This window comes from Pithys albifrons, chromosome 19 (genome assembly GCF_047495875.1).
Source record: "Pithys albifrons albifrons isolate INPA30051 chromosome 19, PitAlb_v1, whole genome shotgun sequence".
NCBI lineage: Eukaryota > Metazoa > Chordata > Aves > Passeriformes > Thamnophilidae > Pithys > Pithys albifrons.
This window is the reverse complement of record NC_092476.1, coordinates 4,846,031-4,990,209: the sequence shown is the minus strand read 5'-3', so window position 1 is coordinate 4,990,209 and position 144,179 is coordinate 4,846,031. Positions and strand designations below refer to the sequence as shown.

At 40.6% G+C, this 144,179-nt stretch overlaps 3 protein-coding genes across 8 annotated transcripts; 2 read left to right on the top strand and 1 right to left on the bottom strand.

Annotated features, from left to right (window-relative positions):
* The first annotated feature begins 37,041 nt into the window (after nt 1-37,041).
* Nucleotides 37,042-60,944, top strand: TOM1L1 (target of myb1 like 1 membrane trafficking protein). Of its 2 annotated transcripts, XM_071573654.1 has the most exons (15): nt 37,044-37,226; nt 37,323-37,407; nt 39,548-39,626; nt 45,517-45,666; nt 46,063-46,182; nt 47,698-47,805; nt 48,394-48,510; nt 51,416-51,549; nt 54,271-54,331; nt 55,788-55,905; nt 56,189-56,285; nt 56,733-56,793; nt 57,603-57,690; nt 57,936-58,008; nt 58,942-60,941. In XM_071573654.1, exons 1-15 carry the CDS (start codon nt 37,169-37,171, stop codon nt 59,003-59,005), a joined length of 1,413 nt encoding a protein of 470 aa, XP_071429755.1. In that variant the 5' UTR covers nt 37,044-37,168; the 3' UTR covers nt 59,006-60,941. The 2 variants fall into 2 exon arrangements, with proteins under 2 accessions (XP_071429756.1, XP_071429755.1); XM_071573655.1 differs by lacking the exon at nt 47,698-47,805 and having other exon boundaries at nt 37,042-37,226; nt 58,942-60,944.
* On the bottom strand, nt 60,862-64,745 carry COX11 (cytochrome c oxidase copper chaperone COX11). The gene is made up of 4 exons (XM_071573656.1): nt 64,488-64,745; nt 64,147-64,302; nt 62,808-62,933; nt 60,862-62,452 (listed from the first exon to the last, which is right to left on the bottom strand). The coding sequence occupies exons 1-4, from the start codon at nt 64,704-64,706 to the stop codon at nt 62,270-62,272; spliced, it is 684 nt and encodes a 227-aa protein (XP_071429757.1). The 5' UTR covers nt 64,707-64,745; the 3' UTR covers nt 60,862-62,269.
* Nucleotides 64,746-64,828: 83 nt separating this feature from the next.
* On the top strand, nt 64,829-130,968 carry STXBP4 (syntaxin binding protein 4). 5 transcript variants are annotated; one of them, XM_071573403.1, is made up of 23 exons: nt 64,829-64,938; nt 66,890-67,006; nt 73,536-73,609; nt 73,792-73,887; nt 74,267-74,336; nt 75,147-75,221; nt 77,438-77,523; nt 78,194-78,320; nt 78,885-79,017; nt 81,005-81,111; nt 81,502-81,670; nt 82,682-82,760; nt 85,441-85,523; nt 86,012-86,108; nt 86,761-86,873; nt 87,541-87,627; nt 88,810-88,875; nt 94,510-94,686; nt 96,215-96,331; nt 96,831-96,880; nt 97,816-97,949; nt 115,397-115,454; nt 128,100-130,968. In XM_071573403.1, exons 2-23 carry the CDS (start codon nt 66,969-66,971, stop codon nt 128,209-128,211), a joined length of 2,148 nt encoding a protein of 715 aa, XP_071429504.1. In that variant the 5' UTR covers nt 64,829-64,938; nt 66,890-66,968; the 3' UTR covers nt 128,212-130,968. The 5 variants fall into 5 exon arrangements, with proteins under 5 accessions (XP_071429504.1, XP_071429505.1, XP_071429508.1 ...); XM_071573404.1 differs by having other exon boundaries at nt 66,887-67,006; XM_071573407.1 differs by having other exon boundaries at nt 97,816-97,953; nt 128,100-128,190.
* Nucleotides 130,969-144,179: the final 13,211 nt, after the last annotated feature.

The following is a 144,179-nucleotide window of genomic DNA, read 5'->3' as shown; positions in this document are numbered from 1 at the left end:
CACTGAACATTCTGTATTCTTCTTCTTCCACTAATTTAAGTAGAAGAGGGTTTTAACAGCATAGAGTACTGCCACTTTTATGACCCTGAAGTGAGTAAAGGTCCTCAAAGAATCCTCAAAATGCCATCCTTTCTGCAGAGGAAACACAGAGCTCCCATTCCTCATGATGCTTTTTTCAAGGGTATTTCCTCGCTGATGCTACAGCAGAACTAGACAAGTACCTGGTTCTTTCTGTGCTAGTGCAGAGATCAGGTCATAGGAAGGGGCTGAACTCCCCAACTCTGTGACTGCAGAGGGCTGGGCTGTGTCTCTTGGCTCATCCCTCACATGCCATATTCAGTGTGAAAACCAACCCCATTTCTTTGGTACATCATACATCTGGCAGGTACTTTTGTTGCGAGGTCGTGACTCTGTCCTTCTGCTCTGTAAGCAATTTTTTTTTCAAAGAAACTCCCTCCATTTACCCTCCAGTTTTCACTTTGGTTTACTTTATTTTCCTTCATTTATTCCTGTCTTCACCACTAATGAAACTGAGAGCTGCAGGATGTGAATTTTGATAGAGTTCATGTTTTAAACTGGAGCCATCAAGAAGGGCTGTATTTCTCTGGCCATCCTTTAGTGCTTCAGCTCCACACAGAGTGGAGCCCTTCACCAGGCCCAGGCTCTCCCCAGCTCCCCATGGGCATTAACTCATTGACAGCAGCACTGTAATTAGAGAATGCTGAAAATCATACCCCTGGGCTGCCAACGTGCCAGGAAACATCCAGCTGCTCTGTGCCTAAATGCCAATAGTGAGCTGCTCAGCCAAAACCACAGGAACTGGCGTGGTGTTCTGGCACTTGGCATCTTTGCTATGATCCCTCATGATGCTGAACAAGGTTGGGAGTCACTGTAACAAGCAGCCAACTTCTTTCCACACCTCCTAAGGCAAAACTGCATTGCCAGACTCAGGACTGGCCCCTGTCCCCAGCAGGGTATGGTGCAGAGCAGGCACTGTGCTCTTCACAGCAGCAAACTGGGCTCTGCTCTGCTCTGTTCAGAAGGGTCTGTGCCAGCACATCCCAGTCTAGCCCCTGGGAATCTGGTCCACTGTACTTAATTGAAATGCAAAATTACATGATAGGTTGTTTATTTTTTAGTTTTGTTTCATATCTGAAAACAGTAGCAGGAGAGCAGGGAGGATGGTGCATAAATTGCCAGTAAAAAGGCAGGACTCTCTGGTCCCTCTCCTGCCACTGACCCCTTACAGAGCCACGGGCTACTCACACAATGATTCTGGGCTATAAAGATCATTCCCCCCCTGGATGGCAGGTGACTAAAGCTGTAAATCTAAATGCAGCCATTTCATAGTGATGCTGGGACTCTTCCCATGGTTGCAAAGTGATCCAGGACACTTAGATGTGAAAGGTGCTCTGGCAGCTCTGATATATTTTTTTACATATTTTGCCTTGCAAGCAGTAAGCTACTCCTAAATAAATGGGAGAAACATGAGCAGAATTAAAAATTACCATAGAGGTGGCACAAAATTTGGGCTAAAAGCATGAGATGTCTCAAGCTGGAATTACTCTGAAGGGGAAGGGATATGTCATACTGCCATTCAAGGAATGTCACTTAAAGATGAAAATACGATGAACTGAGGGATAACCACACTGGTAGGCTGGCTAGTTAAATATCTGAAGTGTTTTACAGTTAAGTACTTTCTTCAGTATGGCAGTTAGTGGACGTGCCTGTCTTTAGATCTTCTACATCTTCTAAAGTTCCTTTTGAATGCTGTGAATCCACTGTAGAGCCTTTGCAAGGTTTAGTGCAAACACATATGGCCAGTGTGAGTTTCTTCAGTATGTTCTGCAATCCAGAACAAAGATTTTCTATTTTCCTTTTATTTTCTTTTTTACCCTCCATCTGTATCCCTGCTGTTTAGCAAGAAACAGTAGAGTTAGTCACATAAAATTAAACCCACTTTTACTTACCGGTCACTGAAATGCAAGGGTACTCTTAGCTGTGTTTGGAAACACACCTAAGTTATTAGGTAAACACTACAAATTAGATGTAAATGGAATCAGAGAAACAGCTGTCACCTCTTTTGCTAGTTGATTAATTTTTTTCTGAGTCATAACAACTACATTACGGCACAGTCCGCCCATCAGACTCAGCACTGGCTGCAGTGGCCCCACTGCTGTCGGCTGGTGGGCTGGGGGCAGTTCCTGGGCAGGGAATCGCGATCCATCCCAGCCCGTTTGGCATCCTCTCACCTGGGCAGCACAGCGCAGTGAATCCTCTCCGCCTGCGCTCCCCCTGCTGCACACGCGAGTCACGGGCTTTGAAACACGCGTGGGCAGTTATTTACCGACTGAATTCCCCGGAGCAAATCTCGCCAGATCTCCTGCCCGTTTCCAAGCACCGTGGGATGTGCCACGCATTTTTGAGCTTCCACTGTCCTCTAGCGGTACTTGGTTTCTAAAGTGAAGGTGTTCAGAGGAATGAATGGAGCTCCTCTGCACTGGAGACAGGTGGAGAGCTGGGGTGGGTGTGTGTGTATGTGTGTGTGGGTGTGTGTGTGTGGGTGTGTGTGTGTGGGTGTGTGTGTGTGGGTGTGTGTGTGGGTGTGTGTTTTACCTGGAGAAGAGAAGGCTCCGGAGAGACCTTATAGCCTCTGCCAGTGCTTAAAGGGGCTCCGAGAGAGCTGGAGGGGGACCTTGGACAAGGGATGGAGGGACAGGACAAGGGCAAATGGGTTTAAACTGGCAGAGGGCAGGGATAGATGGGATATTGAGAGGAAATCATTCTTTGTGAGGGTGGTGAAGCCCTGGCACAGGTTGCCCAGAGAAGTTGTGGCTGCCCCATCCCTAGAAGTGTTCAAGGCCAGGTTGGATGGGACTCTGAGCAACCTGGGCTAGTGGAAGATGCCCCAGTCCAGCCAATGGAAATGCTGAGTGCATGTCTCTGCCTCCTCTCCACACCTTCTGCCATGCAGTGGTGCCCAAGCCACCCCTTTGAATGTGTCCCCCAGCAGAGATGCCAGCACATTCACTCCTGGTTTGTTGTCATTTCACTGGGAACTGTTGTTTGCTTTTTGACCAGGCTATAATTTTTGAATCAGCACGGAGGTCAGCAGGGGTATTTAGCTGCAACGTCCTGGGTTTATTTTTGCCTCACAAAGGAGCTGTTGATGTGTGGGAGGACAGCTGGGTACTGAGAGCTTTGCAACTGGGGGCACAGGAGGAGCGACTGCACTTAAGATGTTGTCTGCATGTAGCCTGCAAAATGCTTTAGGGCATTAGTGGGAAAAGATGTTTGCAAATATAAAATATTAACCAGGCTTTGTGTTTAATAAACTTGATTACTCTAAGGCAATGAATTATGTTTGTTACAATGTGACTAAATTTGCCGTATTTCCTGAGTTCATTTTATGAGAATCTGTCTTATCCTTCACCTGCATTAGGGGACCAGCTGAATATTTTATAAAATGAGCATTTCAGTAATATTCAAACTACTGTATCAGTATTCCCACAGATGGTGCAATATATAACAAAATTAATAATTCTCAGAAAGCTATTTGTTCAACAAACCTAAGCCCAAATTGCACAGAGACTTAGGTGTACACTTAACATTTCTCAGGGGAGTAATCCTATTGGATTCCATGTCAATATTTGCATGAGTGAATGTTAACACGTTTAAGGCTTTGTTCTTTTCTGAAATCTATTTACATAATATAGCAACCCTGAATTAATGAGATGACTGATTCTTTGAAAATTTTCTTTATTTCCTGCTTTGAGCTGTCTGTGAGTAGCTGAGCTCTGATTTGGGTTGGTTGGCTGTGATAGCTTAGCTGTGATCTTGCTGATTTGTAGTGGGATAAACATACAAACACTTCTAACAAAAAATTCTGGCACAAGAGGCGCTTTTTGTACGGTTTTGGTTGGTTGGGTTTTTTTGTGAAAGCTGACATGGAGAGGAAGCTAAGCCATTAATTTGCTTTTTGTTGAACAAAGGATAAGGTGTTCTTCTCCCATCCTTTATCTGGCTTCCCTAGTGCACAGGCTCTGAAGTGGAGACATTCTCTCCCCATGTAGGTTTTGTATCCTACCCTAAGCCTTTATTATAGAATTTTTCCTCTAGCAATAATGAAATTTTGATATTGGTTTTCTTTCCCTGAAATTCCTTTCCTTGAGTACTGGCAAGAAGTGAGATACAACAGGGTGACTGGTGGGGGCTGGTTTAAGGATTCAGTGATCAAAATGATGATAGCAGTAAAAAAAGCAAGAGGATATTGATATCATCTGACTTGCAGTACCTGAGGCTGCAGTTTTGTAACTGCTTGAGGAAGCTCTAAACACAAGCTGCTACAGATCCATCACCTGCCCTGTTCCAGTGCTGGTGCTTGTGTGGGCAATTTAGTCCAGCACTCCTCCCAGAGGAAAAACGATTAAAAATTAAAAGTAAAATAATTTTTTTTTAAAAATAGAAACATTAGGCTTGATTTTCAATGGGTATGAAAATACACCCAACTCAGGTGTCCTAAATCACTATCAGAAATGACCTGAAAGCCACAGTCGGTGTAGGACCTGGACTTCCAACTTTACATACTCTGAATTGTATCCGGGTCTGAACTTGGAGAAGGAACTGAGCAAACTGAAAGGTTGAGGTCCCCATTCACTGCAGTTAATGCATCTGGGCCCTATTGCAGTTAATGATCAAGATCTTGCCCCTCAGAGCAAGAACTTAATTTAGCTGCTCAGACTTGTCATCTGGGAGGGCCTATCCCTCTTCATTAACTGTGAAGAGGAGCCTGGAGAGTTTAACCTCACCAGGCTGGCAGCAGTCCTTACGAATCCCCACTATCTCTGCATTGCCTCAGCTGATGATTATTTTACATGTTTCAGGGTCTTGCTACAGTGCACTCACTATTTGTAATGGAAATAAAGCCCTTGGGAACTGCAGCAAGTTCTTACAAGACTTATTGCCAGGAATGTAATGGAGAAACACACCAGAGCACATCAACAGATACCAGAAAGGAAGAAATCCAGCCATGCTACTCTGACCATGCTATTTACTCTGCTGCACTGCTGTTTGCATGTGAATATGAAAGGTATTTGCTATGCTCTCCAGCAAATATTGTTCTCGTCAATATTGATGCTCTATCGGCTGTGGATTAGCAGTACTCATTCTCTCTGGAATAATGGCTTTGATTCTCAGTGGAGAGCCTTCAAAAGGAAGATCTTTAACCTTTGCAAGCAGCTTCTTCTACCTTTTTTCTTCCCATGAGAGAAAAAGAGCTCCTGAGTTTTGATTAAATCTGTATGTGGAGAACCTGGGGCCAGCCAAATACCGTGTGGCTGCTCAAACAAATTAATCTTTGGTGTAAATCCACATTGCTGGAAAAGATCTTGTTGTGGAAGTCTTTAACTATCCTACAGGAGCTGTGTGTCCTCTATGAAAGTATGGGTCTTTAAGATGTGCAGTGGAATCTGACCCACCCCACGAGAGGATGGTCCTCAGTGCACTCAGGAATGGTGTCTGTCTGAAGTGTCTGTGATGTTCTTACCCTCAGCCTCCAAAATTGTCTTGAACATGAGCAGAAGAAAACCCAGCAGCTCCAGTGTTAAATACAGACCAGTGTCTTCAGTTTTCTTTCTTACTTGCACTTCCCATGCCACATTTCAAGGGGAATTAAATATGAAATATATCTTGTTATTTAGACAACACTCTAAGCAGCAAAATACTGCTCAGGAGAGTGCTCACCTGGATGTGTGTGTGAACTTTTGTCCAACCTGTATAGATGCTGAGGTAGTTTAGGAGAAATAACAGTAACTTCCTCACAGTTTCATTCCAGTGGTTTATTTCTCCAAGTTATTCCATAAGCTTCTTCAGGGGAATCTGAAGAGCCAGATTTATAAAGAGAATGGATAATTTCATTGCAAAAAGACAAAACTAGCATTATGCATGTTAAGTTAAGGGTAAACAAATCTCATGCTTCAGGGCACAAAATGATTTCCTATTGGGCTCAGGAAAGATGTTTTTCTTCATGTAAAGCATTGTATGGTTGGGTAGACATATTGCTAAGGGGTTTATTTATTCTGCTGCCCTCTGAAGCATCAGTTTAGGAAGCTTCATTTTAGGTTGTGCTCGAGGCAGAATGCCAGATGCTATAATTTTACTTAGCATGGAGAGCCTGCACTATAAACTTCCTGCTCCAGCAGACCTGTGATGCCTGCAGATGGATAGTGGAGCCCCTCAAAAGCAGCCCAGAATCTCCAACCATGTAACCCATTATCAGTGGGTCTGTAGGAGCCTAAGACCTATGACTAGACAGTAAATCCTACGAGAGTTGTTTAGCCTGGAATAAAGAGAGTCCAGAATGACCTTCTCACATTCTGCAACTTCTTGAAAGGACAAGAGGAAAGGGCTTCAAACTGTGCCAGGGGAGGTTTAGGCTGGAGATCAGAAGGAATTTCTTCATGAAGAGGGTTGTTAAGGATTAGCACAGGCTGCCCAGGGATGTAGTGGAGTTTCCCATCCCAGGAAGTGTCCAAGAAATGGTGGACATGGCACTCAGTGCTCTGGTCTAGTTGACAAGGTGGTGATTGGTCAGAGGTTGGACTCAATGATTTCAGAGGCCTTTTCCAACCTAAATGATTTTATGATTCTGTGGGGTTTCTACTTCCTTTTACTCAGAAAGAAAAAGATGTAAGATTCATGTAACCCATTTCCATACTCTGTTGTAGTACTCCCCTTACCTCTTGCTCCTGTGGTGCAGTCACTGCAGAGCCAAGATTCCCAAGATGTGCTGCCAGGGCAGTGGAAGTCATGCCAGGCAGACCCAAATCCTCACAAACCCACAGCCCGAGAGAGAGAGCAAGCAGGGTTTGAAGACAGCCTTTCAGCTGAGGGCAAGGAGCCTCCTGCCTGCACCCTGGCCTGCTGTGAGCATGGGAAGTGCCTGTAGCTGCTACCCAAGAACACCTCCACACTGCCTGGATTCATCCTCTGCCCATCCTCCTGTGCCAGCAGTCATTCAGCCTGTGACTTTAGCACAAAGATGATCAGACATAAAAGCAACTTTGAAAGTTCCCACAAGAACTGCCTCTGTATTTGATGCCTGGAGTCAGGTTCCTTTAAGGAAACAGTAAGAGAGAGAAATAACTCTAACAGCCTTGGTAGTTTTTCTTAAAAATGGGAAACTTATGTCATTTGGTACAAACAGAAGGAATCTGAGTCTGTGAATGCAGTGAAAGCCACAGGAATTTAAATGTGTGCATTTGGGAAATTCACTGACAGGCAAAGGGAAGGCTTTCAGTTAAAGCATTCCCATATACCATCAGAGTTCAAACTCAGTTCATGTGTTTGTCATGCTTGTTTTGTACAAGTCACCTCTTCTCTCTGCGACTGTGCTTTGCATGGATAAAATGAGAATGATATCATCACCTTTGCCTAATTTAGGATTCAAGCTGCTGTGGCCTGGAGCAGGTGCTTTATACAGAGCTAAACACAATATTTTGTGTAAATAACCACAGCACTTTCCAGACAGAAATGATTTTGCTATGAAAAAAGCTGAAACATATTTTTTTCCCCATTTGAAATGTCTGGGCTCTTGTTGTTGTCTGTCATTTCCTCTTCTCTCTGGCCTGACTTATGCTTTTGAAACCTCTGACAGTTCCATGAGTTAATTGCAACCATCAGACTGGGTAAAGCTATTTTAAAATGAATTAAACTGCTAGGTGAGGAGAGGTTTGCCTGTAGGTCACTGGTGTCTTCTTTGGGTGATGGATGAAGAGTCCCACATGTTCTTGTAGGAACTGGGGTGGTGATTGGACATCATCTCTTACAGTTTCATGTAAATTTTTGGTTCTCCACATCTTCACTACCCCTACAAGAGTTCTTTCCTAGGGCCATGTAGACATACTTGGTTTATGCAGGGATCAGGGAAAGAATCTGTTTGTTCTGGACACTGGCAGAGGAGGAGAGGTCTTTTGGCAGGAGGATATTGCAGGATAATAAGAAGATGTTTCCTTATGCAGAGGGTGTCTGGGTGATTCAAGACTGTCCATTCCCAAATGATTGCCTCATAATTATCCCCACATTCCATTTGCTGCACAGCAGAACTGGGATGAGCTGAAACTGGAAAGGATTTGGCTTGAGAATAGGGAATAGAACTGCATGTAACAGGATTTACATGCTGTGAGGGGAGGTGGCCATGAATTAAGATCAACAGCTGCTTTACTGGGAGGCTGCTGGTGACTGGAAGAGATGCCTTATTTGAAGGTTAAATGGGTTACCTTTTTTATTTGAAATACATGTATATTCTGTTTGAGGAACTTTTTCTATCATAAAACTACTTATATTTTTTGTAGACTAGGTAGAAACCTATAATTTCCTGAAATTTAAAACTTCTGAAGAGCAGCAGATTGCAATTTCAGGGGCACCTTGTCCTTAATAGATACAAATGTTGTGTCTCCACTGAGAATTGCTCTTCAAATTAGAAATTCAACCCTTAATCTCTCAATCAAACAGCACTAAATAAAAACAGCATTTAACTTTTGCTGTCACTCTTCCTTGAAATAGAAGATGAAAAGGAGAAACTGCGTGGTTGGAGCCCACTCCAGAAACTTCACATTACTTTGTCAAAGCCTTTTAATGTTGTAACACAAGTTTTTGAATGGCAAATAACTGGGCTTATAAGTAATTAAAGCATTCCTGCAACACTTCAACCAAGTGCACAAATGTTACTTTTAAACATGCTGCTAAGTGGGAAATTGGGAATAGGAGACAAAGTCAGCCTTGGAGGAGCTGTATTATCCCTGGCAGTGCAGCTAAGGCCACAGACCCCACCCAGACTGGAACGTCCTTGAGAACAACGTGCACCACTGAAACACAGTTCCTGCAGTGTGGATCTTACAGTCCTCCCTGGCACAGGGATATTCCAGTTGCCAGTTTGTAGGTGGGAAAGTGAGGCACGTGGCAAACCTCTTGTCAGGAGTCTGTAGCAAGAATTGTGCTTTCCTCATGGAATTACTGGCATGTTTATCACAAGGTCTTGTTTGTTCCTTCTTGCTTGTGGTACAACTCTTCTGTATGAAAACAGGGAACTTGTAGCCTCAGAAAATCCAGTAGAAACCTGTGGGATTAAAGGTATCCATCAGGAGATGCCTATGTGTAACTGAGCTGTCCAGGGAAACTTTGTAATCAGTTGTGGGAATTGGGGACTCGTAAATTTATCTCACTCTGCTCCTAGCCTGGACTCCACAGCACAACCTTCCAATCAAAATTCCCTTCCCAGCTGCTGGAAGCTGACTGTGAGGTCAGGTTTTCCAAGAGCTGTCCCTTCCTGAGCAGGCCCTTCTCATTTTGAGGCCACAGATTTTGGTGTTAACAGTGAGAGCTCAGTAATTCCTGCTCAGGAACACACAGTAATGTCTTCTCCACGGTGGTAGAATGAGGTTGTAAATGCAGCAGATGTGCCCATCAGGAAACAACTTCAGTGCATGGAAATACCAGAAATATAGAGTGGCTCTGGTTGGAGCTCTGCAGCTGCTGTGATAGTTCCTGCAGTTTTGCCACAACAGAGTAAGTTAAATCAGCTCTGACTTGGAGCTTCTTTCTGCCATAAATCAGGGAGACACTTGGAGAGGTGCAGAGGGAAGAGTCGCTGTAAACCTGTCTGCCCTCAGCAGAGCTTGGATAGAGAGGAAAACTGACATTTTATCCTTTATCATGCAACGCTGTGCTGGATTTTTTTGCATGGAGTTAGTTGAGTATGCAAGAAAAATCAGCTCTGGGATGCAAATGTCTCCCAGCGTAAGAATTTACCTGAAGAGGGAGGGAAACCTTTAGGTCAGAAGCAAGCCCTGTCTTTTTCTTCTGCCAAATTTTGACGATAAAGGTTTCTTGCAGGAGATGTCAAACCAATTTGACTTCATTTTGCAAACATACGGTGACTGCTCGGTGTGTGATAGGAGTTGTCTGGAAAATGCTATTCCAGGAGGATTAGGAAGCAATGAGCAGTCGTGCCAGGTGGCACATCCAGAGGACATTTGCTGCCTGCTAATGTGGATGGCTTGAGGAGGCTGTCCCAGGCAGGCAGATGTTTGCAGATCAGCGCTGGGCTCTGTGACAGTGTGGAAAGTCTGGTTTCTTCTGGGTTGTGGTTTTTTTTTTCATGTTTCCACCCGGTTAAAATAACAATGAGCAAAGCAAGTGGGTTTTAAATACTTCTCATGGGATCAGCACTGTAAGGATCAGTACTGGCAGCTTTTTAGTAATAAAGGAAAGTGATAATGAAGGAGAGGCTGTTGCACATTGTGTGGCTGATGGTGGCTAAAGATCCACTCTCCAGATTTCCAGTCAAGAACAGTGCAAGTTCCCCAAACCCATATGTCCTGTCACAGGGGGAAGCATTCAAATTTTATTTATTTTTTTTAAGATGACTGCCCAAGAGAAGTCAAAGCTCACTGCACTCCTGCAGTCTGAGTCCCAAGGCCTCACCTTGGGCCCATCTTTAAATTCCCTGGGGCAGAACTGGCCTCAACAGGGCCATAACTTCTGATTTCGTCCTTCAACAAGTGTATTATTGATTTTGTCTTTTCCTTAATGTATTTGAAAATGTTAAGACCCTTCAGGGAAGCAGCTGTTCAATTCTTCTCACTGAAGGAACCCTTTCTTCTCCTTTGTAACTGCCCACAGTAACAGCTGTTCTTTGTAAACACAGAGAGCTTAAATTAGTGTGGTCTGAATCCTTCTGGGGCTTGCACATCATCAAAAGCATTTCTTCTGTGCTTCAATTCTTCCTTTTTCTGTACCAGCACCCAGAAGAGATGGCATAACTGTGGGCCATGTCATGGGCTCTGTGAGCAGACACAGAGCATCTTTTGTTTTGTTACTGGCAAGGAGAATCAAGCAGAGATTTGATTTCTGAAATGGGCAAGTTGATGGCTTGTCTGAAGATTTATGAACAAAATACCCCAAAGAAAAACTAGATGGCTCCTTGGTTGTTTCTTCCTGACTTCTCATCCAGTTCATTCTTGCTGTGGGAATCTCCCTTGGAAGTACTCTGTTATCTTCACCAGTGTCTTCAGAAAGCATTGGTGCTGCTCCCGAGAGCCCAGCACAGTTTGGTGGGGATGGGATAGTTCTCCTTCCTTACCCCTGTGCCAGCAGCTGCCAGTCAAACTTCCCACAAAGACCTTTTACAAAATCAGGAGGAATTCATTGTCAGTGGTGGTGAAGTGAAGAAAAACAACCACAAAAAGAGCCTTTTATCAGAACTCCCTCTTCCTCTGCTGGGTTGGGGCAGAGAAAGCAGAGCTCGGATGTTCTGTCTAGAGGCATGGAAATTTATTACATCTGCCATGTACTGTGAGTGCAATTTTCTGGGAGTCTGCTGTGTGCTGCAAACAGCTCCATCTTGGTTTTGCTCCAAATATATTGAGAGAAACCTACTGTGCTTTGTCATTGTATTTACTTCTGCATCTCACCATCTAAAGATAATTTAAGCTGAAAGGATATGAATTTTGTTTGTGCATGGTAAAAAAAACCATAATGGTTTCAACTACTGTGATTTCAGGGAAACAAAGATGACAATAACTTAGAAAGTCAGTCTGCCTGTGTTATCTATGGATTCAAGAAATGTTTAAAGCAGTGAAATTTAGAGCCATTTTTCCCATCACTTACACCTTAACAAGTGAAGTCAAAAGCAAGTATAAATCAGTGCAGAATTGTACCAAAGCAAGTAGTTTGAGACAACAGAAGAAACTGGCAATTATCCCAAAGAGTAAATGGATTTAGATTTAAATTCAGTGACAAAAGTTGGTGGGAGTCATGGTGGAAAACCCGTAGTTTTGTTTTAAGCCTCTGTTCTATTTCTCTCTCTTCACCACTGTAGCTACTCTTTAGGAAGCAATATATACTGTGGATGAAGCTTGCTGAACTGGAGAATGGAGTATTTCCCTGGTGTCTCTGAAAGACTGTGGAACAAATTGGACTGGGTATGACAAGCTGCCCAGTGTTATTTCAGTTGCTGCAGATAACTGAATTTCTCCTTCTAGGCATTAAGTGTCACTAGTTCATGTATTAAGAATCAGATCCTGCTCCTGGCCACAGAAGTGGGAGTGTGAAGGATCTCCAGTGGAGACTCAGGGGTGACTGGAGAAACTTGGAATTTATTGCTGTGCCATCCCGAGCAGGGGCTGCCTCCCAGAGCTCTGACACGAGCAGACAGAGCTGCTGCAGCCCAATAAACCCCCCATTTGTTAAACAGGGCTAATTCTCCACTGTTTCATACAGATGTGATTGGTTTGTACAGGTCCATCACAGTGACAGAGGCAAAAGCCACATTTTCCATGGTCCTAGACCAGGGCAGTTTTTAGGTGGAGGGCTAATCTGATTTAGTTTTGCATGTGCTGCTTTTTCTCTGCCTGTGTTAGCAAGTTGTGCAGCTCCTCCAACACTTGTCTGAGTACTAGAAAAAGAGGGTGATTGTGCTTGGGAGGGGCAGTGCCAAGTGAATTTGAGTTGGGCTGATTTAAATACATCTGGGCTCTTTTCCTGCTGCTGCCATTGATTTTTGGTGTGACCTTGAGCCAGAAGTAATTCTGTACATTGGTCTGAGCAAACCTCTGGGGATGCTGCAAGTCAGCTCCAAACCCAGGAGCAAAATAGCTGTGCCAGGGTAATTACCCCTAATTACCCCTGGTTATTTGGTGCCTTGACACAGTGCCATGTGTTGGGCAAAACTGCTTGTGGCAGTTATTAGGCACAGGCACAGACTGCCTAAAGCTGTTTCTACCATGCTCCATTGCACAGTGCAGACATGCCCTTAATCTCTGCATAGCTCAATCCCAGGTTATTCTGCTCCTCTTTGTTATGAGGGAGAAGTGGAAGGGGAGTGAAGTGTCTCACATCCAAGGCTGAGGGGGAGTTGGCAGAGATACACAGCAAGATGGACCAGAGAACAACTCCCAGCCCCACTCTTTAAACTGGGCTATATATCCATGCCAAGGGACCACAGAGGAAGAAACACAGGACATAATGAGCAACACTTTGAAAATGAATCAAATAATTCACAGAAAGCCCCTTGGCCATATTTATAATCATGGCATTGGTCTGTTATAGCAGTGGCAGAGCTTAAAAGGCAACACATGTTTACTTGTGCTTAATAGTTGCCTCCAGCAATTTACATCTGTTAAGGCAAAAATGGATCAACTTGCCTCACAAAAGCTGGTGACAAAACCCAGCACCAACTTCTTCTTTAGTACCTAAACACATGCAAGACTTTATGAATCGAGAACAGTGTTCATTTCCAAACACAGACTGCAGGAAGAGTGGAGCCAAATTTTTTCTTTATTGCACCTTGAAGTACTATTTCATTAGTGGAGGAAAGAACAAATTTGCTTTTTATCTCTTCCTTTACATTGAATTAAATCAGGTACTTTTAAATTATGGACCTGAAATTACCAACACTTTGGACTTGTGCAGTTTCCCATTAAATGTGCTAATACTGAATTATGTAAGGTGTATTATTTCAGGTGGATTAATACATCAAATCTGTCTGCACCCATTTAGTATTTCCTTAACAGTGCAAATGTGTTTGATCTGGGAGAAGATTTATATATTTTATATGTAATGGTGAGACGGCAAAATTTCTCAGAACTTTCACATATATTTGTATCTCTCAGAATGACTAAGGTCAAATAGAAGTTACTAGCACATCTCTCACCAAATAATAATTGAGTGTAAAATTAAATATTTGCTGCCAGAACCTACCACAAAAGCTGGCTCAGTGGGCAGTGCTCAGACAGGACTGTTTGCTCTGCTCCTGAATTTGTTTGGAAGGTGGACTGATGTTTGAATTTTTTTTTAGTGAGTTCATAGTTAATAGTACTTGTTCTCTAATTACCTGTGATTTTTGAGATCATATGTATCAGGAAAAAAATAGCTTCTAATTTAAAATTCAAAGAGGCCTTAATAAGATATGAAGTGCAGTCCTGACTAACTTCATCTGTAACACAGAGAGCTCATCTCCTGGGTGTGCATTAACTCAAACACAAATGTAGGGGCTTGTGAGCCCATTCCCTTCTGAGTGATCATCTGATTTTCCTTAACTCCCTCCAAATCTGAGTGTCAGTTTGGTATGATACAGCCAAGATGTGGCCCAGAGCTGGGACAGCCCATCCCAGAGCTGGGACAGCCCTGGGACCTGTGCCTTGCGCCCTGTGGATAAATGGAGAGGAAAGTGGAATGCTGATGCCAACCATCAGGGGAGCAGCAAAACAGGAATGAGTTCTGCAAAGGTTTATACTTTGCTTGTCTTTGTTAACTGCTGCTGTAAAAACTTTTAACAGTTGCTCTGGAAATTGGAGGGACGACAGGGAAAAGTGGTGAGGATCATAATCTTCTGAAGGACGCCATAAAGATGAAACTCAGCCTCCCACTGAATTACCTTTCTCATACACATTATAATAGAATTAGTAATTCTCCTGATTCACTGAAATGACAGTTTCTTGCCCAGCATGATTTAATGGGGTGGTTGTTCTGTCCCAAAGGCTGCCACCTAAAATGCTGAATTTACAAGCTGCCTCACAAGCTGACACTCTGTAAGGCCCCATTTTTTAAAAACAGATCCTTGAATAATCTAGGCTGGTCCTCTCACATTTTGGAGGAGTGGTGGAGAGGTAAATGGAGTTGCATAGAGCAGACCTGCAGAAAAGTTCCTGATATGAATATCCTTCCAGTAACCACTACAGCCACCACTGATATCAAGGTATCAGGGAACTGTATTATTTTTCATTTCTGTCCATAAGAATTTAATCAAAAAGCCACTGGAACTTATTTCTTTCCTCCGAAGGACTTCCACCAGGTGCTGTTAGTCCAGCTCTGCCTCCTGAAGGTCTGTTACAGTGTTATAAAAGACTGATGAGAAGAGGGAATTCTCCTACTGAAATGAGAATAAATCCTCATTTTTCACTCCATAAGACCTGCTCATACAAATTGGATACTGCTACAATACAAAGACAAATTGCTTCATGTTACTGCTTTAGTCACTGAGTCCAAATTACCTCTGGAAGTGCAGGTTGAGTCCCATACTCCAGGTCCTTCCTGGGCTGAGCTCAGCGTGCCAGATGGAGAACAAAATCATTTCCTCTCTGCTGTTGCAGTGTTCTAATGGCTGCTCATGGAATAAGCAGCAGGTTCTCTTTTGCTTGGCTTGGTTGGAATGAATGAGTCTGAGAAAGAGCAGCCTGGGCTGAAGAGCAGACCAATCCCAGGTGACAGGAGGGTTCCCACTTTCCTTGGGAATGATGGAGAAACCTGGAAGGAGCACACTGCTGTGCCTTGCAGTGTAACCCTGCACACCCACTGCCCTCTGGCTTCATCCTTCCTCCCTGCCATGTGCAGCCTTCTTCCCTACCATTAGGTGTTGCAAATTCCCTATCAATATTTATAAACTGCTTTGCTGTTTTCCTGACAGAGAGACCAAATTCCAGAGCAGCAGCCACCCGTGCCTGCCTGCTGGTTGTGCCATCCATAATTAGTGTGCCCGTGCTATTCCCTGCCCCTCCTGGTGCCATGGCAACGTTATTTAATTGCAGAGCCAACTGGCCCCTCTGCCAGAGAACTGCTGTGCAGGGTAGGACTGCCTGGCTCCTCTGGGGCTTCTGCTCTCACTGCTCTCCGGAGTAATTTCATGTTTTACTTGAAATCAGTAATAATTATAATTTCAAATGACAAAGCAAAAAGCAAAGGAGAAAGGAAAATAGGAATAATTAACTTCTCGTCAACATCAGGAATAAAAACTGGGCTTTCAAACAGTAAACAGCATTAAGTGGGCTGTAATTTGTGGTGTCTTAAGAGATGCCACAGGAGGATGCGATTCTGCAGAAATACAAACAAGAAGCTTTGAAGCTTTTGAGGAAAGTCTCAATAGTTTCAGCAGGAGAAAGAAAATGATTGTGTGTGTCAGAATATTACCAAATTGAAATTAAGTGAGATAAGAACATTGCCTGTGTTTGTTGCTGACACTGGCTGGGGGGAAGCACTTTTGCATTAGCACCAGGTAATTTTTTCAGCAGCATCCACCTTGCACAGAGCGAGTTTTCCTATTCTTCTGGCATGAAAAATGTGACAAGGATTATTTAATGTTATTTTTCCTTTCTGAGGATATGAAGTAGTTGGAGCAAATATTTATAGGTTGCTTTTTCTGACTTCAGATCAGAATCAGCCATCCCAATTAGGTATAAATGTGTGTACAGGGAAGCTCAGCCTGAGACAGAGTCAGCAAGAGAATTTCAGCCCAAATGGTTTAAATCTGGCAAAGTGAGTAACAACAGAAAATGGCCTTGTAATGGAAAATGTCAGGCATCCATACTCATAGATATCACTACCTGGCCTGCCTAAGGTGGATGTTTTATGTAACCAAATAAAAAAACCAGGCATTATTTTTCTTTTCACTCCTATTAGTTGCCACCTTGTTGCAGGACTTGTAATGTGGGTTGACAGAAGGGTTTTTTCCCCACTCTGTTCTAAATCTTCTGAAATGTCATTGATTCAGTGAAGGAGGGGAAAAAGAGAAAACTCTTCCCCCCACTATTTGCAGTATATTTAAAGGGTTATTTTCCTTTCTTGATGCCTGTCTCGGGGCTGTCTTGTGTTCAGACAATGCCAACTCTTCTGCCTCTCCTGATCCTCTGCCCAGAACATGGTGTGATTTCAGGCAGACTGGGAGTTCTCCTAATTAAAGTAGCTGTGTTATTGGAACTCACAGCCAGTTGAATCCTGGATAATCTGGCCAGAGAAATTAGAATTGCAAGAAAACAGAGTTTGTCCCTACTCTTAATTTTTGATTTTCCCTCCCCTTCCTTTCTATAATATTTCAATCTGACCCCAATTTGACCCAGCCTCATTCAGCAGGAACACATGCAGCACCTTGTTCTGCAGCTCCCCATATGGCAGAGAGGGAAGCAAAGCTGGTGCCAACTGCAGATACAATTATAGCCAAGCAAGGTTGCTCCATTATTGCATTGGAAGCCATAATTAAATTTGCTAACAGTGCAGAGGTGCCAAACCTGCCATTTCTTTGGAATATGGAACATCTGCTTAGTGCTAATGCTAACATGGGATCTGGGAGGAAACATCTAAACTTCCACCAGTTTCTGCTGTTTCATGTCTTCATTAAAAAATATTATAGTTCATAACTTCTTGGTTTCATTTCTTGAGGCATTTCTAGTGCAGGCACACACTCCACCACTTGCTGTCCAAAAGGAGAAGCATTGGGTTTTTTTTGCATCTGGCAGCACTGAAAAATCATGTACTTTAAAGTCCCTGAAGTGATGATTTCTCTGCCATGGGATCCACTGATTTCAGGGCTATGTGAGGCAAGTTTTGTGCCCACTGGCCCTTCAGAGCCCCAAGCCTGTGGTGACCAGGTGGATGTAGGGCTGAGAACCTCTGTGGAGCTGGAAACAAGAGCATAGTAGGGTTGCCATGTCCCTAGTTCCTCTGAGGGGGTAAGAAAGAGGATGAACAGCACACATAGAGTAATGCCAACATTGTGAAGGCTTTCTGAGTATTTTAGGAACAGAAAAACCTGAACAGCAGTTCCTGGTGCCACCAGCCTGGCCCAGCCATGAGTTGCCCCTTAGCATTTCAGCACCCAGGTCTTTTTTGTGAGAGACAAAGCTCTGTGCTTTGACTCTCAGCTCTGACATCCTTTAAGACAGACTTTATACGTATATCTGTCTTTACATTTCCTTCCTCACATGCCTTCTACTTCCCTTGCAGTGCTTTCAGAGCTGGGATGACTCACTCTTAAAATGATAACACAATCTGCTAAATGGAATGTCAAAATACATGATGAGTTGAATGCCTTCTCATAGTATAATTTTCCCCCAATGAGTTAATGTTTTTATGAGTTAATGTTCTTATTGTTCATATACAGCCTGGTTATAAAAAATGAAAATATAGCAAGTCTGTGTAGGAGGGAGAAAAAAGCAGCAAGGTTCAGGTAAAATGCCCTGGAGATTCAATTGGAGACAGGTTGATGGATTCAGCTGTTCATTCCCAAAATATATAATGGCTGTAAGAACAGGCATTGAAAATATTAAAAATTAAAACATGGATTTCCTTTATTGGCTTCAAATGGCAGTTGAGAAATCTGTGAGGTTTAGGCTTGTGAGTACACGTTATGCCATGGCCTGTTTGAACACCATTTGCTGCTGACAGGTATCAAAAGGGATGTAATTACACTTCTAATCAGACATGCACGTCCCATAATCTTACAACACTTCCAAATGCATTTGTCCTTTGAGAGTTTTAGAGAGAGAAAGAGAGAGAGACAACCCAAGAGACTGCAACACAGATGTGTTTATAACTACTGTGTATGCTTTGGGTTGGCAGCCTGAGGAGTGAAAAAACAATTTCTGGTGGTTTGGAGCACCTGCCTGGAAAGCAAGATTTCATGGTTCTTTTCTCACCTGTCCCTCAGTGAGTGAGTCCACAGACAAACCAGGTAACACCTTGGATCTTTTTACCAGCCAGCCAGAAATTCTAGTTACACACCAGAGTCTGAGTAGTTAAACAGCATTGTCTAAAACCACAGCATACACTTCACAATGCTTTAGTGTTACAAAATATTTAAAGACTACAATGAACAAGCACATGGCACGACACGGCAAGTTACAGAATGCTCTTCTGAATGAAGTGTGGGCACAGGTACATTGAGTTATAGTGGGTCTTTTGCCCTGTCCTGTTTCAAAGGGCAGCCTTATACTCACTCACCTCCATTAACTGCTGCTCATCCTAATCAAAGGTTTGCTCTTTGCCTCTGCAAAAAGCTGTGCAAATCTTCAGAGCACTCTAAATAGTTCAAATGAATAATAATTTATTTTAATTGCATTAGCCCTTACATGGATTGCTCTGAAAGCTGGCAATATGATATAATTCTCTTTGCATTTAGATACCTGGGTAGAAAGAGTCTTTGGAGCTGGATACGTAATTCAGTTAAATTGCTGGTGGGACAGTAGATCTGGGTCAGCACTTCCCTCTGTTCATTTCACAGATTCTGTTGGGTTTTTTTCACTTGACAAAGCATTAGAACACAACTAAGGAAAGAGACTTTTTTTAATAGAGTTGCATAGGAGTTTTGTACCTGGACATCTTCTGGACTGGCGAAGTGCGGATGCTCTGAGAGCCTGGGAGGCACTTCCAGGTAAGCAGTGTATCCCTGCCAGGCCATCTGCTCTTACTTGAAGGACTCTAACGCCTCCTCACCACCATCTCCAAATCAATCATTTAGCTTAATTCTGGACCCCTGAAAGGTGTGTGTTTACTTTCACTGGAGATTGCATGGACATGACAAGGTGTCACTTGTGGAGACAGGAGCAACATTATCAAGTTTATGGTGTGTTACACAACAGGGAGGGCACTGGAGCTTGGATGAAAAAGGCTGTGAGGCATTTTCATTTTTTAAATGACCCTGCAGAGAAGACAACACGTATGGACATGAATGTCTTGTCCTTAAGTTCAGGGGTTTCTGCTCACCTGACATTTTCTGATTTGAATATTTGCTTTATGGGACATCACAAAGTCTGTGTTAGTGCCAGGACCTAATGCAATGTCAGTGATTCTGGGCTCTGTTTTATAGCATAGATCTACAGCATAGATTAGCTTTTGAGGTTTTTCTTTACCTCTGACAGCTTCCATTTTATTGTGGGGTAGTCAAGGGTTTATAAATCTAGGGGTACAGAGCTGAATGGAGTGAAGCTTCTGGGGACATTTGTAGCTTATGTGTCTTTTATGCAGTTTCCTTTAGTTGCAGAGAAGTGGCTCAGTGACCTAAAGGATCCTTCCCTGTCAGCAAGACAAATGTTTCTGGATTGAATCTGTAATGTTCCAATTTCATATAATGAATCATTGCTACCAGCTTGGCATAAAGCAATATAAAATATGCAAGAGAACAAAAGTATTAAATGATATACAAAACACCAAGTTTTCCATACCCAGTCTCTTTTATTTCCAGAACATTTGGGTGCATTGCTGGTGTGTTTGTTTCAACATAGATTAATAGGTGTTTAGAAATATTTTGCAACACAGAAATTCTAGGATTTGGTGTACTTTGGAAGTGAATAAAGGAGGGTAGAAAATGCCGAGCTTTGAATGGTGAGACACAACCCAGTGTAGAATTGGTGGGTGGCTCCAGCTAGAGAGATATTTTATTCCTTAGATCATTCATTCTTGTGTATCCATTGCTCTGGTGTTGATGAAGCAAAAGCAGCAAAGGATTATGTATCCTCTTAGTTACCTCAGTTTTAATTTATGAAAGGGGTTTGGGGAATAGGTTGTCCTTGGGTGACATTTGGCAGTACCCAGATCAGCCCTCGTGTCTCTGTTGTTGTTCAGCTTCAGTTCAGGCAGTGAAATGTCTCGTTGCAGGGGATTTAGTATGTGGAAAGAACTGTTGCAAATATGCCTGTTTCTTACTGGACCTTCTTCTCATGGCATTAGTTTTAGCAAACATTCCTAGTGGATCCTCAGGGGTACTAAAGCATTAAAGAGAGGAGAAGTTTTCATGATCTTATCTTTTCTGGACTCTGGTAGGTATTGGATGATATTATTGTTTCATCTATGAAGCTTTGCAAAATGGATTATCCAAGCTTTTGTTCAATTGCCTGACCAAGGAAAAAAAAGAAAAAAGAAAGTCCTGAGAGCAAATAATATCTCATTATACCAATACAGATAACATTAGAATAAAATTGATGTGATGAAGAATAGCAAGAATCAATTTTTATGCTTGGAATTAATTTTCTGAATAGGGAACCACTGAATATTGCCATAATTAGTGCATTCCTAATAATCCTATTAGCACATTGTTTTCAGGGCTGAACATACCACAGACTTTCAGCTCCACTTTTAAATGCTCACCACCATAAGCTGCAGCCAGAATGCCCAGACCACAATTTGAATGTTGGCAGCTAGAGTGTGGCCAGTGAACTTTTATATTTAAGAAGCTTGCTGTATTTTTGTTTAATTTCAACTGATCCTCGCTTCATTAAATAAAATATGAAGTGATTTGGTTGGGGTTTTTTTCTGGGCTTACAGATATTCCCAGGACTTTAAGGTAAGGCCTGAGGCTCCCATGCTCAGTCCTGACTGTTGAAATAGGAAGACAGCACAGGTTTTCTCATACAGGTTTTCAGCAAGTTCCTGAAGCTGGAGCATTGATTGAATATTCTGCCCCCATGCCATCGTTGTCTACAGGAGCGTTAGCATTCATGGTGTCACTCAAAGTGAACTTTTACTGCCCACAACAACCTATTTCAGTAGCAAAGGTCAGATTTGTTATCTATCAGGATGTAGCAGCACAGTGGAATAATGAGTTGCCACGATGAACTGGCCTTTTTACCTTCTGAATGGGCTTTTAAATCAAACAGGGGGAGCACTGACTGAAAATCATTGGGTCTGTCTGCTTGAAAGGTCATAGTCTGAAATACTGCAAGATCATTTCACCCTAGTTTATGTAGCAAAGCAGTGCCTGGTACAGAACCCACCACCTTGCAGTTGTTCAGGTGTCTGGCCTTCTTGGGGTTGGAGATGGTAATGGGGAAAAAAAAGGAAGGCTATTTGGATCTGTCACAGACCTAAATTAGTTAAGGAAAGATAGCAATCAATAATGGTTTGAAGATTTCTATGTATATATATGTGTGTATGCACGTATAGACAGGTATGTATATATGTGACTTCCCTTAGAGAAAGCCCACAACTCCTTGAAGTCCAAGCAGAGCTGCCTTCCTCAGCCAGCAGTGTTGCTCACCACAGCCATGTGTGGGCAGCACATCCTTCCTTATTCTATCCTGCTCAGTACTCAATTCATTGTACTCATTTCTGTCACTCCTCAGTCCAGACAGGGTGTTCTCTAAGCACAGGGCTGCCACTTCCAGTGTAGCCAAAGGAAGGACATTCACCTCTTCTCCTGGCCTGTGACAGCAATCTCAGGTGTTCAGTTCATTTATTGGTTTTGTAAAATGCAGATGCTCTGTAAAAGCAGTACTCACCACTATACAAGTTAAAAATAAGCATCAGTAACCAGCAAATTAAGCTCCTAGTAAATATGACTGGTTTGGAACAGTGTTTAGTCCTTGGCATATGAATGAGCAGCCAGTGTTAGGCAAAAATGTCTCTAACTATCTTTCCTCAAACTCCCCTTCCTTTTACAGATGATCCAAAGTTCACTGTCAGTAGCATTTGAAAGAAACAAAATGCTGCAGTTAAGTGAAGAATGTCAGTGTAGACAGGCTCCAGTTCTCTGCCTGGAATTGGCTTTGCACTGCTGTGCTATTTACCTTTATGATGTCACGTCAATATTCCCAGCTTTTTCCAGGAGCCACAAAAATAATGAGTTTTACTGCTGCGAGACATTGCTATGACTTGCAAAATATCCTGAGCCCCTGGGCCTGGGGATTTCACCTGAGTGAATTTGTCCTCCTGCCACAAACCCTTCTCTGATGCAAGGCAATGTCACCTCTTTGGGGCAAGTGGCAGAGGCTTTTTGGCTCCTGGTCTGTGGCTGCAGAGCAATGCACTGAGTAAATGATTCACACACACCTCTCCATCTTCCCTATCAAAACCCACCAGGCATCTCTGAATTACTCTTTCCCTCACTGAATACAGAGCAGTGGATAAAAGCCCCAAAGCCTCGTGCACCCCATGGAAATAAAGCAGAGCACTCCATGTCTCACACGGTGCTCTCCAGAGGCAGGATGAAAGAAAAAGGAATAAACCATGTCTGACAAATGTTAATGAAACACAGAGACTCATTTTAAGGAAGCACTGGAGAGTGACCTGTCTATTGTAGCTGGGACATTATAAGCCTTATAGAGAAAGGAAAAGACACTGAGAATTCCATCTCTTTTCTCAAAAGTGTCCTTCTTTAAGGATGTTTGGGAAGGTTTTGTATGGCTTTCACAGGGAATCTTCATGGATAAATAAGGAGAACCCTCACCTGCCAAGAGGGTGAGGTGATGCTCTGCTGTCAGGACAGTGCTTGGACACCAGCACAGTTCCATCCTGATCTTGTTAAATCCTCCTGCAGCTACTTGGGAAACAGTTTCAAAAGGTCAGTAAGCACCACAAATTCCAAATGACAGTTCTGGAATGCAGTTCCCAATGAAGTGGCTGGATTTGTCTTTGTTCTCCCACTGTAAGTGCTACTCAAGCAGTTTAGAGTGTTGCTGCAGAGCAACTCTTGCCAGAGATACCCAAAAAACCTCCCTCAGCAAAGTATGAGCTGGTGACAGGGGCTGCTGCTGCTTCCAGCGATATGAGGCTGTGCCTGAATGCTTTGAACTAAATTTTGTTTTGTACACAGCCCACTTCTCTTTTATCTGCCATCACCCAGGGAGATTTGAGATATTTAAATGTATTACATTTGAAACAGTATTAGGACGAGTAAAATATTAAGCTAAATGTAATAAAGAGGTAAAATGCTAACTTTAAATACTTAAAAAAAAATTAACAACAAAGCAAATGAGTTGAGGGAACTTGTGCACCAGCAGTCTTAGAATGTATTCCATATTATTAAATTAACTCCTGGATTTAAATTTGGGTTTTGTTCCAAGCAGACTCCATAAGGAGTTGTGGCTAATTTTCCACATATTTAAGAGTGTACACTGAGCCCTCCCAAAAGAGTAATTTTATTAATTGCTTGGTACTGCTGCTGCTTGGCCTCATAATCCTTTTTTTAAGTTACAAAGAGTATTCAAGCCATGACATCTTCCTTACATGCAGCACCATAAAAGATTCCCCTCTGTGATGCTGCCATGGCTGTTGACACAGTGATCCTCTGCAAATTTCAGGATATTTCTGGATTGGGATATGTTTATAATAGTATTCATGTGCACATGATCCCTACAAACCTTCGCTTTAATCTTGGTTAAATAGCCAAGTATTTAAATAGTAATTCCTGGTGCTGGAAAAAACATCATCCTCCCATGAGACAAAACAGGAGCAGGGAATGTTTACAGCACAGGCATTTTAAAGCTAATTTAAGGAGGATTTATCACAATTAGGTAAAGAGTTAATGAGGAATATATGCAATTGCCTGGCTAATAGTTGTTCACATTCTCTCTCCATCATCAAGCCAAAGCAGAGGTGAGAAGGGCCCACTCTGCCTGTCTGCAAACACTGATGTGGCTGCTGCAGCACAAGCTGAGCATCTCCACCAGCACTTCCCAAAGAACCAGCGTGAGAGCAGCTGGAAGTGCTACTTAATAGCCCAGGACAACTGAGATGTTATTGAAAAGAGAAATTCTGTAGCTTAAGGCAATATAATTAACCTGGCTTCCACTCTGGTTTATCTATAGAAATACCTTGGACAAATGTTATCAACTGTGCTGCTGATGTCTGCAAAGAAAGGTTTGTAAAATGGTGATTGCTGTCTTGATCCTGCAGACTTCAGTAAAGTGCATCTCACAGACACTGTGCAGCTCCTGCTGCAGCTGAGCAGATCACAGTGCAGGTACCCAGTTCAGCATCATTAAAACCCCACAGGCTCCAAGTCCAGCCCTGCCTTCTAAAACCTCTGGTTCCTAGTCCTGTTTAGTGATTATTTAGGCATTATCCCTGCCCCTGCTGAGACTGGGCTTTCCCTAGAAAGCCAAGTGTAGGCATGGGGATAGATACATGGAAGGAAGAAAGTGAAGCAAGCAGGGGGGACACAGGGCAGAGAGCAGGGTTTGAGCTCCCTCCAGAAGTGGCATTACCATGATGTGAGAATGGCAGCTGTGCTTGGCAAGAGCTGAGCTGAAATCCGGATCAATGGCAGGAAAAAAAGAAAACTGGGCCACAGCAAGCAAGCCATCTGAGGGATGTGAGAGAGGGGGATATTGGAGAAGGTTAATCCTAATAGAGAAGGCAACAAAACATATGAAAGGAGCCTTATGTGTGCCAGTTTGCAGGGGGAAAGCATTTTTAACAGCCATTCTGCTACAGTGGCAAGCCCTAAAGGATGTGTGTACAGTGACAAAGATTTGGCTGACTAAATCTTCCCTCAGCAACAGGAAACACACTGCTTATAGAAACTAGTGAAACAATCTGATGTTCCAAACTGTTTTTACTTTTGCCTGGTTCTAGTTGAAACCTTGCTGAAGACCTCTTCAGGGTCTGGGGATCCCTGTGAAATGGGTTTAAGGTCTAATGAAACCCCGGGTAAATTACCTAAATATACATTCCAAAAAATCAGTCATTTTGGTGTCAGAATCAGCAGGGGATTTTTTTCAGTGTTACATTTTGAAGTGTGTTTTTCTTGGGATCATGGAGAGCATATACCAGGATCTTTAAAATACATTAGCCCAAATTTGGAACTCTTCCTTTATCCATTGCTTCCATGTGGCAAATTAAATTTCAGGGCAATCTGAATTGGATTTTGGAGCAAGTAAAAGGGTCAGCCTGAGGGTCTGCAGCCCCATCAATAATGGAGCCTGTGTTCTAATATGAAATTAATTCAGCACATCCTGGTTTATGTGGATAATTTAACACAGCAGCTTTCCACTTTTCTGAGACTGAAGGCTAAACTCTCACTAAGTCATGTCAAACATTTTCAAGAAATTGAGATGTAGTAATTTTTCAGCTTACCTGACTCTCAACTACGTTTTGTGCCAAACCCTTGGGATAGAATCACTTCGCTCTTTGTTAAGCCCTGCACTATTTAAAGCCTGTACTAGTTTAATTTTTTTTTTAAAGTGCAGCTATAAATTGTTGGCTGTGACTGATAAGCAGGGCAGTAGGAAACACACTGTGTCTTTGTAGCTTCCAAGTGTGCTTACAACTATAAAAACCAGCTTGGTGCAGACTGTTAGCAGGAGAGCCCTCAGAGAAAGGGATGTGCACAGAAGAAAAGCAGAGTTGCTTGAAACAGGGAGGTCTGAAATTAAAAGCAATGTTTCTAGTCTTTGTCTCTAAACCAGGAGATGTGTCTGACCTTATTCTTCTCCCACTGGCCAGCTGCTTGGATATATATTTTTTTCTGTGCAATCATCTTGAAATTTTTTCAGGAAAGTTTTGCTTGTGTTTGTGGGATATTGGAGGTTAGATAAAAATTCTATCTGTGTTTTGAGTATGCTTCAAATTAATTTAAAATTTAAAACATTTAAAACCGTTCCAAGAGGGACAGAGGGGACAAAGAAGATAAAGAAGGAGATGGAGGTGTGGTCTTTTTAGGACCACTGACTCAAATTCAGGAGGCATGTCTGGAGTGTGGCAAGGACAGTGCTGTGGGAGGGATGGTTTTGGAAGAGATAATGCCTAAATACTGTAATTAGAAACTCAATATTGTAATTAGGTGGTAGTAGAGAGTAAAAGCCTATGCAATTGGGGTGTGCAATGTATTTTTGTGCATCATCAGTGCCACACTGGAGAAGTGCTTTTTGCCTCCAGTACTCAAAAATAGTCCAGGAATTTATTTCTGTGATTTTAGGCAATAAACTCAAAGCACAGGCATAATATTAAACTTCTGGGATTAATATAATTAGTTGTCTTACAGACTGTAGGAAGAGAACAAGAGCCAGTCATGGTTGTCCCTGTTTTTATATTTTATAGGAGTTGTGGTCCTTCAGTGTGTTGTCCTCACTCCTGTCTGACCCACCAGTGGACCTGGGTGATGTGTCTGGATAACCACAACTCTTCCAGTTCCACACAGAGCTGCTCCAAAAGGTGATTGTTTTCCTCAGTGTATCGTATCATAATTATTTGGGTACTTGAATTCCATGGCCAGGGGTCACCTTCATGAACAAAATTCCCTGCCAGTGGCCAAGCCCCAGGTGCTGCCAGCCTGGGTGCCCTCTCCAGCTGGACCAGGGGCAGAGCAGCAGGTTAATGATGGCGTGAGTGAAGCTGTTGGTACCTCCCAGCTGAGGATTATCAACTCTGACAGCGTTTGCTGATGGCCAGTGAACCAGAAGCCATATTCTAAAAGTACTTACCACTCCACTCTCCCACTGCCAAAGCAATTCGTGAGCAGTTTGTGAGGAAAAAAAATGTGAGCAGGGCAAAGGAGGACACGGGAAATTTTGGAGGGGAAAAAACCAGTATAAAGCAATGCTAACTCATCAAAATAGGCCATGAAATAGGCCATAAAGGAGATGAAACAGTAAGAGAGGCATCATAGTGGAAATAACTACAACACCATCCACGTCAGTCTGGTACATACTTTGTGCTTGCTCTCTGATTTGAAAGCAATTTTTGACATTTGGGCTCCATTAGAACACTCTTGCCAAGAGATCAGTGTATAGTTTCACAAGTATTATTGAAGACACACACAGTGCCTGTGAGGTAGATCAGTGAAGTTATCTCATTTTTTCAGATGAGTAAATTGCATCATAGAGAAGTGAGGGATTTTTTTTCTTTTTTCCCTGAGACCACAGAAAGCAGCTTTCAAGCCAGAAGGGAGATCCCAAGAGTCCTGGCTCCTTTATCCTGGTTTTATAACCTGCACTATCTCTGATTTAACAAAGTCCTGGTAAGTAATTTTGGGGCATTAAATATCATTTCTGATTGTAAGTTAGATGTGTCTATAGCTGGAGGTATTCCCTGTGCCTTAAAAGAGAAGGAGGAAGTGCTGCACAATTTGTTAATGTTTTGCCAATCAGCCTAAAATACTCTTTAATAGTCAGTGACTGTTCTTACCTTGATGTCCGGAATGTAGAGAAGTATTTGGAAAATCACTGGTAATGCTGAAAGTTTGAAGAGTTTTCCATATTACCAAGCTCATGGATATCCCATGATTTCATGTGATGCCTGATCCTGAGGGAAAGCTGTGACCTTTCAGGATAATCCAAAAACCCTGCAATCCTCAGAGCATTTGAGCACCTGAACTGTAACTCCTATGAAGTGCAGCAAGTGCTTCCCACAGAAATATATATTGACTAGAGATAATACATTTTAAACTAAATAAAACACACATTTATTTGGGAATATAGAGAGAGTAATGAATGACTGTTTATTTATAGAAGTTTGTTGGAAAATATGGTCGTAATAAAAATGAAATCCCTAATAAGTTTCTTTTTAAAAAGAAAAGGGCTAAGCACTAAGATTTTCTGGCTAAAAATATAAAATAAGACATTCTGTGGAATGTGTATTTATAATCAGTCATTAGAAATATAGAAAGAACTGGAAAAAAAAATAGGGGAATAAAGACTGATTCAACTGATTGCTAAACATTAACTGTGTTCATGAGAAGGAGAGAAATTACAAAGGACTTGGCAAACTGAGTTATCCAAAGTGACTGACTGAATCAAGAAGTTAAACATCCCTGGGCAAAGCAAACTATGTACCAGCAAAGGTCATTCCTGTTTCTCATGGGGTTTAGCTCTTTCACTTTGCAATTGAGCTGGGCTTTTCAACATAGTTCTAGCATGCAGATGTAAAGGTTTGGTCCCTGTTAAACAGAGAGACTTTGAAACCTATTCCCTCTAACAGGTGTTAACGAGTACAAGAGGGTTATCAGGACGTTATTGTAGCTGCTTCACTGTGTGATGTTGTGTGTGAAGCCTACACCAGCCACCCAGTGGCAAAAGATCAGAGGTTTAATTACCTGTATTTACTGGGCTTGCCTTTAGGCCTCAGAATAAAAGGACTAAAAGAAGAGCAATGGAAAGATTCCTTTTCTTTGTCTTCCATGGAGCAGTCTCAGGAGTGCAGCCTGCCAGAGAGCTGTGAGCTGCATCTATGCCATTGCACCTCTTACTGTTGCATTGCTGTTTCAGGCTGTGGCACTAGAATTAATTTCCTTTATTATATCTGTATTCCACTGGCACAGGCTTTACTAAAAACTAGAACTGATGTGAAACACTGTGAAGTTAGCAATCACCTCACTGGTGTGTAGGTAAACACACCTAAATTCAAAAGCCTGATGAGATGAGAATATTGTACAATATTGTATATTTTCTGCAATTGATTTCAGCAAGGGGAACAATAAGAGTCTAACTGCAGCTCAAATGCCCTGCTCACAAGATGATGGTGCATTATTAACTGAATCAAAGCTAAAACTAAGCAGTACTTGAAGCTTTTTACCATTCAAGGAAGACCAGTTAAAAGCAGCACCAGTTCTGAGCTGGTGACCTTGAGCTGTGGGTGTTGCATTATCAGGTGCAGCTGAACACGGGTTTGGCTCAGATGAGGGGAAAGATGAACTCACAGTAAAGAAATTATAAGTAACAAGGCACTGCATGGGGAACTCTGCCTTGCTCTCAGCGTCTGTTCCCCACAAAGTCAGAAAATTGATGGTAAATGCACATCTTATCGTCTATGGGTAGTTAGAGAATTTCAAATTGAAAGGGACTGAGGTTATTCTTGCCTAGCAGACTCAAAGCTAACTATATTCCAGTCCATTTGTGTATAGCAATGGAAAACATAGTTTGTCTGGGATGTCAGGAGCAGCATTGCCTTTCATTAGCCTTAAATAATGTTATGAGGCTTTGCTCTACTACTAGGTAGGTTTATGCGCTATCAATTTTTGTGCATATATAGAGATGCAGAATTAAGATGATAGAAATTCCTCAAACCTTGCTAGGAGAAACCTTTTAAGAGCTTATAGCAGGTATTTATTTTATGTTTTAAAAATTCAGTATCCTCCAGTTAATCTGCCCTCTGGTAATCCACAGAATAGTGAGTGAGCCAGTCACTTAGCTGGTGTTATGCAGTGAAGTTCTGAAAGCAGCAGTGAGGCTGCTACTCTGTGATATAAGAGGCTTAGGCTCAATTCCCTAACTTAGCACAGATCTCTTGTGTAACCTTGGCCAAATTCCTTATATCTAGATAAAAATAAGGGTTTACAGTCATTGGACAATGCTCAGACTTCCTATGTGATGGGCACATACTGAGCAAGGCTCAATAAATGGACTGCACAATTAAAATCACAGTGGCCATGTACTAGGGAAGCATCCTCAGCATAGTCACATAGAATTTCTGTGTGCTTTAGGAACACAGTTCAATGATAGAAGGCATAATCCCACATATTTCCAGTGAGAATCCTCTGGTGCTGCTGACATCAACAGCAGAACACCCAGTTTCTTGCTGCTCCCAAAGGCAGGTGTGAATTAGAGGCCAAGATACTCAGTTCAGTCAGGACAAAAAACTTTGTGGGCAGGCATGGAAGCAAAATTTTCCAGTCTCTGGTCAAGCCACAGCTGAGAAGGTGTTTCAAACATCAGATCTCAGGAACTAGGCATGAAACAAGGGACTTTGGAGGAATTAGAGACTTTAGCATTTCATTTTTCTATAGTTGCTTCAGAACCTCAACATGGAATTGGAAGGTAAATGGATTAAGGAATATAAAGCATTCAGTTACTGTAGCAATGGGGAAGATATAAGCAGCTAAAACTGATAGATGCTGTCATTTATACTTGCTGAGGGTTTGAACACCAGAGTGCATTACAAGTGGGTATGGTGGGAAGGTTTGGGCTCTTCAGAGTAATAGTCTGATCTGTGATCCATACAGGTAGAGCTGTCTGGGGGGCCATTGTGTGCAATGTGCCAGACTGTAAAGGTCTGCCCTGCAGACAAGACTGCAGAATAGGCACTTGCCCAGCAGTGATGCAAATACTGGATGTAGATGCTCTGCAAGCAAATGGTCAAGTGAGCAGTGATATGTCAGAGCCTTTTGTGTAGCTTTGTGTTTCAATTCATGATGGAGAAAATTGTTATTGTGGGCATAGTTCCAGGAGTAGGTGGATGGAAAACATTTTAGGAAACAATTCTGTCATACCAATGATTTTAGAAGCCAAAAGGAAAAGACAAACAAGTAGAGAAAATATTAAATCAAATAACAAATGTATGGTGGGCTGTGAAATTTGAGAAATCTTTTGGTGCAAATTCGGCATAAATAGCATAGGACAAGTATCTAAGAAAGGTGAGCATGTGATGTGCTTGAAACAGGAAAAGTTTCATGCTTCCCTTCTGCTTTGTCACATGACATCTCGCCATAAGCTGAAAAGTGTCTTGCTTTCTGTTACACTTGATAGCATTTTCTTCATCCTTGTGTTCTCCTCATCTCCCATTTGACCAAGGACAGGTATTAATATCCACTTTGACTATTCAGGAACATTTTCTGACATGAAGTCTCACTTCAAGAGAAGTGTGGCAATTTATAGTTGAATAACTTATGGCTGGATCTCAAAAACTTCTTGAAGTAGGGCTGCCAAAAGACACTGATTTGTCAAGTGTATCAGTGGGAGCCCACTGTTGTCCTTAGTGATGAGAACAACCTGCACCAAACCATCAGTAGCTCCTGGTTTGCATAGAACCAAATATGCAGGGAGAGCTTCATCTGTCCATCACTGGTCCTTCTTCACCAGACCAACAAAAAAAAGCAGAAACAGTTACTGGTTTTCAGCTGCCATCTTTTCCTTATTCACTCTGTGTGTAAATCCCTACCAAAATCCAGCAATGCTGTTCAGAAAGCACCAGAGCAAAGCCATGGATCGTGACTCCCCTAAGGTGAGAGGCCAAAGGTACAGCTCAGCTCTGCATTTCATGTGTCTTTGAGCAGAGCCAGGTGTACAATGTAGGGGTCTTTCTGCTCCCAAGGTCAGAAGTAGGGAGTGCACATAAATGTCATTGGAAGCAAAAAAAATACGTGTCTTGAATTAGTAAAAAATCTGGAAGAGCTCTTGCTTGTTTTCAGAACCAGCCACATTAGGAAACAGCAACAGACTTGGTGTAATGATCTACTACGGGAAGACCTCTGACATATTGATCACGGTGGAAAAAGCAATTCTAGGAGGCTCTTCCTCACAGCTGTCTCAACAAACAGATCAAATAATTTTGAAACTCTTCTGCATTAAATATTTCAGTAAAAAATCTCTGCATTGCTGACATTGGTGCATCATTGCCCAGTGATAGTTGTGGTGAAAACTCAAGTACGGACAAGCAAGAATTTCCAGTTTGCTGACAGGGCTTGTGCTGCCTGTGCATCCAAAACTGTTCTCTGCTTTTGGAAACACCAGAGGAATTCCTGCAGTGTGTGAACTGTACCTTTTAGGCATAATGGTAATTGTTTCACACAACATTAAATTACTTGTAGCTGCATGGTCTTGTGAATGCCAGAGCTCCAGCTCCCTGGGTGAACTGCACTGCACAGCAAAGCTTGCCAAGAGCATCAGTGTGGAGATGCAGCCAAAGCAGTGAGTGGGGTTTGGAAGTTTACAGCTGTTCTGAACAAAGATTCAGAGATTTGGACCTTAAGTTTCAGAGGAGCAACCAGCAATAATTTCACCCTTCTTCATGCTGATACAGGGATGTACCTTCTGCAATTTCTGTCCTTACTGAACTGAATTTAATTGAGCTCAGGCTCCATGACAGGGCCCTGCACAACTTCTTCAGTTTATATCCATCCTGCAAAAACCAGTGATCTGCAAGGCAAAGTTAAGAGTCTGAACTCTGTGAGAAATGTGTGTGTTCCCCTACTCCACATACTGGAGGCCCAGGATGTCACAGAAGTGACAGGGCCATAAATGTCCAGTTAGGCCACATGTATTAATCTGTGAGCACCAGCTGGAGGTCCCACAGGTCAGAGCCACGTGCTCTGACAGCTCTCACTGACCATGAACAAATGTGGTGAAAGAAATCTGAATATTTTCTTCTTAGGAAAAGGCTCAGTCCAAGCAAAAGCAGACTTTGTTTCTGTGTCCAGATGAAAAAAATGGATGAATGTTTGTGCCCTTCAGAAACAGGGAAAGTGCTTCTTTCTTTTTTAAGGAAAAGGGGGTAAAATGACCCCAGCAAAACTAGAAACAAAACATATATTTAAAAGCTTCCTTAAAAACCAGACAGAGCAAAATCTGTTGCTATTGTTATTTTTCTGCTGAGAAGTCACCCTGCACTATGGGGTAGAGTAACTGGTACCATGTACCCTGCTCACTGTAAAACAGCTAAAGCTCCACAACTCATTTGTTTAATAATTTCTGAGTTTTTCTGCCAAGCATCTGCCTTTTAATTTGCTACAACCAACCTGAAACATCTGTCAATTTTTTCCCTATGAATTAATAATGCTGTAATTAAAATCCAGCAGAGAGCTCAGCTGAGACTCCTGTTAATTAGGACAGGAGACAGCCATGTGAGCAGCAAGGCACTACATGGCTTGGAGAAGGCTTGGATTTGAACCAGGGCTCTGTGGGTGACAAGTTCCTACCAGTCCATGAAGCTTTGGGATATTTGTTGCAGTAGCCAGTATGTCTATTTGTGGGCAAAAAAATACTGCTGAAATTATTTGATTAGGATGCAGTACCTGAAAATTGTGTTCTTTAACCGTGTGTTTTTAAAGGATCTGGTTTTGGTTATTGCTATTCTTGCTGAACTCAGCTCTTGCTGAGAGCTGCTTTGGCAGTGGGAGTGCCACAAGGAGAAAAATTACCTCTTGGGAAAGGCCATACCTGCTGTTAATGTGCAAAGATTGAGGATTTTAGTTCCTTTCAGGATTGATTTCTACACTGATAATTGCAGTGGTGTCCAGCTAATCAAGATTGTTCCTGGTACTGAAAATATCAGCTTGATTAAGGTTTGATGCAGGTTGATTCCTGTAGCTTATGTTCTTATACCACCTACTTGACACATAAGGATTCGGAGATTGGTTTATTGGTTTTATTTTAAACAGCAGGCAAAAATATTTGTATTTATATGCATTTCAGCTCACCTATAGATGAAAACATTCTGTCTGAAGATCTCATCACTCATAAAGTATTTTTTTCTTTTTAAAAGTGCACCAATTAATATCACAGATTTTTTCATACTTATTGATTGAAGGCAAAGAAATTTATATTGCAGCTCAGAATGAGATATGAGAGATTTTTATCCTGAACTTCAATAACATGAAAACAAAATTACAATAAACTTGTACCACATAGAAATGTGTACCATGTGTAATCTGAATGTCCTGCTGTGTTGTGTAACTCAGAAGACATTCCTGATTTAATTGAAGTGTGTTTTACAACAGTCCAAATTCACAAAGGATCTGCTACAAAATAAACTTCTCTAGGTAGTCTCTGATGTATAGAGATGTTTGCCCAATTCATGTGGTCTTTATTGTTAGCTTAAATTAGAACCAATTATTTGCCATTTTCCTTTGATGATAGAAAAGTTTCCAACTTCCTATATGTTACTTTGCCTTTTCCTAAACCGTCCTTCACTTCCAGTAGCTGTTGCATGAAAAATGAGATTCCTTGACCAAGCTTGCCCTCTGCAGGTCTCCACCACCTCCCTCTGGCACTGCCAGATTTGTACCCTTTTCTACACAGGCAAATTAACAGCACTGCTCATGTAAAAGAGTTTGGATTATTTTATTTTTTTTGTAAAATAGTAATTATTTAAATATATATTGGGGGACAGCTCTGTATTCTTAGCAAGACTGAGTCCCAAACATTAATTTAATATGCCCAAATTGCCCCTGATTAGATTTGCTGTTATCTGGAGGCAATGAGCTAATGGAGCTGGTGCAGAACAGATTTGATTGAGGCCCTGAGCTGTTTGTTCAAGTTGAGCTGCCAGGAGAGACCATGACTACCATCTGGTCTAATGAGGTACAGTGAGAATCCCCCTGATTGTGTCTCTGCTGTGCTGGATAACGAGGAAGAATCACACTAAAACAGACTTTTGGAGGTGGTTGTAAGGGTAAATTCCACCCTTGGGAGGAGAAGGAAGGAATACTTTGGAACTCCTCACCTAATTTCTGATTAATAATGATCTTTTAGGAATCTCAGTTTTAAACTAAACCAAAAATCATCACCATGGTTTATAATTTTCATGTAACAAACAAAAGCAGATACAGGTCAATAATGTAAATCAATTTATGAATATGACAGTTGCTTAAGTATTTCACACAGTGTGCTCTGTGTGTATGTAATTCTTTGAAAATAGAACTGAGAACTAAATAAGGCATGATGTTTTAAAAACTAGATCAATGATATACAACTCTGAACTTTAAACCAAGCAAAACTAGATTTGAAAAAACGTCTGCATAGCTGTAGCAATTAGGGAGTTGATTTCATACTTGTACTTGACATAGCAACATCATCAAAATCTCTGGTTCAAATGAAATTACATTGACAAGCCTGCTTGTGTTGGGATAATACACATTAGCTGAGCCAAGGCAGACATCACCTATGCCACTCAACAGTTTTGTTTCAAAACATTTTGCAAAGAGAAATTTAGCCTCTTCTTTCTCCTACTCTATGTGCTTGCAAAAGACAGAAAATGTCCCTTAACAGTAACAATTAAGTATAATATTATATCTGTAGTAATAGTAAAATTTCAAGGAGTGCAGTAGGACTCTCCTGGGACCCTTTGGCCACCAGCTCCTGAATACGAAGGACTCCAGCCTGGAGAATGCTGAAGTTTCAAGAACCTGAAGCTCATTTGGAGTTCATAGACCTAGACCAATAGCTGGTTTCAATGAGTAACTTTAATCAGTACATTCCAAAGAAAAAAAGGCTTCATCAGAAATTTTCCCCCAGAGTAGCTCAATGAAATATGCTCTTTGAAACAAGATCTGACTCACATCGCAGGTTTAACAAGGGCTAATTTAAACAGGCCCTTATTTCAATTTTTTCAGTGTTTAAGAGCAAATGGAATTAACACCTAAGTTGAGAGGATGTCATCCAAAATTCTGTGAACAAAAATAAATAAACAAACTCCTGTTCTGACAGATGATGTCTGGCTTATAGCCAAATGACAAGACTAACAGAAGGAAAACTGAGATGTGTTCATTAGAACAGTCTTAAAAGGAGCCTCATGGAGCTGTGGATTAAATTCCACTCATTTATTACAGCAGTAAGAAAAAGACTCGACTCCTACATTCATGCACATGATCGATTTGCCAAACAATTCTTGTGATAACTTGTTTTTCCTAGAGATACTTGCAGGTACACAAAAAAATAGGCGTTTCTCCAGCCGTTCTGTTAAAGCCATCCAGCAGGTGGGGCCACGGAGTTGTACAAAACTCAAAATCAGTTCATCCCAGGAAAAGCTCTCACACTCAGTGCAAATAGAGCTTGTTCATTCATTAAATTCTAATGTCAGACAAATAGTTTATTTGCTTATATCATGTCCTGGCTGTATGACTGATTGAGCTGTACTCAAATGCTAGTTATGATTCCGTGTGTGTTTGATACTGAAATAATTACAACTCTCAGTCAATAAAAATTACAACTGAGGTTTTAATCTTCATTCATGTTATGTTCGTTCCCAACTATTGTACGGGGCTGATACACAGTCAGGCTTGTGATTAAGTGACACAATGGAAGTTGTAGATAGTAATTGTAGCAAGAAAGTCCCGCGTGTGGCATCGTGCAGGTGGCGAGAGGAACGTGTCGGTGGTTCCTGCGTAAAGAAAGGATAACTATGAATGCAACTTGTATGCCCTGTCGGGGGTTTTCTCCCTGTTTCTTTGAGATCTGTGCGTCTGGCCCTGTTAAGTCTGTGAATCGGAAAAGGACACGGGGGTGAGTTTGAGAGAACCTGTTTGCAGGAGCAGGGCAGGTGGTTCCGTAGCGGTGGATGCTGAAGTTTGAGCCGTGTCTGCACACGCGGTGCGGTGTCGTGCAGCACAAGGGGCTGTGAGGGTGTTTCTGAGCTTTGTCCCACGAAATGCCAAGTGGATTCAGCCATAAAGTCCCACTTGGGAGCCGGCCGAGGGACCGCTGCCTTTGAGCAGGAGGGCTCACACGTTCGGTCCTGGGCACGGGGCAGCACAGGGCTGTGTGACCCGGGCAGGTCAGCGGCTGCTTTGGGGCCGGGCCGGGGCTGCGGGGCTGCCGCGTTGGTGCGGCTCAGCCGTGCGGGACCGGAATGCTGGAGCCCCCGGGTGGGGAGCCCGGTGGGAGCCCTGTCCCAGGTGGGAGCCCTTTCCCGGGTGGGGATGCTTTCATCGGGGACTGAGCCCTGACCCAGGGGAGAGAGCCCAACCCCGGCGGGTGTCCGCGGTGGGTCCTGCCCCGCGGGGCGGTGCGTCCCGTCCCATCTCGGCTCGCACCGCCCGCGATCAGGGACGAGGGGCCGCGGCGGCACCTGGAGGCGGCCCCGCCCCAGTGCCAGGAAGGGAGAGACCGGCGGGGCGGGCGGGGAGGAAGCGGCCGGATCCGGCGGAGGGGACGGGGCTGCTGCCCCGCAGAGCCCCGGGACGCTGCCGGCAGCCGCCATGGCTTTCGGGAAGGCTCCGAAGGACCCGTTCGGCACCGCCGTGGGCAGCCTGGTCGGTGAGTACCGAGGGGAACCGAGGCGAGCCCTGCCCTGGCGGGACGGGCCGTCCCCTCTCCCCGCCCGGCTGAACGGTGGCTCCCTTGGCCTTTCAGAGCGGGCGACCCTCGGATCGCTGCAGACGGAGGAGTGGGGGCAGTTCATGCACATCTGCGACATGATCAACGCCACGGAGGAGGGGTGAGCGGGGTCGGGCACCGACGGCGCGGACAGGGGCGGGTGTGCAGCTCAGGGGTGGCACCGGCGCTGCTCGAGGGCAAAGGCAATGGAGGTGTTGGACGCTTCCATGAAGTGACCCAAAACGAAATAGCAGCAGGGAGCGGGTACCTCTGGTTCGCAGGGCAGAGCTTTGCCTGCCTCCGAGTCATCGGGACTTGTAGGGGTTGGACTCGTGGGCTCTTCCCTGTGGATACACACCTAGAGGAAAGGTGGTAACAAATGTTTCCCACCTGAGTCTGATGTTTTTTGTACAGCACGTAGGGCTTGTCAGGCTAAACTGGTACCCTTGCCCTCTGCAAAACCCGCCTATAAAAAGACTTTGACCACTTGTGTGCCCATTGCACTGTTTAAAACTTTGGGCTTTTAACTTCGAGTTCCGCACTGTGGAGTTGCTCAGCTGTGTCAGGGCAGGGCTGGGCCCCTGTTTGGTGGGATCCATCCCATCGAGCCCTCCCAGGGCTGAGGTGGTCTCTTGCTGCCACTTGCTGCTTTGAGCTTCCTTGTTCTCACCTGTAAAAGGGGAAGAAGGAAATTTGTTCTCCTGTTAGATCTGGTTCAGCATTGCATTGCAAGACCTCACTGCTAGCAGTGGCACATTGTAGAGTTCCCCCAAGAGAGTGAGCTGTGGTTTAGTTTCTGCCCAAGTATCTTTTTATGGATCAACTTTTCCTTCCTTCTCAATTTTTTGGATCCCACACCCTCACCTGTGGTTCTTAGCTAATGTCAGTAATATCTCCCTTCTGGTTATTGCCATAAGCACCAGCACACTTTGACCCTCAGTATTAGTTTTTATGTGCAGTTTCCATGCAACAGAGCTTTTTTTAATAAACTTATTTCCTCTTGTGCACAGCTTATGTTTACAAAGGGACTCCTTGTGACTTCCTCCTAGGCAGCCACTACTAGTCACAGTCTGTAACAGGATACTAGGGAACAGCAGAACTGCTGTATCTAATTAGGTAAATGGTTATTTTAATGCAATATCCAGCTCCTGACCAGAGCATTTCCAGATGCTTCAGTAGGAGAAAGAAGAAGCAGGAGTGGAATCACAGTAGTCCAGTTTTCTGCAAGGGAAAGTTTTCTTCTCCACACTCATGCTCCCATCCATGCCATGATACTCTCCTGGTACGACTGGGTATGACACAGGATTAAGAAAAATGAGAAATATCTTCTCTTTTTTTCTCATGAAGTATAACATTTCAAACTGAGAAATGCAGTGATGGTAAATACCCACTTAATTTTATTGACTTTGAAATATTTTCACCAAAGATTTCTTTTTTTTCTAGTTGAAACTTCGTATTTGTGCCTATTGCTCCACCTTAGATTCTAGAGAGATCCTAAAGAGACATTAGGACATCTTGTTTATGTTGATCATGAGTGTTGGGCTGGCCCTAATAATTGTACACTATAGATAGTCCATATTAATCAGGCAAAACTGCTTCCCACATGTGATAATCTCAATACCATCTTCCACCCTTTTCCTCCTACATAGATAGCTAAAAGATATGAGGTGTATATATAGAAATCAAAATGGCAGGGCTCGAAATGCCCCTATCTCTGGGCTGGAATGGGTTGTCCATCCATACATGGTAATTACTTAGATGAGTTAAATGCATCCTGCAATTACAAGATGGGAAGTTATCCGTGACACCCCTACTCCCGACAGCACTCCCAACAGAATACTTTTTAATTGCATCATACATGAAAAGTAGGTACCAGCCAGCTCTTGACACAGCTGGCAATTGATATTTGCTTTCTTAGCAATAAAAGCTAGATAAGTAATTCTGTTGTACAGTAGTGGATAAATATAATTTTGGAACAGACTTTACAGAGGAGAATAACTTTGTTTCTCTGCACAGGTCTCTGGAGTAATGCCCAGTCTGCAGTAGCAAACCTGATTCACTGCTTTCCTGCTCTAGCTCAGTGCTGAAGTGATTTTGCTGAAATCAGTGGGGCAATTGCTCTTGTTTTATGTGGGTGTAAATACAGGGATGAATTTGGTCCCATATCTCAGGCTGGTATTTTTGGTTCTTGGATAAAGTTATGAACTAGAAAAACAGTCCAACTTCACTGGTAACTTTTTCTCCTTAATGTCTTGTCACAGGCCTAAAGATGCAGTTAAAGCACTAAAGAAAAAGCTTTCAAAAAACTGTAACCATAAGGAGATCAGGCTCACCCTGTCTGTAAGTACAGCTGTGTTTATATTAATTAGACACTAAGAAGGCCAACATTCTAAACGATAAGGTGGCATGCAAATTATCCCTGACACAACTCTCGGGGATGTTTTCAGTCTTTGTTGTTTGTGTGTGCAGCACTGCCACAGTGCAGATCAGATAGTCTGCCAGCATTCCATGGAGTCCTGGATGATGCAAATTCTGACATTTATTGTTGTGGGTTTGTTGTTTTGTTTGGTTTTTTAAAATTTGTATTATGTGAAAGTAGCATAGCTCATATTTACTCTGGTGCCTGTCCCTCTGTGTGTGCCTCACATGTTTGTGAAAGACATGGGGGTTGGGATATTACATAAAAGCTACATTTGACCATTCTATTACTCACCTTGTGGTACTGATCTTAGTTAAACTAAGCACGGTGTGCAGCCTGGTGGAATGTGTGGTATCTTCTTTGTAAAGGTAAGTGTTATCACATATGAATGAGAAGCTTGAATGGAAAGGCAGCAGTGGTGAGTTAAGGAAGGGAACAAGAGGCAGGGTAAGCCATATGAAATCCAGGTGTTAGGGCTAAAGGTTGTTGTGACTGGGAATATCCTCTCTTGACATAACCTGGCCTCCAGAATCTGATAGTGTTTCTGAACTGTGTCAGAGTTTGGGGTGGTGTTGTGCTTTCAGTCAATTTAAGATTTGCTGGAGCATGTTAATGCTATTTGTTTTCCACTACACTGATAATGTAGGTAGCAGTTAGGAAGTTCCTAATACTGTCATAAGTCCTGAGTTTCTTACTTTAGTTACTCTTGATTAACAGTGCAACTGTAAGAAGAATGTACCATTTGTGTTTTAAGTTGATGAGAGCTTTTGTCTTTCATTAGTTGTCTAAAAGTATTTTCTTCACCATTTCCTTTTTTGAGGTTATAGAGGCCTGTCTGCATCCACTGACTACTATTACTCATGGGTTTGGTATTTGTTGTGCAAAATCATTATCTGCATCAACATGTGCTGAGAAGTGATTAAGGAAGATCAGTGGTGGATAGTGGGGAATTGTAGGTCGCTTAGCAATTGCCCAAGTGTCTTCTGACAAGTTAGAGATGGAGATATATGTGTTTAACATCTCAATCTATACCTTCAGCTCCTTCCATTTCCTTACTTCTTCGCTGGCTTCCTCCTCCACTGTCTCATGAGTCACATTTGTGTGTGTTTTGTGTGTTTGCATAACAGAAACACTGGGTTGCCACTGTACTTGCAATCCCTGTATCAGATCTGCTTTCCTTCTCCTCCAGCCCTTGTGCACCGAGATCCTGTTCTGAGTATCTGACACAGTCAGTTATGGTAACCCAGTGTTTAGGTTTGGAAGCTGTTCCTTGGATATTTACAGTGCAGATATACCCAAGGTGACATTGTAGCTTAGCCTTTGAGTACAGAAAAGTGGGAGAAGGATCTTATTTCAGGTGTACCCACGAAAGAACTCTATCACTTGGACCTGGAAGCTCATTTTCTTTGCTCACACATGGAGTGTGTAGCAGGTTCAGTTGGGGTTGCAGTTCAACACTCTCAAAGTCTCTTTACTGTTCCAGGATCCTTTCTCCGTGTCTGTTCTCACCCACTCACATGTGCAGATGTTACCTGTGCCTGCCAGGTAACATCCTTTTGGCCCAGCTTCTGTTTTCTGTCTGCAGGTTCCCCCTCCCTGTGTTCCTCAATCTTTTTTTCTATTTTTAAATTCAATTAAGTTCCAGCCTTTCCTCTAACTCTCTCTCTTTCTGCTTTAGTTCTTATGTAGGATCTTCCATCCTTTGCCTCTCCCTCTGCCCCTGACTTCTTTCCTTTGTGTTTTTTTACCAGCACTGCTGTCAGTTTAGCATGTATAAAATCTTTCCTTTGATAGCCTTATTGCTGGCCATGTTTTAACTTTGTTCCCAAATCACTCTTCCTATGTGCTTTATCTTTTGGGTTTATCTTCTTAATTGTCTTAATGAAATCGTTCTGTTTCCCATTTTGAAATGCTTAGATTACAACAGCAAATCATTGCAAATGGAAAAGCAGAACTAATTTTCAATTCTTAAAACACAAGCTCTGGCCTCCCTGTGCAACTGTCACCTCTTAAAAATTGGTTTCCTCACAGATTATTGCAAAAATAAGGTCTCTTATTTTGATGAACTGTAAGTCAGTGTCTGTATTTCCTACAGTAAATGTGAGCCTTCAGCTTTTGAGACTCTACATCAGATTCTCTTCTACCTACACTAAACTAAGAAGGATCCGGAAATCCCATTTCTTTTGGAAGGTGCTTTCATCCACTTCTATCTACTCAACCTTGAAATCCTAGAATTTAATCTTTCTAATGAAGCTGCTTGAAGAGCACAGAATGAAATGTGAAAGTCTCCATCAAAGCAGCACAACTGCATATTAGCCCTGATTCTGTTATTGAGACATGTTTAATCCCAGCAGTGTCTTCCTTCTCCTTGCTCATGAATGCATATTTATTCACTTGGAGGCAGAAGGGTGAGTGCCAGCTGTATAATGTGCTTGGCTTCATGTACTCTACAGAATTTACCTGTGAAGTCACATGGATGAGGTTTATGTGTGTCAGGCCATGAAGTTGCTCCATGCCCAGCCTTTGATAACACCAAGGCTTGGCAGTGGAGATTGTGCAATCAGAGGGAAGAGGATTAGAACTTTCAGGCAGGAATCCAACAAAGTGTGTGTGTGTTACTCGACTTTTTATTACTAATAGACTTTGGATAAGTAAACTCTGAACACTAAAACACCTGCTCAGTTGTCCCCATGACTTTGTAAAGCATTTGCTGCATTGCCCCAGTTCTGATACCTGTAAGCTCTTGGGAACTGAGCAGCACATGGGAAAGTAGTTTATTAAATGCCTCCCTCTCTGTACCTTTGCCCAAACACACACTCTTACATTCGAAGCTGTGGGCAGAAATTTAAGATCATTGTTTTTCATTTCTGCATTACATTGTTGGAAAATATTTTCCAGAGAAATTGTGGATGTTCTATCCCTGAAAGTGTTCAGTGCCAGGTTGGATGGGTCCCTGAGCAACCTGATCTAGTGAATGATATGTCTGCCCATGGCAGGGACATTGGAACTAGTTGGTCTTTAAGATCCCTTACAACTGAAACCCTTCTGTGATGGTATGATTGGCTGGAATTAAATTTTGGAGGGCTTTTTCCCCTAACAATATTTTTGCTTTTCCTTTTAATAGTCTGTAGTTTTTCTGATTTAAAAAATTTAGCATGGCAAATGTTGCCTTCAGATTTTATTTTGTTAAATTAACATTTCACAAAGCAGAGAATCTAAAAAAACAAAACCATGAGAGAGCCTTCCAGCTCCTCAATCAAAACAGTCCTAGTAAATTTTATTATACTTTATGTGGGCAAAGAGGAAAAGAAAAGGACATTGAAATGTGAAATTTTAAAAATTCAAGGCTTCTGAAAATTCAATATTTTTGAAATGCTGAATCTTGGTAAATGGTGCACTTAAAAGGAAAGCCCCTGCACTGTAACTGGTGAATGGCAGCTGAAAGAGCTGCTCATACCGGTTTGGTTTAAATGCTGGCCTTGGAAATAGCATCGTGCTGTTCCAAAACTCTCCTGGGTAGACATCAGGATGTGCTCAGTGCAGTGTAATCCTGGAGAAGGATTAATGGCTTGTTCCCTTTGAGTCAGAAATGCGAAGCAGCAACCAGTTCAGCTGTGTTTGCTTGCACTGACCTTGGGCCTGAGAAGTGTCCATCCCACACTGCACCCATTGCTTGCAGCTTTAGGGGCCATCCCTGGCTGCTTTAGATGAGCTGCAAGTCCCAATGAATTCTGAGTGAGGTCTCTATTGATAAGGAATGTAGCAGGCTTTCTGCTATACTCACCAACCTCTCCCCTTTTTGTTTCTGATTTACAGCTGGTTTTTACCTCTGTATAGATGCCTTTACCATTTCAGTTTTGTGTTTGTGTCCTGTGAACCAGAGAGCTTGGATTACACAGTTTTCCCCCTTTGCTCAGTGCAGATCTCTGGTATCAGCTGGCCTGGATCATTGCAGCTCTGTCCATTTCAACACTTCTCATATCCTGTATGTCATTTACAGGAGGTTTGGTTGAAATTAATTTGCCAGTTCTGTTATTAAAACATGTTTCTATTGAGATTACACCGTGCTATGTGGAGCAGTGGTTGATTTGGCCACCCTGGGTCTATTCCTTCCAGTGGAGCTGCTTGGGATGGTGAAGTCCTATTTGCACAATAAATACCTGTATTGAAATTCTAATGAAAGGTGTTATTAGCATGAAAGTGGCTTGTTCATGAATGGTCCAGTTAAAAGTAATTGAGTCAAATTCTTTTTTTCTCATACCAGCTTAGTTTCACTGTGATTGAGTGGGCTGGACTGGCATAATTGAGTGGAGGATCCAGCCCATTAGTTCAGTACTTTCTTTCAGTGGGTAAATACCCAGTCGCTTAAGTAGGGAATTAATAATAGGGAGTAGAATACCAAATTTCCCATGCACTGGGTTGAAAATATTTTACACAGACCATCTTTGAAGTACTGCACAGGCAAATAACTTGGCTTATTAGCATATGTTTCATGTACTCTCTATGAAAAATAATGTTTTGAGCCAAGATTTTTTTGTAATTATCTTTGAGTTAGCTTTTTGCACAGCAGTCTGCCAATGTCTCTTTGTTCTACCCTGTTTTCATTTTGGCAATGTATTTTCTTCTGGTCTTAAACCTGTTCTCCTGTAAGTTCATGATCACGCTGAGAGAAAAATCCCCAAGTCCTGAGGCTAAAAAATGAGTTACTAAAATGATTTTGCTTAGTCAAATACAGTCTTCTCTGAATAGGAAAGTATATTTAACCTACTTTTATCAAGATTACATTATCATCCCTTAAAATATGTTTATTCTTTTAAGAATATGTCTTGGCTGTTACATGAATCAGGGGAAGTTTTGTCTCAAAACCCATGAAATTTTGCAGCCTTTTGTTATTGTCAATCCTTTGCTTTCACCTTTTCATTTTCCCTATCACATTGAGAGGGAAAGTGAATCTCAGTTGAAGGGCAAGAAGCACAAGAGAGTGACCTTTTTTCCTGATTCTGCACACAATCTGATTGAGCCCAGTTTCCCATCAATACTTATATTGGTCTGATCTCAGGTGACTGGGATGTAGTGCCAGCTTTTGATATCTCTTCTGTAAAATGGGAACTGTAGTCATCCACCTCCAGATGTACAAGGGAGAGCTGTTATGGCATCACCACATGCTGCTGTGTTTGGTAGGGCAGATATGTTGCTTACAGGGAACCTACTCCAAGCATTTCAAGCAGAGTTTTGGAACTGGACTTCCTTCATGAAGATGAATCTGACAATTGGAACATTCCAGCTCTTCTGTTTCAAATCAATGTGACCTTTGAAAAGCATGAAGAAACTGTACTTTGTGCTGCTGAATTTGTTCTCTTCTATTTTGTCATTAGTCTCTCACTTACAGGGCAGATTAGAAGAGAGACATTCAGTAATCTGATTTTCTTCACTTGCAGAGCTCTTCAGAATCTGTCAGACCTATGTGCTAGGCAGTGAATTAATTCTGTTACTGAGTCTGTACAAGTAATTTCTTTTAAGCTATGGGTAGATTTCTTGCTGTTAAGGTTCTGTATGTTCAATTACTGCTCTGACATGGAAACAAGTGTGACCATGCTTCTCTGAAAAAATAATTTAACTCTGGCTGACACATCTCCTTTGGACTGCACAGGTGTAACAGAGCACACAGTGACCTGCAATAATCTGTTCACGTCCATTCCCACTCTTCCCCATAACTCCTTGAAACAAATTAAAGAAAAGGAAACAAAAGCAGTCAAGTTGTGGGGTTTTTCCTTAGTCTCTGTGTAACAGAAGGGTTTTTTGTGTGTGCAGCTACTTGACATGTGTATAGAGAACTGTGGCCCAAGATTCCAGTCTTTAGTTGTGAAGAAAGATTTCTGCAAAGACAAGCTGGTGAAACTACTGAACCCAAGATACAATCTGCCAATTGACATGCAGGAGAAAATCCTGACCTTTATCATGGTGAGTCTGTGGAGTAAACTGGAAGTGTTCAGTGTCTCTGCTCTATGGTAAACATTTAATAGTGCAGTCCATTTTGGAACCTCTTCCTAAAACATATCTTGTTCTTGCTGCTTCTGTTTCACACAGAGTAGCACAGACTGGAAGACAAAGGGAGATAACTGGAAAATTATCAGCAGCCTCCTTTTATATTCCCTCCCCAGTCTGTGCATGTGCTCAGACTGTGGTTGCACTCAGCAAGCAGGATCAGCTTTTGTGGTACCTCCTGCTTTGAATGGAGTCTTCCAGAATAGATGTAGGGAATGACTTGTCTTTAGGACCACATGTTTTAAAAGTATTTGTCTGACCCCCTGTCTGAGTATTTTTGTGACTGTTTTGTTCCTGATGTTTCAATACTAGACGTGGGCCCGAGGTTTTCAAGGAATGGTGGATGTGAGTGAAGTCAAAGAAGTTTACCTAGAATTGCTGAAGAAAGGAGTGGAGTTTCCATCCCCTGACTCCAGCAGTGGTGGACCTAAGGTGAGCATATACAAGGATACTTCAGAAACAGGATATGTTAATTGTATGAGCTCTGTAGACAAAGAAGATGTGTTTGGTTTGTTGGGTTTTTTATTTAAATGCTCCAGGGCAAAATATGACCAACCTACTTAAGCACATGAGCAGGAATCAGTTTCAATTATAACAGCTAAGATAACAACAAGGAAACCTGACCTATATAATAGTTTACTTTATTTCCAACCAGAAATTAGTGGATGTTTTCTCAAAAATGAAGCATCTCTGCCTTGAGACTTGCAAAGATTTGGCCATGCTATTTGTTTCCAAACAAATAAGTGCTGAGTGCTCCAAACTTGTCAGCTTCTGAAAGACTTAACCAAAAGCTGTAAGGCTTTCACAAAACCACATAATGTTCACATGAGCATAATCTGTCTTTAAAATTAAATCAGGAGATGTAGAAATCTGTAAGAAAAGATTATTGTATACATATCTCTCCAGCTGTTTTCACAGTCCATACACAATGTTATTTACACCTAGGTCATTATCATTGTGTAGCATCTAGAACATTAAATATAAGTATGGCTTGAGCATTGGAGATCAGTTGAAAATATAGTATGTTTTAATGCCATTCTTTCCAGATTTTTTTTTCTACTAGAAGAGTTTTCACAAGTTTTGGGCAGTGTGAAAGCCATCCACCACAAGGTGAAACCTTGCAATTACAGAATTACTATAATCAGTGCAGACAGGAACAATTCACATTTGTCTTGAGTTTGATTTGATGGTAGAATGGTGGAGTGCACAAAAGCTTATGTATTTTGAAGGTTGTTTCATCAAGATGTGTGAAGAATGTTCTCAATAGGCAATAATTTATTTTCCTTGCCAAGAACAGTACAGATAATTTTGTCAACCACATCTATTTGACAGTTAAAATCTGGCAAACTCTGTTGATCTCAGCAACAGCAGACCTGAATACAGGTTTGACTCAGTCTCTGGGAAGTGAAGGACCTGTAGTGTGCAGTCCTGTGCTGGCTGGGGTTGGATTTGTATTGTTTAGCAGTCAGATCAGATGCAATGCAGGTGAAGCTTCTGCAGAGGAGTGTTCCAGCTTTTCAATCCAGAAGGCTTTTGTAGTTCATCTTCTGCAGAGGCCCAGACTCAGCCCTCGAGCCTTGCTATTGCTTCCAAGTGTCATCTCATTCAGAACTGTCCTTCATTGTAAAATTGCAGTGGCACTTTGGGAAGGACTCTTGGCTGTTGGATGGCTTTGGCAACTTGCTATCCTCTTCTTTAGCCATTTCCACTTTATCCTATGATGGAATATACTTGCAAACCCTTTCCAAAGACTGCTGAATTCCAAGCCTCATTTCATTACAATATAGCCATCAGATTTATTTCTGTAGCTAGACCTTGCTCAACAAATTCCCTGGGAGCACTGATTATGAGAAAACTATTGCCCAGTTGTCTGATCTGACAGAGATGGTCCTCTCTCAGCTTCAGTTCTTTTGTTCAACCCAACTCTGCTCTTTTGTCTTTCTACAGACCTCACCTCGGTCTTCTGCAAAGTCATCACCATCTTCTGCTTGTCCTGCCAAACGTTCCTTCCTGCCTCTTCCCACGGGCCCAACACTGTTGTTGACTCCAGAGCAGGTGCAGTACTGCAGGTTTAGAGCAGGGCAGTGCACGTGAAATGTACTGTTCATGTGTGGCTCCAGCAGCCTGGGGGTGCACAGGCCACTGAAGGGACCATCAGATCAAGGGCACAGCTCTGGAGTCATGGGCTGGGGTTGTGGAATCATTTACTCAAGTGTGTGAATATCTAATGATGTCTTACAATGCTGGTGTGCAAATTGATAAAAGCAGCTTCAAATGTAAGGAGAAAGCCAAACTTACTTTTACATAAGGCTTGTGTGAAAAGGTTGTTCTGAAAAGCAGGAAGGAAAGGAGAGTTCACTTTTATTCCTGCCTCCCTGTAGCTACCTGAAAGGAGTAACAGTAACATGAGTGAGGAAGGATTTACTGTGAGGAAAACAGGTTGTACTATCAGGCTTGGATCTTAGTTTGATTGCACACATAAAAGTTGAGCTAATTCCATAATTTTCATGGCGTGTCACTGGCATAAAATAATGCTCATTAGGCCCATATTATACCTAATGGGGAAGAAAGTATGTATTAGAGGTAAGGATTATTCTGCTTGCTCTGTTCACTTACATGATATTCTCCTATTGAATTTGACAGATTGGGAAACTGTACAGTGAACTGGATATGGCGAAAATGAACGTCAGAGTCATGTCATCAATATTAAAAGAAAATGCTCCTGGCTCTGAAAATCCAGATGATATGAATCTTTTACAGGTATATGCTAATTCATTGGTAGGGTATATTGATTTGGATAAAGCTGATTTTTAAACATGTTGCATCCCTTCTTTTAACATCTGGATTCAGATTAACAAATGGAATCCAACAACAGGTTTCCATTTCTGGGTTTGCTCAGCTTTCTTTTCTCTCCTTCACCTGCCCCTGACATCGAGATAGTAAGGAAAGCACAATACAACTTGCTTGCAATGCAAATTGAAGCTCTAGGGAATTCCAAGGGCAAAGGAATTTCATAATGGAGCGTTCTCTGTTAAGCATGTTCTGTCAAACAGCCCCGAGAACATTCCAATTGAACAGAGTTGCCTTGTGGGAAAACAAGTGATGACACAGTCTCGCTCTCATATCCGTCCTGCAGTTTACAGTGCTCTCTTTATCATTACCAGTGCCTTAGAGGCAGACTGAAGGCCAGTGAGGGATATGAAGCTTTGGTTTTATGTGTGTGACCTCAAAGATTGGGAGCTTGCTCTGCTATAGGTGAATCCATGTGCTCTTAAAGTGTAGCCTGAAGGAATCATATTGCAATAGTCCAGTTTAGATTTGACAGTGAATGTGTGGACGTTCCTTCCGTGATATCATTTCTTCTATTTGCTTATGCTGTATTTTCTATTTTACAAGTTAAAAATACAGTATTACTTTTGCATTTCAATACTGATTTATGTCAGTGAAAGTGTTTCTGTTTCATATTGTCTGTGAGAACTTAAAAAGCCTTTATCACACCCTTCTGTTTCTAAACTTGCCTCCAAACTTCTACAATGAGGAAACATTTCTGGCAATTTTACAGCATTAAATGTTTTGGAGAACTGACCAAATTTTTGCAAGCCTTGAGTGCACTTCTGCCCAGTGTAGAAATTCTCCTTTGTAAGGAACCCTTATTGGGTGCTGTTGAGAATACAGTGGTTTAATATGCTTGCCCACCTGTGTCCAGTCCATGACAAAGTTAGTGTTTCTGGTTCTGAAACAGGTAAAGTGTGTCTTTTCTTTCCTGTCTCCCGCTGTGGCCCTTCTGCATGTGGGTGCACAGATTCAGTTGCCCACAGTATACCACTGGATTCCTCTTGACACTCCCAGTAATAAAATTGTTGGCAAAAGGTTGAGGACAGGGTGTGGAGTTCCCATATGTGGGAGAGTGGCTCCAAATTCATTCCTTTCACTGTTGTTCTTTCCATTCTTTTTCCCCCGTGCACCGAGTGGAATAAAAGATCAAGCAAGCATGGCCAGCCTGTTCCTTGAACAATGTTTAATGTTCCCTTTTGTTTGTGGCACTACCTGTATTGCTTGGATTAGGCTTTTGTTGTCAGAGAACAAAGTCCTTTATTAAAACAGCTGATTGTTTAGGCTTTGAGTGAGTTGGAGACACTGATTTCAGTCCTTCAGGTATACCTGGAGTCTCTCAGTAAATGCTGAAACAGGGTGAGCTTGATCAGTGCAACATGTTTTCAGTTCTCTCTGTTCATTAGTGGCCAGGCTCCTCCCTTTCTCCACCCTGTTTTGGACAAGGCTTAAGATACCAGATCTTACTTGAAATGAAGTGCTGGCCAATAATAGTAGTTAAAGAATAGCTCAGTGTCAGCCAAGAAGAGTAACAAACTTTTGTCCTGGATAGTGAGTAGATACACTGGATGGACGTGCAGGAATCTGGGTCCAGGTCAGCAGCTGGTAAGAATTAGCACAAATGTATGGGAATCACTGATGATTGTTATTCCAGCTGGTGCTCCTTCATTGTAAAACTTCAGTTTTTCAAAACAGGAGAGTGCAGAAGGAGCAAAGCCCGGAAAATCCATGTCTGAAATGAGTCTCAATTTCCTTCTCTCTGTATTCTTGATCCTTGCACAAGGTCCAGTCTGCCTGTGTAATGGAGGCATAAGAAATACATATTTTTTAATGCAGATCAGATAGTAAACTGTGAAGTCTGAAAGGTTTTACGTTTAATCACAGACACTTAGCTGAATGTGGTTTTGTGTATTTTATCCCAGGCTATGAAGATACAGTACTGAAAAATACAGCACTCTAATCCTGACACAGATTTGGTGCAAAATTTCTTTCTACACAGCTAATTTATTTATGTGAAGTATGTATGTTTTGAGGAAAAATCAGATCCCTTTGAAAACAATATTAGAGCAATTTCTGAATAGCAGGGTGCAAATAGAGTTACTTCCCCCATCTATTTTTTGTTTCCTTAAGTGAAGCCAGCCAGCATTTGCAAATGCAGGGAAGGAAAAAAGTGTTGGCTGAGTTAGTTCCTGTTGCTAAAGAATTTGTTCCTTTGAACATGCAAAGTCTACAAAGGAGAGTAATATAAACAAACTGTCTTCCATTTCAACTGGTAATAATGCAAAATTCTGCATAATAAACGCTCATAATTCTCCTATCAGCTGATTCTCTATGATTTGTGTACTTTGTCAAAGTGCAGAAATGAAGCGTCTTCAGACTTTTCCCCCCCTTAGAGCTGGACTTGTGTCACAGAGCACTTCTGACCTTCAGACCACTATTGTCTTTTCTTCAAGCAGATGTTGAACAGGATTACATCCAGGTATCCTGCTGAGTTTAATCAGCTTCAAGCAGGATCAAATCACATTTGCTCTACATCACCCAGAGGGGTCTGTGTTATTTTGCAATGTGTAATTTAGACTTTGGAGACAGATATATCTTTAGAAATAAAGATGGGTCAAGAGGTAGGAAATGGGCAGGAGTGCTGGCTGTAAGTTGTGAATCTGCATTGCAGAGGTCAAACACATGAACATTGTGCTATTTGCAATGTTCAGTGCACTTGTGGTTTGTGTCAATTAAGGAGTACTACCCATGAATCTGCAGTGCTTGAGTGTCTTGTCACTCGTCTCCAGAAGTTACAATCTATTTATTTTTTTCCTTTCATTGCTTTGGGCAGAAACTGTATAAGACCTGTCGGATGATGCAGGAGAGGATCATGGAATTGTTGGTGACAGTGGAGAATGAAGATGTGATAGTTGAATTAATACAAGTAAATGAAGATCTGAATAATGTCCTCCTGGGACATGAAAGGTAAGTACAAGGCCTCTCTCCTCACCTTTGGAATCCTAACTGAGTAAGTGCACTTAGTGCACAGATGGTCCCTGGTGTTGATCCTGCACATGGAGACAGATTTTATCCTTAAATCGAGAAAAGAAACATGATGGTAAAAAGCAGGAATTTATGTATTTGCCTTCTTCTAAACACTTCAGAAATGTTTCAGGAAGGTAGTTATTTCTAACTATATTCTAACCAATAGGACAGGGTAAAATAAGTTAGCAGAATACACAGGAAATCAGATGGAGGCAAACAAACAAAATTCATTCTGGAATTTGACATTCTTTTTTGGTAGTGCCAGTGAATTTGTCATTGGCCTGCTACAAACCCTTTAGTACTGGTGACAGTCCTTACCTCTGTTAGGTGTCTGTGCTTCCAGGAAAGAGTGTTTGTTCTCCTTTCTAAGCAACTTTGACAGCTTTACTGCAGGAGTTGGCCATGGAGCAGCATTCTGCCTCATTGCACACGTAAGGGAGTCACTTGCTGTTCTCAGCTGGATTGAAACACTCTGTTCTGCTTGTCTTACAGCAGAAAATGTTTCTTTCTTTCACACATGAAAGAACTCATAGCTCGAGTTGACATTCTGGGTCATCCTGTTATGGCATTGGTAGCTTGACTACATGCTAGCAAAACTGGAATTAATTTCCAACTTAAAATTCCAGTGTTAGCCCCCAAAATTTCACATGACTAACTCATGGAGAGTATTCTGATTTAATAGAAGCTACTCTTCCATCTTAAGTAGTTGATATCTTCCATGGCTAAGAAATGTTCTACAAATCGTTATATATCAAGTGCAATGGTTCATGGTTGCATTTAGCAGATTTATAGAACTTATTCATGGGCTTTTTTTAATTCTTTTCTGAATGCTGTACTGAAAATATCCCTAATTCCTCTAAGTGTCATAAGCCCAAATTTGGAGCCTGATTTGACCACATTTAGTTGTCATTTATCCTTAAATCTTATGCCTACGGTAGTGTTGCTGAATTTTACAGCAACTGTCTTGAAAAAACTGTGTGCTCACTCCTTGCTTTAGGAAGTTTTTCATTTTAATAAACAAAAACGGAATTCTGTTCAGCTTATGTCAATCTACTGAAGTCAGAGATGGGCTTACATTTTTGTTACAACTGATGAATACTGGTAAGGCCAGAAACCTCTTGAACCGTGAAGCTTGTGAGTATAATTCAACAAATTCCTTATGAAAAACCTGGTGGTTGAAGGAGCAGTTAATTTGCCACTATGAAACTGGACAGAAAATGCTGCACTTTAGTACCTTATGGTTTATATGTAATTAGGCTTTCTGGGTGCAGATCCATTGCACTTTAGAGCTGATAGGTATGAAAATGTTAATTTTGTGTGTGTTTGTGTTTGTTCTTTGGATCTCCCTCTGAACAATGAGATGTGCAAAGGGCAAACTGATTTTAACAAGCTGCATCTGTTTCAAACTGTGGGTATTGTTTGAGAACAAGTCATGCTGCATTCTCTGTTTCTGATTATGAATATGGAATCCAAATTGAATCCAGAGCAATCTCTGTTGTGCAACCAGGGCTGGCTCATGTGTGTGGCAGTGCCTCCCTCTAGTGTCTCTGCAGCCTCTCAGTCCTTCCTGCATTTCAGATGACTATTTTGTGTTCTGCAGTGGAAAGGCTTTTTCCTTCTGTTCCTCTGTTCATTTATATTCTCTTTCTGGGCCTCACCAGTACAGTAACCCTGAATAGTATGGACAGTCTCATGTCCATACCAGTCAGGGCTCTTGGTGCTGAAACACAGTGACCTTCTGGATGCTGAATATCACTTGCCTGGGTCTCCTCTGGGCCCGCAGTAGCACTGCTGTCATTCCTAGTACATACATATTTATGCAATTAGATTTTGGTGTTATTTCCTTTTTTTGAAAACTTCTTTCAAATTTCTGAAGTAATGAGAGGGCTGTGTAGCAGAATAGGCCTGTGGTTTGTCCTGAGATGGCGTGAGGGATTACCTGAAGGGAAGTTCTGGCCAGATGGGGGTTGGTCTCTTCTCCCAGGCACTCAGCAGTAGGACAAGGGGGCACGGGCTCAAGCTCTGCCAGGGGAAATTGGAGATCAGAAAAAAATTCTTTAGAGAGAGTAATCAGGCCTTGGAATGGGCTGCCCAGAGAGGGGGTGGATTCACTATCCCTGGAGGTTTTTAAACTGAGATTGGCCATGGCCCTGAGTGCCATGATTAGTAAAGGGCCTGGAGTTGGACCAAGGGTTGGACTTGATGATCTCGGAGGTCTTTTCCAGCCCAATTGATTCTATAATTCTGTGAAATGCAGGGAGCTCTGAGGACAGAAGGTGTCCTGGGACTCAGCTGGAAGAATGTTCTGGTCAGGAGGAGCCAGACTTGGTGCAGTGCTCATAGTCACCTCTCTGCCATGAGCAGGGACAAACCATTGTCAGCCTTGCCTGGGGTTTGCTTTGGAACAAGCAGGGGGCTGTCTCCAAACATGAGCCCAAGAACAAACCAGCTGGTGTTGGCATAGGTGGTGCCAGGGGCACAGCCCTGGGAAGGGAGTCATTGCCTGTGCAGGGACAAGTGCCCCCGGACAGCACCTGTAGTGCTTGTTTGGTGCCTCTGGAGTGTTTTGGTAATCCAACTCTGTTTATAACCAGTTTTATATTCTTATGAGTGACATCACAGAAATGTAAGAATGAACATTTAACTCTGCAACTTCAACAGGTTTTCTCGAAACAGAGTTCGTTTCCTGGAGAACCAGAGAATACAACGTGAACGTGAAGAGGTAATTGTGGAGGAACTCATGAACTCCAGGACTGCAGACATTCCTTTTTGTTGTGAAAAATACCCTTGGATACATGCAGAATTATATTCTCTAGTTGAGATGCTCAGGAGACAACACACTTACACCACTCTTCCTGATTTTCTGAAGTCTAACTTGCAGAATTTCATGCGAATTCATGTAACTAAAGTAGAAAAATATATCAAATCTGAAATGGAAGCTTGGTCAGGAAAAATGAGAAAGAGAGATGTCTGTTCAAATGATGGTTTATTACCTCTCCAGCTAAGCACAGTTATCTGCCATACACAAAACAAGAAATCATAATGTTTCATTTGTTCTCTGGTAAGCATTTGTAGACTGAAATAGTGTTGCTCTATCAGAATTCACTGTTGCTGAGTTGTTCTTTTTCCTGACTCAAAGCTTTTTCTGAATTGTGAATAATGGCTTGTATCAAATCTTTAATGCCTATCCTTTATTGATTGATAATTATAGTTGTTAATTATATTGCCCAACATAGTTTTGCACATGTTTCAGCTTCTGCTAATCAATAATTGTGTGGTCTAGGACTCCACATGCAAATGTGAATGCTGAAATACTGCTGACAATTATTAAAAAAAATGTAGAAGATGATCTTGTTTTCCCTGAAAAGTCACTATTATTACAGTCTGGTTATGTAGGTGGATGGTTTTGCTTGATGGATGCACTGTTGGATTAGTTAATTGTCTAAATGGTGCACTCTGTGCCTTTTTATATTACTCAAGAGACTCTGAGTTTTAAATGCATCATCTTTATTTAATTTTATTTAATTTTCATCTGGTGTGACCAAACCTGTATGATTCAAGCATACAGGTTTGTTTATTTATTATTTTTATCATTTAGAAGCTTTGGTTGGCTATGTTTTTAATTTCAACACATTCACAGGAGGAACAAAGGGAACCCTTTTTTGTGTACTGGGAAACATTGTTGTGATTTTGAACTTTTCATATCCAATACAGAACTGAAAAAAAAATCAATCCCCTAAGTATATATCAAATCTCAATAACATGAATAAGTAGCATGAAAATAATTGTACAGAATCAATCAAAATATCAGTATCAAACTGCATCTAAACAAGCTCACAGTGGCTTTTGAGGAATGAGTCCTTTCTATTTCCTGCTTCAGAACTGGTTTTCCTTACGTTTTTGGAAAGAAACTCATCTTTTCTGGAATGGGTGTTTTGTTTCACCAGCTATATTTCTAACAGACACACACACACACACACACACAGAGTCCTGATCTTCTTTCATACTTGTCAGGTTGTAATATTAAGATTTTTAAAGTTCATGTTCTGTAAAAATAGCAATGTTTTTAGAACTATAAAAATTCCTTAAAAAAAACAAACAAACAAAAACCACACACACACACAAAACAACCAAGCACCAAACCCCCCCAAATAACTTATTCTTTTTTAAATGTTAAGCTGTACAGGAAACAGCCATCTGCTCCCTCAAGTGACCTCCTTGGCCTCTCCATAGACTCCCCAGCTCCTGTGTCAGCAGTGGTGCAGCCTGACTGTGCAGTGTCTCCTTCAGGCCCTAGTGAGTGGTGAAATTTCAATCTTTTAGAAAGAATTACAAGAGTTTTAAGTGGTGTCTACCATGTAGAGCACTACTGATGTTGTTCTGGCATTTTAAGCAGATAAATGTCTTGGATCTGTAACTTCTCAAATTATTAAAATTTTGCCTTTCATGTGATAAACAGCAATCAATTTCAGATTCTTTGTAGGTCTTCCAAACAAAACTTTACTCTTACAGTGTTCAAAGTAACTAATATTTGCTTAATAATGTTTAAATGATCATTAATTAATGCTTTGAATTTCAGATTGCATATCTGCACACCCTGAAGATAAAACCAGGCATCATCAATCAATTTATCCACAGCTGGATTCAGCAGCTCCTGCAAAAGCTCAGCAATCCCTGTGAGTATCCTCTTATCAAGAAATGGGAACAGATAACAGATTCTCAGATGTATTAATACTCTGTAATTCATTTAATCCAAATAGAAAAGATTTACTACTTTTACACAAGTGAAAACTACCTGTCTGCTAGACATTGCTAAACAGGCTTGAAAATATCCTACTGCTGCAGCACTGCTTAGTTATGGACAGAAATGTATCTCAACAGGCAAAACATATGTGAGGTATCTATGACTTTCTGCTTTAGTTCTGCAGTGAAAGGCAGAAAAGTGAAACAGGTTAGTAAAAGTTGAAGGAGAGGTGCCCTTGTAGTTCCTTTACCTGTGTGAATGGGACACTGGCCCACCTGCCTGTGCTGCTCTCAGTTGTGACATACAGGAAAGACAGACCAGCAAAACTCATACAGCTTTGATCATTTTTAGTTACTTTCCATGTATTACTCTCTCCTAGATTTGCACCTGAAGCACAAAACAATAGTGTAAACAACCCAGCTGGACATACATATATCAATGTGAGTAATACTCATGTTCAGAATAATCGTTCTTGTCTGGCAGCTGTCACAGAGAGAACTGTTTGCATTTACCCTGACTGCTTCCAAATGGCATACAAAGATCTATTCTCTGGTCCTTCTCCAGACATCAGGGAACACTGTACTGGGTGACCAGGTCGACTTTCCTCTTGAGGTACCCCAGATGCTAACATATATATATCCCAAGGGAGTTGGCAGAAAGCAGTTGCCCTGTTATTTGTGTTTAATTTGTTGCTATGTGAAGAGAGCTGAGATCTCCTGTTGCCATTATGTTACTCTGGTGTATTTCCTATCTCAAATAAGATAGTTTAAAAAAAATACAGAAAAAAAATCCTGCATAAACACAACTGACAAAAAAAAAAAAATCAAACACTTAAACCCCAAGTACAGTGTAAGAGAAATGTCATGTGCAGAGAAACATCCATGACAGAAGGGATGCAAAGAGAAGGGACTTTGAGGTAATATTATGAAGCTGAATGCTGTTCTGTGGTAGGCAGTGTGAAATAGAAAAGATGAGGAGCAGCCCCCAAACACACATGCATGGTCCTTATTTTAAACTGTAAATAAAAGCAGATCTTTGAGTCTGTGTGGTGTAACAAGTAAATTATGTAAATGTGTTATAGATAACACTAAAAGCTGTTTCAAAGTTTGTGTGGAGAATGGAGATTGCTTGCTAACTGTTGACCTTAGAACTTTACCTGCAATAGTCTGAGTAAAGATAAGTGAGCAATTTTATAAGTTAAGTCTCAGAGAACAGCCTGTTCATTCATTGTTTTGCTTGATGTCCTCAGCTGGCAACCCTTTTAAGCCCAGTGCCTCTGAACCCAATAAATCTACAGGCTGGACAGACCACACCACTGAATGGAGCATCCCCAGCAGGTAATAAGTACTGCAAACCACTTGTTTCAGGAAGATTTCTCTTTCTTATTAGAACTTAAGGCCTGTAAAGACTATGGGGAGCAACAAAGAATGACAAACTCTCATATTGCTCATTGCTTCCATTACACACATCTGTCCATTTTAGTATTTAAAGCAGCTGGATCCATAGCAAGAATCTGCTACAAGTAACCTGCAGTAAATATGCTTTTCATTGTCATTTAAACCTGCCTGTCTTTATTCTTCAGTTGCATCAAAGAACAAGCAACAATCACCTCATTACTACGAGATAATGGAATTTGATCCCTTGGCTCCCACTGAGTAAGTAACTTTTAAAACAGACAGAATAGTTTTCTTAAGTGCCAAAGGCAAGATGGCTTTTTCTTCTGAGTGAGAAAACAGACCACACCATTTAGATGAGTTAAATGACCAACTGGATCACTGATGTAAATGACAGTGGCTGCATTTTGTGTATTTTCTTCCAATATTTGTGGCGTAACCAGTTAAGGACTAAACCATAATGTGCTCATTAAAGGGCATCTGTAAAACCAGAGGAGTAATGCTGTGTCAAAAATGATCTACTGAAATCCTATCCAGTAATATAGAAAGGTGAATGAAATATGGTAAAGGGTCCTGGTGGAGGAAGCTGATTGACACTTGAGCACAGGTAGATCTGGAACAAGGTAACCAAAGGAATCACAGTTCACAGCAATAAGGACTTTTAAAAATGTTTTTCTACTGCATATCAAGAAAATCATCCATTTAAATATAAACAACAAAAAGGAATGGATGCTGGGACTCTCCAGAGAGCCAAAAGGTCAGACAGAAAATTAATATAGAACTAAATAGGCAGCTGAACTGTCTACCAGTAAATTGGAAAAAAAAAGTTAGAGCTGTCTATACAAAACTTATTTCCAAGGAACCATTGAATTCTGAGGCAGAAAAATCTCAACAAAGCTTTCATTGTTTATTTTTAATTAGAGCAGTGGTGGTACATTTGCCATTTGCTTTTTGCAGTCTGCTCCCAAACTTAGTTCATCAAAAGTGACAATGTCCAGAGGTATCTCATTAAACATCTTATCAGAGCAGCACCACAGGGTTGCCTCTTTGTTTCCATGGAAACCTGGGCATCCTGCAACCAAAGCTCCTCTGAGGCAACACTATAAACCCTTGGCAGTTCGTGCTTGCACAGCTTTTCTCTAGTGCCTTTTGTCAAAATGAAAACATCTGTGAAGTAAATTCCTCCTCTTTCAGAGCTATTTATGAAGAAATTGATGATGTGCTGAAGACAGAAGTGAAAAAGAATCCAGACTGCTGAAGGTGGAGTGGGAGTCCTTTCCTGAACATTATTCTCTGGTGCTGGTCCTGTGCAGAGCTTCCTGTAACCTACAGGGGAGTAACAAAGAGGTTTTGACACAACAAATGATGAGTATTGGAGTACTAATCCGTGTGCAAGTTGCAGTTACTCCACCTTGACAATTTGTCCTAAGTGTTCACCTGTGTATTCTTTGAGGTGACTTGCATGGTTATTTTGAAGTATTTGGGGGGCCTTTAAAATACAACTTCCAAACTCACCTGTGTGTGAAGTAACACTTGGCACCTGACACAAGTAAACAACAAGGACGTTACATTTACAGAAACTGCAGAATCCAGTGTCTTTTTTGGGCCTAACTGTTGTCAGTGTTCATCTCCTTAGAAATTTATAAGAGGGGTTTGATATATAGGACTTTTTTCTCAAATTGGGCCTCTTCATACATGTCTGAGGACACAGAGTGTTACTTTCCTACAGTCATATTCTGAGTACACAATTTCTTTTTTATTTCCTTCCTAAAAATCCCCAATATAGAGAACCTAAGCTGGGACATGAGATGCTATCATCCATAATTAACAGAACAGAAAAAACCTGCCTGTTCCTATGTTGTTGTTGTTGCTTTTATTTACTCAGTAAATATTGAAGGGGGAATCAATTATTTCTCTCAATGTTCCTGCCCTGCAGAGATTGTTCTGGTGAAGGAAAAATTAATTATCTACAATGCAGATGAGCAGTAGTTATCCATTTACTTTAATTGTTTAACCCTGTTAATAACAGTTTTATCTTTTAATAATCACAGTGCCTTATCTATTATTTTAATGCTGAATGTAAACTGTGCACTTTAACAGGTATAGTTCTCTGAATTTATAGTTGATATAAAATTTGAGAACTTAGTTCATGTTCATAGCAGATAAGCTAATTTTTTGTGAAATACTGCATTGTACTGTTCTTATGTTAACTGTTTAAGGGATAAGAAGTTCTCAGCTGGTTTTGCAATTTTTGTAGCATAACATTCCAAATAAAAGCAAATGCTTACTCAGAAGTTAACTCTCATTTGCTTCTGAGTTTTTGCATATTTGTGTATTCCCTGAAATACCAAATGTAGGTGATAATGAAAGTATTTTAGTGTCATCTGTGGTCTGTCATTGCATAGTCAGCAACTTTGCAGTTTGCTGCAGGACCATTAGAACACCTTGCTTCTATCCAAAACACAAGTTTGGGGTTTTTTCTAAGCTGAGTTGAAAAGTTTTTTAACTATTTTTCTTGTACTACTTGCAGCAGCCTGAGAAAACAGCTGAAAATGGGATTTGAAGTGGATCAAGGGGTTTTATTTGCTCAGTTATATTGGCAAACCCCCCACACTGATGGGTAACAAATCAAAGTGGGCTATTGCAGTGTGGTAATCCATAATGATGATTGCTGACTGAACCTTTATGTATTTAAAGCAGCAGAATAGTCACAGACAGACGAAAGGGAACTGGCTGATTACCAAGGTTAGAGAGCTTGTTTTACAGCTGGAATGTGCTCAGCATCCAGGCAAACTTGGGCTTTCAAATTTGGGGGGAAACCCCACATTTTTAAGCAACTGGCCCTTGCCAGGGGTATTCCTTTTCTTCTGAAGCACGTGGCCAGTACATAGCAATGTCTGGAGAATTAACATTATCAGTTCAGCTTTCAAAAAGACAATGGACTAAAGACAACTTGGGTAGGAATTCTTTTTCTCCTTAGCCTGGATTCAAAGATTGGCCTTAAAGGGTTTTTGTTTTCCTGAAGCATACTGGAATTATAAACCAGCTTGCTGCTATCTTCATACAGATACATTTCATTTGTGTGGGCTCCACATGTTCTGCTGGATAAAATGGATTAGAGAGATGAAAAAATTAAAAGTTTTCAAACTTTAATGTACGCTGAAGACCTGACATAAACGTCATCCAGAATCTGTTTAGCCAACACACATAAAAGTACAGTAATGCATTTTAAAGGTAGCATTTATTTTTAAAAGAGCACTTTTTGAATTGTTGTATGCAAATATAATTGAAACTCAAGTAACTGGAAGTTATTTCTGATGTACCCATTACTTTTTCAGAGTCTAAGCAAACCAACATTAGTTTTACTTTGTTAGATCTCCTCTGCTGAAAGGGGTAGAAAGAACTGGCCTAGCAGATGAGATACTGGCTGAGGTTAATTCTTGTCTCAAAATGAGTAAGTCACTTAAACTTGCTTTGCAACTCCTCATTTGCAAAGCAATGATAGAGTGTTATTACACCTACCCCACAGATAATGACCAAAAGTTACATGAATACAGGCTTACGTGGTGGTAACCAGTGAGTCCCTCTGAACAACTGCTGTGCTGCTGGGCAGGTTCTGTTGGACTCAGCCTCTGAACAGAGCTGATTTTGGCTTTTGAGGAGACTCCCACACTGTTAATTTAGCTGCAGTTTTGAGATGTTTATGTACTGCCCTCCCCTCAAAGCATTTCATCCCTAAGCCAAGCCTGTCTCTGTGCAGAGGTGCCCCGAGCACAGCCCTCTGCACAGGCACACAGCACTCACTGGCAGTACAGATACTTGAAATGACTAGAACACAACATGCAAATAACATGGTATTTCTAAATGGAAACCATCCCACAGATCTCATGTGCTCACACTTAAATTACTGTTCAAATGATAACAGTTTTAGAGCAGTCTGCTCTTACCAAATGAACTACTGATTCAGTAATAATCTGAGAGGGTGCATCATCTTCTGAATCACCATATCCTTCTGTGCCAGGGAGGGTTACAGAGAAACACAGTCTAACTTTATTTAGTTATGGAATTTCCTTATTATCTGGTTTTACTTTTTGCTAAAGTAAACTCAATGTGGCACATATTCTCCAGAGCCAGCAATGCAATTTTAGATGCTCAATAAACCGATTTCTTCTTCGCTATTTAAATGAAGATCTTCATTTACTCTTGGCTTTAAAAATTTGCCTCATAATGTTCAGATAACATCTTATAAAAAGATGGCTTGAGAAAACCCTCTCAATTCCAAGAACAGTGTGTTCCCTTCCATTGAAGAAATGCAATCACTAAGAAATAGTATTTTAACTACATTCAAGTTGGTTTAAAAAAAACAATATATACATATACTTTAATAACAGCATGTGACCATGGTGGTTTAATAATATAATTTCATATTGCACAGTACTCCTGCAGTTTTTCCTTCCAAGGAAAAATGGTCTTAAAACTGAGAGTCAGGCAGCAGCAGTCCCCCTTTTGTAGAGATGGCCCATTACTGATATCCAGGAAGTGGCAACTTCTGTCCTTCTTTTGCTTCAAAGAAAGTGTAAGAGAGGGTGATCAAATCAACTTTAGCCATTTTAGGGTCCTCCACAAAATCTGGATCAATGTAGAAAAAGACAGGCATGTCCACTTCCTCATGAGGATTTAGCCTCTGTTCTTCAAAACAAAAACACTGCAGGGAGGAAAAAACCACAATTAGACAACAGTGATGGTAATAACAATAGTGATGGTTGGCAGTTTTATCTCTGCCAACAGGGGAGAAAGCTTCACCTTTTAAAATCAACTCTCATTCCCTGTAGACCCCTAAAATCCTGGGAAGGATCAATCATATGAGCAACATGGCAGCAATTCTGTTACTCTTGTATTATGGGGGAAAAAAAATTAGCTTTTAATAAAGTGTGCAAAGGTGCCAGTGGGCCTGGCCAGGTCACCACGTTCCCACCTGCCCTCAGTCAGTGGTACTAATTTATGGGCAACTATTTTCATTCATGTAAAGAAAATGCCATCTTTTCTTTGTTCACACTTACTTGTATTTTATTGAAGTACTGTCCAGCTTCAAAGGGGATCACGTTGTAGGTGGAGATTCCAATTATTGGTTTGTCAGTAGGATTTTTCGCTTTATAAAATGCCAGTGCAGTCTCTCCTGGTACCACCTGTATAACATAATTTTACAGATTTTCTTGGAGGTCTTTTTAATCTAGTGCAGCCCTCCACCCCTCAGAGAGAGTTCTTTAGCTAGAATTAATTTTCTCTTTTTCAAATTGGTTATTTCACAAATATTTTACTTATCTACAGTTCACCCCCACTGAAAATTAAAAGCTCCAATATTCTTATATGTGGGTATTTTTAATCTTAACCAGTTTGGCCCTGAGACTTTTATTATTCTCAGCAGTTTAGCAGCACAGAGAGCTCTTTTAGTATGAATATTTATATATGGTGTACATTGACTTTTTGAGGTTGTTCTTTCAGTACTGGACTCAGGAACAATTAAGATGAGAACTACTTTTAAATAGAAAGTTACATTACAATGTTTGGGCTTTTTTAAACATAAAAACAATCCTCTAAGTGTAAGGGGAAGAAGAGAAAGAAACAGCAAAGGTTCAGATACACACTTACACTATCTATTTGTATTTTTAATATATACACAGTTTATAGAATATATACTATATAGTGTATATATAAATATAGTTTTGATATCCTTTCTTGGCAGGTTGATGGGATGGTGTGGGGCACCTACACTTTAATTACGCCACAGTAGCACTGAGGTTCTGCCCTCTGGAAGCAGCAGCCACCAGTTCTTCTTTCCCACCAACACACAACATGCCATCCTGAGGTGGCAGAGCTGTGGGAGCACCCTGGGCTGACATGCCTTGTATGTTTTCCACATCAGCACCCAGATATCAATGGATGGGTGTCCACAGCTGGGATGCAGGAGGCAAAACCTGGCACCTTCACACCAGGGTGTTCAGCTTTGGTCCCTTCTGGACCCTTTGGGGCCTTTCACTGTAAAAACAACCTTGTGCTGCTGCAGTGTGTCCAGAGAAGGGCAACAAGGCTTGTGAAAGGTCTAGAAAACATGTCTAGTGAAAAATGGCTGAGGGAAATGGGACCTCAAGGAGGCTCAGGGGGGACCTCATCACTTTCCACAACCCCCTGGCAGGAGAGTGCAGTGAGGTGGGGGCCAGTCCTTCTGCCCTGCCTGCAGTGGAGGACCAGAAATCACCTTAAGATGAGACAGGGGAGATTCTCATTAGATATAAGAAAATATTTCACTGTTTGTAGTTGCCCAGGGAGTGGTGAAGTCACCACCGCTGGGGTATCCCAGAGGAGCTGAGTGATGTGGTTGGTGCTTCAGTGGTCACTCACATAGATCTCGCTCTGCTGCGGCCTGAAGTTCCACTGGATGCTGGAGTGCACGTCGGCGTTGAATGTGACCCTGATGAGCCGCTCCCGCACCGGCTCCATCCGCTCGATCCGCTCCGCGCCGCTCGCTGTGCCCGCGGTGCCGCCGAGCCCCGAGGTCTGCCAGGGAAGGGCAGTGAGAGCCCCGGGGCCTGCCAGGGAAAGGCAGTGATGGCCCCGGAGGTCTGCCAGGGAAGGGCAATGATGGCCCCGAGGCTGCCAGGGAAGGGCAATGATGGCCCCGAGGTCTGCCAGGGAAGGGCAGTGAGAGCCCCGCACTCCCGCCGCCCGCGGGCCACCCGTACCTGGCAGTAGAGGCGGTAGAGCGGCACGGCCGCGTACGACAGCCCCACCATGCCCACGGCGGCCGCCGCGATGTAGCCCACGGCCGTGCGGTTCCGCCGCCGCCACTCCTCCTCCTGCTGCCGAGTGAACGGGTTGGAGCTCCGCGCCCCGCGGGCCCCCCACGGCCCGCACCGCGGGTACACCCCGAACCGGAGCGCGACCCGCCCGCACAGCGCCATGGCCGAGCCGCTGGGGCCCTCGGGACAGCCGGGCGGGGAACGGGGCGGGAGCAGAGGAGGGACGGGGCGGGGAAGGGGGCAGGATCGCAGCGGGGACGGGGCGAGGAACGGGGCGGGCCCAGCCGCCATCGCGTCCCGCCCGCCTCGCCCCCCACGAGCGCTGCAGAGCGCGGCGGGTCCCGGCGCCGGGCGCTGCCTCTGTTCGTGCCCGGCGGGACGGGCTGTGCTCGAGGTAACGGGGCCCCGCACGGAGCGGTCCGGGCGGGCTGTGCTGTGCGGGGCTGTGCTGCGCTGCGGGGGAGCGGCACCGAGAGGCCGGCCGGGACGGGGGGATGTCCCGCAGGTGCCTCGGGGAGGGCCGAGCCTCTGGTACCTGGTACCAGGTGTTGAGGGATAAACAGGGTACCCCAGTGCCGGGTACTGAGGGATAAACAGGATACCTCCGATACCGGGGTATTGAGGGATAACCAGGGTACCGCAGGTAGCTGGTACCAGGTACTGAAGGATAAACACGGTACCCCCTGTACCAGGGTACTGACGGATAGCCAGGGTAGCTCAGGTCCCTGATACCAGGATATTGAGGGATAACCAGGATACCCGCAGTACCAGGGTACTGAGGGATAACCAAGGCACCACAGGTACCTGATACCAGGATATTGAGGTATAACTGGCATCCCTCAGGTACCTGGTTGTCCCTCAGTACCACCCCAGTGGCCCCTGGACAGGCACTGGACACAAATCTGCTCGCTCTGGGGCTGTGCAGATCTCCCGGTTTTGTGGCCACTGACACGGGTCTTTCATTTGTTTGTTTGTTTCCCTCAGTGGTGTTTTGGTTCACGTTAATTTCACTTCCCACAGCGCAGGGGTTTGTTGTTGTTCAGGCACAGATATTGACACGCTGCAAAGGGACTGAGCGCTGTTTGCAAACAGCAATAACTTCAGGATAGTCATGGTCAGGTAAATTCACAAACAATAGTTTTTCACACGACTGGTTCCGTGCACTGTAATAAACTTTGCTGTAGCAATACTTGAACACACAGCTTTAGAGCTGTGCTCCTCCTGTGCTGGTTCCAGTAACATGAACCACACAAGGACTGGCAGCTCCTGACACTGCTTTATTTTCCACTTAGATGTGTGGAATAAGAGAATGGTAAAGGCTGGAGTGAAGCAATATTGTGGTATTTCCACTGTATTCAGATGGTGGTTTTTTGGTCTTTTAGCAAGAGAGCTGAAAACATTTACAGCAGGAAAATCTGTGGTATTCCAAAGTGGATTTAAGATCTTTTTCACACAGAAATATGGACCTGCAAGAATTAGTTGGTGTGTTTTTGTGGAGGCTGATACTACACCTGGGGATTCTGCTTTATCTTGGCCCAGATCTGGGGTGTGTCACCAGTGCCACGAGCACCTGTGGCTGTCTTTGCCTGTGTATTATTGGGAGAGTCCTCCTTTTTTGGGGAGCAATACCTGTTCTGGGTCATGACCATGTGAGGGTTCAGCTGTGCAGCTCATGAGGTCAGGAAGATTTGCTATAGCTACACACAGGTATTTTTGCATTGCTGCTTTTACAGTAATTTTTCAAATGGTTGTAGCTCAGTATATCCAGGTTTCTATCTCCTGTCAACCTCTTGTATGTGCTGATAAAAGCACAGTGTGAATTACTGGGGTTTCAGCTATGTTATTACCCCATTTTTTCTGTTTTAGCCTGTCCCACATACTTCATGTGAGAAGTTCATGCACACTGAATACTAAACAGCAAGTTAAAAAAACATGAGAAAAGACACATAAAACACCTTCTCACATTCCAAACATTCCCTCCACTAGAAACCTTTTGTGGAGGAACAACAACAACAAAAAAGAGACTTTTTTTTCTTCAGTTCCATTATTTTATCTTGAAATTGTAATCTGTTCTTTCCTTTTTTTAGAAGATTTTAATCACAGGGGATTCAGGTTTATCCTAATTCCTACCTCATAAATTAAGAGGGAATTAGGACGTGAGATGTTTTGGTAGTACATACAGTGAAGTCTGAGTTGTTGGGTATTTTCAGCAAGGAGTTGTAGCTGGTTTATCATGGCAGTTCTCTTTTTCCAGCTCAATTTCAACTAGTCAATTATGAATAAGAATGCTCTCAGTGTCTAAAAATACACATGACTATGTACATTTCTCTTTTCTTTTCCAGCAGTTGTTACCCCAATTAGGAGCCAGTTCCTCATGTGTCAGAATTCTTCACTTTGAACTCCTATTTAAAAGGTGCACCTAAGATGTCCAATACAGATCATCTAATAAATACAGATAAGAAGTAAGTACTTTTTTTTTCCCAGACACAGGAATACAAGTACTGGATTATAATATGAAAATTCTTACACTTTCATTAGTTGGATCTTGTTTTGATAAAGTCTTAAAGAAAAATAACTTTGATATTGAAGCAGTCTGAAGCAACATCTTAGAGAAGGTGACACCAACACCAGTGAATTTGCACATTAAGGGAGGAAATGTCCCTTAAGCTTTTCATTAAGTTAATCAGCACTTGGGCAGAACTGGTTCTGTAGAGATAAAACCCTGCATAGAAATTCCTTAATGCTTCAGCAACTATGAAAACATACTTGTAAGATACATGGCAAACTATTTTCTTGTACATATAGGGTACCTAGGGTAACATAAGACACTGTGTAGAGTTTATCTACTATAATGCATTAATCTTTTAGAATACTATGTCTGTATACCTTTAATGCTTTATATGTAGTGGTTTGGAACCATTGTGTTTTTACCAATACCATAGGATATAAAATTATAATTATATTAATTCTATAGACTGTAATGATATCCACTTAAAAGTTGGATTCTAAATGACAAAACTGGATTAATTCATAAGTGAAAACCATAACTTCAGACCCTTCCCAAACTGCCAACACTGTCATCCAAACCAGAACTAAAGCAAGGCACGGACAACTCTTGCTGGACTCTCATGTTTGCTGGGCTTGTGTAATAGAGTCCAGTAAACAGAATTCAAAAGCATTGTCAAACAATTTAGCACAGATTTAGAATTATGCCACCTCATAAATAACTTGATTTTTTTTGAAAACAAATCCTCAAAATAGTAATAAAACTACTTGCTTTTTGCTGGAACCTGAAGGAGCCAGCACTCTGCTTGTCCATGGAAATTCAGGGCGTCTGATACAAAGAAACACCTTTAAGAAGCTGTGACTTGCTAGAAACATGTGGAAGGTGTATTATATGAATGGTTCCTAGATCACTGTTTTCCAAAGGCAATTCTTCACATAAGAGATGAACAGGAAAGACACTCTAACTGCACTTCAGCTACATGATGATGGCAGACTGTAATTTTCTATACTTTTGTATTTTCTGGGAGACAGTATCGATGCACAATTCTTCAAGAATGCACTTGGTTATGTGTTAACTGAGGTTTACCTAAACTTTAAATAACATGTTTCTTCTCTACACAGGGGGTTAGCCTCAAACCATTCAAGCTTCTTCACAATTACAATGTTGCCCAAGCTTTTTTTCATGTTTAACATTTGCCACATAATGACATGTGTTTTCTTTTAATCTTTATGACCTAATCTGCAAAATGCATTTTGTATAATTAGTGGTTTTGGATAGATCAGAATAAGTGCTTGTCCATGTTATATGATCCAGCATAGTCCTTAGTATCTGAATTTAGGGTTAGTCACCCTGAAAGGCTGCAGTTGCTTAAGGGACTTGTATAGGGTTTTTGTAAAAGGCCTTTTGTTTTATATATAACAAAAGATCTTGTGAATCCTACTTTCAAAGATTCTGCAGATCTTTTTGTCATTTGCTAAATTCTCCTGTAACCCATCTCATTTTGCTAAAGCTTTGCAAAACTTCCCTTGGGAAAGGCAAGTCATAATTACAAATGTTGCCAGAATAGAACAGTTTGCTAGCTGTTTGGAAAGGAATTGTACTTAATAACAAATGATGCCCCTTGAAAATTTAGTCTTTCTTATTTTTACTAAATTTTATAGAGTTTTGAGTGGTTATGATTTTCCTAGATCTTTCTGAAAGTAGAAAGTAATTTGTGTTCCCCTGAGTATGTTCTTGAAAGGCAGAGGAGCAAGAGAAGCAAGGATGCCATTGTTTTATATGAATCCATTAAAAGCAGCACAGCAACAGAATTTGAAGGTAAAGAGGGACAGAAGCCTCAGGGATATTTGGAAGGAGGGATTGTCTGAACAAGTGATGTATTATTGATAATAACCAGTAAAATGAGAGCAATAAGCTTAATACTACTTTATATCTGCTTAAATTGTTCAGAAGTTTGTCATGTCTGGTTCAATAAAAATAACTTTTGGCTTTTTAACAATGGAAATGCAGAGCCCTGAGCTGGGCTGTTAACTGGGGGGTGAGTTTCCATTGCAGAAAATGTGACACTGGAAACAGCCCATATTGGTCTGAGAGATTTGTTTTGACAAATGCTCCTGATATTGATACCACAAATTTAATTCCACTGGTGTTAAGAACAGTTACAGTTTTGCTGGAGAAAAGCTATTGGTATTTTATCTCCTATAACCTTGCCTGGAGCAAATCTAATTGATATGGGGCTTAAAATATCAATGGCTTTTCTTTCATGCCACTGTAATGCCAGTAACTCCAACAGAGTAAACTGATTGAGAGAAGACTACAAAGGGCCAAATTTTCATCTCTGAATGAACATGAGTAATCCAAATGGTGCCAGTGGAACTTTTAGCATTCTGGGAACTGGGAAGGCTCCTTTATGTTCCCACTTCCATCTCTGATCTACTCCCTAATCTGTGGTGGGTCACCCTTTTGTGGCTCTGCAGGCTCTAGGGATTGACCTGTCTCTGTGTGAACACTGTTCAGCACTTTGTCTGTAAGCAAAGGGATCCTTTCCCCAGAGCGATTAAGTGCTAATGAAACCACAGTCACTGCAGCTTTAAAAAAAAAAAGGTGCCTGAGATAAGCGTGTGCATTCCTGGCATAGCTGAGCCCTCCTGCTGCACAGCTCCAGACCTGACAGATGCTGTCTGATCACAGGACTACTCCATGCTAGAAAGGATTCATCTTTCTGCTTAAACAAAGCCCTCAGTGAATGCAGAATATTTGGGTTTTATTTTAAATTGCAGTCTTATATCTTTTAGAGGGAGCAGGGGGTGATAGGGGTGCATCTTCTGTTGCAAGACTGGAAGGAGGTGATTGTTAACCAGGTGCTCAGAACTGAAGATATGTGTATGTCTGCAAGACCAAGCCTCCTGTCAGCAGGGTCTGACCTCTGGGGACTGGGGTATATTTTTGACTCTTTCAATTAGATAATTCTCAGTATAATAACATAAATTCACTTTCACAGAAGAACAGGTGTGGCAGCTTCTCTTCCTAGAGAAAATATGTAACCCAGGTTCTGTGTAGTAACTTTTGACTGCTCTGTATTGGAAGTCTAAAAGTCTAAAAACCAGGTTAAAGCGTGGCACAGGTCAATACTATGGTTGAGAATGCAAAGTAATAGCATAATGGCATTTGTTTCATTAATGCTTTCAGTCTGCTTTGTTAGCTTTCCCTTTTGTGAGGCTGTACATAATCCAGTCTGGTAGGAAGATTGCTTTGGAAAGGTCATGAATTACTGCTTTTGACCTTGTTTGGAGGGAGCATACAAATAAATTATTGGGAGAAGAGGAGGAAATAAATTTATTTTAATCATGTCATTTACCTTTGGCTGCCAGACCTAGATTGTTTCATCACAATGCAGTAAATTCTCTCCTTTGCATTTATCAGCCTGTAAAGTTGCTATAAATTGCCATTTCAAACAGAGAAAAAGTAAACATTACCTCGATAGGTGAATTAGTCCATGTGACACAGAGGGTTTCAGAGGAGATTAAGCAGGCAGAGACGCTTGGCTGGAGCTCTGTGTTTGGGTTTTTAGTCAGCAGCAGAAATCATCCAGCTCAGAACCCTTATCCGGCTGAACTGGAAGCCTCCCCTGTGTTTTGCTTGCGTTGTCGTTGGTTTTGCTGCTGTGCTGAAGGATGTCCTTGCTCTCCCCGGGGGCTGAAGATGAACCCGAGCGTTTTGATGGTCTTTCTCTCTTGTACTGGTATGCTGAGCCTTTTGGTTCTGAGGGCACTGTTCGAGTCTGTAATTGGGCAAAGTACAGGAAAGAGAATTTAAAACCTGGCGGCATTTTCGGCTTCTTTTCATAAACTGCCAGAGTTTATAATTTAGATTTTTGTTTAAGTGTCAAGTAATATCTGCTTCGTGAGGAGAATGTATTATCCTTCTGTTGATAAACCTAGATAATTATTTTGTTCCTGCACATAAATGACTAATAATTTCTCAGGAATAGAGATCAGAAGAGTATCCGGAGCTGTATGTTCTGATAAGTCTCTAGAAGGTATAAAACCTAAAGCTGTTGATGTTCTTTGTGTATTCTGCTAACAAGTAAGAGGAGAAAGTCCATTTTAATTGCCTTTACTAGAGCACCTGCACAAAATGATATGCACTTAGTCTGTTACCATTTCAGGGCATCACTTGGGAGTGTTCAGTTAAGCATTTTTTGGTGTAAAAAAGTTGCAGTGTACATTTTGTGGAGTTTTCCTTGTTTATTCTGTCTGTTGCCTCACATCTTGTCTATGTGCTAAAACCTTGCTTACAAATACTTTTGTAAGACCTCAAGAAAGAGCAGCAACATCTGACTTTTTAATTTACATGTTCTACTACAAAGAACATGGAATTATTTTCTGCAGTTCCTGTCAACTTGTTTAGAATCCTGTTTCCTTATTTATACTGTTGAGTGTATTTCTAATGCTGTGGGGGAAGTATTCTAACATTTCATGAATATTAAATAATGATAACATGAAATGTTTGATGGTTACTGAATCCAAGTCTTTTTACAGTGAAACTGTTAAGGTCCTGTTTATTTTATTAGAACTGCAACAAACAGCTTGACTTGAAGATCCATCTTGAGTTTTTAGGGGAAAAAACCCCAAACTGAAAGTCAGCTAGATGTGATAATGCTAAACAAATTTGGGCCATTTGAAGATCCTCCTCTTTCCTTCTATATGACAAAGTATTTTAAACCACATCTGTGGAAGGGATTTAGTCTTTAGAGCATAAACACACCTGAGTACCCTGCAAAAGTTTCTGTTCTAAAGGTCAGTTCTTTCTGATTGTAGGTGGCAGCATCATGACAATTCTGTTACAGGACTATCTTATGCCTCTCCATTGTTTATTGTTAGTTTGTATATCCTCTGTATTCTCTGTGTCAGAATCCATTTTATATTAGTTAGGATCTGTCTTCTCAAATATTGCCTGTTACTTCTGGAAATGTAAATCCTTTCCTATTAAGTATCCTATGCTTAGATTTGATCATATTTCATCATCATTTTATATGGTAGTATCTAAATAGGTTTTACAGTTTCTGATGAACTCTGAACCTTACACTTAAAGTCTGAGATTTGGTCTTTTAAGACTTACTGAAAGTAAACCTCTGTGTGAGTTTGTGTGAGGTTTAGGTAACTTTTATTCTTGTTTTTTCATTTTAATAAAAAAGCTGCAGTGTGAAAACTGATGAGGGCATGACAGAACAAGAACCAGAACAGAAATACCACATGGCAGGAGAGAAAAAAATACAATAATCATCTATTTTAAAGATCGATGTACCTTTTTAAGTTTTCAAAGGTGGATCCAAGTCAGGACAGACCTGCAAAGAACATGGTACTGTGCTGTCTTTCAGCTTGAAAACAACGTAAATTCATGGGATAATCAAAGTGATAGTACTGGGTAGTAACACAAAATATTCTGCTGTTGTCACGTAGAAGTAGTTTATCCAAAAAGTATTGTTAGAGAAATATCAAACTTAAAGATTCATTCTTCCTTTCAGGCTGTCGTTAAGTAAAAGCAGTTTGGTTCACCTTTAGCCTTACAAAGGGTGCCTTATGCTCTGACATGTCATTGCAAGGTTATGTGCAGTTGTGTTAAATACAGCCCAAATACACTGTCTGGGTTTCATCACTTCTTTTTGGCCTATGAAACAATTACTTCAAGAAATACTACAGTGAAAATTACACAAAGTTTGAAACATAAGTTTACTTTTTGTTTCTAAATATGAATTATTGGGTCTGTTCTTGCAGCCAGCCTTTCTAAAGCAAAAGCTAATTTTGCAAGTATTTGGAAATTTGAGGTTTGGGGAAAATGTTGCTTTTCAGAGCTACTGCTTATCCCTTCATAAAGAACCCTCATCCAGATTTCTTTACAAAACTAAAAGAACTTCAGATGTTCTTTAGAAGGTGTATGTCTTGCCTGATGATAGAATTTAAGAACATTTGAACCTTCTGGATTTCTCTTCCCCTTTTAGCATGGCCCCTGTTAGTGACATGTGCTGTGGCTTTTGCAGATATACCCAGTTTCAGGCATGGAGTTCAGGCTGTGCTGGATTAGGTTGTGTGGGAGGAATTGGGTCACTGTGTCCTCCACTTTGATCTTCTTTCGCCCCTTGCTAATGAATTCTGGTTGTTCCATGTTCCTTTAACAACACACTCCAGAAAGTACTGTCTGATATAGAACATTACGTAGGTCAAAGCAAAAAAACCTGAGTGGTGCTTCTGCTCTTTTCTAGAAGAAATCTGGTGAGTATTCTTCAAAAATGGTACCGTGAGAGGACAAAGGAGATGGATTTTTGGTTGGGGAAGGGGTGGGCAGAGGGATCAGACAATATGAAATTGTCAGTGGAGAACACTGGCTTTGGTTTATATTAAACACATGGTCACTGTCATTTCTTTTATATTAACACAGATCTACGTACATTTCTGCAATGTAATGACTTTTCTTTTGTTCCTTAGGACTATTATGGGCCCTCATGGAATCAATCGAGCTGTTCACCGCATTTCTTTCTCTGACTGTCAGAATGGATTAGGTAACTACCTTGCACATCCTCTTGATTCACAGTAAACCAAATGTGAAACACCTGGTGAGCTTTCCCACTCCACTGTCATCAGTAAAAGTTCATCTGGCTTTTATGCATTTGACTGTTAACACATTCAGCACAGTAGGTGGAGTAACCAATTTCTTGCTTGTTTCTTGTTGTTTGTTCTGCAGGAGTTAAAATTATTGGAGGTTATCGGGCACAAACAGCAGAAGATTATGGGATTTTTATAAAGAGAATTCTACCTGGAGGGGTTGCTGCTGTAGATAGTAAGTAATTTTGAAATTTTTTTGTTACAAACACCCTACATATTAAAGAAAAAAATCTTTCAAAAGAAATTTCAACTCAGAGTTAATGCCACAACCATGAAATATAAATTCCAGTCTTACAAATATTTGTACTGTGTCTAAACAATACAAATAACTAAATAACTCTTATTTTCAGTGCCTATTCTGTGGTTAATAAGACTGATTGATAGTTATTAATCTTATCAGAATAAGCTATCTTTATTAGGATCAGAAAGTCATAAAAATCATAGAGCTGTTTATTGTATTGTCACATAAAATTGAAAGGAAAAGTCCTGTTTTAATATCATGGTGTTCACTGTTCTCCTCTTGATTCATGAATTACTGTTGATTTCATTACAAGGCCGTTTGCTCACTGGTGACCTAATTTTGGATGTGAATGGAGAAAATTTGATTGGAGTAACAAATGAAAGGTAAATTTGTTCTGATTACTGAATGTTTATTAGAGCTTGGAATATTACATGCAGATTATTTTGAACATTATCAGTGACTGAGTGGAAGAGCACAACTCCCCTGAGGTCTTTGAAGTTCAACTGGCAATTAATTTATCCTATAACTCTAATTCAGCAAAACTATTGTGGAAAAATTAAGGACTATTAAGTTTTTATAATGCCAGAATAAGGTGGTTTCTTAAAGACATAGATTACAGAATGTGTGTGAAAATAGCCTTAGAATATATTAAGCTGATAAAATGTTTTTATAACTGTCTGTTGGTTCAATACCAGTAAATGCAAAGGATGCAGTGAACAGGTAATGGGACAATGAAGGGAAAATGGTTTTGAAAAGTCTGTAGGTGGATCACTAGAGTTCAGTGCAGCTTAGTGACAGTGGCTGAAAATTCAAAGAAATGATCCTATATATAGTGCTGGGGGAAATCCTGAGCAAGGCAGCACACCTGAGCAGTAGGTTTTGTCTGGTGTGGGCTGTTAATCCTTAAAGAGGTCTAGGAAGGCAGTAGGATGGGCTAAGCAGAGATGGGGACAAAAGGGAAAGGAAAGAGAGGTCAGTCCCAGTTTATTGCTGTCAGCAGCACAGATGCACCTCAGCCTGCAATTCTCCAATGCTTAGTTTGGGTTGTGCTGTTGGAAGGCTCTTTTCTCTGTATCTGGCAGTGAAAATGATAAACTATGTAAGGACTTTGTCCATTTTCCTTCTCTTTTAGCATTACTTGTGCTTCTTGACAGCACCCTGGTTATTTATTTGGTTGTTTTCCCCCCTTCTAGGGCTGTTGACATCTTGAGAACAGCATCAGCATCCAATCATATGTCTCTGCTCGTTGCAAGAGATGAAGAAGCAAAGTAAGAGAAAAATTGTTTTAAACTCAAAGGTCATAAAAATCCAGTGCTGTGTTTTGGCTTGGGTGAGCAGGCTTGCCTGTATTTTTCTTTCAGATTAGTTTTAATTGCAAAATTGCACGACATGTCACGTTTTTCTGTGTGATATTTGATGCCTGTTCATTCTGAGATGACTTGCATCAGTTCAAGTAGCAAGCTCAGGCCAATTTCAGTTTAAAGAAGAGGATTGTAATGTTTTGTTCCCAGCTAATACCATTAAAAATTATGTGCTGTGATAGTTTTTCAAGTACTTCTCACATTTTCAGATAATAAAAAATTAGTGATCCATTAGAGCTGCAGTACCACAAAACTGTAAGATTCAAACTGGTGTTGCTGCCTGAAAAAAGCAGATTTATTTATTGTTTCCCCTCAGAAATTTTCTTTTCAATTTCTAATGGGCTTTGAATGGCTTGGATAAGTAGGTTAAACTCTTCACTGCAGCAGGTAGTCCAAAATACATCTTTATAAGGGCATTTATGTTTAATGTTGCTTTAACCTATTGCTGAAAGTTAAACATATAAACCTATATTGGCAGAGAATCATCAGAAGTGCTGGATCCAGGTCTGTATCCCCTTTGGGCTTAAATCTCCGGAGAAAAGAGCTGTTATGTAACTATTTTTGATAATCATTGCAAGAGTATCTGCTGTTATTTGCCTTTCCTGGGATGTTCCACTTACAGAGTAATCTCTCCATAAAGGATTTTTCTCTAAATTCCTTTAGCCTTTTGTCCAAGCTAAGCTTCCTTCTTTCTGTTTCCTTTATTTTGTGTATTTAACAGACATTTAAATCACTTTATGGCATCTGATCTCTCCTTTTTTCAGACTGCCCAGATATATGTGAGGTCCACTCTTAATCTGCTTTTATCTAAACCATACTGGCCTAGTTCCTCTAAATTCCTTGAATAATTAAAATCCATCAGTCCTTTAACCACCCTGGGGGTAGGAGCAGTGGCTTGGGTGGGATTTTCCAGTCCATACAGTCCCTCACCCAGACACCTGTGAATTCATTTCTTTACATTCCTGTGCTAAAAGATTATTTGTCATTCACTCAACTGTGTGTTCCTTGAGTCTGGCATTAGTACAATAAATTTTGTCATTTAAAAAAAAGAATAATGCATCCATTTCAGCTGCAGCCACTGGAATTACCTGGGAATTATTCTCTCTGCAATCAGTTAATTTATTTTTATTCTGTTTAATTCTGCAATACTAATTTGCTGATGTTTCTGCCTTACATCATTCTAGATTAGTTACAATTTTTAAATCAGGTATCACTGAGATAATCACAGCTCAGATTATAAACTTTTTTTTGTTAAATTAGGGCAGATTCAATATTAGATGAATTGAGTGATTTTGTTTTCTCTTTAATGCACGTGATACAGGATTTACATGTTTGCCAGTTTATTACAATATCATTGGTGTCTGTAAAGGACTTCTGCTTTTGGTTTTTAGTAGTAGTATTATTTTCAACTATTTCAATTATTTCAGCAGTGCACCTGACCAGGAGTTTCCCTTTATTTCAAGTGTTGTAGCATTTTGGGAAAGATTTACTAATGAAAAAGATAAGCAAGGCCTAAGCACACACAATATTTAATATATAATGATACCTACCTCAGGTGAAATAGACTGCAAATTTCTGAGAAAATGAAACAGAAGTTGGAATTTGCATCTGTTTTACTTATTATTTAGTAATTAATAAATATTCCTTCTATCCTCTTTTTTTGGAGGAGCCTCATCTTTGTTTGCCAGTCTCTTCTGGGTTCTTGTTCAGTATTCTTAACTGGCAGCATTCTTTAAAAACATGAATGTGCTATAGGTGTATGATCTGATTCCTTCCAATATAAATAGCTTTTTCTAGATTTTGGTAACACCACTGGTTTATCATTTGTGATTGACTTGGATTACAAGTTTTTAACATTTTGTAATCCAAAGTAAAGAGAGGTCATATTAAGCTTTTTTACCAGTAGTCCATTTAATTCACAGTCTGTTGCTTTTCCATCTTTATTCTGTATTACATGGTCTTTTCCTTGCCTTTCTGGACATTGGACAGGACTTTCCTCTTTTAGTTGAGCTTGAACTTCCTCCTCTGAGGAAGGGCAATTTCAGTACAAACAGGGCAGATTTCACAGGGTGAATTCAAACCAATGCCAAATCCTGACAAAGAGGATCTTTTTATTACCACAGGAAAGAATTCCATGACCTGATGGATAAGTATGGCTCTCACAGCAACACCAGCTCTGCAAGAAGTTCCCCAACACATCTGTTAGCTGGTGAGAGATCAGTTCCAAGCCTGACATAATCCTGTGGGACACTCAGCCCTGGGTGGAGTAGAAACTTGCACTTAAAACTCTTAATCTGGGGGAGGATCTGCTGGAGGAGCCACTGAACATCAGGCAAAACACACATGGTTGCTTAGACTGGAGCATTTAATTTATAAGCTAAAAATAAACCGTGAGGGGTTTGTGTGTCTGTTTCCTCAACTCTTGAAATAAATATATTACCATCTACTTTCACCAATTTTAATTAATGAATGATGTGAAAAGTAGTTGGTATTTGTAGCTGAAATGTGCCGTAAGATTTCAATATACCAATAGAACTCTGAGCTGGAGTACCATAATTCTAATCTTTGTGGAATTGCTGCCTAAATAAGAGGCCTTTCTATAGCAAGCAGGATTATTCTTTAGGGAAGTCAGTTGAGATTTTGGTTTTTGCATAAAGTTACTGCTTTCTGTGTTTTAAAGTATTATTCCTGGGACCCTGAGTGACTTGCACTTCTTAGCTCTGTAGACTTGAGCTTCCTTTTGGTTGTCTGACTGCTTAGTTTATCTGTTTTCTAGCATAAAAATAGTCCTGCTGAACTTACTTACATGAGCTGAATTTTTGTGCTTTTTCCCTAATGTGTGTTTTATTTATTTTTTTTCATTATTTCTTTTCTTGAAGCCAAATCTATAGAGAGCCTTTCTTCTGGGTCATCCTCAAGGTCACCGAGTCCTCAGTTGCATCTGAAGGAAAACACCACTGCCAGCAGAAATAATTCTGTCCCACCACCATCCCCAAAGCTTGCAAAGTAATTTCCAAAACTGACTGTGACTGTTCTGTGTGAGCTGCAGGAAATGCTGCATTTGGCTGGTCAGGAAAATTTGGGTGGAGCACTAAGTTTAAATATTTTATTTTATTTTGTAATTTTTTATCCTGGGATTTATAATACCGTTGATATTGCAGACTTCAGTTTTAATAAATTGTTTTTCTATTTATTTATCATTTACATGGTAGAAGTAGATTAATCTGGTGGACTTTTTCATCTGTCTCCTAAAGAATTAATGCTTCTGGTTTATGTGTACAAGGCTACTCCCATCAGCTTTGGATACAAGATAGTAGAGAGCAGCTTTTACCCTTTTAGTACAATGTATTGCCTTTTTTTTTTGTAATTGCCAGAAGTAACACTCGAAGCTGCTGATTTTTTAGTAATTTGGCAGTGTAATATTTGAACATTGAGATTAAATGTCCACTCTTTCTGTTTGTTGCTGTAATATGTATTTGCAGAATCAGTAAGCTGAAGATAATATTTTGCTTCAATTATTATTAAGTATTTAGTTCTGTGAAGTAATTCCACCTTCCTTTCTTTTTGCAGGGATAGTGCATTTCAGATTATCTCTGTTTGCAAAGGAACAAGCCTTGGTTTGAATATTGTGGGAGGAATTAACAGAAATGAGGGGCCTTTGGTGTATGTTCAAGAAATTATCCCTGGTGGGGACTGTCATAAGGTAAAGACCTTTTTTCCCTTCCCCTCTCTTCAGACACCTGTCTTTTTGTCTTCATGTAGTACCTGCTTCAGTATGTTGTATAGACAGTCATTTTAAATATAAAATGTGCTTGTGTTTCTCCTTGCTTGCTCTTTAAACAGAATTATCTCACTGCACTGCAGCAGGGTTACATGGCCTATAAATCTACTTGAGGTAGATGAGGATATTATTCCCCAGTTTATGTATGAGAGTGCAAAAATCAACTTTTATAAGAGATTGCATGGTGCAAGGTAAACCGGGAAGGATGGGACAGAGCATCTCTTGGGTTCTTTATTCTTGGACATAAAAAATCCCTGACAATTTGGATCCTTGCAGCTGGATATCATTGTAGGCAAATTAAGAAAAAAACACTCTGAAAATGCAGACTAATAAAATGCATGAATCAGTTCTGCTTACTGTTTTCAGTTACGACAAATGCAATATGTAAATCAGGAGGACTTGTCAGTTTAAAAAGTAGATAAATAATGTAGCTGTCTGGTTCAACTAAACAGAACTATCTATCCAAGAGTCTCCTTTGGCATCCAGAGTTATTACGATTATTTTGAAGTGTAGATAACCAGCTTTTGCCTTTGGCCAAGCAAAAGTGTATGAGCTGATTTCACAGGCAATGAGTTTTGTCCCCAAACAGTGAATAACTATTTGTTACTCAACTTTCGTAGACTAACTTTAATCCTGAAATACCAAGGAAAGGAAAAAAAGCAGCTTTTCAAGGGCCTCTTTTAGTAGATAATTGATAATCATTCTTCTTTTGTTTCTCCTCTTTTGTTGTGGCTTCTAAATCATTTTTCTCATTGCAAACACATAATTGAAAGTCTATCACACATAATCAACAGACTGAGGCTGAGACAAATTTTCAGTAGGTTCTAATATTAGCAATGATAGAGGTAATTTCCCTATCCTGATTATCCAGTTTGGGAAGCTGAAGCAGCAAACATGTTTTAAACCTTTGCCACATGAGGGCACCATTGAAATGTATATTCTTTAATAGACTGGATGAAAGCAAAATAAAGATCTACAGCTTTTGTCTTTTATCAAAACACTAAGTGGGACAATAATGTAGTAAGTACTATCATAGGTTTGAAATAACACAGCTAAAATTATGGTATGTGGGTATTAAATAGGTTTAATTTCCTGTGTGTCATCTTCTGCACACACTTTGTTTCACATGGTGATTAATTTCTTAAAAGCTGAAGATTAGAAACATGTAATTTGATGTTTATTACATTAGACAAATGTCATAACAAACTCTGTAACTGTAGGTGAATTACATGGAATTCCAGCTAAATTGTTGAGGCCTCTTTTAAAATGTGAATCAAGAAAGCTTTCTCTTAGTGAGAAAACTAGCCCAGCATGTTTAATGCCTTGTCTGGAGTCTCTGAGACAGAAATGTGGTATGTTCTTGCACTGGTAGGGAGTTTGCAATTAATTCAAGAGAAGCACAAGCTTGACAATATAATTTCTGTCATGGTTTTGATAGTGAATTCCAAATAGACTAATCTCGTTTTCTCATTAACTTACCACAGCCAGTGAGTGCCTGATGAGTCCCACCTATTGCCATGAATATTTGGGTTTGAAATACAAATGAATCCAGCTCACAGCGGAATTAATTAGTCAGGAAGCTTCCTAAAGTCAGACAGGCTGGAAAAATCTGTGATTCCTTTGCTTGGGTTTTTTTTAACAGAATATGTACCCAGGTCCAAATTTCTTCTTTACACAATATGTGAGATCCATTCTGTCTGATGAAGTTTTATAACAACTGCTGTGATGGTGATTAATTATCATTGGATCTGTTTATTCCTGCAAAATTTTCAGGCAGAATGCACAGCTGTTCTTGCTATTTCTTAGTAGATCCAGAGGAATACTTTAAAGTGTTGTAATTAACTGCTCTTTCTATAGTGTTAGCAATTCAGATAAAATTATTTGGTTTGGTTTTCATTTGTTATCTCAGGACGGACGATTGAAGCCTGGAGATCAGCTCGTGTCCATCAACAAGGAGTCCATGATTGGTGTCTCCTATGAAGAGGCAAAAAGCATAATCAACAAAACAAAGATGAGGTATCTCTACTGTCAAACAGCTGACCATCCAAAGTGGTTTATTCTGTGATGTTTATAGTCAGATTAATGTGAAATGACTTGACTTTAGAGGAAACGCAGGTATATTAATTTTTTAAAATACTCAATTGCAATATTATTTAATAGAAAAATCTCAAATGCACCTTTTAGACCTGCAAAATTATGATTCTTTAATGCTTTCAAAAATAAAAAAATCAGAAGAGGACCCAAACCCACAGTGATGCCTTTTAGTGATGGGGAATAGAACATCCTTTTAGGAAAACAGTTAAATAAAATGACAAAGTATTTGGAAACATGTAATTTTTTGCAGAAGTAACATATAATCTTACTAACAATTTAGTATATAATATGTTGAAACTTCTGGAATTTTAGGTTGGAAAACTTCTGGGAGATAGCTTTCATTAGGCAAAAAAATATTCCCAGTTACCCAGAGAATCTGCAGCATCCTTTCAGCCTCTTAACATCTCCTGTAACATGTGGAGAGCAACAGGGTCTTCCATCTCCTAATGGGAAGCTTGTTTCAACATTCACTCCAGATGCTGTGAGTACACTTATTAATCCTCTTAGAATAAAGTGAGCAAATGGTTGTTTTTCACTAATTTTAATTGAGTTTCCATTTTAGTAAGAAAATGACTGGCTATTTTCCTGCACAATATGAAGTCTTTGGAATATCAAAAGTTTTGCAAAAACCATGTTGAGTAACAGGAGATTAAACCACACTGATGTGAGGAATGAGACTATTAGTTGACTTGGGATAGGAAAACAAATAAAATAAGCATTAACTGTGTTCTTAGATGCAAAGTTCTCCTTACTGTTTCTCTAGTGAGTAAAGTTTTGGAATTTGATACATATAGTTATGTATTTCAGAAATCAGATACTCACCATTTACTACATAAATGTGAACAGTACAGACTCACAAGTTACATTTGCTCTGTGACAGTGAGATTTTTACCTAAAGTCCTAGAAGAATGTGGGCTTTTTCCCCTTTCAGCTCAGCAACAATTGTTTTAATTCACACAGCTCACATTAAAGAAGTAAATTGATAAAAGTAATGTTGGCCATAAGAAAGAAGATTTTAAAACTATTATTTCAATTTTTGAAAGAGTTTTTTCTGTTTATCATGTTTTTAAAGCTAAATAAAGTATTGCCTTTAAACAAGAATGAATAAAATGTTCCATGTCAAACACAAAGCCAAAGCAGGTGATTCTCAATTCTTCTTATGTTTGTATTTAAAATTCTTGGCCATTTTTCTTTCCTATTAGGGATATAAACATTGAAACAGGTTGCCTGGAGAGACTGTGTTATCTTAATGTGTGGAGATAATCAAACCCCAAGGTTTTGATGAGGCCCCAATCTGAGTTTTTCCAATGCCATTCCTTCTCCCCACCACCACGCCTTCCATTTTCTCCTACTGTTGTTTTAATCTATCCGGCCCTTTTTTCTCCCCGTGCTCTTCCTTCCTGTCCCTCTCTTTTTACTTTAATGTGTATTTCTAGTTTGGCTTGTGATCTGCTTTAGAAATGATGTTTCATGACTTCGTTTTCTTTCATAGATGGAAACTGGAGTCAAGATGGGAGAGCAATCTCCAATTCCTCCTCTAGACAACAGTCCTGCTGATGTGTCTGCCACGGGTAAGTGTTGATTTAGTTCCCTGCCACCCTTTCTTTTCCTCTGATAACTGTCTTACAGCACACAGTACCTAGTGAGACTCAATAGTCTTTTAAAAAAAGGAATATTGCAGTTTTTATAGCCCTGGATAAAGGACTGAGATCAATGGATTTTTAGTAGCTTCTGTCAAATACAGCTTACATTGTCTCTAACAAACAGCTGAAACCAAACAAAACTGAGTGATCACAACATTTGCTATACAGCAGGAATGATAATAGACTCAGTAGAAACCAGATAATGAAGACTCACATATAGATCAAGATTAGGTTGCCATAGAAACTGTGCTTTCTTGATTGGCTGAAGTTCTCTGGATGTGTGCTGCTGGCATGGGGCTTTTGTTTAAATCAGGGCAGCAGATTGGAGGGATAGAAATAACATACAGACCTCTAACAGCTTTTCATAACAATAGAATATATATGTTTATATTTGAGAGTCATGACATTCAAACAAGGACAAGAGTCACTTTGATCCCAGCTCAATATGTATTTTGAAAACAACACATAGGGAAAAACAGTTTGTGGGATTTGGTCAGAAGCAAATCTGAGCTGAACAATGATAATTCTCTTGGGAAACAAATCTGTGCTGTATTTAGAAACTGTATTTAAAAATGTAGGAGCCTGACACAGTAACAGAAATGTTTCTGTTCTGTGTTTCCTGTATGAAGACCTGAACTATATTTCTTTTCTTCAGGTAGCAGCAATTAAACATAATCTGAGCTTCTCAACTTGTTGTCCAATGCACTAAAAAGAGAATCTGATTCATTCCAGATGTCCCTCCACTGGTGTTATTTAAATTGTACCTGCATTCATTATGGCCTATATTAGATATTCAAAATTAAAATTAAAAAGTTCTCACAGTGCAAATCTGACGAGTTGGCTTCCTTCCTTGAAGGGTGGGCTGAGTGAATGTGAACTTTTGAAACTGGAAAGATTATAGTGTTGAATATACTTGGGGATTAATGATCACACAGAGTCTCATATTGACTGTGAAAAACACCACAACCAAACAAAAGGAACAAGACAAAAGGCTATTTTTAATATATTCAGAATATAAAAGTCTTGGTTAGTATAATGCAATACCCAGGAGCTTCATTGTTAAAAGAGACCAAGAGGGCCACAATTTCTTAACACATTTGAATAAAGTGGGTAATGAACTGAAAAGACAAACTCTTGCGGCTTCAGCTTGTGCTGTTTCTTGTCATGTTTCATTTTCTTTTTATTTAATAGCATATCCTTTGTCATACCTGCCATTTCTATTTTCAAGGGTAACCTTTCAAAGATAACCTTGAAAAATTAAAAGTATCTTTTAGGTGACTTTTTTAATGCCCCATGAAAAAGTCAGAGTAGTTTTGAGAAGTTTTTGCACAGACTCGTACGAGAGGCTTTTTCATTCTGCGCTCAAAGGAAATGTGCCAATTCCACCGAGGCTTAGCCCACTGTCTTCAGAATTTAATATAGCATGTGAGAGGTGGTAGTGTCAGAGATTTTCAAGATGTTTTGGTTTATGCTTTTGGCATATAAAGAGAATGTAAATTACTTTGAGCTTGGAAACAGATATGCTGTGAAACTAAAAAAATTCTTTAAAAAAATGGAATTCTATGTGATTCCTTCTGTTCCTTCAGAGAGAATCTCAAGCTGCAAACTCCTTTGGTTTTTAAATGCTGGTTTTTTGTTTCAATACCTCTCTAATTCATTAATGAAATGATGAATTAGGATCTGAATTGTATTTATAAATGATGAATGCAAACAGTGTTTTTTTGCAGTTTGCATACATGTAAAATCCAAAGAAATATTTAACTGCTCCTTCTGCCTCCTGTCTATGAGCAAAGGCTGCCAAGGTGGTTGTGTTGTATCCACAGGTGTGTCTGAAACATGACAAAGCTGTGACTGTGTTCTCAACTCCATCAAAACTCAGCACACACACACAAAAAAAGGCAATTATTCTGAAATCTTGCATAGGGGCTGCTGGTGCTGCTGCCTTCCCCTTCCTCCTGGCTTCTGTGTGTTGGAAGCACAGGAGGTGCACCACAAGTTGTTAATGCAACTGGCTAAAATCATGCAGACTTGGAGAAGAGGATGATGGCTGATGGCCCAGTGGATGGGAGCTCTTGGAAAAGAGTTTCTCTCCAGGAAAAAGCCCTGAGGCATCTGGTGAATTCAGTCTAAGCTCCCTCCTCACAACCCTTACTTGGCAACAGGTCATTCCCTCTCTTTCCACAGTGTTTTCTAGATGAGTGGAGATGCTTTTGGGAACTGTCAGTTATGATGAGGGTGTGTCTTGGAGGTCTCTCTTGGAATTCACAAGTGTGTTTCCCCTTCTGTTTCCTGAGTATCTGTGTGTCTCTGAGAGAAGAGAAAATACCACCAGTATAAGCCATATGCTTGATGGATCACTCTGTTATTCCTGGTTCCTTTCAGCTAATTTGCTACTTGTCACTTTTTTATACCAAAAAAAAAGTGTAAGTGATTGATACCCGTAATTTTTGTTTATTACAACTGTGTCCTTTAAAAATCAAGAGTCAATCTAAGTGTTAACATGTCTTTTTGGCAAGTGGGTATTTTGCTTGACAAGCAGAGCTTCAGAACAAATTTTTCAAAGCAATAGTTACAAGTCTATAATCATTAATTTATTTTTTCCTCCTAGTTATTGCCTCCAGCCAGAATGATGATTGTGAACCCCAAGGAAGGAACTCAACTATTCGTCTCAAAACAGAAAAGCTGGAGAGGGTAAACACAATCTTTTGAGTTTTCCTTCCTCTCCCTTCACAATGCAGGTAAAACATTTGGACAGTATTTCTGGGCTGACAAACTTTAAGGTATAAATTCCACACAAAATTTTCTATTTGAATAGTTCTTTCATGTTGCAGGGCAATATTTCATTTTATATATTGGCAAATTACTGTTTTTGTTAATCTAATTACTGATTAACTCTTCTGGGAATCAGAACATCCCCTCAGGATTTTTAAGGTAGTTATTAAGGACAAAGGGGTTTGCTTATTACACTCATCTGTATTCAAGGTTAAATAATATCTGTACATCTCTCAATTAGAAGGAAAAGTCACAGAGTGGCTCTGGAATAAAAGTGTTGTCAGTGAGAGTGTAGCAGGATACAAAAGCTCTTTGAAGTATAGCTCTTTAATTACTCCCCCATGTCCCTGCAGTCATTATCCCTAGTCCTTTCCTTTTTTACTCCAAAATAAGTTTTTTCCTTCCAGGCATTGAATTATCTTGGGATTCAGCTCACAGATGAACAGCAGCAAGCCCTCAGGCAGCAACTTCAGAAAGATTCTAAAGGAACAGTGTCTTTTGGAGGTAATAATTTGTTAATTACTATGGAAAAGAATGAAAAGTAGGAATACAGAAATGGTAGATAATAAGCATTAAAATATTTTCTGTCACTGCTGCAAATAAAATGGTAGTTTGAGGCAAGAAACTTATTCTACTGTATAAAAATAAGCTTGAATTTCTGAAACTAAGTAATGGTAAAGCAAATCACAAATTTCTCTATTTAAGAGCAGCCTTGGGAAAGTTTTATTTTATGCCCACAAATTCCTCCATTTTTTCCCTTGACAATAGGGAACTATAATTGTTCCAAAAATTACTTGGGAGAGTATTGATGGTAAAGAGACTTCTCAAAGCAGCCAAACTGATGGATTTTTTAACTTCACTTTGTGAGAAGAAAGAGCATTCCCACTATTGCATATAGAAAGAGATTTATGTGGAGACCATCACACAGTTCCTCCAGCTAAACCTAATCCTGGTGGGAATGAGTTGCTTCTGTTGCTTATGACAATTTTGGTTGGTGACAATGACAATTTAAATATATTTTTATTGAGGCATTATAGTTCTGATGCTAAAACTGATGGAAATTGCACTTTTCCTAAAGTTTATGAAAACAACATTTAGTGTTACTGTTGCTAAACTGAACTTGTGGGCTACACAGCAATAAAATCTGGTTTTTCAGATTTCATTGAAGTTTCAAGGAATCTGTTCTCTGTGCAATCAAATACAACAGATGATGGCCACAAACCTGTAACATTTGGGGTCAGTGATGTTTCCAGCTTACAGAATTCACAGGTAAAATATGTGCCTGGACAGTGTTTTAACTCTTGGAAGGAGATTATTGGAGAGTTTATTATATGTAAAATTACTCCAGATCTTGGGCAGATGTTTAACACAGCTCCATATCCTGGGGTTTTTCAGATAACCTAGTTTCTCTGAAGCTTCATTAAGGAGCCTAATTTGCAGAAAGCAATTAATATAATTATGTTGTTGTTTGTTGTAAGTCTGGACGACAGTGATTTACTGAGGTTTCTTAATGGAATTCATGTTGTTACAACCTGTGTGAAGAATAAACAGTTACTGGGCCCAGTGATTTAACTATTGCTGCAGTGAAAATCATTTCATTCTGGAGCTGACTTTAACAAAGAGCATTTTTAGCATATGAATACTAAAATAAAATAATTTTGGTTTACAATACTGAAGAAAATAGGGGCTATCAATGATGTATTTTGCTACATTAAAAAGACTTTTATTAATCCATTTAACAGGAAAAAATAATTTTTCCTTTGGAAGATAAGTTGATCAAAATTTTCTTAAAAATCTTTAGCACTTTCAGAGCTTTAAATTACTTTAAGGATTTTCCTCTAATTTTATTAAAAAGACCTCTTAATTTAAGATGTTGAAGATTATGGAAGGCAGAGTTTGCAGTACATTCTAACCTTATGTATTTAAATACTCACAGTTTGTAACCTGTGATTCTTTGGAGGATGACGTGGAAAGACTTAAGAAAGAAAGAAATGAAGCTTTAAGAGAAATTAATAAATTAAAGGTAACAATTTTTATTTCCTTTAAATTATTCAAGAGACTAATCTTTTTTAGGAGTGTATGTAGTTATTTACTGTTCTTCTTTTGAATTTTATGTGCATTTTTTCATTAATAAATAAAAGGCAGAGCAAACAGTCCTAATGTATTTGAAGATTGCTTATAATATATTTTTGGAGACAATAGATTTTGTTACACTGAATACTAATCCATTTTTTAATCTGATCCACAGAGAAATGAAACTAAGCAGACGTTTCACAAAAGTGAATTTGGAGAAGTGACTGATTTGCAAGGCAATTTTATTTAGAAATGTGTGATCTTGGTAACTGCAGAGTCTGAGCATGTGCTGATACTTCTGAAAGAAACCAGTACTAGGGGATAAATTAATCTATGTTGAAAAGTACTACATATTTTCACAGACCTTACAAAGGGCCTAAAACCTAAAGCTCCAAATATATTTATTGTTTCTTAATACCCTGGGTTGCAACCACAGCCCTGTGGTCTTGAATTGCTTTTTTAACAAACCAAAGGATATTAAGCAAATGTAACTCTTGTTCTTGGGCAGGAAAACTGACCTCAGGATAGAGACAACTACACAAATTGCCTCGTGGTCCAAAAAACTTCTTCTTGCTATAAGTTACAAAAACATGGGGTTTATATTGCCAAAGATCTGTTCTTTGTTCTGTGCACAGAAATCTGCTGAAAACTTTGCACTGAAATGAAAGAACCCAATTTACATTGAATGTTGAAGTCTTGAATACTTATGACAAGTCTCTAAATTGCTGATGTTGAAAAATTACAACAATTAGTCTGTAATTGCCTTATTTCTTATACTCTTTTACACATATCCCAGAAATGTTCAGTAAATAATCCTCCAATGCTCCTGTAACTTAACCAGTATCAGTGAACTCCAACTTTCAGAGATGGAAATCTGGGGTTGTCACAGGTTTTATAAAAGCTGTTGATTATTTATTATTTCCATCAGAACTGTTTTAGTATGTGTTTCTGATTATACATCATTGTTAACAGACATATGTTTTGGCCTGGAAATGTAGTAGTTGTACAGAAGGCAGAAATTACATGGATAAAAATTAAGTATTTTTGCCTGTAGTTTTGAAGGAGCTAATTGAGTTTTAGGACTAAAAACTCTTTATCTTTCAGATTAAATTATTGATTCTTTTTTTAACAGGAAGAATTGTCTGAATCTGTGACTTTACAGAAGCAGTTGACAGAGCAGCTACAAGCAGTCAAGCAAGTACGTTGAAGTTACTTAAAATTAGAATTACTATTTTTTCATTTCTGAACTACTTTTTTGTGCAAGGGAGAAGGGAGCACTTGTTTCTCTCTTTATGCTCATGCAGACTACACTTTCACACTGATTTTGGCACTAAGTTGTTTTTGTGTTAGTGCAAAGCTTTTAATTAGAAGTAGAAAATATTGATCCTTTGGATTTTAGAGCAGTAGCACTTCCTGCTGTTGAATTGAGAGAGGAACCCTGAGACAACCTGGGTCAGTGAAGATGGATAATTATGGTGTTAAGTGTTCTGTGAAGTGATTTTGCTGTTCTCAGGCAACAATTATTTTGCCTAATTTTCAGTCCTAACATTAATTATTTTTTATGGCATGAAGGATGAAAAAATAAACATCATCTTAAGGACAAAAAAATAGACACATTTGACAATGTTTCCTGGTATTTACCAGGAAAAAAAATGGTGGTAAGGATTTTGTGAGGAATGTCTTGTTTCTGTCTTCAAATATATCTGATTTCTTACGAGAGAAGGAATCAGACTTTCCTTTTGAAATTCAGCCTTCTGTGTCTCTTAAAGGAAATCTCCAATTACATGTAAGTCTGATGTCATTTATTGCCTGGATTCAAACCCAAGTAACTTTGCTGTTCCTGATTCTCCTGAACATGCTGTCAGCTCATTTCTTCTAGTGAGCTGCCTGCCTTTCTTCTCTCCTGTGCTGTTACAAATAGCCATGAGAAACCTCTGTGGAATATCTGTTCCACTGTTCTATCAGATGGCACATGTGAAAATGCAAGATACACTTGAAAAATCTTTTTAGGTACTACAATATTAAGATTAATTTTATATTTTTGCTTGTATATATAGATTTTTTTGAGCACCCTCACTATCACCTTTTACTCCTTGAATATAAGAGACCTGCGTGAAATCTTTTTCCAGCAATGTCGTGTTGTTGCACTCTGTACCCTGTGGGACAGCAGGGAAATAAATTGGATTATCTTCTGGATAAAATTTAACTGGGACTGTGTTCCAACAATGCATTTCAAATTTCCATTCGCTAATGGGTGCTCAGCCTGTTGCTCTGAACCAGAGCAGATGTTCAGTCTGTTAGTCTGGACTAAAGCTATTACAGAGTTCAAAGCCCAGCACAGACCAGGGAAGGCAGACTCGGCCAGGGCTGCTTTGAGGGGCTTTTAAGCACCAGTAATGCCCATTTGCCACCACTCGAGGGCCTCACACTTTTATTTTTCTCTCAAGTGCAGTCCTGTGGTGGTGAAGTTTGGCTTTGCCGTGCAAACCTCCCAAGGATAAATACTGATCTTCTAGTGAGCACTGAAAGGGTTTCATACAGTGAAAGGAAAGAAAAATAATAAATTTTATGTAACTGCAGCACTGTGTGATCTGTTTTAGGAGATATAAGTGGACTTAATGGAAATTTTAGTTGTGTTTATACTTGGTGCATTTTCAAGTGTTTTATATATATTATTGTATATATTTCTGTCATTCAGGATCAATATTAACAATGTGATTCACAGTGATATAAAGTGGTTAAAAATAGGCTACTTACAGTACAAGTTTCCATTTAACTTATGATGCCTTCCAGCTTGAGCTGAAGTTAGTGAAATGAGTTAATGAGTACATTATTGAGCCCTAATGGCCTGATTAAAAGTAACAAACAACCAAAGTAAACAAAAAAACAATTCAAGTATGTGCTTAAGGCCTTCTGAGTTCATTGTAATTTAAACATTTTTTAAAAATCACTGCTTCCCAGAAAAAACAAGGTTTTATAGGCTACCAGTCATATATTGGAGTATCTTTTGTGATATTTCTATTGTCTCCTAATTGTGAATTGCAGAGATTACAGCTTAATTAAGACAGGGGTACAAATATGCTGGTTAATGAGCATGCCTTCTTTGTACCAACTCATTAAACAGTGCTTGAATCAGGAGCTGACAGGAGGGATGAGCTCTTAGGATTAGAAATATTGCTAAATTTGTAATGAGGTAGTAATTATTTTCTTATACTGATCTATGAAAATTAAAATACATTATTGATCAATTTTTAATTTGAAATTGTGATGTGACACTATTTTTGGGGCTTCCTTGAAATCGCCTGTAAGCTGAAGGTGGCACAAAACACAGAAAGGCACTTTTGAGCACCTGAAGCCTTGTCAACAGCATGAGTGTGGCATCTGTAATGATGTCTTCTGTCCTCCTGGAGGAGTTTGACTGTATCCTGGGTCAGATCAACCTGAATGATCTCTTTGTGCTACAGCTTTCCCCACAGTTATTATCAGCTGAAGCACCTCAGCTAAATATAGTAAATGTGAAAGGTTGTAAAGGTAAGATACTGTTTGTGGTGTCCCAAACTGCTGGACTCATAGTTCATAGGGCTGAGATTTGCAATTCTATTTATTTTTTCTAAGGGAAAAGGAGGGGCTTTCAATTAATGCTATTTTGGAAGCAGTTTGTCATTTATTTCACCCTGACTGAAAGAGGAATTTGGTTTATTTTTATTTCATTAGCTTTTCAGCATTCAATGTTTGTAAAATCAGTGACTAAACATAATCAAATTGTAACTGCAATTTTCACATAGTTTGAAAGAATATTTTAGTTCCAGTGTTTGTGGTGGCTGGAGTATTGCTTGGATAAAACCTTCTCCAGACACTCAGATTTATCCAAGGCAGAAGTAGAACCTGGCATAGGAAGAAACTTGTACCTTGAAATTTTGTAAGAATTCAGTTTGTTTCCTCCAGCTTTCAGTTTCTTATTGGTTGCAGTGGCTTCATACCAGATCAGGAAAAACAGTCCCAGAGGTGTTTATATCAATGCAATTTTAGCAGCTGCAGATCCTATTTCTGTTGTATTTTAGAATCACAGAATGGTTTGGGTTGGGAGGGACCTTAAAGAGCATCTTGTTCCACTCCTGCCATGGGCAGGGACACCTTCCACAAGACCAGGTTGCTCAGAGCTCCACCCAGCCTGGTCCTGAACCCTTCCTTCATACAGCACATGAGTGGGAGAAGAGCGGATGCTGCTGAATTGTGGTGTTACCCATCTGTTCTCTCCTGGTGGGGGCCTCTTACCTGCACAGGTAGGAGAACCCACAGTGCCACCTCCAGTAACTGGAGAACAGGGAAACCTGATGGTATTGCTTCCCTTTGTGCCTCCCTGCTCCAGCAAAGAGCTCTGGTTCGTCAGAAAATTTTACTAATTCAGTTGTAGTGTGTGTAATTGTTCCATTGTAATGTAAGAAGCCATTGTTTGTTAATTATTCCTTTAGGTCTTTCACTGTTGAAATCTGGTCATACTCAGTCTGCTATTACAGAGAAATTAATATTCAACAACTGGGTTTCTGAAAAAAACAATGGAGGAGTAAAGGCAGTTCTAGATTATATGAGATCAAACCTTTATCTCAAGGAGGTCTTATTTCAAAACGAAGACCTCCCTTTTCATTATAGCAATTTTCCCTTCACTTTGCTGATGTCAGTTTATTTAAATAATTCCTATGTGTGGGTTTTTGAGATGCCACCCTCTGTCAGGGCCTCTGTGTTCATTTATATTAGTCAAACTTAACATCAGAGCATCTTTTCTTTTGTCTCCAAGTCTTTTTCTTTTGTCTCCAAGTCTTTTTCCCACCTCTGGCCTGTTTCTGAAAGATACCTGAAGGCTCACAAGTCATGCTCTGTATCAGCAGGGCCCAGCTCTTGCTGTTTGAGTCTATTGTTTCTGAGAGTGGCAAAAAAGTGCCCTCTACAGAGGCAGTAATTTTGACCCTACTTCTGTAGATTCATAACTTCTAAGAAGTCCCTGTGTTCTCTGAATTATTTCTAGGAAAAAGAACTGCTATGAGCAGCTTGCAGGAGGGGTCAGTTGTTCTGGTGTGCTTCATTAATGACCCTGCTCTGCTCTGCTCTTAGTGCTGCAAACAGACAACTGTGAAATCAAGTAACAGACAGACATGGAATAATAAGCTTGGGAATAGTCTGTGTTTCCAGGTAGAGGTGATCCATGTGTAGAACAGGCTCATCTCATGCTCTAGGATTCTGCAAGAAAAAAATAATCATTCTACCTGCTGTCAAATTACAGGTCAATTAAATGGAACTCTTATTGCTTGTGCTCTATAACAGAAACCTCTAAATTATACAACACAAATGTCACCTGTATTCACTACTGATGTTGCTGTTCTACACGTGTGGTTCCTTCTTCTGCAGCTTTATTTTCTAAGAGGCTGGGATGCACATTGGTATTATATTCCAAACCTATTGCAGATACAAGGAAGGTGATGTCCTGAATATGTGTCACTGACATTAGCTGGCCTGTGGCCTGAAGTTCATTCAGACTAACTGAAGCTGAGATTTGGTAGATCATTTTAGAGGAGAAACATTATGACAAAGTATAGGAAAAAATGACCTGAAGGATATTGATTGCACAGAACAAAACCTTCTATGTTAGGAAAGAATTAAATCTGCATTTGTAAACATAACTGACCTCTACAGACATTTCTAATATGACACCTGTTAAATATTATATGCCATTTCTTCCACAAAAATAGGAGATTTGGTCAGTTAGGTTTTCAGACACAATGATTTCAGTTCTACTTTCTAGAAAGCTATTTCCTTCTTGATATAGATTCATAGTGTGTTTCTTCTCTACCCCACCACTTTTCCCTCTAGTTCCATTCCCAACCAGGATATAATTATAATAATACGATAGGTAGACTAGGAATAGAATAGTCACCTAAGTGTCCTTAACTGAGGAATTTGTACAAAAAATGTCTAGCTCTGTGAATTTGTGTATTTAAACCTTGTAACTTTAATTCTGCAGAAAATTGATATCAAGTTATTTTCCTACATGTTAGTTAAAAGCTAAGACGAAAGAAGGTACCAGTGTCTACATCTTTTATGTGTCTACATCTTTTATGAGCTGTTAGTTTTATTTCTACTGTATATCCTCATCTGTTGTCCAGACCTTTAGTCTGACTTCCTAAATTTACAAATCAAAGTTAACTTGAATTAATACTCAGTAGTAAAATGAACTGAGTAATATCTTTCTCAAATTGAGGTTTTGCAACATTTAGAGATTATCTTGGCTGAATTAAAAGCTAAGGGGTTCTGATTTTCTGCTTTCCATACATTATTTATATATAAATTTTATCTAACACTCTTCTGTGATAATACAGGACAAAGATATAGGAGCAGGAACTAGGCAGAAAAATAATACTTTAAAAAAGGAATGATTTTGAGAATACTTGCATTAAGAGTCCATCTACATAATGTGTGAGCTCTGACTGGAGTGTGAATTCAGGCAATAATAATAAAAGGAAGTAACATGTCAGTAAGGTACTTTTTTAGTGTGGAAGTGAGGGGGCAGATTAACAGCATCTGGTACATTTCTATAAAACCTTTCATTCAATTAAATTTACAGTAATTGCAGATTTCGTTATTTAATGTATTAGTAAAATTACATCTCTGTGAATTCCTGGGTTTCATTTGCACATCACACACTTAAAAATTAGCCATTGAACCATCCAACCACAAACCCTACCAAGTAGCCCTGACACCAACTACAGTACTTTTGAGTTAAATCTCTTTTTTTGTTAGCCAGAACTGAAACTTTTTAATGGACTTGTGTAACCTACAGGAGGCCAAGGCAGCTGTGGAGGAGACCCGAGCCCTGCGAAGCCGCATCCACCTGGCCGAGGCTGCGCAGCGGCAGGCGCGGGGCATGGAGATGGACTACGAGGAGGTGATTCGCCTGCTGGAGGCTGAAATCGGAGAGCTGAAGGCTCAGCTCGCTGATCATTCTGGCCACAATAAAGTAAGCAAAGCAAGCCTGCCATAGTTACCATGGTTTCCTTGCTGTTGTCGGGTGTCTTGTTTTCATTTTCTTTTCATCTGCTTTTCTAAAGTAGGTCACTGTTTGTCTTGTATTATTCAATAACTGGAATGATGTGTAGGGAGGGAAGTGATGTGAAGTGTACAAGTCTTGCTTTATCCAGGTGTCTCTGGGCTGGAAAAACAGGAGCTACAAGCATATGTGGGTCATACATCAAAATGGCACATCTCAAGCATGGAATAGTTTCTGAGCTGCAGATATATTGTCTTGTTGCATATATTTTCATGCTTTTATGTTCATGTAAAAGTGATCTTCATGTTTATGTGTCTGTTAGGCAAATAACAGCAATATATAGTCCAGTCCTGTTCTGAAGTAAATTTAGATTTAATCAAGGTAATCACTTAAATGCTACTAATCCTGCAAAAAAAAATCTTTTTAATTGAACCTTTTATCTTAAACCCACTTCAGTTGAGATCTGAGTCTCTACATTTCTTATTCAAAAGAAACAATATCAAGTAGGTACCAACTCTATAGGATACTCTTTTTAGTATGCAAGAGTGAGGTCCCTCACCAGCTCCATCTTCAAGAGTGGACAGTGAGATTACCAAAGAAAGGTGTTTAAATCAACAGATTCTCTGACATTTACAGTGGTGATGATTCTGCTGTGTTGTGCAATGTACACAAACAAATGTATGTGTGCTTACTTGCTTCAAGTAAAGGTAAGAATTGGGTTATTGTGATTTCTTAAAGAGACTTTTAGAATATGCAGTGGTCTTTCAGAATGAGCACCTTGAGTGTGATGTGAAAGTTTGGTTTTGATTATAATGATATTAATTTTTATTATAGGTATATTTTCTTAATGTTGGAGAGAACTTTCTAGATGCCCTGTTCAGCAGACAGCTTAGCTAAACAAACATGCCCAAGTACATGTGAAGATTTTACTCGTGGTCCTCTCACACAACCAGGGGCTCCACCTGACACCTTGAGCCTCCAGGGCTTGTGTGACAGGGCTCACGTTCTCCATGGCTGAAGTAGGGAGGGATACATAACGCTGATCAATAGGTTACACAAGTGCATGCAGAGAAATGCCAGGGGGTAATTTCCTCCAAGATGTGCCATAATTACTGAGTTGTCCATAGGATACATGGATGTAAACTGGAGGACTGAGTTTGTTCACGCACTGCCTGTTTATGCCAACCTGCTGACAGATGCTATCACCATTGGGTTGGATTTTTGATCCATTCATTAATCAGTTAAAACTCCCTTAATTTTCAGCTCTACCACTGTTGCTGTCTTCCAGGTTTAATTTACCTTTATGTAATTTGCCCAAAACTGTTGCAGTTTGGGGCTGTTTGTCAGCAGGTCAGGCATTCCTGCCTCGGGAGCAGCGACGTGTTTCCCAGAAATGTGTGTTAAACATTTCACGCATCCCTATCAGTTCACACCATGTATCTACGTGAGCCATAGGAGGAAAATTAGTAGAATAAAAGCCTTACAATGCCTTTCCCAGGAGAACATTCAAGACTTGAGGAAGAGAGTCACAGTGCTTGACTGCCAGCTGCGGAAATCCGAATCGGCCAGGAAGACCTTTGAGGTGGCCACTGAAAAATTGCTACAGTTTGTAGAGGTAACTGCCTGTCATTTCTGGCAATGTTTTATTTGGAAAAGTCTTGTGTTGATGTTTCAAAGGAATAAGGATAGCAAAGTAGTTTGCAGGGATGTTTCCATTGCTGGAAGTATAGATGGTGTGGAAGGGTACAGATCCATCCAGGAAATGACTTAATTTTTATATTTTGCTATACTAAACAAATGGAAGTGATCACATAAGCTTTTTTCATAAACTGTATCAATTTCTGTGAATTCCTCAGAAGAAAAAGGCAGAAAAACTGATATTTAATTATACTTTGGAATGTTATGAAAAAACAAAAAAAGTGATGTTATATTTACTTCATTTAAAGGGGTTGTAATATTTTGGGTTTTACTTTGACACTTCTGTCTGGCAGAAACTACTCTTTAATTGCAAATCAAATCCCCCACACCCAAATTAAATTACATTAAATTTTAAGGTATTAACTTTTTGACTGAGTCCATCTATAAACTGTTAACTTCTTAACTATGGCCAACAGGTTGTGCATGAAATGCTTTCAGATAACTCTACTTCCTCAACAGTTTTAAGGTAATGAAATGGCAATTTTAATATTGAAAACCCTACTCTTGTTCCCAAGTCTCCAAAAACTGTCTTGTAGCTATTTTTCCTTTATTTTTGCCATACAGTTCTGAGTGTCATTTTATTGGAGGAGAGGGAATGGCATGAATTATAAATTAGTCTTTCAGGATACAGCTTCATTAAAAACCTCTGAATTAAATTAAAACTGTTAGTAATTACATAGCTATGGTTGTTGGAATGTTTCCATAAAGTAATTATAATGTACTAAGGATTAGTTAAAATGCAGTGAACCTTAACAGTGGGTTATAATTTTTTAAAGTTTTTTTTTAGATTTTCTTAAGTGATTTTGCATCATGATGAATTCAGCAGAATATAAATAAACTGATGACACGTATATCCATTTACATTTTATTACTTTTCTTGTAAAAGAAGTGGATCTTGTTAATATTCAAAAATATTTGAGCAGCCTTTATTCCTTCAAAATATTGGTGTGATTGTACCTGTATATCCAAGGTAGTGTTCCATGACTATTTTTGTAATAGTAAAGTTTGATCTCTCTCCTACAATCTTTTTCAGTAAAGCTCTCAAGGAAATCAAATGTAAGTGAAGTGAGCTGGAGCATTATTTAAAAAAAAAACACAGGCTCAGACCAACTATGATATTGCAGATAATCAATGAAAAGCAGTTCCAATTGTCACTGCACAACAGTGATGTTGTCTTTTATAGTTATTTTAGTAAATGGATTAAGTATCAAACACAAACCAAGGTGACAAAACCTTTGTTGTACAGGCAGAACTGAGGCAAACTCACTGCTTTGGTAGCATGAGTGGGTTTTGTTCATACACTGAGACCAAACCCAATCTAGAAACACAGATTTACTTTATTAAAAGTAGCAGTTTCCTTTATGATCTTACAAAGAAACACTTACTATTTTGTTCTCTCAGTGACAGGAGAGCAACACTGTCCAGCAAAGCACTCCTGGCCCGGCTGGGCAGGGTCGGCCCCGCTGCCACCGCAGCTCTTGCAGCAGAAGCCAAAGACCTGGCCAAGTCTGTCCGGGCCATTCTGGAAGTAGACTGTGAGTGAGTGTGTTCATCTTTGTGTGCTTTGAAATCTGCTATCAGTTCATTAGCCAAGAAGATGGATAATTTTATTCTAAATTGGATGTGAACTGGCAGAATAAATCATTTGTAGCACCGGAGGACAGTGCAGGTTCAGTGTCAGTTCAATATGCATCTTAATCAAGCCAGAATTAGAATATAAAGTTATTCCAGAGTACATTTCTTCCTGAAAAACTTAAAACAGAAAATTAATGCTTACATGAGGAACATGAAGATTACCAGAATCATATAAAACTAGCAAAATTTTGTGATTTTAATGCTTTTTTTCATACTGGAATATTTACATGTTACTCTACTGGATTTGCATTAACACATATCAAAGTGTCTTCAGTAAGATGTTGTTGCTGTAGGGAGTGAATGTAGCCAGCAGTTCCATTTGGAGATATCCATGTATATCCTCAGGTCATTGACAGGAAGCTGTTCCCATTGGTAAAAATGATGGTAGTTCATGAGAGTTACTGTAATAAACTGCACTGGAAAAATAAGAAACAACTATAGCTTATTATAGGATTCCTGGTTCAGATCATCAAAGTGATTGTGTAGTTTGATCATATTTGCCTATAGTTGAGCAGACATGTCAGTTCTGGTCCATCTTAATTGGAATGATTTACAAAAATGAAACACAAGTGGCCTGGTACATTACAGGAGGTTTGGGAAAGGTGATTAATTATGGTTGTCAATAATTATTGTATCAAAGATCTGAATATCTTAAATAGTTTCAGAATTTAGAAAGGGACTGAATACATGTTTGTTGAGAAAATGTTTCAAGATACGAAAATTATTCTATTCAACATCATTCTATGGCCAAAAAGGCAAAATAAAAAGATGAAATTTGTTCAGAAGTGTCCAGCATATTAGAATTAGTTACTGGTAGAAGTGGAAAAAATAATTGTGACCAGGAGAGTAGATAATTGATTTCCCCTCAATGACAATGGTATTTCTGTCACACTGAGTTGGTTTTATCACATTCCACAGGAAATTGTGCACGGAGAACTCTTCGTTCTAAATGCAACTGAATTCTAACATGTGGTTGTGCCAAACATAAGAGGTAGCATACATGTTAGAAAGCTCTGGAGCCACAGCAGGGATCCATTTTATGAACCTGAGAATTAAAAATAGGTCTGTAGAGAAGGATTTAAAGATTGAACGTCATCTTTCTGAGTTCATTCTGATTTGGAGAGTATTACAGATAGATTTGGGCTCTGACAAGCCTGTGTATGAGATTAAAGCTTTAAACCTCACTTGCTTTCTCTCTCCCCGCCCTCAAAAAAAAAGTAGATAAGGCAAAGTAACTATTTAATAGCATTCTGTCTGCAGTCCTCTATGCCAGCTTCTCACTCAGTGCTTCCCATGTGATCTAAAGTTTTCTTGCAGATGGGCTGTCATAAAAGGGGGCCTCTTGTGTATTTAGTATTTCATAAATGTCAGATATCAAAGACAAATGTATAATAGAAGTCACACTGCACACTGAAGGTTTCCCTTTTTCCAGAAAGATGTCCACAACATAATAATTTGGTTTTGAATTCTTAGAGTATTGGAGATAACATATTTGAGCTGAATGAGAATGTCTAGCTGGGCAACCACTGTGATGTATTTTACCTTCTAAATAGAATTTCTTTTTCATTTGCTTCATTTTGTACCGTATGAGGTAAAGGAGCCCCAACCAAAATACCTCTTTGATTCATTTGCAATAAATGTGAAACTAAGTCTGGGTGCCAAGGGAAGGTTGTGGAGTGTTCTTCCAAAGGAAAACTGCCTTCTTTGTTAAAGATCATCCTTGACAACCAGGTCAAAATGACATATTTATGAATTAGCCACACAAACTGTCCCCTTCTTCTGTAATAGCCTGACATTTTGCCTGAGGGAAGAAGCTTGAAAAAGTTCAGTGTATTCCTGAAAATCTTCAAGTACATATTGCCTTGTGATAGTGCTGCAGATCAGTTTTCAGCTTTGCAGGCTGAATGACAGCTCTGTGAAGGCAGTTTGGCGATTCTTCAAGTGAGGACTCAGAAAGAAAACAACAGCTCATTTTCCAGTGCTTACTACTTCAGGATCTTCAAGATCCCAAAATGCAAATAACAAAGTAATAAACACAATAACCAAGCTCATCCCCTGAAAGAATCATTCCTTATCTTCTTTAAAGACTGTAAGGTATTTTTAGAAACTAAGCCTTGAGAGGCCGTTCTGCTTTGCAGAATGCAAGGATCTCCTGAAGACATGAAATTACTTTCATCATACAAAGGGTTATAATGCCTCAGTGAAAGAACTGCAGCATTTAAAAGTAGTTGCTGCCTGCACTTACTAGACCATATGGTGCAAATCAGGCTAAAAAGAATAGAGAAAGCATTTTCTTCTTGTCTATTACAAAATTAGAAAAGAAATACACTTTGTGCTGGTAATGGCCAAAATCTGATTAACCCTGGAACACACTTATCTCCCCACAAAATAGAAGGCAATCAGCACTTTGAAATGGGCACTGGTATAGCACAGCTTTCAAGTATTTTGGCTGCTAATTTCCTCACTCTGCCTCGGAAGCTTCTATCCAAAAATACGCTCTTGCTCCTGTAGATACAATCCCAGCCATCTGTATGCATGGAGTGCCATGGAGCTGCTTCTCCAGTCAGCAGGAGCTCAAGCAGTGCATCCTTGTTTTATCTCATCCTGTTCCTTTAATCTGGCATCTGACACATGGCAATCACACTGAATTTCACTAAAATTAACTCCAAATTAATATAGATTCCAAAAATCCTGCTTACCTTACTCATATTGTTCTTGCCAGGCACAATAGTCACTGTTCACTGGATGTCAAGGATCCTACAGGCAGAGAAGTTTTGCATTCATTTTCCTTGGATACTGACTGGATAAAAAGGAGGCAGTGGAAACTGCTGGTGCTCAGCATCCGTCAGTGCTTGGTCTCTTGGTAGTTAAATTACTTTTGATTTTTGGCCACAAAGTCTTACATCTCGGGCATTAAAAACTGAAATACAGAATCTTACCAATTTCTTCAGTTTAGGGTTTTTTTCAACTCCATTATGTTCAATTGCCAAAACCATAGTCCATAGTCTGGACAGTGTTAATTGTCCCTTCCCCTTCTTTTGGCACTGTGGGTGGAGCTCAGTTATAAGGCAGAGTAGCAAATCTTCACAAATAACAATGTTGCTATTTCGAGAAGACAACTATTGTTAAGTATCACATTTCTTTTATTTATTTTTTGCAGGCCTGGTGTGTATTACAATAGAATTAGTGCTGTTTACATTGCTGCTATTTTGTTTATGACTCTTTTATCCTATGGATACAACAGTGTTGTAACTTTACACAGATAATTGGCTGTAGTTCATCAGGAGAGTTTCTATTAAGTTGACATGGGCTGTTCCCCCTCCCCTTTTTGCTTTATGTTTGTACATCAAAATCCAGATGTAATTGTAGCATGGACAGGCATGTCCTGGTTAACTTGACCTCTGTTACTGGGTTAGTGATATTAAAGCTGCATTTCCAGAGGCTGAATATCAAAATACAAGGTTTCTGCTGGCCCTGCAGTAGGGGCTGATTGCTCATATCTGGTGAAACTCATGTTGCTGTGTCTTCTTGTGTTTTTAGTATTAGACAGAGAAAATTATTTCCTGCAAGATCCAATTTGTGGGGATGAGTCTGCATTGGGAGGGAATACCTTTGACATTCTTTCAGCTAATAAAATAGAAATGTACCTTTTCTTCCTTACTGGAAAAACTGCTTGGGAAGGAGCAGGATAATGATAACTAAAGACATAACTGTGTATTCATTGTTCTGGTGAGGCCATAAATATTTCAGTGAATTACTGAAATCAGAAATAGAAGAGACCTATTAAATTATACAGTGTATAACCTGAACACAGCTGCACAACTCCCTTTTTAATAGATTTTGCTACCAAAAGAACAAAAATCAGTGCTGCATGCTTAAAGATAAAAAGCTTATGTTTATCAATTAAACATTTTCTGAGATAGTACTTCCATTAGAAAATGTTAATTTTGCTGAAATTAAGATGTATTATTCCTTTAAACTTTGATCAGCAGCAAAAGAGGTGAGTTTTCCCTAAAGAGTATTTATTAACTATTTTATCTAAAGAAAAATTTCAGTTTTGCAAATTCCTGAAGGTTGAATTTGAAATGAGAAATGAGAATGTTTCACTGAAAAATTGATAGCTTATCAACAACTCTCTAGATACGTGGCATATCAGATCACAATAAAAAACCTGTAGGTGAACAACTTATATACTTGCAGCAAAATTAAAATTCACAGTTGTGCAACAGGGAAAGTGGTTTCTGTAATCCTCAGAATAAAGTTCCAAGCAGATTTAATACAATTTTACAAGGACAGTCAAGCATTTGAAAATTTATTCTACATAAGTATTTACTTGCAGCAAGACTTTTAATTTTCTCGAAATCATTTAAATTTCAAATTTTGCCTAGAACTCTACTTTCAAAAAGAAAATCTGCCCAAGAATTTGAAAATGTTTTATTGCAACAGAAAGGATGTTTTCCACTTCAGAAATGCAATAGTGTACAGTATTGAAAATATTTCCAATATAAAGGAAATCAAAATGAGTGTGTATAAAAATTAACATTAAAATGGAGCACTAGACCTGTGAGACAAGTCCATTCTTTAGCCTGTAAATCTGATTTGCTCTGCTTTATTTACATCACTTCTACACCTTCATTAAAATTATTATCCCCATTTTAAAAAGGAATTTGAGCCACGAAGCATCAGACTTGCTCATTCCTAGGTAAACAACAAATAAAAAAAATAAAAAAAAAACCAAACCAAAAGGATTTAACAAAAGTCTTCAGAATATAATTTTTTTTCTCATTGTGTCATATCAATGGAAATCCTAAAAGTAGCTGTTTTTTTTCTTCCTGGATTGCAACCTTCTGTTATAATAATCTATAGATAAAACTCCTCTGTGTTCTTAGGGAACCATCCAGTTTTTTAGTGACTTAGAAAAATACTCTTGTTTCTGGTTTATCATCCCTGTGTGTTCTATTTGTGCAGTGCCTTTTCACTGAGCAAAAATGGTGCCTGGACTGTCCAACAGTATTGGGTGGGACCTTTTCCACTGTCTTACCTCCTGGAAATCTTCATTAGGGAAAGGAATGACTTAGAAGGAAGCACAGATTGGAGGACAGAGGCTGCCAATTATCTGACACTGTTTTACTGCTTCTGGTTTCTTGCTTTTTCTAGTTGCAATTCTGTATGTCAGTACTGTATGTTTGGTGCAATGTCTCAGTGCTCTGTGCTTGATCCACATTAATTTTTTAGTGGATGGCCATCCACGTATTTCAAAGTCATTTACAATGATAGCTGTGGTTTCCAAGCTGAATTCTGCATCAGCCACTGAACCACTAAACTCTTATGACAGATTTACAGCTTTGTCTGCAGAACCTGGACACTTTTACATTCTTTTCAATTACAAGATTTATTATGATAATCTATGAGAGTTTTTGAGGTTGGGTAGTGATGCCTGACTCAAAAAAAAAAAAAAGTGAGAATGCTGAGCTGTAGCACCATCACTGCTGAAATAGTAATATTTAATTGCATGCCTCTACTTAAAAGCAGTGCCTGTAGTGTTATGGGAATAAGTTACACCAGTGAAGCCAAGTCAAGGTTGAATAGTTTATTAGAAAGGCAGAAAAAACCCTCTTGAAGTTTCACCTTTGGCCGTGGTTTTCTTGCTTTGTTTGATTTTATTGTTATTATTGGGATGTGAGCTCAGGTGCTGTCTGCCAAACCTAAAACCATCCTCTAAACCCTGTTTCTATGGCCAGGATTGGCTTGGCTTTACAAGAAATGCTTAGAAGGAGATGAGATTTTTGATATATAATATAATTTAAATGTATTACTTCTGTCAACACAAGACATAAAAATGCCTTGCAAATGGGAAGCAGAAGAAATGTCTGTGTATAATGTGAATTCCACAAAGTTTATTAAAGTAGCACTCAGTGCTTTGCCACCAAGGAATCAGAAGGATCTGGCTGGGAAGGACCTCCAGCAGGCAGGTAATGCATCAATGTGTCTCCAGCAACATGAATTACATCTCCACTAATCCAAACCAGCATATCCCACAGCCTCTGTGGGCTCTTCCCATCCCTAATTAGCTTTGCCATGGGAAAACCTTTTCCTTTGGCCTAAAGGTTAAAGCTCATTGCTACTTGTCCTGACCCCTGTAGTTATTGAACACACCCCAGTACCTTCCTCTCTGGGGCAGCTTGTAACATATTTGAAGACCATGTAGTGCCTCCACTCTGTTTTCTGTTCCTCCAAATAAATCACAGAATCACAGAATCATAGAATTGATTGGGTTGGAAAAGACCTCTGAGATCATCAAGTCCACCCCTTGGTCCAACTCCAGTCCCTTTACCAGATCATGGCACTCAGTGCCACGGCCAAGCTCAGTTTAAAAACCTCCAGGGATGGTGAATCCACCCCCTCTCTGGGCAGCCCATTCCAATGCCTGATTACTCTCTCTGCAAAGAATTTTTTTCTGCTCTCCAACTTCAATTTCCCCTGGCAGAGCTTGAGCCCATCGTGCCCCCTTGTCCTATTGCTGAGTGCCTGGGAGAAGAGACCAACCCCCACCTGGCTAGAACTTCCCTTCAGGTAGTTCTAGACAGTGCTGAGGTCACCTCTGAGCCTCCTCTTCTCCAGGCTAAACACCCCCAGCTCCCTCAGCCTCTCCCCACAGCACTTGTGCTCCAGTCCCTTCTCCAGCCTCATTGCTCTTCTCTGGCCCCGCTCCAGCCCCTCAATCTCTTTCCTGAACTGAGGGGCCCAGAACTGAACACAACACTCAGTGATACCAGTTGCCTGATTTTTTTCCCTTACACTGAATGTCTCCTGGCCACTTTTTCACCCTTTTATTTCTCTGACTTCTCTCTACTTCGTCAAAGTTGTGTTGAATTCTCTAGTTGGGACCTTCCTGTGGGACACAAAAATGGAATAAGCTTGTTTGCTGTAAAATACAGCACCCCAGTTCCCAAATGGTGTTCCCTTTCCCCAGTATCTTCATGTTACTGGTTTATCCGAAGTTTGGGCTCTGCTCTACCCCAGAACCAAAGGCAGCTGAGTGTCCCCACCTCTGTGCAGCTGATTATCCACACCTCAGCCACTACACTTTGCTGTTGTCTTTATTCAGTTGCACCCTATTTATTTCAAACATTCGATCCAGTTAGTCAAGCCCTTACAGAATTCTAATCCTGTTTTTCAATGGCATTTCAAAGAAATGTCCATTTCCCAATGGGTTTTAAATCCTGAATTATCCCTGAACTCTCCTTCCTTGGACTAAACCCATGTTTTGTTGAATGTGAGTGAGCAATGACATTGTTTTCACCTAACTGGTCTTACTTGTAGCTGTTGTTGCAGGACCCAGGAATTAGACCCTGATTGTCTAACTTGATGTCCGAGAATCAGAATGTTACAGTAATTATCTGCAAGCACAAAAGCCAGATAAAAGATGACACTAATAGGGATGGAATAATTTTATAGCCTGATCAAATCAGAAAATATATTTAGAGTATCAATTATGAACAAGTTGCATGCTGATTTAGTGGTAACTGAATATGGATGTTATTCCCCATGTTTCACAGCAAGGAAAACCACAGTTCAGTGTCTAAAGCTTGTATTTTCAGACAGTTCTTTAAGATGACCTAGATTTCAGAACTCTGTTGTTGCTGCTAGAAAAGCAAATTATTCTCTCTCCGTTCACTTACCTTTAATGAGAAAAGATGAGTCAGCTTTGGAATAGGCACTGTCTGTCCTGACTTTCAAATCAAAACATTTTAATAATGAAAAACAAGTGATACTATTATATCTTAAAATGCAGATGACCTAACAAGATTAGTGCAGTCTCATTAGGATAAATTCCAGCATCTCTAAAGGAAGAGTTCATTAAAAAGCAGACCTTTAAAAGTCCACAGACTTGTTTAGTTGGTAGTGTGACCCCTCTATGAAAAAATTAATTGACTTTGCACCTTTTCCCATGCAAATTGTCCTTACTCTTGGTAACTATGGAGATTGAAGTCAAAACTCTCAAGAATCAACAATTTTACTGGATGGTAAATACTTCCTAAATTGTCTTTTTATTATTTTCTGTTGACAAAATGCTTAGATTTTTGGTATATTAATCCTTGTGTTTTGACATAAGGGAGGAAGAAAAACTTTGAAATTCTGTAGCGTGGAGATACAAATTACTCACAAGTCAGAGCAAATACACAGGTGAGACAGGAATTGGTGTCAGTCCCAGATCAGTGTCTGAAACTCAGAAAATATGCAGGTGGGGGGGTAGGAATTGAAGCCTGAGGTCTCAGCCCCAAACTCAAGGCTGACATCCCTCTTTTTTGCCTTGCAAGTTCACATTCAGTGAGCTGGTTGTGGGGAGGGGAGGGTACCCCAGTGCCTCTCTGGGGGTCTGTGTGTCCACACCCCACTCAGGCAGCACCTGCCTCATTATCTCAGGTAACAAAATAAAATTAAACAACCTTACAGTGTGGAGCTGAGGAGTGTGTGTGCTTTTGGCAGTTAATGCTGAGTTAATTTTCTTTGGCTTCACAACTCTGAGCATCCTGGGGATGTGGATTCGAGCTGCCAGGGGGAGGGGGATGAGCAGACCTTGGTTGGGAATCAGTGTGTGCTGGAGCCATCAGGGCTCATCTTGTCTTGGAGGGCTGCAAGGATTTGCTGTCAGCTCCTGCACTTGTCACATTTTTTCACTTCTCAGTAGGTAGGAGTGAGAAGCTGAGGGCCAACAGAGTTCCTTAGACATGTAGATGTGATAATTTAAATGGAAAGAAGTACAGAGAAAGTTGATTGCCAAGACTGAGAGAGGAAGCTTTTTAAAAGTGTGTTTTAAGGAGAATTTGCAAGAGGAAAACATAATTGCTTGGTGCTTATGAAGGAGAACTAAAGGAGGTACAAAATGTGGGTATGGCTCATCCTGGATCTGTTACCCCATGGCATGAGCCATGTGGATCATGGACTGGGAACTGGGTGGAGATTTTTCCCTTGCATTAGTGATTTCTGTGGGCATTATGTTTGATAACACAGTTTTGCCTTTACCAGTAAATGTCACCTGTACAGTTCTGGTAAAATCCAGTATGCTAAATTCAGGCACACTATGTGGGTTTTTTTTCCCCCCTTCAGATGTATAACAAAAAATTAAATATGTCTCTCCTAGATTTTAAGAACTTTTAACATTATTTTTAAAATATGCTGGCTTTGAAGTCAAGTCTTCCTGTAAATAAAACCTTTCTTTTACAAACATAGAACTACAGGCTTTTTTGTATCAGGCTAAAAGGACACCTTCAGCTGTATTTTTACAGTTCTTTATTCAAAAGGAAAAAGTATTACTTTGGTCTGTACTTACTGCAAAATATGCTCAGCAGAGAGTAGTTCTGTCTCTCAACTGTAGGTGGTTCATGCCAGCCCCCTGAGCAGTTCTCATTTCATCATCAGTGCAAAAAAGTAAGATATTACTTAGCAAGAAAGGCCTACCATGTAATACTATTGCTTTTTAAATCTCAGACAATTTCTGCTCAATTCTAATTTTAGGCAGCCCTTTTAATTTGTTACCAATGAACGCTTTCTAATTAAACTTATATTTAACAATCACATGCGTCAGTGAGCAATGTGAGCTGACAGTGATGGAAGTGGGTGGATAACACAATGGATGGTGACAAGAGAAGCTGATCCAGTGAGGAAAGGAGGAGATGGATGAATTCTGGAACTCAGGAATCAGGGGACCAAGAAAGGAGAGAAACTGAGGAAAAAAGAAATAATTTAGAGCTGGGCCATACAGTGAGTTATTCTTAATTATCTAGAACTGGTGGTGAAAGCTCTGTGTGCAGAGCCTTGTGTTTCTGGAATAAGAATGTGTTATTCCAGATTCTTTTTAGTCAGCTGAAAGTGGATTGCACCAATTGAGAACAAGGATGTTCTCAAGACAGTACTTGCTTCTGTGAATTTAACTATTTTTGTAGCCTAATGGCATTGGTGTGGAATTCCCCAGTGAGGGACTGTTTCTTTAGTCTGAGAATTAATAATGTGTTTTCTGTCTTCTCCTCAGGAGTTTGAGATTTGAAGGTATAAACAAGATGATTTCAATTTAAGTTATGAAAATATTTATCAAAAATTACTTTGTAACTTGCAGTGTATTCAGTCAGCAATGGAAGCAATAATGTGTTCTTGACTAATCCCAAATAGCATCATGTCAACAGGCAGTAGTGGGAGACTGGGGAAAAAAAAAGGCTGCAATGAATTCATAGAAAGGAGTATTTTCTTAGAAGCTGGACCTGACTGCAAAAAAAATGTAATAGGAGAAAATGCTTTTACCATTTTTAAGACCTTATCAGGGAGCGCCACCAGCTCTGTGACCCTCGGGTGCTGTTCTTGTCTTGCTATGTCACTAATTAGGACTCTGTTATTGCAGCCTTTAACACTAAAATAAAACAAAACATCCTTGGGTTGGCAAAGTAAAGCAGATGGGAGCCACTGGAGGATAAGGAACACTGGTATGTTTTTTTTCTTTGCAGCCCTCTCTGTGAAAGGGGTTGATTTCTGCATTCTGCAGTTTGCTGATTTTTCTGTATCACCTCCACCTTATCCACAGATTCTTAACCACAACAAACAAAATAATGTGGGGGTACCTGGTCACTACATTCTTGTGTATTGTCACTGGACAGGCAGTAGGATTTTAGAAAGAAGGACTTCAGGTGAAAAATACAAAAATAATTGTTGGATAATCAGTCTGTTAATAGCATTTTTAAAGCAAATAATAAGAGCCAGTAGATTATGCAAAATCCAGTGTTTGGTGAGAATGAGCTGATCTGAAACTCTTCCCTGCTGTCACTGGCCCTCACCTGTGAGGGCTGACACTCTTTTGACCTAATGACTAAATAAAATTTAGTCAAATTTTTTTAGTCAAATTTTGGGGAGGGGCATTCAAATTTTGGGGGCAAAAATTGGGGAAAGGGGCACTGAAAAATTGCACTCCTGACTAAAATAGCAATAATGGTGAGGGACCTATTCCTTCATGGTATCTTGGCCTCCTCAAACCCAGTTGCTGAACATCTGATTATCAAATGTGTGGTCTTTGGAAAGGCATTGGAAGCCTAGTGAGATATATATTGATTTTATTAGAAGCATATTGAAATAAGCTTCTTTTTTTCAATGCAAGTTGCTAATTAATTACTTTCTTTTCCTGAAAGGTGATGACATTACATAAAAAAAGTCATTAGTAGAGCTTTGAATTCCTTTCATGTCAGCATTTCAAGGGATGCAGTCTTTGTGTGCTACAAGACAGTCCCAGCTGCCCACCAGTAGCTGGTGGAGGTGCTCAGATTCTCATTGTGGTGGGAGGTCATGCCATGGATCAGGACTTCCCACCAGCTTCTGTCTGGTGAAGCAGACCCCTCAGCCCAGAATTTGCTGTACTCTCTCAGTTCCCTTGAAAAGTTGGTATTTTTTATAGCAATGTTATGGTAGAGTCTGTACTGCAGGCTGCAGGACCTGTGCCATCTCTGTGGGATTGTCTGGACACGTTTGTTGCCATGAGCTGAGAGAAGGGAGTGTTTTATTGCCCTTGTTAAGTGAGTGCTGCTTGTTTTGTGCTTTGACTACTGACCTCCTGCACGAGTGAAAATGAGCATCAGTCCCTCTGTTTGCTTCTCATCTTAATAACTGCCTGAATTGCTTGGAACCTCCAGTGCTGGAGAAAATTAGGTTTGATTTGAAAAATGTGTAGCTTGGGTTTTTCTTGATGCATTTCCAATATTCAGCTTCTGAAAAGTTACAATTTTGAAGGGGATTGTCCTTCCTGAAGCCACATAGCAGCACCTCAGTGCTCAGACTAACTCTCACTCATTTCTGAAGAACTTCAGTGCACACTCTGGGCAGAGTTTGTTCTAGATGTGGATTTCCCTTGGTGAATAGGAGAGGAAATGTCTGTACTAATGTCTGACCACATGTACTGTTTGAGGTCACTCTTATTTCCTTCCATTGCTCACTTGACTGGCCATTGTTCATGTATTGCAATTGCTGTTGGCCCCAAACTGTTTCTAATTAACTGTACCCAGCTATTCACAGACAAGTATTAGAAGAAAGACACTTATAACAGTTTGTAATTTCAGAATTACCAAAAAGATCTTAAACTTGATCATATAATCCTTCAGCATGAGAAGCAAACTCATTCTAAATTGTAACTTGATTTATGATTATTATGGTAAGAGATTAATGAATTTGCCAACATAGATGGGTCAATAGATTGTGATTTCCAGGCAATGGGGGCACTCAAATTTTTGGAGTGAGGCACTCAGAAATTGGGGAAAGGGGCACTCAAAAATTGGGAGAGTGGCACTCAAATTTTGGGGAGAAGGGCACTCAAGAATTACAGGAGGAACACTCAAAAATTGGGGAAAGGGGCACTCAAATTTTGGAAAAAAGGGAAACTCAAATTTTTGGGGAAAGGGGCACTCAAATTTTGGGGAGGGGCACTCCAATTTTGGGGAAAGGGGCACTCCAGTTTTGGGGAAAGGGGCACTCCAATTTTGGGGAAAGGGGCACTCCAATTTTGGGGAGGGGCACTCCAATTTTGGGGAAAGGGGCACTCCAATTTTGGGGAAAGGGGCACTCCAATTTTGGGGAAAGGGGCACTCCAATTTTGGGGAGGGGCACTCCAATTTTGGGAAAGGGGCACTCATTTTGGGGAGGGGCACTCAAAAATTGAGGAAAGGGGCACTCAAATTTTGGGAAAGGGGCAGTCACTCACCTGCCCATCCCCCACCTGGGCTGGGGGCTTCAGATCTGGAAATGACTGAGGGGACACCATCTTTCACCATGCCCTGAATATCTAAAGGAAGACAAATCTTTTTCCTGAAGCTTGGATTGTAGGAACAGGACTGAGAGGAGATGAGCCAATCTGCCAACCATACTCTAAATTAACATAAATTTCAGTTGTTAGTATTTCCCAGATGTCTCCACTTGAAGACTACTGACTCCATCTTTGTTTTATTAAGTTACCAACAACAAAAGAAAAAAGCAATTTCTTTAAAATGGAATCTGATATGTGAAAGAAAGGAATGGAATGTCCCCTTAGCAGAGTATTATTCATGAAAGGAAACACATTTGGTTTTAGGAAGAGCACTTCAAATGGTCTAAAATGACACACAAGCAAATGCCAGAAGTGCATACTCACTTCTGAAAGCTGTTTTTCTGAATATGATTGTTCATATTTAATTCACAAATAAGCAATAAAATACAGTCAGACCTTCAGCTTTCCATCTTCTTTGTTTTGCCTAAATGGCTTAAAAGAGAAGAGCCAAAGGCATTAGGGATCTTAACTAACAACTTCTGCTTTATTATTGAGGCCACATGGGGAAGGTTCAAGTTTTGATAAGAGCTGAAATTGGTGGTGTTGAAAAGAGAACTGAATTCAAACCCTCATTTACCAAGTGACAGAGAAAACTGCTTTTAATATCCTATAGCAAATCTTGTATATCAGAAAGCCTTTTGGCAGGTAATTCCTGTTCCTTATAAAAAAACTTCATTATTTTTGAGAATCTAATATTGCATATAAATAAATTATAAGCAGATAAAGGATATGAGCTAGGCCATACTCTTGTATGTGAAAAAGATATGTACAATTGGAAAAGTCAAGCTAGGTAAAAGGATATGTAAAAAAGACATCCTAATTTCTGTTGTTGGTCAAAGAAGGGTTCATTGTGAAACACAATATTTGTACAATGTGGCTTTTGAATTCCAGATAGATACTACATCCCTTAAGCTTTATACTTGATATTAATTCCAGATACAGCCACGAGGCTGTTTACCCCTAAGAGGAAAGGAATTGTAGCCAGGCATCCTTTCAATGGTGGATAACAGAGCAGTGCAGAGTGCTGGAAATGACTCTGTGCTTCACCAGAGTGTTCAGGGTGAGATTTGCACCTCTGCTGGGCAGCTGTTCTAAGCACTCCTGAATTGTCAGTGGTGTTTGGTGCCTGCTTGCAGTGGAAGGAGGGATTTAAAGTCTGGCCTCGAGGCCAAAATAAAGCACTTAAGGACATCCTTATCTTGAAGCATCTAAATAGGCCAAATCCAGATAGAATCCCAGTGCACAGAGCATTTTTTTGAACAATTCTTACTATGGTCTCTAAATCTCTCATTTCTTTTGAGTATTTTATTGGAAAATAAGCAAAATAGGACATTTTGGACTGCAGCAATTCCATGTTTGGGAAATAAGTGCAGTTTTGAGTTGACTGAATATTCTGCTTTGTTATCTGCTTTACTGCTGCTTCTGCTGTCTCCACATATCTTTGCTGTAATAATTTTGAATTAACTTACTGAGGAAAAAACCTCACCCAACAGTATTACTGCACAGTTTATACGTTTGATAACTGATATCCCAGGGAAATGAGGCTTTTCCCTAATCTCTGTCCTTCTCCCTTTTTGTTTGGGGCCATACTTTGGCCATGCTGTGTGCAGCTCTTCCCGAGGGAGAGGACACACATCCTGGCTTGGGAACACGAGGCAAAGTCCTCAATGTCATTCACTTCTCACACGTTTATCATTTGGGGTGATGCTCATCTTTCTTCCTGCAACCCTCCAGTGTCAGTGCTGGTGCAGTTTGTTTGCCCTGGTAGCCCAAGGAAGTGATAAAGATCGAGGAGCTCCACACTCACTGTGGATCAGGAGGGCTCTGTTTGCCCCAGGGCTTCATTTCCTCTCAGCTTTATTTAATGTTGACTTTCCAGCAGGGGTTATCCCAGCAGGCATCTCACAGGGAAGGAGCCAGGGACTCACCAGGGATCTGCTGGGGCACAAACAACAGCAGCTGGTTTCGTGGTGGTCTTTTTTCACATAGAATTATAGACTTTTTTGTTTTTTGCACTAGCCCTAATTAAATGCATATACTCAGAACAAAATGTTGGTAGATTAAAATGTGTTTTTGCTGAAGTGCTCTCTCTCAGGAGACTGTTCTTGCTTTTGCAGTTTTACCTTTCAGAAGGTAAATAGTCACAAATATTTGAATAGGAAGAAGCCCTGTACTTTCTGCTCAAAAGAACTAGATTTTAAATCCTATAAATCTGTAATCTTTTAAGATTATCTATGCAGACAACTGCAGCCAAAATTTATTATTTATGAAGATTCATCAAAGACTGTAGCAGTTCACACAAGAAATTATAAATATGCAGGAAATCTGAGATTGCTGGAGTTTATGTAGGCTAAATTCTGTATTTTTCAGAATGTATTTTGACTCCTTCAGCTCCTTTACCTCCCATTTACTCCAGGTGAGAGCTTAGCAGTCTTTCAAAGCAAGGCCTGGGACAGACAACAAATTTGACCCTGGAGGGTGTGAAAAAATAGAGCACAAGGAAGTAGATCAACTTATGAATGATTCATGGAGACAGTGAGCTTGAAGGAAGTGGAGATGATGTCTGGGGAAACTGGATGCAAAACATGAGAGCCTCCTGGCTACCCTGGGAAATACAAGAAATAGAAGTACAAATCTGAAAGGGAAGGAAAGGAGTAAAGGGAACAGCAGTGAAAAACTAGTGGAGAGAGAGTAAAAATGTGCAAAAGCAAATTATTAAAAAATCTACAGATGTAGTGGAACTTCGAAGCATGCAAAGAACAGATAGGACATACAGTCTAATACATATAAAGTCAAAAAGGCAAATAAAGCTGTGGAGACATCTCCAGAGTTTCATTTCTAGGTGACAAATGTATTCAATGTTTTTGAAAAGCACAGTCTTCCGTGGTTAAAGGAAGAAGACAGAACATCAGTTACCATTGCTACCTACGTGCTGTTCTTCATGTAAAACTAGAAAAGAAGACACCATTTTAATCAAATCACTAGTTCAAAAAGTGTAATTATCACTGCTGAATGAAACAGGTGTTGTAGAGGATCCACGTGAGCACAGAGCAGATGCTGAGCCTTTATTATTAATTGAGCAAAACCATTGTCATTTATTTGGGATGTGCACGTTGGAGGCAGGAACGAAGAAAGGCCAGGGCAGATGGAAGCAATTGAGGGATGACTCCTATTGCCATGTAAATCATTAGAAAATACCCGTGTTGAATAAAGGTCTCATCTTTCATGGGAGAGAAAAGAACTAGTGATCATGTGTAGCATATTTATAACTTGAAACATCCTTTTCTTCCTTCCTTCACAATGGAGTCAGAGCCTGAAAACTGCTCCACAGCAGTCACCTTGTGTTTAAAGGGAAGTCACTGTGGATTGGTCCCTCAGAAAGGTAGTAGGTGGCATGTTTTGAGGAACAGATTGTATAAATCTGTTCTGAACTGAAAAGGGGAAGAAGCCTGAGACAAGTGACTAACAGGGTAAAAATGAGAGGAAAAAAATTGATCCAATGGGCTTTTTCAGGCTGCACTGAATAATCATGGTGCTGTTCTACAGTTCCCAATCCTCGAGCTCCCTCCCTGAATTCTGCAGTTCTGGTTACCTGGTGTTCATCTGCTGCCTACAGGTGCAGTTCCTTCTCAGATGACTTCGTTCTTCCCAGTCCTTACTTAGTAGCTGTTTCTGTTGCAGAACTGAAGTTATCCCTTTCCAAATTTTTTAGAAATAAAGACCCCACTAGAGGCAAAGGTGTGACAACAGAAGCAAATGAGCCTTCTAAAAGAAATTTTAATATATATATATGTGTGCACTGAGGGCAGAGCTGGGTAGGAAGCAGCTTTCAAAGCTCAGATGGTGCGTGCAGTCCAGCACATTTTCCAAATCAAAGTTTCAGATCTAAAGCAGGCTCACAGATGGTTCTAATGAGCTGGGCTTTGAGATACACTAGGGCTTGAACAAAAATAGTTTAACTCCTAAGACACTAACATTTTGAGGTGACTTTCAAGCAAAATTCCACCAGAGCAATTTTTCTTGTGTATTTAAATTTTATATGTATTTCTAGTCTCCAAAAAAACCTGCATTTTTTTCAGGACCTTGTACTTTGCTTTATAGACTTTACAGCACAATATCACAAAAGCAGGAGCATTTCTGTACATTGACTAATGCTTCTTTCTCTAGCACTTTTAAACCCTACAGAAAGTTGGTTTTGAACAAATAGCAATTAAGAAGGTAAAGACTTGCTAGGAAAATTTAATTTTTAAAGGGCTATGACATAGTCCCCTGCTAAAAGCATTACTCATCATTCTAATAATAAAAGTATCATCAAATGGCTTATTGCTTTGTAGCACAGCAAGTATTTGGGAAATTGTATTGTCTATATTATTATGTTACAAAAATAGTAGGAATTTATAATCTTTTTATGACATGGTTTGACATTGCAGCATTCTAACTTGCACTATCTCTAAACTGTTGTGAGTGTCACTTGAGCTTAGAGAGACATCTTATTTCTTTATCTCCTCTCAGGTCTGCCTTATGGATGGGAAGAGGCTTATACAGCTGATGGAATCAAGTATTTTATCAAGTGAGTAGTTCTGGGGAAAACAGGTCAGAGCTGAAATAAAAGCACATCAAACTAAACACATTTTTAAGCCTGGAATTAATGGAACAATTTAGTGTACATTGTACTGTATGCTGTTGTTTTTTTCCAGAATATAGTGATAATTAGTTTGTGGAATAGGGTTTTTTTTATTATTCTTCTAAACAATTGAAGCAAATGATGAAAAATGCAATTCATCTCCATTCCTTATATATCATGAATCTAATTATTAGCAAGTTATTCTAGCTGCTGAAATTTGCTTATAGTTTAATTTCTATAGGTGCCAGAAAGATACTGTTTTGCAGGTGGATTTCTGCAGTCTCCTAAAAGAAAGGAAAGGCAGCAAATAAATGGCTTTTCTCCCAAATGTAAATAATATTGAATTTGATGCATTAACTAGCCAAGAAAAACAGGGACTATTTTCCCTTTTTTCAAGCACACTGCTCTGCTGTCCTTGCCTCACCCCATGCTGCCTCGGGCAAGATCTATTAAATCAGACATGTTTTTTTCTGCAGAGGTTTCCAAACACACTGTATATGATCCTGCATTCCAGCTCTAATCAAAGGGTGGCTTTTATTTTCAGACAGATGTAGGTTACTACATGAGATTTATACCAAAAAAAATGTAGAAAAATAACTTAGGAAATGAAAGTGAATTAAAAGCCAATTTTATAGCAATGGAAATAAATACAAAAGCAACTACTAAAGCAGAGCACTGTTGCCTTGGCCACTGTCTGTTCATCCAGGGAGCATGATAGGACAGCTGGAAAGTTAAGGTGGATGTTGAATTCTTTTCTGGGTAATACTCTGGGTTTATACCTATGTGACTGCAAACTGAGCTTGAAGATAGTGTTATCTATCAATAATGGCAAATAAAATCTGGAATCAGAATAGAAGAAATGTCACATTCTTGAAACATCCCCCCTGTTCTATCTTATTTTGGGTTTGTTGCTGGGCTTCTTTCACCAGTAGGTATCTGGATGACTCAGCAGAAAGCTGGATTTGATGAATATGTGCAGACATTTCTTCCTGAGCTCTGCACTTGGATGCTGAACCATTGCAGATGTGACAAGGAGAATCCACCTACTCCAGGTGGTGGAAGCCTAATTTGCAGAAAGCATCAGATGTTTTGTGTGTTATCCCCACTTGCTTAAACTACAGGTTTAAATTCAGGAGTTCACATGGGAAAGCCTTTTCAGGGATTTTTGCACTTCTGTAATTGTTAATGACTCATGACTGTGCCCTCCTTTGTGTGCTCCCAGCATGGCAGGTGACAGTGCCCCAGGTTTCCCATGGCTGTTCCCTTCTGGTGTCTGTGCTATAAAGTCCTGCCTGTCAGACTTTGCATGGCAGGAGAGGCAAATGTACACATTTTAATTGCAGAGGAGGGTATGAAATCACCCTTTATGACCACTGGCTACACCTTTTCCTGAGTGGAGTCACCACAGGAGGTGTTCAGAGCTCCTAATGCACCTCATTGCAATGGAATTAACTGAGCGTTTCAATAACACATATGGCAATTAATATTATTTTGAACTATTTCCTTGTTTTGCTTTCATCACTGTTTCCAAATGCCTTTGCAGAGGGTAAGCCAGGCTGTTGGCATGTTGGCAACTCATCCCTCTTACTGCTCTGTGTAATGTGGACCAAGACATCTGAGAAAGTTCCCTGTTTGGAGCAAGGGGCAGGGGTTGCATAAGCCTCTTGTTTCTAACATCAAATGGTGGAGATTTCAAGGTGAAAACCAACATTGAAAATACCCTTTTCTAGGAGGAACTTTGCTTGAGGGGCATCTTATCAGCTGATCCTTCCCAGTAGGATTTAATCTAATTGTTTAAATGGGGATTATCAGAATAGTTGATACCTCACAACCCTGCTACTAATGCTGTAACCTTCTTGTTCACTTTGGCTGTGAATGTCAATCCTTTTATTCTATTTTAGAATCCTTTCATTCATTTTTAGCCCAGCCAAAGCCATGAAGGGCTTAAAAGTATTTCAACACTAGCCCAATTCCTTGTGTACAAATAGGAAAACATTCCCAAAGTGGTGCCACAATTGACCTGCTCTTGGATGTGAGCTGCCAGTTTTCTTACCATGCAGTTGGGCTGTGAGGCTCATTGGAAGCTGCAATGGCTTTGTTTAAATGCACAGCAGTTTTACAATGGGCTAAGGACAATCAAATATTATTTTAATTAGTAGTTGTCTTCGGATCCAACGTTCTTTATTGGGCCATCAAGTAGCTGAGTCCATAAATCTATACATTATAAATCTAATGCAGTAAACACCCCAGAATGGAATCTTAATAGCACATAAGCTTGAGACAGCTTGCTGAGAAATTTCCATAAATATCTCTGAAGGGGTGTAGCAATATGAAGTGCATGAGAAATCAGAGTTTAAAAGAAGCAAACCAGCTGGCTTGTGTTACACACTAAAGTGAAACCCACTTATGTGAATAACTGACATGAATAAAACATTTCCATGGGGCTGAGCAGCTCCCTGTACCTACCAGGGAAAGCTGCACCTTGCCCATCGATCCTCACCTTATGACACTTTTTGAAATCCCCCCTTTATTTAGCAAATCATTTCAATCTCCATCACCAGTTTACATCCAGAATTTCTGCCAGTGTTTGTATCAGCCAGTTTGGTTAAGAGGAGTTGAGATTCTGACTTCATTTGCTCAAAGTGACAATTAAATGTACCCTGATGGGGTTTTCAGCAGTCCATTGGCATTCCAAAGTAATAGAATAAAATCATAGAGAAGTCTGGATTGGAAAAGTCATCTCATTTAACCATCTGTTGAAGAGTAAATCACCCAGGGCCCTGCAAACCAAGTCTTGGATATTTCCAGTGAGGGAGATGCCATCACCTACCTGGGTCCCATGTTCCAAAGTTCAGTTGTTCTCACAGTGAAGAATATTTTGTTACTCTAGACAGAACTTGTCCTGAAGCAACTTGTGCCCATTGCTTCTTCTCTCTGCTGCACATCTTTGTGAAAGAGGGGGCTGAGCAAACCCAGTTCTGTTAGTATTTCTTCATGTGCCAAGTTCTCCAACCCTCTCATCATCTTGGTGGTCCTCCACTGGATCCTCTCCAATTTTTCCACAGTTTGTCGTGAGCTTGGAGAACCAGTGTATGGAGGAAACCCCATGTAATAAGGTTAAAAGGTTTGTTAATTTATTTACTTATTACATGATTAATTACTGATTTTCTAATAGAAATCCCTCTCCAAAATAGACATTTTATCTGTAAATCCCAGAAACACAAAGGGTTGTAACCAACATTAGAACAAAATCCCACTTTTGTTTTTTGCTCTGGTGTTAATGTCCAGCAGTGCAAACATTGGGCATTCATTCTGTCATTGAACAGATTTTGTGAATTAGAAACTTTTGGCTTTGATTTTCAAACAGGAGAAACATTCTGTGCAGAACTGCCCTCCCAGTGAGGTACCATGTATGCTAATTTATGGTTCTGTTCTGCTAGTTGAGAATCACACAGGAACAGTATAAACCCCCCTGGCTGGGACACTGATTTTTCCCCAGAAAACCCATTCTAGTTAATCTCTCCCACCCTCCCACCGTGTTCACCTTTAACATATGGCAGCTCTGTATCATGAGACTGGCACCTAAAATTAGGTAGGGCCTTGCTATTCTCCCTCCTACTCCCACCCACTCCTTGCATATGTATATGGTTTGTAAGGACCAGCTGTGAAATTTGCCCCTGTAAACACTGTTTTTCTAGCACTTTAATAGGACTGGATTTCAAAATTCCACATTAAGTGCTATTTTCCCCAAGAACATTTATCTTAAATTTTCATGAAAGGCAAGGGAAAGTTACCAAGTATTTTAAACTTTTGGGATCTTTTCCCTCAGATGTACCAGGGCCTGTGATGTTTTCTATCTTATAACAAAAGGGAAACAGTAATGTTGGGTTTAGGGTTATCTTTCAGCAGTTTATCTAAAAATCAGAAGTTTCCATGCAGGCCTTGTGTGCATCAGTGTGAGAAAGAAGGCAACGCCTGCCTTGGAAAGTAGAGAATTCACTCCCTATTAAATAGAAGCCTAAAGTCAATACTTATAAAATACAGATTAATAAAACCCACACATGATGTGTTGCAGTGGATTTTGAAATCGTGCCTAATAAATCAGGTTTCTACTTGGAAAGGTGACACATCACATATTCCATAGTCAATATTTTATAATATTCTCTTTTGTTTGGTCTAGCTTGGGAAAAAGCCACCATTCATTTTACTGAAAACTGGGTATTCATTGAAACTGTTTATGATTTTACAGCTGAACTAAGAATAGCAAAGCATGTGTGATAGATGAAGAACTTCTGTAGTACAAACACTGATGTTTTATAGCAATGCAGTTAAAGGTATCATCATCAAAGGAAAAGAAATCACAGTTGACTTTACTTAGTGGATGGTAAACTGAAAAAACAAAGTTGTTCCTTTGATAAATGTCCTCTGCACATCTCAACTGCTTTATAAAGGAAGGACTAAAGCCCAGCATGCTGAGGTGTGTTCAGCTGTGCCTCTGCTGTTGCATTCCAGCATTTACTGGAGTTTTACAGTGCCCTGGTTATCTGAGCAGGGGTTGGAGCAGCATTTCCTAGAAGAAAGCAACTTCCATAAAGTTCCAATCGTAGCAGACCTGATCTGGAACTAAACTTCTGTATGTTCCACTCAAGTTTCAGTCACTTCAGAGCAGCAAACTAAGAAAAACCATGGTCTGCCATACTGATTTCAACAGCAATTGAAATCCCCCTGGATTGGATCCAGTGCCAGCTCTGCTCCCAGCTCCCTGTATGGTGGTAGGCAAGTTAGATGCACCAAAATTAGCAGTTATCAGAATCATCACTGGAGGTGTCCCCATCTTAACTTTGATGTTTTGTGGGCAGAAATGGGTATTTTGAGCCATGGAGTGCTGGAGCCAGTGAGCTCCAAGAAAGCTGCAGTTCCTTTGCATCTCTTAAAATTGGACCTTTCCTATTTTACATGTCACCAAAAAGAGGTTGTTTTTGAAAATGTTGCCTTTTACCTGTCACTCCCAAGTCCTTCTAGCTGAAAACAGAGAAAGAATAGTTGTATAGTCACCAGAAGTGGCAAATATTTCAATAGAACTGGCTCAGCATTAACAAAATGCCAACTGCTGTTACTGCTTTTCAGTGTAGAGGCATCCAGAGCTGTCTGCACCTGTCAGTTCACACACCTTCACACACAGCACCAAGGTAGGAAGTCCTGACATGTTTCTTTCAGATTTTTGGAATTCAGTTTCTCTGATTTTTCACTGAAATCATTTTGCATGACTGTAAGGAAAATAATCTCAGATGTAAAACCAGGAAACTTGGCATTGGATTTTATGATAACATGAGCTTGTAATACAAGAATGTTAAGACCTTAAGCTGCTTTTGGTTGGGCAATTTTTTTCCTGAGAGGTTGTTTGTTTTTTAATATCAAGAACCAAAATGGAGAAACATTCTTTCAGCTTCCACAGATCCTGCACACTCTGTCTGGTTTCTGGCCTGCCACAGAAGGCAGCTGTTAATATTTCTTCTGTGAGAAAATCCAAGAAGCTGAAATTGTTTTATTCCCTGGATTTTGGGGGAGCCATGAGAAGGAGATCAAAGCACAGCAAGGTGCATGGGCCAACACTATCACTCCAGCTTTGTGGCACTTCAGTACACATGTAGTTTAAACCTAAACCTCGAGTGTGCTCTGATGCATTTGCAAATAAATGGCACTGGAATTTTTATAAGTTCCCTTAGAGCCAAAGAACTCTGGGTAACTGCACGTATTAAACCAGCACTTCTAAAGAAACAGCACTTGGCTAAAGTGGGGGAGAGGTTTCAGGTAGTGCCTTCAAACAGTGCCTATCCTGTCACTGAGACCTCAGGGCTGATTCAGCCTTGGCTCAGATCCTACTGTTATTACTGATTTTATTTTAGTTTGGGCCATTTGTTTATTGTTGACAGCTTTTAATGATGCAGCACACTGTTTGGCTTGATAAATCTTCTTCCTGGAGATCACAGCCTTCTGAAATGGCTCATAGATTTTTCTTTTTAGACAAGGGTTTAATCAGTTTAATCAAGGAATAAATAGCAAGACTGTCTTCTGGGGTTTCACTTTATATCCCTCAATCTTTAATTAATACTCAAGCAAAATCTGTGATACCTGAGGGAAATACAAGAAACATTTATGTTGCCTTAGGACACAGCTCCATGAGGTGGCAAGTGCTCTTGATCTTATTACAGTCAATAAAATTAAGGTCACTGCCATCTTCCAGGACCTGCCCAGCATCTCCTGGGGTACTCTGAGATGTTTTATGTTCCATTTGAAATGTTTTGAAAGAGGGTACATGCTTAAACCAATCTCAGTAAAAAAGGGGGAAAGAAAAAAAAGAATGTTTCCGTTAAAATAATACAATTTTGATAAATACAATGTAAAAACCCTTCCCAAGCTGCCTTTAGGATTTGTGTCTGGAAACTGTTGTCCCTGGATGCTCTCAGGGTTGATTGATAGATTATACTTGCATCAATGTCACTCACTTGTCTTATTTTGTAAAATGCTTTAGCTCAGAATAAGTTATTCCTTGCAGATCCTTCCCAGCATTTGCTTTTCAAAATAGCAAGAGTTTTCCATTGCTTGCCTTGGTATCCCCTTCCAGCATTTCAGATGTGCTTTGCAGCCCCTGGCATTTCCAAAGGGGACACCAAACATGACAGAGCCCATCCTTGGGTGGCTCTGCAGGTGTGTGTTGGCTCCAAGAGCTTTCATGGTGCTGAAGAAACAAAGAAGTAATACCAATTTTGAATTCATAAGGGGTAACAGCAGAGTGTTAAAAGCACTGGCTCTTGAAAGCTGACAAATAGTTCTGCTCCCAAAAATCAGACAATCCTAAATCAAATTGGGAGTGCATTCACAGAACGTGTGGGGTGCAGCAGCAGTAGCTCCAGGTTATATTCAGTCTGATTATGGAGTAATGAGAAGCACCATCAGGTAGAGAGTTGAAGGCAAGAAAATCATCACACATCCAGAATTTTGGCCATCCTGCCTGCAAAATCTCACTGTATTTATCTAAACTCCACAGTCATGTGAGGGAGCTCCTGTGTACCTGAAGGTCTGCTATTGCCATGATCCCATGGTCTGCCTTCAGGAGCAGCAGCTCCCTGGTTCTCCCACAGGTGCTCCATTGTCACCTGCTGGCATGGGGAAAAGTGATTCTGCCTCTCCCCTCAAGGACATGAAGGTCTTCAAGGTGCTGGTGCCAGCTGGGGCCACTCTATATTTGTGCAGGATCTATGTTTAATTGTGTATTATCCAATTATGCAACATTTATGAAGGTGCCTGGAATGCTGATCGCAGCCCAAGAGATTTGCTTTAGCAAGTGAGAGAAGCATGAATAAAACAGAGATGAAAGAGCAGGATCTCTGAGCTTGGAGACCTTCTCTGAGGTGTGAGGTCTTGATTTGAAAAAGAAAAAGGATCCTTGCAAAGCAAAGAGCTGTCCCGAACACAAGGGGAACAGGAACAGAAAGGCCTGGAAACAAAAGACAAGGGCAGTAATTCAAAGCAAAGACCAACACGGACTCTGTGCAAGAGCAAGGAGGGAGGGTGGCAGAACCTCTAGATGAAGGATTAAGTTTCAGGATCTTCATTCAGGGGTATTGTTCTTTATTTTCCTGTTGTTCTGGCCCTCATTAGCCTCCAAACCACCAGTGCCCGGGGCCCTGCATACCAGCGGGTAATGAGGATGGGAGGTCCCTGTATTCCCACTCCTCTAGCACATGGCACATTCTCCTTCCGCAGGAACTTCAAACCTTCCCATTGGGATATGCGTGTAAGTCTCAAAAGTACAAAAGCACAGCATGGAATGTATTTCTGGGTAGCAGAGATCACGTCCCCTTCCAACCCACTGCATCTACATCTCACAGGGTTTTGTTGGAGTAATTATTTTCCTTGCTACATTTTTAATGGTTCTTTCAATGACAGTCAAAGCACCAAAGGGTCAGAAAAGCTTTCAGAGTGTGCAGTGCTCTGTGTCTCAGGCTGCACGAGGGCTTTGCAAAGGTTTGCAGTTGGGAACAGCTCAGGAGCAGTTCCATCACTACTCTTCAGCTGAGCATTATTGCACTTAAAAGGGCTAGTGAAATTCAGGAAATCAAAAAGTAAGGGAAGAAAGATTAAAAATTTAGCAAAATGACCACTATGGATTACATGGATTTAGTTTAGGGTGTGTGCTCGTTTAGGGGGAAAACAGCTCCTGTGGGGTTTGTGTTCTTGCCTATGAGCAGAGTTCTGCTATCATTCTCATCTTCCATGGTGTTCAGTTTGGAGAGAAGAACAGGGCTCACCTGAGGCCAGAATTTAGATTTTCAGGTTCAAGTACAACTAAATCCTATTTGGCCCATAGTGGTCCTTATTCATTAGGAGAGTTTGACTAATTGTTTAAAGCTGCATCTCCTCTCCTGAACGGATCTGAAACAAATAGGTGTTGCACAAGATTTTAAAGCTCAGGAACCCTGGTGCAGTTGAAACATTGAGCCAGGTGATATAAATGTCATCCCATGTCAAAATGGGGGGAAAACCCCAACTTTCAAGAATGCTGCTTGGCTGCTTTGTAGCTCAGCATCCTGCACTGGGACCTGCAGCACTCGAGTGGTCTGCAAGACTTCACAATTCCCTTTTGGGATCCCCAGTTTGTCCCTGGCTGGAGAACATAATTTAAGGTGAAAAGCATGTCTTGATAATGTTCAAAATCTAACAAATGTTTTTTCCATTAGTTTTTCTCTGAGTTTTTCTTTGACTTATTCTTTTCTTAAAAGATCATCTGAAGCTGTAATTTTAAAAGAAATAATTTTCCATGTGAAGAAGGCAGAGCCATAAGGAGGGTAATTATAATGGCATTTGAAATAATCCACTACTGTTCCTTTGCCAAAACATCCCTCTGTTCTCATGTTTTGTTTTCCCAAGCTCTAAAATTTGTCCTGCAGTTTGTTAATGTTAAAACGACAGACTAATCTACTGACATATTTCCAGATCAAATGTTTCTGTTTTCTAACAATAAATTTGGCTGCCCTCCGATAGCAATGATTTGTTTGAAAACCTAAAAATCTTTAAACGTTGTTAATTGCTCTGAAAATGTTAAATGAGACTTTTGAAAGGAAGATTTGCAAATGGGAGAATGTTGCACACTTGAAATTTGTGGTGCTGGCTTTCCAAATATTCCTTTAACATTCAAACCAGACACATCAATTATGCAAAACGTAGAGGTAGCTTTGGACTCCCTCTCACTTTTATTGCTGGCCCTAACACACAAATCAGAGAGGATGTATTTCTAATACAAGAATGTTCTGCAAACCAGTAAATCTGGGATTATCTCTTCGGACTGATTATGTCAAAGCTCTTTAGCCACAGCACTTTTGGAGAGCTAAAAATAAATAGCAGCTGGGTTTATACATTTATTCTGTACCTAAATAATCTGTGCGTATTGTGTCTGTCTGTCTACAATGTGAGACATGCTATCTGGACTTAATGTTTATTTATAAGAGCTCTTTTCCTAGTAAGGATTTTGGCAAAGGGTTTAAAACTGTCCTAGGAGAAGCGTTCATGGGATAAAGTCTAGTGCAAGTTGAAAGCAACTGAGTTCAAATCAGAAGCAGCAGATTGACATTAGGGCAAAATTTGTGTAGCTTGGAAATGGATGAAAACTGGCTCTCTTCTTTCTTACCAGTGATGAAACAATGCCATTGAAAACAGAGAATTTTAATCCTGATTTCAGTGCCACATTCTGCCCTATTAAAGATCCGGAGATTTTTTTTTTTGCATTTCATTTGTGTGAGAGCAAAGTGAGGTTCTTGCAGCAGTAGCAGGAAGTTTAGACGTGCTGTCATTTGCCTCCTGGCCCTGAAGTGTGTAGGAGGAAAATTTTCTGAAGAATAAACACTCACCAAAGAATTTTTTAGTTGGTTGTATCAAAGACCTGTGAATGCCTTTCCATGTAACTCTTCTCCTCCTGTGCAGTTTTTCCCATTTCACAGGATTGCTCAGGAGAAAATGGATCTGAGGATTTGGGCACATGGCAGCTCAGGGCATGATACATGGGCAAGTCAAATGGGAAGAAAAAACAAATTTAAAAATAATTTTGTTCTTATTTAAATTCCATAATGGATCTTTCAGAAATGGCTTGATAAAAGTAGTGAATATAAACATTTAAAATAGTACTGGAGGCAGTAAATCTTGCACTGGCAGAGCTGGAATGGGTGGAATCCAGTTCATTCAGATCCCATGATTCTGCAGGTGCTGGGAGGAGTTCTGTGTGGTTCCAGTGATAAATGAAATCACATGCTGGGACCTCAATTTACTATCTTCATTATAAAGCCTTATTGACTGAATTTTTAAATTGGGAAACAGGAAGGCATTTCCTGACATTGTAGAAAACATTGTGGGAAAATACAGCAAATATATTTTCCCTTGTATATTTGCAAATATAAATATATTCATAATATAAATATGAATATATACATTTCCCAGTGTTGTGGAATAGTGGGAATGATGTTCTTGATTAGATAGACTTTATTCACAAGTCTCTCAGAAAACAGTGTAAAAGGACTCTCTTCATGTTGGCTGTCATCTGACTTTCTAAAGGTAAACACTGGAAACATTGGCAAGTTGTTCTCATTCCTAGTAAAAATGGTACATTCACTTTCTTAGAATGGAACAATTACTGTGCCTGAGAATGGTCAGTGTCTGCTGCAGTGTGTTTTCTGGAGGAACATGTTTTTCATTTATCTGTTTTAACTCCTGTGAAACTCATCTCTACAGCTCCAGTAATGTGCCTTTTTGTAACATCCTCCTTAAGGAATGGAGTCCATCCAGTGCTGCTCTTACCAAAACAGCCCTTCTGAATTGGTTTTACATACAGCTGGAACTCTGAGTTTGATTTTATTTTTTTCTTAAGGATAAGAACCAAGGATATGGCCTTTATAGCCCATGTTTTGTTTTTCTTGTGTGGTCCTTACTCAGGCATTGCTTTAATTGAAGCAGTGCCTAAATGCACACGTTACCTGTTCAGAGACAGGTTAATTTATTCAGGCAGCTTGAGCTTTGATTGCCATTAGCATCACATTTACCACTTGGTGAACAGTGTCATCCTCACCATACCCAACCGAGTCTGAGCTCAGTGTGCTCAAATGAGAGTTGTGAATACCAGATCCTGGCACCATCATTGATGGGAATAGTGATCCCCAAACCCCTAACTCAGTGTATGCAACATCGACTCAGATTCCTGCTCTGACATACCCCTTTCCATAATCAGGTATTTCAGAGAGTGTTTTTAAAGACAGAAAGACAAAACCTGTTTTCACTTGAAAAGCTGCATCTAGAGTAATTCCATCATGACACTTCATATTTAATTAAACCACTGCACCTGAAAGGTGAGTACAGACATGGGCTTTAGGGACACTGTAGATTAGACATTGTGAGAAGAGCTGTTTGTCCTTTGTGGTGTACAACATTGTACAAAATATATGTACAATATTTTTCAGCTACTTCATGTAGTGAACTTACGTTACAAAATTAATCTTTGCACCGACTTGACTACAAAAACTGTGAATTTATTAGCAGGATTTTTTTTTAAGTGAAGAGAAGCTATTTCCTTTCCCAAGCACACATAATTCCAGAAGGGAGCAGAGGCAGTGTCCTGCCCACACACAGTATGGCTCACATGCACACACCAATCACAAGGTGTGCAGTGTTCGCACCCTCAAACACTAAACCCAGCCTGGATCTGTCCTTACTGAGCCTGGGTCGGGCTCTTGCCACTCATAGAGAAGTTTTCCAAATTCCATAAAGGGACTTAGACTGAATGTCAGATGTAGGGTTTAAGCCTTAAAAATCATCACTGACGCCCTTTTATTGCGCAGTGTAGAGGCTGTGGAAGCACGTCCAGAATTTGGGCGAGAGGACATGTAAACATAATTGTTTGGTTTTATTCACCAGCCTTTTTCTGAAAGAAAAGAAATGATTTAATGATGTTAAAATATTAGTCATGCAGGGGTTTGGGTTGGAAGGAACCTTAAAGCTCATCTAGTTCCAACCCCCTTCCATGAGCAGGGGCACTTTCCACTAGACCAGGTTGCTCAGAGCCCCTTCCAGCCTGGTCTTGGACACTTCCAGGCTTCATGTTCTAAGGAGCAGAGCATATTTCTATGATGTGATTCCACATTTGCTCAGCTTCCTCCTGACCACCATGCCTCAGGCTGTAACTGCTGTGCTGGCCATGTTAATACCATGCTGGAGTTTCACAAGACTCCTTTGTCTGGGCTGTGCATCATTGCTGGGTTAATTGTCTACAGCTCAGATAATTAACAGGAAATGTAACCAGTCTGTATCAGGAGTCTCATACAAAAGCATTCTCTCTATATTGGGAAATGGGACCTTCAGTCCAGGTTTTGGCACCCAGAAGACTCCACATTTGGTTTGCAAAAGTCTCCCAGTTAATAAGAAAAAGACAATTCTGTGTTTGAAAGTGTCGTAATGGTCGTTACAAGTCCAGACTCCATCTGGTATTTCTTGTTGTGGGGTCAGTAAGCCTCTTTTGGGTTGCTAATAGCATTTCTTGTTACTTTTCAGCCATGTGACACAGACAACCTCCTGGATCCATCCTGTCACAAACGCTCTAAGCTTGCTTTGCTCCGAGGAGGATGACGATGGAATGAGAGACCTTCCTGCGTCCAAATGCTGAGGATTTGAGGCTGCTGACAGGGAGTGCTTAGTCTGGTTCCAGTGCATTAGTGAGAAGATGCACAGGTTTCAATCTACCTACTTTTAGTGTAATGCAGTAGTACCTGGTGACATTTCTCCCCTGGAGCTGGAGGAGGTTCTGCCGGTTTTGAGGTGGGTTTATTGGTGGGGACAACCAAGGATGCAGACACTGCAGGAGGCCTTAACCTGTCCCAGTCTGGTGTGCAGGGAGCAGTCTCACCTCAGAGCCCAGGGCAGTCCTTTCATGGCTTCCCCACTGCCATAATGTCCCTGACCTGAAGTGAAACTTTTACAGCTTTGACCAACATGAGAGTTCAGATGGGACCATTGGTGGTAGATTCCAGCTGAGGGTTGACTGAGAGATTCAGGGTGAGGTGAGGGTTTTGATTCAGTGCCAGTGAGGTAATGCAGAAAGCTTTACTGAAAATTCTTATTTGTATGGAAGAAATCTGCAAATAAGTTTTTCTAATAGAAATTTAGCAGTTTGTTACAAGTATTGGAGCCCTGATGACTTCTAAAATGAACTAAGATTAGTTGTTGAGCTGTAGAAAAGTGAGTCTTTCATATAATGTCAAGTAAAAAGAAAGTTTTGGTAGAGGACGCCATAATCTTTCAACAATAAAGAGTAAAGAATGAAAATTATTCTACTTTTGTGCTCTGCTAAACTGATACATACACACATCAAATACTTCAGTGGAAGCTGTGAAGTTTCAAGTACAATGAAACCTGTGAAACCACCTCCAGGATCAGCAGAAATCAGTCACCTCCTCAGAGCTGGTCTTTAAGTAGAACAAAATCATTTTTTACACATTGGTGATGATTTAAAGAGGGTAAAGAAAATGACAAGGGCTGCTGGTGCAAGTTAATGAACAGGTTTGGGTTTACCTCAATAGCACAGGATATTTTAAATCTCATTATTGACAGCACAATGTCTGATGTTATCTTTGTCAAATGTATGATTCTATGCTACATTTTTCTGGAAGCTCTTTATGTGTGTGTGTGTGTGTGTGTGTGTGTGTGTGCAATGGTGGGTGTACTAATGAATGAAAGACAGACCTGAGCTCTGCAGAAGCACTGATGGATGTGCCAAAGGAAAAAAATCTCTCTCTGACCTTCAGTGCAAGAGGGAGAAGGGGATTGTGACAGTGTGAGGAAGGCACAGGGTGCAGCCACATCTTTGAGGTCTGTGTTCAGCAGGTGTGGCACTGGATTTAAGAATCCTTGTCCTCTGAGGACTTACAGTTCTGGTGCCTCAGCCACACTCTCTGTCCTCAGCACTGCAGAGCTGTGCCAGGTCAGGCTCACTGGAGCTGTTGATCCTTTTGAGTCAAAATAATACACCTTTTTTTGAAATCCATGTCGTGTCTCTGAATAGCAGTGCAGGAAACTCCGGCACTTGGCCTGAGAGCTGTAGGCACATCACCAAATGTTCTTGCTGGAGGAACAGAGTGCAGCTCACGGAAGAGGCTTTTGCAGGCTTTGCTGGAAGTAGATGTCAGGATATATTGAATAAGCAAATACCAAAAATTTGTTTTGTGCTTTTAACTAGGTCAGACCCAAATTATCTGTGAATCGACACAGGTGGTGTGGATTAGGAACAAGAGCTTGCTCAGCAGACCCACAGTAACTTATATTTCTAAGAAAACTTCTCATAGCAATAACACATGAACATTTTAGCCATTTTTGCCCCAGTGGCTCCTGCAGCTTCAGAGCCTCCTTTGTGCTCCTGGAGAGCACAGTCCAAAGGGACAGAGCCTGTGCTTCAGTTTCAGCCTTGGACACTCTAGAAACATTTTTATTTAAATCCCTTCTTTGCAAATGGCACAAACTCATGACCCATGGGAGACATGTGAAGTTCTGAATTCCTTGTGGTGTTTGCTGTAGCCATAGTAGTCATTTGGATGCTTCATGACAGCATTTTCTGTTCATACTTCCGTGATCTGCAGCCTGCACATACATTCCAGCTTTCCCATTCTGCTCAGGAGAGGTTTGAATCTCCACTTGCCTCTTGCAGTCTTGATTTATTCTGCTTGTGGCTTTGTGACAACCCACCGGGTGTTCCAAAGAGGAGAAGCTATTTAGGGACGGGGCTGTGGATCAGGCAGGCTGCATAGGCAGAGACTGCATGGGGAGCAGTTCCAAGCTGTCCTTCTGTAGGCTCAGCTGGAGGAGGACAGCTCTGCACATGCTGCCTGCCCTGCCTGGAGAGCTGGGAACGATCCCGGGCAGGTGCGTGCAAGGCACAACCTGCTGAGCACAAAGGGAGACCTGCCTGCTCTGCTCACTGTCCCACCCATGGAGGAAAACGTGCCAGGAACTGGAGCCTGGTTCCCCCTCTCTCTTATATATTTTCCTAGAAATTAAAGATGTTAGAAATAGATTTCTGCATCTCTCCAGCTGCTCCGGTGAGCATTTACCTCTCCAGATAACCCACTAGTTCACATTCTCCATTGCTGAGAATACATTTTCATACCTACCATCTCCAAATGTTCTAATCTATTTTTGTACACTGGCATACACTGTTTCCTAGGTTATTTCTCTTGATCTCCCCTTGTCTCTTCCTTTCTGTGAAATAGTTGTGTGAAATTATTTTGATTAAGCTGAGCTGTGTATACTGAGAAAATGGTTCTAGGATAACTTGAACGGAATTTGTAAAGAGCAGTTGTCAACATATGCAACACTGTAAACAACAACTTTTCATTTTTATTCCTGAATAAAAAAGTCTAAGTGGAAAAGATATTTAAGTGCATGTTATATCCTTTAAAATGATGAAACTACAGCTTTATGTGGCAATAGATCTGTCCCATGTCATGTTCTCCATCCCTTCAAATGCCTCCTATAACTTGCTGCATTAGGAATGGTTTGGTTCATTTCTTTCAGTCTGACACACAGGAGGTGCCTGGTGGCAGTGAGGGAGGGCAAAGAAAATCCTTTAGGAAAAATGCTTGTGGTTGTGGAACAGGCCAGGCTGTGCAGTGGGAAAGGTTCTCCAGGAGCTCAGGAAATGCTGTTCTGAGCTGGCCTGGGAAATGTTTCCTTCTCTGGGAACTGATGGGATTCTTAACATGCAGCTCAAGATCCTCCTGCAGCAACATCAATCCTTACTCCAAATCAAGCACCAGAATTCAGTGGCCTTCCTGCAAACGCTGCTCTGAGTGACTTTTGTGTGGCTCCACCTGAAGTCAGTAGCAAAACTTTGAGTCAGCTCAGCAGCCTTTGTCAGTTCAGTGCTCCTGGTCCTTGTGTGTTGTCCATTCCACCCACTCCAAGGAGCATCAGCCTGAGCTTCAGCTGCTGGGAATGAGCCCAGTTACACCAGTTCAAACAGGCACCTGTCAGCCCAGGCACTGGGGCCAGCCTGGCAAAGATGTTTAGCAGCTTAAACACATTCGTGGAGCTAATGGGAATTAGGCACCTAACCTACTTAGATGCTGCTATAAATGCTGCTAGGCATGTTTAGGTACCTAAATACCTTAGTAATTCTTTCCCCTTACTGCTTGCAGTGATAGCCTACCAAAAATCAAGTACCAGTGGCTAAAGCCTCACCTTTGTCCTCTGTAACCAGCTTTGCCTTTCCCTGGGGATTGTTTTCACATTACACTAAAAATACCACCCAGCTCACAGGTTGTACATCCAGGTTCTGTTCATATTTATTGGTGGCTTCATTATTTTTTGCTCATTCTATATTTCTTCTTCTTCAAGTAGTGTCTGATGTTGCCTTGGATTTAATAGGTTGATATTTTCATAACACTCTTTTAAGGTAAGTTATTTTATTACAAGATAATAGTATTGAATTCACTGCCCACAAAGATGCACCATTATCTTAATGACTGATTCATCATTAAGTCATATAGTTGGAAAAAAATTGGCAGGGGCCAAAATGTGTTACAAACAGAGATTCATGTTTCCAAATATCAGGGTGGGAAGTTGAAATCATGTGATTTGGTCAATGATAACCAGACAATGATAATCAATGTGATTCTGTCCCCGTGGTACAGTATCTGAGTCAAACCCAAACTAGTTAAATCTGATTATAGATAAAAATATTTGTATCCCTGCTGCTCCCAGGAATGTTTTGGAAGGTTAGTTTTTCCCCTGCAAATTGTGTCCCTGAAGCCATAAGGCCATGTATGATCAGGATCTCCATTTACAATTTCCAGGATTAGCTGAGGTTAAAGATGTGAAGGGTTAATTACTGTCTAAGGATATTTTCTTGCATTTATCTTTTAGCTCAGCTGTTCTCAGCACAACAACCAGGACAATGATCTCTTCAGTAATTAAAATGATGCTCAAGACTCTCAGAATTATGCCCAGCATCTTTTCCAAAACACACATGAACCGTGTTCTTCCTTCAACTTACAGAGGATATTGATGAATAGAGATTGAACTGCAACTACTTGATCCTTCTTGTTCCCTGAGGGCTCAGATGAGGAGGTTGCTTGCTGAGGAGGTTCCTTGCATTTACAAGGAAGAATCCAGTTTCCCCAGACAATCACTATGGGGAATGCTGGTTTCATTGTTTGGCTTCCTGGCTAAAAGTAAACCATAAAAATCAGTAGTTTTGCTGCTGCTCTGTAGAAATCATTATTTCATCCTGACCCCCAAAAGCTACACTCTGATCACAAATGTCTTAATCTCCTCCTAAGTCCCCTGCCCACCGGCTATTCAGCAGTCAGTATTTCCCTATGGCCCAATTATTATTATCATCAGAAACTATCCTTGCTCTTGTGCATGAAGAGAACTCATTAAAACGTGATTGAAATGGGAAAAGAAATTAAATTATGTTTGTGGCCTAAACCAGAACTATAACAGCACTGATACGGGAAAGAGAAAGGACCTTAGGAAAGCAAAGCATTGGGGTTCCTGTTTTCATTTTCACTCCAAAGGCTGGTGATGCATCCCCAATCCTTTCCAGCCCCAATGGCCTGAGAAAGCAGGGAGCTCCCCAGGGATGGTGGAGCTCTCAGACCCCCAGCAGGAGGCTGAGCTGCATGTTTGGGTCTCCAGTCTGAGCCTGACATTGGAGACTGTAATTAGGCACTGTGGGGGTTACATGTCCCAAGGCAAAGAACTGTCCACCACTGGTGACATGAGCAGGAGCAGAGAAGCCCACTAAGAACCTGCCTGGACTCTCAGACCATATTACTACTCCAAATTAAATGCAAAATTCTTGTAAATAACAAAGATCCAGGGGAGCAGGAATCTGGACCCGACAGTGAACTATGGTTATCTTGTTAATTGGCTGTTTGAAAGATGCAAACAAAAGGAATCACTTTGCTATTAAAGGAAAATGTGTAAATGTGTAAATCTCTTACTCATTTCTCTACTCATCTTTGGGAAGGCAGTGCAGCCCTTTGAGCCTGAACTCTCCATGGATGTGCTTAACCCATTCAGGGTTTAGGTGCTGAAGCAGCACAGAACTCCAGGCTCTGCTGTTCCAATAACCACTTGGAGTCCCACAGTGAACAATATAAAAGCAAAAAATGCAATCAATAGTAAATGTTTGCTAACAATGAAGTCCTCTGGCTGGTTGAGGATAATGAAAACATGTTTTATTGCTGTGTTCAGAGGTTGTTTGGGACAGAACTCTGAAGTCTGTTTCAGTTCAGGTTTGTTATTGTGGCTTGTCCTCATGTTATGGATACACAAACTAACCTACTTAGAGAAAAATGAAGGGAAAGGCCTTGGTAACTTCACCACATTCATAAAAACATAGATTCCATTTATAAAAAAACTTGGGGAAAAAAAAAGCCATTGTGACTGAAGTTTTGTACAGCACCAGTGGGTGCTACAAGAGGGCTCTTCTGGGCTGGGGACACTCGTCTGTTGCAGAGGCAGCACAGGGGAATGAGCAATTTGGTTTCTATTGTGGGTGAGGGAAATTGGGGCTCTCCAGGTAAGAACTATTGAGTTCCTTTCTTTGCTCTATCCAGAAAGGAAAGGCAAGCCAAATGCTCTGGGGTTGGGAATGAGGACAGAGGCACCATGGCAGAATCATCCTCAGCTCCCTGAATCCGCACAGGAGTTGGATCCTAAGGAGGGTCATTACCAGGTGAGCTCTTCCTTGCTCTGGCAATTTTAGCTTCTTGCAGTGGAAAGTTCTCAGTCCAAAAAGCAGCGTGCTCTGTAAAGGCACTGACAGGCTCCAGCTGCAGCAGGAGGGTGAGCAGAGACGTGCCCAGCAGTGTGGAATTCCTGTAAAGCCAAGGCCACAGTGCAGCCTCCTCCCCCTTTGTGCCCCTGCATTCCAAAGGTGCTCTCGGTGCTGATCCCACACAACATCCATCCCTGCCTCTCCTCCTGCCCTACCCAGCTCTGATCTCTCCCTGGAGCAGAGCAGCTCTCAGCTGCCTTTTCCCTGTCACTGCCACATTTCCAAGGGGAGGATGGCAGCTCTGGCAGCTCCCAAGCAGGTAAATTGAGTTTGCAGTAATCCCAAATACCTGAGATAAGAAGCACAGTTCTGTCATGGAGGGAAGGAAGGGACTTGGATGGATGTACGTGCCTGTTGTCATGTGTCCCTGCCAGGGCTGGAGCCTAATTGGATTTCACAAATGTGACTTCTCTGTCTCTTGATCACAAAACCAAATTAAACCTCAAGAAGTTTTGAATAAATCCCTACCTAAAAGTTTGTCTCAAAAATAAAATTCTAGTAGACTCCTTCCAGGTCCTCCAGTGCCCCAGAAGGGGAGCAAAATGAAGACTTTAAATCAGAACTATTGCTTTAAAATAAATAAGCAGAGAAGCAAAGCACAGCCAGCAGATCTGCTGAATTCCTGGGTGCACTGAATAAAATCAGTCATGTGATAATGATAGGATTTTCTAGAACACCTTTTAGGCATGCAATTTCTGCATTAAATCTATTCAGACATCCCTAGAACATCTGTTTCGTCTATAAAATGGGAGTAACAGCCACTTTTTACAGTGCACTGACAGCCCCAGATAAAAGCCTGGTAATTGCTAGCAGGGACTACTTCAAAGATAACCTGCCAAGATTTTTAAGACTATTGCACATGATAACCCTGTGCTGGTTCACACAAATTTGGAAGGTGAGGTACACGTTCAAATTGTGGGTAGCAGTGGGATTCCAACAGATCCCAGCCTCTCTTGAAGCCAGATGAGAAGCAGGTTGATGCCTGGAGTCACAGCAGCAGAGGAAGCAGAGCAAATCCCCTGATTTGCTGTTAATGTGACCTAAAATCAGTGGGAGCTGCTGCAGCACGAGCTCCTCTGCCTCCCTTCAGGGAGACCCCAACACACCTGCTAAAAGCCTGGCTAGCCCTGAAAGAGGAGCCCTTTGGAGCTGCTACCCGGGGACACGCACAGCTCCGCAGCCAGGCGGGACGGGCTGCTCCGCATCCCTCTCTAACCATGTTTATTCATGATCCCGGTGCAGGGGAGATGAAAGGGCTGCTGGCACACTTCTCCCTGGAGCCTCCCCTTGAAATGGTACCACATTTCCAGGGAAGCCTCACTTGTGCTCCTAACGAGGCTGATCCTCATGGGAACACTGTCGTTCCTCTGCAGGCAAGCAAACATTATCCTTATTGTCCAAACACTGAAGCACACGGAGAAGTCGCTAAACCTCATTTGCTTTGGTGAGATCCAGAGCTACAGTGGGATTTTACTGCTCGTGAAAACCGCAGTGACAATCCTGTGTGCCAGGCTGCCCCTGTGGGCACCTAAAAACCAGGGGACAGGGACACGGGCACTGCTGGTACTCAGGGGCTTGAGCAGAGCAAATTCTGCTACAGAAAACTGAGATCTTTGTAATGGGGAATGGCAGGTATTGGAGAAAAAAAATCCACAAAAAACCGTGCCTGAATGAAAGGAAAGCAATGCAGGGGTGGAATTCTGGGCTCGGAATAGCTGTGCCATCCTCTGTCACAGCCTCAGCAGGGACAGGCTGCCAGGGTGCTCCGTTCTTGTGTGCAACATCCTCTGCTAAAGAGCAGAAATTACTCACTCCCTGGAGAACCTACAACCTGGGGAAAAAGCTACATCGGTCTGATTTTTGTAATTTGGAGGGGAAGTGTTATAAATATTTAAAAGAAATCTCATCTCCTGTTAGCCAGTATGAAACTGGAAAGCTTGTTGGGTTTTTTTTTCTCAGTTGATTTGCAAACTCCCATCAGAGCTGTCGGTGCTGCTGCCGTGTCACAGGGGGGGCTCTGAGGGCTGAAAAGTGTGTTCTCTAAAGGAACCAAACCCCCAGGATTTTGTGTCTGGAACTGCAGTGTGTGTCAGAGCCACAGAACCCTCTCCCACGAGCTCATGCATGTTTTACTTTGTGTTCAAATTCACAAGCACCTTCAGTCAGCAACAAATCCTACGTGTGTAATAAAGTCAGTGTTACCTTCCCACCACGCACCGTTTTCTGACCCTTATGCCAGAACATTTTCCCAGAAATGACATTTCCACGGATTTTCTTGGCTTTAAACCCCATTCCTGTGGCAGGGAGCTGGAGCACCTGCGAAGTTTCAACAGCCTAGTGAGAGTGAATTGTTCTAGCAGAGATTACTCAAGAGCTGCTAATCTTAGCACAATAAAGCCTTTGACTGACTTCCAAAGGTCCTCAATGCATCTCTTAAGTAAACTACTCTCACCTTCTCGCTGGTCTTTCCTATAGGAAACAAAGAGTGAGAGAAACACTGATGGAAACTCAGTGACTTGTCCAAGGTGATGCAGCAGGGACTGGAGAGGTGAGCGCTGGTCACCAGGTCATCAGCCTGGTGCTCCCATCACTGCACTGTCTCAATAAGTGAAAGCTCCAGATCATGTGTAAAGGTTTAAGTTAGCAGAAAATTTTATTCTTCGAACAGAGTATTTTTTTTAAAAAAGTGGTCCTTAAGTTTTCTGTCTGGGTCTAACACCTCCTGCTCAAGAAAATTAAAATAATGAGACAACATGGGCTGCTTGCAGAAGGGACTTAAGATTATCCTTGATTATCTTTCCATTTTATCAGAATCTCACACCATACAATAATACACACAAGAAATTACCAGAGCAGTGAGATTTCTGCTTTTGCAGGGAAGAACTGACAGAACAGTTGACAAGTCAGTTAGATAATGACTAAGATGACGTAATGGTGCTGGACATCTGAGAAAGGCATCAGAGAAACATTCCAAAACTCTTGTCTAGAAGTCTGCAGCAGTTGAAGTTTTGTTTCTGTTGCGTGGAAGCTTCTTGGCCATGCAGGCATTGCTGTCCCTGAGGATCCCAGCCCTCGCCAGGACAAGGAGGAAGGAGTTCCCTGAGGAACAAAACAATCCCCGAGTTGTACAAGCACAACTGCAAAGTATTGTGAGAGGCTGATGGTGCTGGATTGAGCCAGTCATGGCACCTGAGGAGGTGGCTCATGTCACAGCTATCAATACAAACCTTCTTGTAAAGAATATATTCTAGGAAAATCTGCAAGAGCTCAGCATGGCTATGGTAATTCAGAATGTTTGTTTCACTCAGAAACAAACTTCTGGCTCCTCTGTGACACGGGCAGGGCCATCAGCCCTTGAGAACAGAGTGATGGAACCTGGAGGAAAAGGGAGCTGCAAATGGGATAACCATTAAACAGCTGCATGCCAGCTTATTTACATCTTTCCTGGGAAGCAAGACCATTGCTCCAGCGGATCTGTGAGTTCCTAGAAGAAATTACAGACTTCATAAGGCAAAGACATCAGGCAAAGCTCTGCTGGCAGGCTGGAATTCACATCAGCACATAGTTCGGGATGTTTGCACTTGGAGACGAGACTGCAACTTGCCTCCCTAGGAAAAAAGGGGAAAGCAGCTCAGTGCCCATGAAGGGAATGCAAAAACTTCCGTGGGTTCCATCTGTGGGACTTCTGTGGGGCTGCTCCCCCAGCCAGGTGTGGGCATGCAATCCTGCTCCTCTTCTGGCAGGATGTTGAGGGATCTGAGAGGGAATGTTGAGGAAAAGAGGGCTGGATTCATGGCTGCTCTGTTGTCAGAGGTCTTTAAGTGGTATAACCAGGACTTTTAAAAAATATTATACTGAATTCTTAATGACTTTTAGGAGACACAAATAACTTTCTCATTACAAGAATCTTCTCTCCCTATGTTTAAATATTCCCTGGCTCAGCAAAGGCAGAAAAAAAGTCAGAAAGCTTAGTTGGTTCAACACTACAAAGCTTTGAGATAAACTCATGATAGACAATTTCTTCCTCTCCATCCAGGGTCACAGAACAGCTGAAATCTCACTGCTCTGATAATTTTTTGCATGTGTTATTGTATGGCTGGAGAGTCTGATAAAATGCAAAGATAATCAAATTGGAATCCCTTCTGTAAGATTAGTGATTTTACAGTATATTAATTTTTTCCTAGATTAGTTTCAATGTGTAACAACACTTGATTCAACAGAGATGCTTGAGCAGACAGTCTTCCAGCATTGCTGTGAACATCTGTTCTGAGTTACCAAAATTCCAGCTCAAAAACAAATATTTCCCCTATAAATCAACCCAAACATTATCCTGAATGTTGTAACAGATGCAAAATGATTCTGGCTCCCTCTGCCTTGTGGTTTGGCTCTTTCCTTAAAATTGATGTGAATATATTTATTTAAACACTTCAAGAAACACACATCTGAAATGGCTATTTAGGCTTCCTTGGAGTGTGTCTGATGTTGGTTCAAAGCTGATGGGCAGCTGACAGGCTGCCTTATTAACTACAGCTTCTATGAATTAGTATCAACTCTAATTACAGCTTTGCAGATAAACCTGGTCTAGAGCAACACTTGAAATCCCCCTTGAATGATCTGAACAGTTCAGCATTACAGAAATGATGACCCAGAGCTGGTGCAAGTGGGAGTGTTTGGTTGGGGGTTTGTATTCAGTCTCTTCTGCTGTTCTCCAGTGGGTTCTTTGCCCCATTGTCACTGTTGCTGGTCATCTTTCATTTCACCACCTAAATGAATCAGAAGAGGTATTGATTTAGCTGGGATAAAGAAACGAGATTTGTTTACTAAACATGAAATTTGGAAAGAGGCCTTGCAGGAGAGTTCCCAGTTAATGGTCTGAGTATGTGAATAAAAATGTTTGCTTAGGCAGAAGCAGCAATTCCATACTTTGAGGTGTTTAATTGAATTGAGATGCATCGGAGCAAGTGGGATTCAAATGCTTTTTTTTTTAAGCTGTTTGTAACAGCTCAGCCAGACAAGCAGAGAACTGAACTGTGGTACTGTAAATACCAACAAAATCTTGCAGAGGGGAAAGAGAAAATTCCTTTTGGTTCATCCCTCTTTGCACAAAATACACTTTGGGGGCAGAAACTGTGCAATGAGAATGAGGTTTTGGAGTTGTTCATCATTTTCTGTCTTAAATGCTTAAAGAAAACCGAGTGTGTGTGGACTAAATATAACTGTGCCCTCAGTGCTGGTTGGGAAATGGGAGCTGCAGGGCAGTTCTCTCCCACAAACAATGGGAACACATGGGCCACCCGGAGACAGGAGGGTGGCAGAGGGGACACTGGGCAGTGCAGGGCCAGGGCAGGGCGGCACAGTCTGGGCCAGGCAGTGCCAACCACCCAGGGGCCTCAACCTTTAGAACCTGCACTATCCCCCTCAGAGATGTCAAAGTCGTTGTGAAGTTCAGCATCATGTTTTCCAAAGGCAATTTGTTAATTAAGGCATAACAGTAAAAAAAAAACAACAAAACAAACTGCATATATGTAAACCAGCCTAAAAATGTGCATTTTGTTCAACATTTCTATTAGTAAAGACATTGAAACCCACTCTACATGCAGTAGGCTGGATCCTTCTATGGCATTATACATTTGCTTTATATATTGTTAATTAGACCTAATTTAGGCCTCGAGAAACCTCATTAAAATTCTGATTAGTGCTGTTGGCAAGCAGCCATCTAAAAAGCCTCTGTTTCTTCCTTTGATAAGTTTGAAGCCGCTATAACAAACAGTAAAAATAAGATCACAGCCTTCTTTCTCATGCCAATCAATATACTGTATTCTCCAGGTCAGAGCCATTTAAGGGAAAATACAGGAGGAGAACATCTTTATTTCCCTGCATAAATGCTATCAGGTGGCTACAGAAAACTGGGAGTATGTTTATGCCCCTTGGCAGTTTAAAACAAACAATAATTAAAAATACTAAATAAATAAGATTTTTTTAAAATAAACCCATGAAACTGGCTATGAAAATAAGCCTTCAAAAACAACTTACTCTGCAAGACAATTAAATAAAGGATTTTTTTAAGGCTTTCAAAATGAATGGGAATAAGAATAATACAAAGCTGGTTTAATATTACACTAGTTCTGTCTGATGTTTTCAGTGCAACTTTCTGCCTGATGCTTTCAATACAGCTTGTAGTCTAAATGCCTGACCAGGAAAACACATGGACAAGAATATCTTTAGTCCAAATAGAGTCAGTTATGCACCCACATTGTTGCGGATCAGAGCAGATAATTTTAAAAGAAAACATGACATATAAAAAAAATCAAAGGCAGAATAAAGCAACAAACAATAGCAGGGCTGCTCTGCTTCCTTGTGCCTGTGTGTGTGTCGAGGGGCTGTTATGATGCAGCTGCCAGCTATCAGTGCACTCATCTCAATTAACCTCAGCATTTCACTTTAATGCAGAAAACCAGCTTTACAAAGCCGGGCACTGTTTGCGATGGCAAACACTACACGTGTCTTTGAGGTGCTTTGTTCCTGTGCTAAACACCGAGCCACGCCACTGAAATCCAGCTTTGGGATGCTCCCTCCCAGTAAAGCTGATTCTGTGTTGGAATGTACATTAAAAAAAATCCCAAGTTACTAATACTCTATTTTCTCAAGCTCTTTTAAACTGTAATCTTTAGAGATCTAATCAGACTTTCTGTATCAAATAAAGTAGGGAGATGCACAGGCAGAATCCAGGGTGCATTTGCCTCTTAAGGCAGCGTTCAGTCTGTGTGCTGCATTATGGTATTTGCATAAAGAGGCTTCCAAAAACCTGGGAAGCCTGGCAGGCTGAGCTTTAACATATCTATGTGCATATTCTGCTCTGAGATAGCAACGAGCAGATTTCTGATGAGCAAATTTCTGATGAGAGGTTTAAGCAGAATAAAATGGGCCATAAGAGAGATGGTGATTTATCAGAACCCCCTGGCTGGGGGTGCCCGGGGTACCCAGGAAGGGCACTGTGGGTTGGCAGCAGCGACACAAACCTGCTCAGCTGCTGCATGAGAGGGAGAGTACATTAAAAAAGAAACCCCCTCTATCTCATCAACAAGATTTAATGATTCTAAACCTGCAGGATAAACTGGTTAATAATGTGCATATGGTTAATAATGTGCATTTCTGCACTACTTGCTGCTGTTACAATGATTCTTTCATAAAGAGACACAGCATGACTTCAATGCCTTCATGTTTCTTTATGTTTAGAAGCCTGATTTCCATCTGCAGGAAATTTCCCAGTCTCCCACAAAAGGTCAGGCTTTCTTGCCAAACATAAGAGAGGTTTATCACATTTCTGGGTTCTTAATAATGTAAATTAATGGGATTAAAAACTAGTCTATGCTTTCTGCATTGTTTTTTTTTGTAAAAGGGAACCTGGGAGCAGGGTGGATGTCACGGGACTGATCACAGAAACACAGGACAGAAAGAAATCCCAAGCTTAGGGCAGCCTTGCAAGGGAAGGCCAGGGTAGAAGTCACTTCAGTGACTTTCACAGACCTCGCTGAAGAACGAGGGTTTGCAGTATCCAGCTGCACGGATCGGGAGCTGATAAGCCCATGCATGCGGAATACTCGAGGCTACATTCTGCCTGCCCTTCCCCTGCACCCCTTGCCTCCGGCAAGCTCTCTGAAAGCAGCCATTTGAAGTCAGGGAAATCTGGGTCATTGGCTTCAATAGAAACTCTGATTAAGGAGGGGATGCTCAGCTCCTGCACCTTCACTCCTCCCTTCTGCTGCAGCTCTGCCTGGGGATGGGCTGCTTTATTCTGTGCTCGTGGGTGCTCTTCTGTCTCCAGCAAAACCAATGCCAAATTCCCAAATCAAACAGCCTGAGCATGTAAGAACAGCAATTTCTAACAGTCTTCCTGCAGCAGACAAGCCAAAAGTGAGAAAGGAAGAGGAACGGAGTGCAGAGGAATAAATGGAAGGATCAAGTTGTTTTTCCCATTGGCACCAGCTGGGAGTTGTCCTTATTCAGGGGAAGGTCTGACTGCAAAACAGGCCAGCTACTCCCTTATCACTCAGCTCAATCCGGTTCTGTCATCTGGCTGCTTACACCTACTGGGTCTAAATAATTCGCTAAGGCACAAGGGCACGAGGTGCCTGGAATGGCCTTGAGAGGCTGGTTAATGCTTTACAAGGGTAAGGTTGCTTTAAAAAGCATAGCAGAGTATTTGTTCCAAAACTGTAGTCATCACTGAGAGCCACACTTGCTGAGTTCAAACCAGGTCAGCTGCCCAGGCAAGTACATATATTTGATCTACTGTCATGGTGAAGGCTGACTGTAAACTTTGGCAGGGAAAATTATTAATCTTTCAACTCACAGCATATAAGCAATGACTAGTAATACCTATTTTTCTGAGAACTGGAATGTCTCTTGGAACCACCCCAGATTACTTAAGAGAAGCTCCTCTGCCATCATCCAAAAGCAGTTCCAAACCTGTCTCTCCCACATTCAATTAGACTTTAAAAAAAGAAGTTTAAAAAATAATATTAAAAAAAAACAAAAGGCGTGGGCAGCTCGTGGTTCATTCAACAGGCATTCCTCCTCCTGTGAGGAGCCATGGCAGCTCAGTTTGCTCAGCTGCACCCCGTGGGGACAATAAACATCCATTTTTTCGGTAATTCAGGGCTGAGGGTAGTGGTTTTCACTTGGAAAGCCAAGCAAAGGCTACATCCAGAACCTCTGTGAAGGGGAGGGAGGTGGAGAGCAGGCATTGTTCCTCAGGGCCTCTCAACCTTCTGTCCAAAAGCTGCTGCTTTTAAGCTCCAGTTGGGTGTGGGTATCTGAGCATTCTCCTGTGGCTTTCCATGGACCTCTGAGTTGTGCGTCATGTAACGTGGCTGGAAAAGCACTGCCATCCCAGGCCAGCCTGGGACAAATTAGAACTAAAAGGCTGAATCTCGAGCCTCTTCAAATTCTGTCTGGTTTTTTGTGCATCTCACTCAATCCCTTCATCCACTGTTTTGGCTCCCAAAGGACTGAGGTGGATAAAAGTCTGTGGATAAAACGTGGGTACTTAAGGTACTGTAAACCATTTTCTTTTCCAGTCTGTCCTGTGCTTTGACCCAAACACTTGTTCTGCATTATTTATCCCCTCCAAATTCTACCTTGTTCTCTGTCTGCATACTTCTGCAATTCTTTTCTCCAGACAGAACATATTTAACAGAACCTACCAGAGGACTCCAGTGACAGTGGCAGTCCAGCTGTGGCCATACACAGACCTGACCAGAGGAGGTTTTGTTCAGGTTTGAGAGCACACTGCACATACAATATTGGCTCTTGGCTAACCCTGAGACAGAAAGATCAAAGCCTGAGTTCTTCAGATTAGTCTGTATTTAAATACATACACAGCTCTAGACTACAAGCTGTGTGATACCTCTGTCTTCCAGCACAGGACCAGTTGTCTCTCTCCATCTACCAGTACCCACATTTCTGCTGAGCCATTGCATTGTCTTCCAGCCCCAGTTTTATCCCACTTTTACCCACTGGTTTTTTTTAATACAAGCACGTCCCCTGGAAGATACTGGACAGCTGGATCCCTAAAGAAAACTTTCACTCCAGCTTTCTGCATGGGGAAAGAAAACTGAAGTCATGTTTCCAGGAGGTATTTCAGAGCAGAATTCCCAATTTCCATTACAGTCGATGACTGTAATGGGCAGGAGAACAGGGACTGCTTCAAAACACTGGAGAAAATGCATCTTTTGAGATGATTTTTTTTTGCAGTCCCTCCTTTGTAAAATGCGTTTAAAATAAAACACACA

Bases quoted from the DNA above. Each gene is read 5' to 3' on its own strand.
- COX11 (XM_071573656.1), bottom strand. From the start codon at position 64,706: ATGGCGCTGTGCGGGCGGGTCGCGCTCCGGTTCGGGGTGTACCCGCGG. The intron at 64,303-64,487 runs GTACGGGTGGCC...CTTCCCTGGCAG, and splicing joins TCTACCGCCTCTACTGCCAG to ACCTCGGGGCTCGGCGGCAC. The intron at 62,934-64,146 runs GTGAGTGACCAC...TATGTTATACAG, and splicing joins CGCAGCAGAGCGAGATCTAT to GTGGTACCAGGAGAGACTGC.
- STXBP4 (XM_071573403.1), top strand. From the start codon at position 66,969: ATGTCCAATACAGATCATCTAATAAATACAGATAAGAA. The intron at 77,524-78,193 runs GTGAGAGATCAG...CTTTTCTTGAAG, and splicing joins CCCAACACATCTGTTAGCTG to CCAAATCTATAGAGAGCCTT. The intron at 115,455-128,099 runs GTGAGTAGTTCT...GTTACTTTTCAG, and splicing joins GGAATCAAGTATTTTATCAA to CCATGTGACACAGACAACCT.
- TOM1L1 (XM_071573654.1), top strand. From the start codon at position 37,169: ATGGCTTTCGGGAAGGCTCCGAAGGACCCGTTCGGCACCGCCGTGGGC. The intron at 46,183-47,697 runs GTGAGCATATAC...GTCTTTCTACAG, and splicing joins CCAGCAGTGGTGGACCTAAG to ACCTCACCTCGGTCTTCTGC. The intron at 51,550-54,270 runs GTAAGTACAAGG...CAACTTCAACAG, and splicing joins GTCCTCCTGGGACATGAAAG to GTTTTCTCGAAACAGAGTTC.